This window comes from Ailuropoda melanoleuca, chromosome 7 (genome assembly GCF_002007445.2).
Source record: "Ailuropoda melanoleuca isolate Jingjing chromosome 7, ASM200744v2, whole genome shotgun sequence".
In the NCBI taxonomy this organism is placed as follows: domain Eukaryota; kingdom Metazoa; phylum Chordata; class Mammalia; order Carnivora; family Ursidae; genus Ailuropoda; species Ailuropoda melanoleuca.
The window spans coordinates 91,797,949-91,942,127 of NC_048224.1; the positions used below are offsets into that span (position 1 = coordinate 91,797,949).

The window sequence follows — 144,179 nt, forward strand, 5'->3', positions numbered from 1 at the left end:
GCTCCCAGATTGTTGGGTTGGAAAATTGAGTAAACAGTGAGGCTATTTGAGGCAGACTTCCAGAATTCCATGTCTTGTGCTAACTGGGACATAGATGGCATACTTGCCAGGGCAAAGGAAAATCTTCAGGCTAAAAATGATACTTCTGGCTAGGACACTGGTTTTATTCAGATATAAAGTTTAGAGCAGTATTTTTGTACTAATGTGCAAAACCCATAAATGTATGAATTACAGTGTCTTTATTTTAAGAAACAAAACTTCAAGGAATTTTGTTATTTGAGGTATGTGACTTAAAGCAATGAATCCTCCACAGATTTAGACTTACTGAAACTTCTGCAATCTGGGTTCTTTAGTAGAATATGTGAGTAAAGCTTAAAACACAAAGGTTAATTCATCCTGGTTGCTGAGAAATGTGGTTGCTCTGGGTGATTGTTGCTGTTTTTTAATATTATTTGTAATGCTGGAGATCTGTTTTTTCTGTTTTATAATGAGAAAAGGCCTTCATACAAGGTTTCTGGGTTGCCAAAAAATATACAGAACATCCAGCTAATCATTGATTTTTTTGTTGCTGTTAGTATAAGTATGTCCTGAAATATAAAATCCAAATTTAACTGGCAGCCTATATTTTTGTTACACTAGACAGCCCATTTGTTGTTGATAGCCATTTCCTATTTGCAGACTATGAGATTTGGTGGTATTTTAAAACACCTTCTTTGTTTTAACTTCAACTACTTTTTAAAATTTTAATGAACCACTTTTTAAAATCTGTTTAAAATGTGTTTAGAAGTAACTGGTACATTTTTTAAACAACACTTAGTGTTTACCTAACTTCCCAGAATATTATGTCTTTCTGCTCATTTTGAATAAATTGTGATAAACTAATTTTCATTTAATTAATTTTTAACCTGTGTTCTCAAAAGTATTTCTAAAGGAAATTCACATGATCTACACACTCACCTTCAATGGTCTAGACCCTTAAATGTAATTGCTGTTTTATTTTTTTTGACAAGCTAATTACTTGCTACAATCAAATCTAGTAATTCTAATAGTAGCAGTTACTACTGCTACTCTAAAACTCTAGTAGTAACTAAATAACCATTCTAAAGATACTAATATGCTTCCTTAGACACTTTGACTCAATTATAGGTGAAGTACTACCACAAATTATCAGCTGAGACTAAGTATAGACAAAAAAATACTCTGATAATTTATAGCTGAAGTTGTGATATAATTTTTAAAATAAGACTTACTGGATTCTGGGAAAGTTGATAGACGAGGAGCAACCTAAACTCAAATCATCCCATGGATACAACTAGAAAACACCCACATCGATGTAAATAATGCAGAAAATGAGCCAAAGTCACAGAACAACTAAAGGTAGAAAAGTGGCCACATTGAAAATGATAGGAAGGGTGGACACATAGGAACCAAATCAGACCTAAGGAGGGAGAGCCACTACAGGCATGGAGAAAGGAGAGAAGCAGACACCTCACCAGGCATAGGAGACCCACACTGGGAGATGAATCCCCACAACACCTGGCTGTGTAGTCCAGAGGGACTCAACTTCTCAAGTTCTTACAATCAGTGGGACTTACCACCTAGGACTTTGAAAATCAGAGGGCTTGGCACTGGGAAAGCCTGGAGAGCAGGAAGAAACTGAGTCCCAACCTTACAGCATAGAAACAGCACTTTAAAAACCTGAGGCATATGGGAAGGAGATGTGTTTACCAATCTCAGCCTGTGCTGGAGAGGCAGGGATCTTTGGAAGACTTCTATAAGAACAAAAGAGCTGGAAGGCCCCTTTCCCAGCCTGGATACATGGACACTTGTGGGAGTGAGCACAGCATACTCATTTTCCATAGCTTGCTAAAAGGGCACCCCACCCCTGCACTCCTCTGTGGACCTAACCCTGCCCACAACAGGCAAAGAGAGACACCTGCAGATGACTGGACTGAAGGCAGATGTGGCTCAGCTAAAGACAATGGATGTAACACACATAACAGACACCCCTGAAGTGCCAGGTCCCAGTGAACAAGGGACATTACACTACAGGGCACCATCTTCTTCACAAAGCCACTACTTGCAGTAGCAGAAGGTATAGCTGACTTTCCTAACACCTAAAAACAGACTTAGACAAAATGAGGAGATAGAGGAATATGTCCCAAATGAAAGAACAGGAGAAAATAACAGTAAGGCACCTAAATGGAAACGGTCATAAAGAACTCACTGGACTTGAGAAAGAGTGGAGGATCTCAGTGAGACTCTACAGAAAGAGATACAAAACTTAAAAGAGAACAGTCAGAGATGAAGAATTCAGTAACTGAAATTAAAAATGCACTAGAGGGAATAACGAGTAGACTAGAGGAAGTAGCAGAACCAAACAGCAACAGTAAGAGAGGAATAGAAAGCAATCAAGCAAAATAGGAGAAAGAAAAAAGATTAATAAAACATGAGATTAGATTAAAGGAAATCAGTAACAGCATCAAGTGTAATCATATTTGCATTTTAGGGATTCCAGAAGAAGAGACAGAAAAAGAAGAAGAAAATTTATTTGAAGAAATTATAGATATATATAATTATAGAATTATAGATGAAAGCTTCCCTAATCTGGGGATGGAGACAAAATTCCAGATCCAGGAGGCACTGATCGTCCCCAACAAGATCAACCCAAGGAGGTCCACACCAAGACATATAGTAATGAAAATAGCAAAGAATAGTGATAAAGAGAAAAATTTAAAAGCAGCAAGAGAAAACAGCTGTACATAAAGGAAACCCCAGGAGGCTATCAGCTTATGTTTAAGTAGGAACTTTGCAGGCCAGAAGAGAGTGGCATGATATATTTAACCTGCTGAAAGGAAAAAGCCTGCAGCTGGTAATACTCTATCCAGCAAGGCTATCATTAAGAATAGAAGGATAGATAAAGAGTTTCCCACACAAAAGGTAAAGAAATTCATGACCACTAAGCCATCCCTACAAGAAATGTTAAAGGAGATTCTATGAGTGGAAAGGAAAGACCCTAAATAGGAGTTTTTAAAAAAAGGGGGGGGACAAAAGTAGTAAAATTAAAAATATCTATAAAAATCATTTATAAAAATCATTCAAGGGATTAACAAAATAAAAGGATGTAAGGTATGATGGCATATACCTAAAATATTAGGTGGAGGGGAGTAAAAATGTAGTGCTTTTAAAATGAGTTCAAACTTAACAATCAAATTCATATAGACAGTTATATGTATAAGAGAGTATATTTAAACCTAATGGTAGCCACAAATCAAAAACTGGCACAAGATATGCAAAAAATAAAGAGAAAGGCTCCAAGTATATCACTAAAGAAAGCCATCAAACCATTAGCGAAGAGAGCAAGAGAAGAAAGGATCGGAGAGGAGCCACAAAAGCAATCACAAAACAAGTAACAAAATGGCAACAAATAAATACCTATCAATAGTTACTTTGAATTTAAATGGACTAAATGTTCCAATCAGAAGACACGGGTTAAAAAAAAAAAAGACCTATCAATGTACAGCCTATAAGAGACTCATTTCAGACCTAAAAACACATCATAGGATTTAAAGTGAGGGCATGGAGAAATATTTATAGTGCAAATGGATGCCAAAAGTAAACCAAGGTAGCAATTTTTATAAAGGACAAAATAGACATTAACACAAACACTGTCACAAGAGACAAAGATAAGATACAAGAAGAAAGGGGACAATCCAACAAGAAAATATACCAATTGCAAGTATTCATGCACCCAACATGAGATCATCCAAATACATAAAACAGTTAACCAACTGAGCCACCTAGGTGCCCCTATTAAGTGTCTGCCTTTGGCTTGGGTCATGTCCAGGGTCTTGGGATCAAGCCCCATATCAGGATCCCTGCTCAGCAGGTGCCTGCTTCTCCTTCTCCTTGCCACTCCCCCTGCTCTCTCTTTCTCCATCAAATAAATACATAAAATCTTTTTAAAAATTTTAAAAAACAGTTAATACAATAATAGGAGACATTAACACCTCACTTACATTGATGGATAGATCATCCAAACAGAAAATCAACAAGGAAATTGTAGCTTTGAATGACACACTGGACCAAATGGCTCTAACACAGATCTATTCAGAACATTCCATCCTAAAACAACAGAATACGCATTCTTTTCAAGTGCACATGGAACAGTCTCCAGAATAGATCACGTAATAGGCCACAAAACAAGCTTCGACAAATTCAAAGGATCAAAGTCATACCATGTACCTTTTCTGACCACAAGGCTATGAAACTAAAAATCAACCACAAGAAAAATCTGGAAAGAGCACAAATACTTGGAGGCTAAATAACATGAATGGGTCAAGCAAGAAATCAAAAATGAAACCAAAAATTACATAGAAACAAATGAAAATGAAAACACATTGGTACGAAATCTTTGGGATGCAGCAAAAGCAGTTCTGAGAGGGAAGTTTATAGCAAAACAGGCCTACCTCAAGAAGCAATGCAAATCTCAAACAACCTAACTTTACACTTAAAGGAGCTAGAAAAAGAAGAATCAGCAAAACCCAAAACCAGAAGAAGGAAGGAAATAATAAAGATTAGAGCAGAAATAAATGATATAGAAACTAAAAAACAAAACAAAAACAAAAACAATAGAACAGATCAATGAAACCTGGAACGAGTTCTTTGAAAAAGTCAAGAAAATTGATAAACCTCTAGCCAGACTCACCAGAAGGAGGAGCAAGGACCTCCTTGACAAAATCAAAAATGAAATAGAAAAAACAATCAACACCACAGAAATAAAAGCAAATGTAAGAGAGTATTACGAAAACATTGTGCCAACAAATTGGACAACCTCGAGGGAATGGATAATTTCTAAGATGTATGTAACCTCTCAAAACTGAATCATATACAGTGGAATATTATGCAGCCATCAAAAATGAAATCTTGCCATTTGCAGAGATACGGATGGAACTAGAGTGTACTATGCTGAGCAAAATAAGTCAGTCAGAGAAAGCCAATTATCATATGATCTCACCAATATGTGGAATTTAAGAAACAAAGCAGAGGATCATAGGGGAAGAGAGGAAAAAATGAAACAAGATGAAACCAGAGAGGGAGACAAACCATAAGAGACTCTTAATCATAGAAAACAAACTGAGGGTTGCTGGAGGGGAGGGGGGGAAGGGATGGGGTACCTGGGTGATAGACATTGGGAAGCATATGTGTTGCAGTGAGCACTGGTCATTATTTAAGACTGATGAATCACAGACCTGTACCCCTGAAACAAATAATACACCAAAAAAAAAAAAAAAAAAACTGAATCAGAAAGAAACAGAAAATTGTAGTAGACCAATTACCAGCAATGAAAGTGAATCAGTAATCAAAAAACTCCAAACAAAAGTTCAGAAACAGGCGGCTTCACAGGCAAATTTTACCAAACATTGAAAGAAAAGTTAATACCTAGTCTTCTCAAAACAATTCCAAAAAAATAGAAGAGGAAGGAAAACTTCCACATTCATTCCGAGGCCAATAGGACTGTGATTCCAAAACCAGATAAAGAGAACAGACCAATATCCCTGATGAGCATAGATGCAAAAGTCCTCAACAAAATATTAGCAAACTAAATCCAACAATACATTAAAAAATTATTCACCGTGATCATGTGGGATTTATTCTTGAGATAGAAGGGTGCTTCAGTATTTACCTATCAATCAATACTATACGTCACATCAGCAAGAGAAAGGATAAAAAGTATATGAATATTTTAGGGACACCTGGGTGGCTCAGTTGTTTAAGCATCTGCCTTTAGCTCAGGTCATGATTATGACCCTGAGATCATGACCTGAGCTAAAACCAAGAGACAGACATTTAACTGACTGAGCATCCCAGGTGCCCCATCAACACTTTTTTTGTAGGGAATCCTAACCACAGTAATCATACCACAAAAAGAAATAAATACATACAAATGTGTAAGGAAGAAGCAAAACTTTCACTATTTGCCAATGACATGATATACCATATAAAAAACCCTAAAGACCACCAAAACCTGCTACAACAAATAACTGAACTTAATAAAATCACAGGATATAAAATCAATAAACAGATATCTGTTGCATATCTATATATGAAAAATGAAGCCTCAGAAAATGAAATTATAAAAACAATCCCATTTACAACTGAATCAAAAATAATAAAGTACCTAGAAATAAATTTAACCAAGTGGTGAAAGACTTGTAATCTGAAAACTATAAAACATTGATGAAAGAAGTTGAACACAACACAAATGGAAAGACATTCTATGCTCATTGATTGGAAGAATAATGTTATTAAAATGTCCATACTACCCAAAGCAGTCTACTGATTGAATGCAATATCAATCAAAATACCAACACTTTTCACAGAACTAGAATAATTCTAAAACTTGCATGGAACCACAAAAAGAATTTGCATAGCCAAAGGAATCTTGAACAAAACAAAACTGGAGGTATCACAATTCCAGACTTCAAGTAATAATACAAAGCTATCGTAATCAAAACAGTATCATATAGGCATAAAAATAGGCACATGGATCAATGGAACAGAATAGAAAGCCCAGAAGTAAACTGACAATTATATGGTCAATTAATATTCAACAAAGGAGGAATGAATATACACTGGGGAAAAGAGTCTCTTCAACAAATGGTGTTGGGAAAAGTAAACAGCCCCATGTAAAAGAATGAAACTGGACTACTTTCTTAGACCATAAACAAAAATAAACTCAAAATGGATTAAAGACTTCAACATGAGGCCTGAAATAATAAAATCTTAGAAGAGAACACAGGCAGTAATTTCTCTGACATCATCCAAACAACATTTTTCTAGATATATCTCCTGAGGCAAGGAAAAGAAAAGGAAAAATAAACTATTGCAACTACATGAAAATAAAAAGTTTCTGCACAGAGAAGGGAACAACCAACAAAACTAAAAGAGAACCTACTGAATCAGAGAAGATATTTGCACATGGTATATCTAATAGGTTAGTATCCAAAATACATAAAGTACTTACATACCTCAACACCAAGACCCCCCAAATAGTCCAATTAAAAAAAATGGACAGTAGACATGAACAGACATTTTGCCAAATAAGACATACAGATGACCAACACACACATTAAAAGATGCTCAACATCACTCATCCTCAGGGAAATGCAAATCAACCACAATGAGATAGCACCTCACACCAGGCTAAATCAAAACTCAAGAAACAAGTGTTGGTGAGGTTGTGGAAAAAAAGGAACCCTCTTGCATTGTTGGTAGAAATGGAAAGTGTTGTGGCTACTGTGGATGACAGTATGGAGTTTCCCCCAAAAAATTAAAAATAGAACTACCCTATGATCCAGTAATCACATTACTGGGTATTTACCCCCCAAAAATGCAAAAACACTAATTTGAAGGGATATATGCACCCATTTGTTTATTGCAGCATTATTTACAATAGCCAAACTGTGGAAGCAGCCCAAGTGTCCATAAATGGATGAATGGATAAAGAAGATGTGGGGATATATATATAATGAAATATTATTCAGACTTAAAAAAGAATGAAATCTTGCTATTTGCAACAACATGGATGGAGCTAGAGAGTATAATGCTAAGCAAAATAAACCAGAGAAAGACAAATACTATATGATCTCACTTATGTGTGGAATTTAAGAGACAAAACAAAAAAGGATAAAAAAAAACAACAAAAAAAAACCTTTTAACTATAGAGAACAGATGGTTACTGGGGGAGAGGTAAGTAAACTTATCATGATGAGCTCTGAGTAATATGGAAGTGTTGAGAGGGACCTGGGTGGTTCAGTCAGTTGAGCATTAACACCTGATTTCAGCTTGGGTCAGGATATCAGGGTCCTGGGGTTGAGCCGTGTCAGGCTCCATGCTCAAAGGGGAGTCCGCTTGAGGATTTCTCTCCTCTGCCCCTCCCCCTGCTTGTGCACGCTCTCTCTCTCTCAAATAAATAGATAAATCTTTTAAATGTTGCATCACTATATTGTATACCTGAAACTAATATAGTACTGTATGTTAACCACATTGGAATTAAAGTTACAAAAGTAATAAAGTATCAGAAAATTTACTAACAAAAAATTGCTGCAAATAAAACTTAAATGTGCTTACTGATAAATAGATAAATAAATATAAGCATATGAGGTGATCTGTTAATTAAGTCATTGGAGGAAATCCTTTCACAATGTATACATATATCAATTCATCACCTTGTACACTTGACACATCTTACAATGTATTTGTCAGTTATACCTCAGTGAAGCAGAGGGGAAAATATTTATATTGAAGTAAGTGAAAATTAAATGCCTAAAAGTAAATTGGATTCATCTTTCTCCTCATTGACAGGAAAACTTTTATCAGGTTGAAGATTCTTCCTTTTTCTAAATTCTGCAGATAAATAATGGCAATTTCTTCAGAATTACCCTAAGACTTAATGACAGTATAGTAAATATCAGGATGACTTCTAAAAACAAGAGGTTTTGTCTAAAAACCAAAATTAAACAAACAAATAAAAATTCCCCAACACTTGAATCTCTTCATCAGAAGTGACCACAGGCAGAAGTGATGAAAATAAAAAGAGAACATCCCCTCTATCTCTTTTAGCTATACAGTTCTGTAGTAACGCTCATAAAATCATGAACATCCTTTTTTTCTATGATTCTTTGTTCCAAGAAGTTTTGATACTTATAGTTAGTGAATGACTTGAAGAAGTATCTTTTTTAGTGACAACATTGGCTTTAATTAAAAATGTATCATTTTAGTAACGTACTTACTTTGTGTCTATTAAGGATAGCCTTTGCTCCCAATAAAGTTATGTAGGCACAGTTGTTCTCTAGTCATTATAACATGATTTTCTTAATGAGATGGTTTTACTTTCACTTCAGAATGAAATAAAATATATTTTATTGTGCTCTCCTTGGGTCTATTGAAATTATGAAAAGCATCATGCTTATTAGTGACAAGTGAAGAAAGCAATGACTAATATTCTCTTGTACTTCCTGCCTGCCTCTGAAAATGATAATTACAATTTTATTGAACACTAGGCATATTTTTAAAATGTTCACCATGTGATACTTCTAAGTTGAACTATACACTTATTTTTTTATTATGAATCATATGGGCAATGTAGTTTGAATTAAATTTTTCAATCATAAAAACATTTATATTACTACTATTGATTTAAACATTAAGTTTCAAGATGCAGTCTTTCCCAGTTAGTGATATTTATGGTATACACTTTCATAAGCTTAATGATCACCGTTGCAGAGGATATTACTGCTATTACGAGCTTTAAAAGGGTCTGGCTATTTTCTCATAACAAATGCTATGCCAGCAAAGCTCAGCAATGTTACCTGTTTTCATAGGCTTTTTCTAAATCAAAGATCACATTTTATCGAATGATGAAAATATATTATATACAGACAAAATCAGTGGAATGAATTAGCTAAAACTAAAAACATTTTTATTTATATAAAGTATCACTTATCTTAAATGCATATTTTCAATTATTTGATTTAAATATATAGCTATCAAATTATTTTGAGAATTACATTTTTAAAATATTGTTTCTAAGATCTATATAGATTCAGTGAAAAAAATGGTTACCTCTAACAAAATTGCAGTAAAAGCAAACTTAAAAGCCTTAATTTACGCATAGAAGTGTGGCCTTTACCTTCAGACTGATGTTCTAAAAATTTTATGTTATTTTATATTTCTTTCCAACCTCTTTATAATTCCTCAAAGAATTCTTATTTCATATGTATTTGCTGAGAATGTTTTGTTAATAGCTTCTTTTCAATATGGCTTTAGAAAACTTCTTACAGAAGGTAGTCTATAAATACATTACATCAATTCTAAAACATATATTGAGTAAAATATTTACCAGCTGATAAAGCTTTCAGTTATTTGTATAATTTTAGCCAGTAGTGGAAATAGATCACTTCATTAACTTTCTTCTTTGTTTTTCTTTTCATTATATTTAAATTGCCCTAATGCATTTTATTCACCTCTGGTCCTGTGTTCCATATCTACCTCTGTGAATTCTAAATCCCAGATTACTAAGTGATGCTTGGTTTTGCCTCATGTCTTGGATCAGAGTAATGATTAATGGTGGAAATAATATTTCTGGTGATAATTTTTAATAAAAATTCTTCAGGGGAGGATGGGAAAATGGCAGAATAGGAGGACCCTAAACTTACCTGATTCTGCTAATACAACTAGATAACACATCAGTGTAAATAACCCAAAATAATGACCCAAAGAGTAGCAAAGTAAACTCTACAACTAAAGGTAGAAAAGAGGCTACATCAAAGAAGGTAGGAAGGCGGAGACACAGTTTGGGAGTGAAATAGACTATAGCCATCTGGAGTGGGAAGGGAGCCAGTGGTGCAAAGAAGGGAGAGAAATAGACTATCGCACTGAGGAGGCTGCACAGGGTAAACAAATTCCCATAACATTTGGGTTTGAAAGCAAGAGGGGCTGAATTTTGTGAGTTCTTATAACCAGCATGTCTGAAAGCTTGGAATTTTAAAAATCAGTAGGCTGTGCTCTGGGAGAGCCTCAACATGTCAGGAAGTCAAGTCCATCCCCCCCACCAAAGAGATAGCAGGACAAACAGCTAGTGGAGATAAGCATGGAAGCTGCAATTTGAAAAATGCCCCGGGCAGAAGCGAGGGATTACTAACTCTTGGCAGAGCTGGCCCTGAGGGGCAAGAATCACCAGGGGACTGTTCCAGGAACAAAGGAGCTAATAGATGCCATTTCCTTTGCCCACCCCCTCCACCCACCAACATAAACACATGGCCATCTGCAGAAACCTGCACAGGGCTGATACTCACTACCTAACATGCTTACACCAAGCCCAACAGTACCAAAGATCTACCTCTGCCACTTAAACTTTCCTCAGTCCTAGTACCTTAAACTCCTCCCATAGAAGACCAGTGCAAACCCCCCAGCAACACTTCATCTCCTGACCTGTGCATTTTGCAGGCCTCAGTTCTGGCAGCAGTGGTTAGAGGTCACATGTCACAAGAAGACTAGCACACCCCTTATTAAAATGTGCCCCACCCAGCCAGGGACCAAGCACAGCCTATAACAGGCAAAGGGAGCTTCTGCAGAAAACTGAAGGAAAAAAAAGGCCAGCTCAACCCAGAGTACATGCAGCACACATGGGAGATATTCCCTGAAGTGCCAGGCCCTGGGGAATAGGAGATACTTCACTGCAGGGCACTACAGAACCTTTTTTTCATAAGGCCCTTACCTTCAAAATAAGAGATGTAGCTGGCTTTCCTAACACACAGAAACAGATAGACTTAGAGAAAATGAAGAGCCAGAATAATATCTCCCAAATGAAGGAACAGCACCAAACCACAGCAAAGACCTACATGAAACAGATATAAGCAATATACCTGATAGATTTAGAGTAATGATCATAAAGATGTACTCATTGGACTTAAGAGTCAAGGACATCAGTAAGACCCTTAACAAAGAGACAAAAAAGCACCAGAGATAAGAACACAATAAATGAAATTGAAAATACATTAGATAGAATAAATAGCAGACTAGAGAAAGCAGACAAATGAATTAATGATCTGGAAAAGTATTGGAAATTAATCAAGGTGAGCAAATGAGAGGAAGAAATATGCATATTGAGAATAGTCTTAGGGAACTCAGTGACGCATCAAGCATAACATTCACATTATAGGGATTCGTAGGAAGAAGAGAGGAAAAAGGGAGAAGTATATTTGAAGAGATAATAGCAGAAAACTTCCTTAATCTGCGGAAGGAAACAGACATCCACATCCAGGAGGCACAGATATTCCACAAAAAAAAAAAAAAAAAAAAAAAACCCAAACCCAAGGAGATCCACACCAAGACACAGAAGATAGTTACACACAAGGGAAACCCCATGAGGCTGTAGTAGATTTTTTGGCAGAAACTTTCCAAGCCAGAAGGAAGTAGCGTGATATATTTAAAGGGCTGAATTGAAAAAATCTGCAGGCAAGAATACTCTATCCATCAAGGCTATCATTCAGAATACAAGGATATAAAGAATTTCCCAAACAAAAGTTAAAGGAGTTCATGACTACTAAATCAGTCCTTTCAGAAATATTAAAGGCAACTCTTTGAGTGGAAAGACCATAAGTGATAATACGAAAAGTAAATCACAAACACAGTAAAAATAAGTATTTCTATAAAAATCAAGGGATTCATAAAATTAAAGGATGTAAAATATGACAGCATTTACTGAAAACATCAGGGGAGAGGGGAAATGAATAGGTTCAAATTTAAGTGACCATCAGCTTAATATATATGGCCATATGCAAAAGATGTTATATGCAAACCTAATGGTTACTGCAAGTTCAAAAATCAGTAATAGATATATATAGAATAAAGAGAAAGGAATCCAAGTATATCACTAAAGAAAGTCAACACCATGAAAAAAGAGCAAGAAAGAGGAGAAAAGAACTACAAAACAAGTAACAAAATGACAATAAATGCATATCTTTCAATAATTACTTTGAATTTAAATCAATTAAATGCTCCAGTCAAAAGACATAGGAAAATAGAGTGGATTAAAAAAAACCAAAAAACAAACAAACAAAAATGAAGACCCATATATACACTCCCTGTAAGAGATTCATTTCAGACCAAAAGACACCTATAGGTTGAAAGTGAGGGGATGAAGAAACATTTGTCATGGAAATGGATGTCATAAGAGAGCCACAGAAGAAATATTTATATCGGACACAATAGACTTTAACACAAAGACTGAAATGAGACAAAGGAGGATAAGATATAATAAGAATGGGGACAGTACAACAAGAAAATACACCAATTGCACATGTTCGTGCACCCAACATGGGAGCACCCAAATACATAAAACAGTTAATAACAAACATAAATTTACTAATCAATAGCCATACAATAATAGCAGGGGACATTAACACCCCCACTTACATTGATGGATAGATCATCCAAACAGAAAATCAACAAGGAAATTGTAGCTTTGAATCACACACTGGACCAGATGGCTCTAACACAGATCTATTCAGAACATCCCATCCTAAAACAACAGAATACACATTCTTTTCAAGTGCATATGGAACAGTCTCCAGAATAGATCACGTAATAGGCCACAAAACAAGCTTCAACAAATTCAAAGGATCAAAGTCATACCATGTACCTTTTCTGACCACAAGGCTATGAAACTAAAAATCAACCACAAGAAAAAATCTGGAAAGAGCACAAATACTTGGAGGCTAAATAACATGAATGGGTCAAGCAAGAAATCAAAAATGAAACCAAAAATTACATAGAAACAAATGAAAATGAAAACACATTGGTACAAAATCTTTGGGATGCAGCAAAAGCAGTTCTGAGAGGGAAGTTTATAGCAAAACAGACCAACCTCAAGAAGCAACAAAAATCTCAAGTAAACAACCTAACATTACACCTAAAGGAGCTAGAAAAAGAAGAATCAGCAAAACCCAAAACCAGAAGAAGGAAGGAAATAATAACGATTAGAGCAGAAATAAATGCTATAAAAACAAAACAAAAAGAAACAATAGAGCAGATCAATGAAAACTTGAACGAGTTCTTTGAAAAAGTCAAGAAAACTGATACACCTCTAGCCAGACTCACCAGAAGGAGGAAGAGGAGGAACAAGGACCCAAATAGACAAAATCATAAATGAAATAGGAGAAAAAACAGCCAACACCACAGAAATATAAGCAAATGTAAGAGAATATTATGAAAACGTGCCAACAAATTGGACAACCTCGAGGAAATGGATAATTTCTGAGACATATGTAAACTCTCAAAACTGAATCAGAAAGAAACAGAAAATTTGAGTAGACTGATTATGAGCAATGAAAGTGAATCAGTAATCAAAAAACTCCTAACAAACAAAAGTTCAGGAACAGGCCACTACACAGGCAAATTTTACCAAACATTGAAAGAAGAGTTAATATCTAGTCTTCTCAAAACAATTTCAAAAAAATAGAAGAGGAAGAAAACCTTCCACATTCATTCTATGAGACCAATAGCACTCTGATTCCAAAACCAGATAAAGACACTACAAAAAAAGAGAACAGGCCAATGTTTCTGATGAGCACAGGTTCAAAAATCCTTAACAAAATACTAGCAAGCCCAATCCAATAATATATTTAAAAAATTATTCACCACAATCAAGTGGGATTTATTTCCAGGATGCAAGGGTGGTTCAATATTCACCTCTCATTTAATGTGATACATCACATGAGCAAGAGTAAGAATAAAAGACATATGGTCATTTCAATAGATGCAAAAGAAGCATTTGAGAAAATAGGTCTAGAGGGAACATACCTCAACATATTAAAGGCCTTATGTGAAAAAACTACAGCAAAAATCATACTCAGTGGGGAAAAACTTAGAGCTTTTTCCCTAAGATTAGTAACAAGACAAGGATGTCCACTCCCAGTATTTTTATTCAACGAAGTACTGGAAGTCCTGTCCACAGCTGTTACACAACATAAAGAAATATAAGGCATCCAATTGGTAAGGAATAAGAAAAACTCCCACTATTTGCAGGTGACATGGTAAAAAACAAATGAAACAAAAAAACAAAAACCCTAAAGATTCCGCCAAAAAACTACTAAAACTGATAAATTAATTCAGCAAAGTTTAAGTGTACAAAATCAATGGACAGAAATCTGTTGAATTCCTATACACTAATCAAAAATCATCAGAAGATGAAATTAAGGGGGGCACCTGGATTGCTCTGTTGGTACAGCATGTGACTCTCGATCTCTCAGGGTTGCGAGTTCGAGCCTCATGTTGGGTATATAGATTGCTTAAAATAATAAATCTTTAGAAAAAAGTGAAATTCAGAGAACAATCCCATTTACAATTGTACTAAAATCAGTAAAGTACCTAGGAATAAATTTAACCAAAGCTGTGAAAGACTTGTACTTGAAAACTATAGAACGGTGATGAAAGAAATTAAAGACTACACAGATAGAAAGACATTCCATGTTCATTGATTCGCAGTATAAGTGTTATTAAAACGTCCATACTACCCAAAGCAATCTACAGATCGAATACAATCCCATCAGAAAACCAACAGCATTTCTCATAGAACTAGAACAAACAATCCTAAAATTTGTATGGAACCACAATAGAACTTGCATAGCCAAAACAATCTTGAAAAAGAAAAACAAAGCGGGAGACATCACAATTCTGGACTTGAAGTTGTATTACAAAGCTGTAGTAATCAAAACAGTATGGTACTGGCATAAAAATAGACACATAGGAGCACCTGGGTGGCTCAGTTGTTAAGCGTCTGCCTTCGGCTCAGGATGTGATCCCGGAGTCCTGGGATCGAGCCCCACTTCAGGCTTCTCCACTGGGGGCCTGCTTCTTCTTCTCCCACTCCCCCTGCCTGTGTTCCCTCTCTCGCTGGCTGTCTCTCTGTTAAATGAATAAATAAAATCTTAAAAAAAAATAGACACATAGATCAATGAAATAGAACTGAAAACCCAGAAATAAACCCACAATTATATGGTCAATTAATATTCAACAAAGGAGGAATGAATATACAGTGGGGAAAAGACAGTCTCTTCAACAAATGGTATCGGGAAAAGTAGACAGCCAAATGCAAAAGAATGAAACTGGACCACTTTCTTAGGCCATACACAAAAATAAACTCAAAATGGATTAAAGACCTCAAATGAAACCTGAAATCATAAAAATCCTAGAAGAGAGCACAGGCAGTATTCTCTCTGACCTAGGCCATCAAACATTTCTCTAGATATGTCTCCTGAGGCAAGGGAAATAAATGCAAAAATAAAGTGTTGGGATTATATCAAAATAAATGCTTCTGAACTGTGAAGGAAACAATCAACAAAACTAAAAGGCGCCCTAGTGAGCAGGAGAAGATATTTGCAAATGACATGTGTGATAAAGGGTTAGTATCTAAGATATGTAAAGTACTTACAGAACTCAACACCAAAAAACAAAAACTCAAATTAAAAAATGGTCAGAAGACATGAACAGACATTTATCCAAAGAAGACCTACAGATGGGTAACACACCCGTGAAAAGTTGCTCAACATTACTCATCATCAGGGAAATGCAAATCAAAAGCACAATGTGATATTACCTCACATCTGTCAGAATGGCTAAAATCAAAAACAGAAGAAACAACAAATGTTGGAGAGGCTGTGGAGAAAAAGGAACCATCTTGCACTGTTAGTGGGAATGCAAGCTGGTATAGCCACTGTGGAAAACAATGTGAAGTTTCCTCAAAATGTTAAAAATAGAACTAACCTATGATCCAGCCATTGCACTATGGAGTATTTACCTAAAAATACAAAAACACCAATTCAGAAGGATACATGCACCGCTATTTTTATTGCAGCATTATTTACAATAGCCAAACTGTGGAAACAGTCCAAGTGTCCATTGATAGATGAATGGATAAAGAAGTAGTGGTATATATACTTAATGGAATATTATTCAGCCATAAAACAGAATGAAATCTTGCCATTCAGAACAGTCTACATGGATCTAGACAGTATAATGTTAAGTGAAATATGTTAAAGAAAGACAAATACTGTATTATCTCACACATATATGAAATTTTTAAAAAAAATTAGCAAAGGAAAAAAAGAGAGAGAGAGACAAAACAAAAAACAGGCTTCTAACTATAGAGAACAAACTGATTGCTACCAGAGGGGAGGTGAGTGGGGGGATGAGTGAAATAGGTGATGGGTATTAAAGAGTATACTTATTAAAAAGAAAAGTACACTTATCTTGATGAGCACTGAGTAATTTATAGATTTATTGAATCACTATATTGTACACCTGGAATTAATACAATGCTATTTGTTAATTGTACTGGAATTTAAAAATATAAATAAATGAATGAATGAATGAATGAATAAATTTAAATATCTTCATATTCAAATATCTCAACTGAATTTGAGGCAGGATGTTTGTATCCCTTCTGTTTCACACTGTCTATTTTTGCTTTCACCTGAAATGTCCTTTGAAAATATATGAATTAACTTTTTCAACGTATGTGTCCTAATACGGTATCTGAAATTAATTCACTAATCCACAAATTAAAATAAGGCCTAGATATACCAGATGTTACAGTGGAGTTCTGTTTTCAAATAAATGACCCATTATCCTATTAATGATTATTAGCATGAGTGGATTTTTCAGATTAATGCACTTGTGCTAACCTAGGAAAGGGACCTCAACTGATAAATGGGACAGAGAGGAGTCCCATTTTGAAGATAGAGTCTTGTTGTAGGAAGTATAACATGGATGTTACCTAATGAATGTAAACTGAGGCTACATTTGACACCACAGTTGTGAGGGGTGAATGTAAACTGAGGCTACATTTGACACCACAGTTGTGAGGGGTGAATATTAAGATTATACACCTACCCTTCTAAGTAGAGTGGTCATCAAATATTGTAGGAGATCATTCTACATATCCATTTTGCCCATCTTTGTCTGATTTGCTCTTCTGTATGTTTATGTACATTGCTTTGCACCTTTTGCATTTTACTCATGGGTACTACAGGGGTGTCTTGAAATATTAACGAACATCTCTACCAGTTTTTGACATTGCATGATCCCTAAGGAAAACTATGGTTGTGTATGCTACACCTACATTAATTATGACTTTTACTTATGCAAATTTGATAACTCACTGGAGAGTGGAAATGGTGAGTATGTCAGATATAAAGTGAAATCCTTTCTAGTTAATTGATTTTTCATTTGCTTTACTGCATTAAGAGGAATTGTGTTAGCGATAAACTTAACTTTAGCCTGGGTTTTCTTCCTTTGATCTATTGCTTCATGAAATCTATCTCTTCTTTTCTTTTAAAGTTTAGTAACTCCTTACCATTCTGCCTTTTATCCTCTGACCTAAGCTAATTAGTTTTCTTCACTATCATAACACTACAATGACTGTTATTTCTATCACTTCTCTTTAGAGTGACAGAAGCATAATGAAGATTTCTGCGATTTATATTTTAACTGTATAACCGCATCAAAATGTGAAACTTTGAGGTGTCAAACATATTATGCATGCAATGTAACATATCTCATCTGTTTCTCATCTTAAAGATCCTTAGATTTTCTTAGGACGATATCTTCAACCTATAAAATGATATTTTGAGGAGAGCAGACACTTCAGGGAGTCTAAATTTAAAGTTAGAAGATTATCTCTAAGGTTGATCTATTGGAATTACTTATCTGAACCAAAGTAATTCAAGTAATTCAGGTGTAGTGAAACACTTCTAATTTTAAATTCAGAAGCATTAAGGAGTGAGTTGGATTACTGGCTATAGCACTTAGTTGATCCTCTTTCTTATCATCCTTGACTTTTAAAGCCTGGCCTTTGTAAAATGTTCTTCAGAAATCCATGTGCTCACAGCATTTGATTCATTAATTTTGAAAGACTATTACAAAGGTCTTTTAAGTGATAAGTTCAGAGATACCTAAAACCCAAGTGTGAACACACACAATTAAAAGAAAGAACTCTGTAAAAATGTCATAATGAATCAGAAGTTCCAAAGTGAACCTTGGGTAAAAGGAGGATGATCATACTTTACAGGCAAGTTTTGTTTTTTTGTTTTTTTAAGTGAATCCTCACTAAATGGATCCTTGAAGTTAGAAGTAGGCAGAGCATAAAGGACTTCCTTTGTATCTCTATGCTATAATTGTTTTCAATGCATATATTTGTAAGCCCTTTATTTTTGTTATTTATTAGCAAGTGCTAGAAAGGGATAAAGAGAAAACAGATTTTTATAGATATTGAGCAAAATGTCTAAGTAGAGCAGGAACCTAATCATGGAAGTCTAGGCATAAGCTAACCTTTCAAGATATGTTCTTTCTTCTTTTTTCCTCTTTTTCTTTCATTGTTCCTTTCTTTCCCTCTTGAAAGATATAGTAACATTTAGCAAGAGTAGTGAAGAAATTGTTGCTATTTATTAAAATCCCAATTCCCATCCAGTACTCTATTATAATATATATATGTGTGTGTGTTTATAATGTACATATCTACAGATGAACACATATGTAATATGTAATTGTATATCATGGTATGCTCAAAATACTGTTTCAGATTTAGAATCGTTTATAAGCTGAGTTTCTGATGGTTAACTAAATTGTATTCCAGCATTGATGTGAACTATTTTCAGCTAAGTAGCAATAATGGGTTTCCATATTTTAATCTGTTATCACAAAGAAAGTTGTTTACTTGACTTTGTTTTCCAATTATATACAGCTTGTTTGCCACTGTACTGGCACAGTAGATGTAAAAACCTGCATCCTTATGTTGTTTTGAACTCAATTTTACCACTCAGCTGGAAGGAAACGAGCCAGTAACTACTACTTGATCTGGGCCTTGAGACAGAATTAGAATTATACCAGGGAGAGGAGAGAGAAAGGGAAAGGGCCTTCAAGACTGGGGAAGAATGTTCAAAAACAGAGAAGGGACAGGGAGAAGAAAGCTCTGCTGTGAGCAGGGATGGTGGGGAACAGGTACTGGACAAGGAAGGAGACACTCTCCATACATATGCAGTGCCCCCATGAGGGAGAAGGCAGTCAGGCCAAGAGGTGGTTATGTTACTGCATTAAGAGCAAACATGTTTCTAGGCAAACAGGAAAGAACAAGTAAAGAAAGAGTAAGAGATCAAATCTGGGAAAAAAAAAAAAAGAAAGAAAGAAACCATCATAGCCCAGTCTCAGATGACAAGAAAAAAATTGACTAAACACAAAGGAACACAAGCACATCTTAGAAAAGTGAAGATAACAGGGATTTCACCCCACTTGGTACACTTCTGCCATTCATTGCAGACAAGGCTAATTGACTATAACATGTTTTCTTCCAGAAAAACCTGATCAGCCCCAGAGTCATTCACAAGCCAGAACTCTAGGAACTCCTTATCCATCACTACCAGCAGAGGAGATGAAACCTATCTTCTTTCTTAGAAATAATACAGAGGAGTTCTAGATAGAAATTGGTAATGTTATCATTTTTACTTTCAAGCATGTAGATAAATAATTTTACTATTTTGTTCCTGGATGGGTAGTTTATTGCTTGCACAGTGGTGGGATATTGTCTACCTGCACAGAGTTTATAAGGCTGTGTTTCTCAAATTATGGTCTGCAGGCCACCTCCAGCAAAATCTCTAGATTCCCCTGCCGGGGCATGCTGAATGAGAATCCAAAGCAGGGAGCAAAGGACCTGTGTTTTCAGCAAGCACCTTGCATGAATCCATTACACACCAAAGTTTGAAATACACGAGTGTAAGGAGCGCTCATCTTGGTAACCTTCCTATCAGCACTCAAACAGCAAATGCTGACAGAGCCAATCTGGTGAACTTACTTTTCTTTAGTGATACTTAAGTTTCTTTTCACTCACAGCTTGAGGAAGGCACCAAACATACTAGCTGAGATAAATTTAACAGTAATTGTGTTTGCTAAACAAATAATATGTACACTTGCACAATACTCAAATAATACATTGATGCATTTTTTTTTTCTGGTGTTAACTACCAATGATTGAGACTGTGAGGGTGAAAATTCCATCAGCCATAATTAGGGTATGCATCCTGAGTGGCTTCTTTTTCACTCTTAGCCTGCTGGTTGTTATGTCACTGTGTTAGTCTTATTCCTTCTGCTTATGTGTTCTGTAACCTTAATAGAGTGCTGCCCATTGTAAATTCCTAATAAAGACTTGTTAAATTAAATTGTGCTTGATTTTCCCCTCTGGTGATGCAAAACAAAGTAACATGCCATCCAGAGTTGTGAAGGAAGGAAAATAGCTTTTCACAGGTGGCTAGATTCAAGCCATATCTTGTTTAACATCATATTCAGAGCTACTAATAGTCCAGCTAAGTCATAAAATTTAAAGTCATATCCCTGTTTTCCTTCACTTTCCCTTATATATGCTTTTTACCTTTTGCACCTTTCCTCACTTTATTACTTCTGCCTTTATCCCCCCCCATATCATATGCCTTCCTCATGTTTGCCTGTCTAGATGAAATATTTTCAACCTATGACTATCCATAATACATTTACTATTTCTCTCTCATAGCAGTCAAATATACCGTGTTTTCTCCATATTTATGGAAGTATAATTTCTTGTTTATATATAAATGTGTCCACAACTAGATTCTGTTTTCTTCCCCACACCTAGGTGTATACACTAGGTGCTCAATTATTTATAAACATTAATGAATTAATATATAATCAAGAAAGTCAGCTCTGGGAGGATTATGTAAGGACAGATTCCTTTTTTCCTCATTGTAAAATGACCTTACTAGAAAAAGTTTGGTCTGACTTGGACATAGAGCCACTCTGTGAGTCCTGAAATATGACTATCTTACATTTGCAAAACACCAATGGATATTTTTGAGATTTTCATTAGTGCATGGCACCATGGTTACAAGGTAAACACACAAAGTGGGGAGAGAAATTCAGTCATTTCTTTGTGACTCGTTGACATTCCACCTAAGTAAGCTCCTGGCATTTGTTTTAATTATTCTTTCTAGAAGTTTTCGAGATAGTTAAGGAGTCATAATGCCTAAAAGTCTATAAAAATAAAAAATTAACAATGGACTATAAGATTTTATGACAAGGATGGAATGTGAGATAGGAAGGACATGCTATGTATTTAAATGCATTTAAATACACCGTCAGAGCCACTGTGTGAGAGATCCTCGGTCTATGGATAGGCATTAAAATGAGTGAGAGACTGAGGTTCAGCAAAGCTCAACTAAGTACTCCAAATGACTGGGGGAAAAAAAAGCCCAGAACTTTTAATACTTCTTTGAAAACATAAATTTGGGGAAAATACATTTCTTAGAATATTTCAATCTTATGGCTAATATATTACCCTGAAGAATAGTCTCCTCTCTTGTCTAAATGCCAAAGACTAAATAGTAATTTATTCCCTGAGGTAGTGGATGTTGAGGGTTTGTATTATGGGACTAAAAATTATGAGAGATAAAACAGAGTTACTTCACTAGAATTTTTTTCTCAGGATTTGCTGTATTATACACCACCTTATCCCCCTAATTCATATTATGACACTGAAAAATACCAGGTCGTCAAATTTAGCTATAAATTACTTCACACCCCTAGAAGCACTGGCATTCCAGAAAGTAAATTAATTTTTCACTTTTGGTTTCAGATTACTGACTTTTGGTAAAAGGGTTATGCTAATTTTTCTGGTCAAGTGTCAGTTGATGTGTCCCATAGGGCACAGTTAAAATGCTACAAAGATCTTGTCTTTATCAAATATCTTTAGGCGATTGTGAAACCAAATGAATAGATTTATCCTACTCCACCCCCAAAATAGTGGGAAAAGAAAACAAAAATCTTTACCTTATTACTGCATAATAGCTGTACGGCTATATATTTAGCCTCTATTTTACATTTGAGAATATTTTATTTAAACAATTTTAAAATGTACAAAAAATAATACAGTAAAACGGAAGCTATCCTTTAATGTCACCCTTTGGAAAGGAAGTTAGGAAGCTGTTCTACATATTTTCTCTGAATCTGCCTTGAAATATGCATAAATTCACATGACATTTTGGTAAATGTATTTCCCTAAGAAGATTCCATGCATTTCAGGAAGTGTATAATTTGGCAGTTACTAAAGAAATTATTCATTTCTCATGTATAAAAAATAAATAGTTGCATTAAATACATGTAACCTGTCAGAACGTGACTTATGGTTGCCTCCAGCAATAGCAACGTATGTGCTCTGCTCATTCAATTTAATAATACATTTTCAATAATAAATAAATTAGGTCATAAATTTGTGTTATGTGCTGGAACCTAGAAATAACTCTCTCTCCTCTCCTTCCCCTCTTTCCTTCACCCTACCCCCAATTTCTCTCTCTGCATCATTCTTGCTCTTTTTTTTAAACACACAGCACTCCACAGAAGCCAAGATCTTTTGAAAAAAATAAAACAAGTATCATGCCAACAGAAAAACAAGTAGTCCAAAAGGAAAATGAGCGATAATGAATATGGTCAATAATTCTTAAGAAATCTTTCTTATAATTTTATTAATTTTTTTGCATCTCTAATCTTCTTTTATCCTATAGAACACCGAGGATCCATACTATTCCTTTAGCAATTCAATGTCAGTGGAAATCAAGGTCCCTTGAGGTCAAGTGATTGGCCAGTTCACCCAGGAAGTAGTAATTCCTGTGGTTGGGAAGAAAGAAGATTGTCCACGTTAAGAAGCAGAAGAAACCTCTGGTGGGAAAAAAGGCTGCAGCTACCTAGAAACCAGCCACTGAGAAGCCTGCAGAAAAGAAACCCACTACAGAAGAAAAGAAGCCTGCTGCATAAACTCAATTTTTTTTATTCCATAAATGTTGAATCACTTTGGACAGACCTGATCAAAGGCAGTGAGAAACATGAAGAAAAAAAAAAAAAAGAAAAGATAATAGTAGTTAGTAGCACATTTAGTTTGAGAATAGTTTTCTTGACTTCGTTTCCACATTCTTTCTATGGAACAAATAAGTAGTTGATATTGGAATGCTAATTTTCTCAATTGTGCTAGCATCATGGCTTGTCCTTTATTTATTCTTGTTTTAATTTCTTTTCCATTGTCTCTGTCCTAATACAGAAATGTAAGCAGTTAAAAGGGGTTTTCTTGCTTTGGTCTCAAAGTTGAAGACTATGTCCTCACTCTAATGGGCTGAACTGTACCTTGTTAAATGCCAAGGGGATGTAGAAATGGGGAGTGACTGAAAATGAAGACCCAGAGGCTAAGAAAACAGGACAAATGCAAATAATATCACAGATTTTTTTTTTAAGCAATGAAGTAGGACAAGCAAAAGAAACTCAAATCTTGAAATGGACAGTGTAGCTTTTAGGGTAAGGGGAGATGAGATTTTTTTTTTAAGTAGGGTTTTTTGTTTGTTTGTTTTTTGTGGGGGTTTTTTGGGTTTTTTTGTTTTGTTTTGTTTTTTTGTAAATTAGAAGGATGCACTGTGTAAAGGGATGGTTTGGATGTGCTATGGCCCATGGTTGAAAGTTTCAGTGTGTTCTTAATGTGAAGTCTTCATTGCTGAGATCTCAGGCTACAAATGTACTTGTTTGTAAAGGAGGTATTTGGGATTTTGTAAGGCACATGATTGCTTGTAAAGGGCATAGCATAGTAAATGCAGAAGTTTGAATTAGGTGTTTAGGAGCCTTAACTCCAGCTTTACCACTGATCAGCCACATGCTCGCAGAAAACTAAGGTTCAAATTTTCAACTAGTGAAAGGATGAAGAGTTGTTGTAATATTTACATGAAATAAAGAGCTCTAAATATTTACTGAATATTCTTTTCTTGTTCCCTCTAGATCCAACCTTACTTTTCTACCTTGCACTTTATTGATACTTTGTTGACACTATTGAACTAGTCTCCCTTCTGGTATATTATGGATTCAGACAATGAAAGTTATCCACAGGAGAAAGGGAAGTAAGAGAAGAAATTGTTGTAGGTATTTCTTCCCCCAGGTCCCTTTCTATGAGGTTAGTGGGGACTATCTTTCTATACCGAAAGAGGGCCCTGGTGTGCCAGCAGATGGCTCTCTCCTACCCCACAGTTTCTACTTATGCTGGGTCCTGATAAATCCTCCTACCCCTAACTCATTCAGCTTAGGGTAATAGTGATTTTCCAGCTAGGATTATCTCCAGAGTGCCTCATCATTACTTGTTGACTTCCATCAAACCCGCTCACACCTTTGTAATTAGTCCCTTTATTAACTTTCTTCAAATGCCCCCCTTCTGGGGGGAGGGAGGTTCAGAGGAAGAGGAATAGAATCTCAAACAGGCTGTATGCCCAGCACAGAGACCGACATAGGGCTCAATCTTAAAACCCCAAGATCATGACCTGAGCCGAAATCAAGAGTTGGACCCTTAACCGACTGAGCCACCCAGGTGCCCCAAACATCCCTTTTGATATGCCATCTGTTCTCCAACCGCGTTGCTGATGGAATTATTATCATTATCATTATCGTAATTACTGAAGAGTAGTCTCTCTGAATGCCATGCCAACTGCTCCTATGAAGGAGATTCATAGTAACTGCCTTGAGATTGTGAGAGCTTTCAAGTGACACATGGAAATGCAGAACCATCAATCTTGCGATTAATCATCTAAAGTGTCAGACATCATAAAAGGCCTAAAAAATGTTCATATCTATTGAAAAATGAACCAATTTACTAATTATGTACATATATTTGATTGGATATTGAAAATTGCACAAACATATCTATCCAATTCTCTAATTTTAAATGTAAAAATAAGATAAAAATAGGTTTTATCTTCTCCATTATGAGAATCTCAGCAAATATGTTATATATGTCAACCAGAGTGGGTAGGATGGGGATTGGTGGGAAAGAGGCCTGTCTTCAGCTCTGGGGAGGCAGGCCAGAGTGATTACAGCTGTGAACAAAGTCGTCCTGCCCTGATCCACACCTCTGACTCCAATGGCAGACTCACTGTGGGGGCTGTTTTCATACTTGCTGGGATAAATAGCAGCAAACAAAATCTATTCCGTTGCATGACAAAAATAGAAGATATTAAGACTTGGGCTTAACGAATTAAAAAATTTTGCCAAAAGGTACAAAATAGAATAGGATCAAAAGCTGTTTTTAATTTAGAATGCTACAAACCACATCAGTTAGATAATTTTAGTAGCCTAACTTTTAAAAACTACACACCAGCTGACATTTTTCAGCCACCTTTCTGAAGCAGTTTAATACATATCAGAGAATGTCAGCTGATTCACCTTTGTAAAGCCAGAGCAAAATAAATTAGGATGAGAGACTCTCCTCCTAGTAAATGTTGAGAAGATGAGCATTCATTTTCCTGATGTTTCCTATCAGTGAGATTTCCAATAACCCACAGTTTCAGGCAATTCCCTCCTTCTACCTCATTTGGTTGACCCAGGCGTTGGGATTGATCGCTACAGGTTTAATACAGCTACAACTAATGGGTTGTAGATTGTTTTATAATCAAGCCTTGCTTGAAATGTCTATTAAAGTTTGCCCCAGGAATCAGAGTGTCAAAGTACCTGGGACAAATGACTTTCTCCAAGTCAGATGTAAAAACAGTTCCTAACAAGATAGCATAGTAGTTGCTTATACCAGAACTTACTAAAGTTAATAAAAACAAACCAAAAATTAAAAATAGTTACTAGTGTTTTAAGTGATAAGATTTGGGGACACATCTAGAGGCAAAATGTATTGTTTCACAGGCCATTGGTGACATAATGAGTAACATAAAATCCTGAAGGTGTGTCGTTGCTTTTCACTTAGAATGATGTCAGTGGTTTTGCCATGAATGCGCACAGACATCACAGATATCAGTCTCATAATTTTTAACTTCCTTCAAATATTGGCTTTTTAAAATCATTTGAACTTTGGTTTTTCAAGAATGAGCATCTTATGGATTTAAATACCAAGGGTGAGGACAATAAATTGAACCCAATTATCTAGGTTTTACCATGGAGATAGAGCTTGGTCTCTGATGATATTTTTAAATAATTATTTCTTTGTTGTGCCAACTATAATTTGTTTCTTATAACTTGCACTGACATAATTACTTCAAAATATCTAAAAACGATTTTCTCAAGACATAAGTTTATTATATCTTAATGCATAGTAAAAGCAGTTATATAAATGAAGTCTTTGTACTTTTTAAACAGGAATAAAAGTGAAGGGAATACCAAAAATTCTCAAACTGTTTATCAGGAAGAATTAGGTAGGGATGAGAAATGTAATTTTGAGAAGATTTTACTAATAGAGCCTCATACATGTGGTTGTTGCTGAGGGTGACTATGTACTGATTTAACCTAGTTAACATATGACTGATTATAATTCACTCACTCTTACCAATAGAAAATTGTGACAAATTCTCATCTCTGTGCACAGAGAGTCTGAAACCTACCTGTTAAGTTTAACTCAGGAGATTTCATTATTATAGTTAACATAACCAAATATTTTGAAACATACTTATTTAAAAATACCATACATTCAAGTATATCTCTTTAGATTTTTATATATCTGAAAGTATTTGAAAAAAAAAATACACTGTGAATAGATTAAACTCTTAAATTTAAGATTGAAATGTTAAACCAAATTGTTCATGGTTTAACATGTTACATCCAAATATTTCTTCTCAATGTATCTGGTGCTTTGACTAGTGCATTACAAATCTAGTTTGCATAAATATTCAAGAGATGTGAGAATGAGCATTTCTTTACCTCAGTAGGTTTCGTACTTCCTCTTAAAGAAGGATTATCTCTTTGATTAAACTCAAACTAAAAATCAATGCAAAGAATTAAAAACTCCCAAGCTTTCCAAACACTTTGAATATGGGTAAATGTGTGAAGCAGGAAGAGGAGGTAGGAGGATACTTACATTAATTTTAAACAAAGATGCAGCCTTATTCTTGTGATTGTGCAAAATCATAATTTTTTTTCAGTATGGGATATTTAAAAGAACAAGATCATAAGAGTTTCAATATAACAACTAGTCGTTTTCCTTCAATCACGTTTTCTACTTAGTTGTACTTCTGCTTGCCCACATGATTTTGTTTGTTCATTTCAACATGGAAAAACCATTTCATCTTGTAAAACATATATTTCCAGTTGTCTTTGACTCATGTGTTATTTTGGCCTTGGTGGGTTGAAGGTTTTACTTGATTAGATTTGCTTTTTGATAACTTGCCATCTGTGATTATTCACAGTCAACGTGCAAATAAAAGTATGGTAGTGTGTTTGTTGTTGCCAATTGTTTGTAGTTCCTCCACATGCCTTAGTGCCTTTTTTGGGGGGAGAAATTGGGACAACAGAGAACATAAGGGAAAAATATAGTATGAATAATACATAGTTATTAAATGTCTTTGTACATCAAAATTCATTTGCTTAGTTTAAATAATATAAAATTATATTACCAAATTATATTTGACATATTTAAGTATAAGAACATATGGTAAAAAATGAGCATCAGGTTTTTAATAAATGTTTTGAATTGCCTGAGGGTGCTCTGATCTTCATAACTAGCATGGTGATTTTTTAATAAGTGTTCTTAAGTTCATGTGATTGATTTCCTAACTTTCCTTGTGTATGTATAAATCTTACATTCCTTTCTAGGAGAATAGAAAGCCCTGGCACATCAAAGAATAGGAATCACACCTGTTGCATCACCCTTTCAAGCACTTAAAGCTGCAAACAGGCACCACTAAATCTACATGGAATGAGGAAATGTCTCAGGTCACTGCATTCCCTCACTGATCAGCCACCTCCTGTCCCTTTAAAGCCTTTTTGGCCAGGCAGAAACCACAGAGCTGACTTCCAGATATTATTGGATATATATTCCTTTTTCAACTTCAGACTTAATGAATTAGAAAACATGCCAACCGCCCCTGAGAGAGAGACCCCCAAATGATGGTGGAACTCTTTTTGAGCCTTTTTGCAGCCCATCGGGTTGGCTTGGGTGGATGTACAGTCTTTATTGAATATCATGTTAACCATGATATGATGAAAGATGGCTAGTATTGGCCAAAGCAAATGAGGAAGCCCAGTGCCTCCCTCATGAGGATCCATCCCAGACCCCAGACCCAGCACCTGCCATTCCATTGGTTGAGCCCAAATGGGACCCAAACTGAGGGGGTTTGCCTTGACTTGAGCATTATCGACTGTGCATCTTGGTAGATTTAAGTAAAGGGTTCCCAAGCAGTGCAGTTTGAATAAGATTCAAGAATTGAGACAAGATGCAACTGAAAATCCAGCCTGATTAGAAAGGATTTACCGAGCTTATTGGAAATATACAGATACAGACCCAGAGGCCCCAGAAAATGTCCACATGGTAAATATGACATTCATAGGGCAGAGCGTGCCTGATAAAAGAAGAAAGCTCCAAAAGAGGTGGTAGGAGTGAAACCATCATAGCTAGTTGATACAGCCTATGAAGTATTTATTGCACATGAAGGAAAAGGGGCTCAACAGGCTGTAGCTTTTGTGGAAACTGTGGAAGGTAGGGATGGGAAAAAGAAAAGTAACTGAGCTCTAGGAAGTAAGAAAGGAGCTATTGGTGAAAACCAGTGCCACTACTGCAAAAGGGAGGGAACTGGAAAGGGGACTGCCTGAATATGAAAGGAAAACAGAAGCAGGAAGGAAAGACAAGGCGTAAAGAAACGATGATGGGAAGAGAAGAAGATGGCAAATGAAGAAGCTCCTCACCGTCTTGCTGATCCAGTGACCATTTCCCCTCAGAGCCCTGGCTACAAATGCCAGGAGGAATCAGTTGATGGACTTCTTAGTGGACACAGGGGCCACATATAGCATCTTGAATACTAAATTGACACAAAATGCCCAGGAGACAGTCTCCGTAGTTGGGGGTCTGAAGTCGAACACAACAATGACCTTTCCTGCAGCCACTTTGATTTGGTGATTTTTCTTTGAGCCATAGTTTTCCTTCTATCCCAGAATGCCCTATCCTACTGCTTGAACAAGACTTGATTTATAAACTAAACACTCAGGTAACTTTCTCTCCAAAGAAGCAGCACCTACAAATACAGGTCGTGCAGCTAAGATGCTTCAGTTACAAGCTGTTCTTACTCAGGTTAAGACACTGGAAGCAGAGCCATTCCCTCCTGAAATCAATAAAAAAGTGAGTAAAGTAGTTTGGGCAGTGGAGTGCCAGGGAGGGCAAAACATGTGACACCTACATGAATAGACCTGAAAGAAGAGGTTGTCATCCCTAGCAAAAGGCAGTATCCTTTAAAGAAGGAAGCCCTAGGGGTGCCTGGGTGGCTCAGTCATTAAGCGTCTGCCTTTGGCTCAGGGCGTGATCCCGAAGTCCTGGGATCGAGCCCTGCATTGGGCTCCCTGCTCTGCTGGGAGCCTGCCTCCTCCTCTCCCACTCCCCCTGCTTGTGTTCCCTCTCTTGCTGGCTGTCTCTCTGTCAAATAAATAAATTAAATCTTAAAAAAAAAAAAAAAAGAAGGAAGCCCTAGAAGGTTTACAGCCAACCTTGCAGAAGTTCCTGAAATATGACTTAATTTGACCTAGTTGCTGGCCATATAATACTACCATTCTGCCAATAACAAAACAAAAACAAAAATACTCATGAGTACCATTTTATACAAGATTTGTGAGCCATTAATGAAATTGTATAAGACATATACCTGACTGTGCCCAGTCTATACATACTGCTGACTGTAATCCTAAAAGGATTATGAATGGTTCACTGTGCTAGATCTAACAGCAGCACTGAATCTGATGACTTTGCTGCCTTTGTCTGCATTCCCACAGAGGAGCAGACCCAATTGTTGTTTGCCTTTGAACAGTAGGACCCAGAAACCAGAACCACCTTCCAAAACTATCGGATGGTATTACCACAAGGATTTAAAAATTCCCCCATGATTTGGGGTGAACTCTTGGCAAAGGATTTGAGAATGATAAAATTAACTGATGGGGTTTCATTACAATACGTAGATGAGTTTTTCATTGCTAGCCCCACTTACGAACTTTGTCTAGATAATACTATTCTGGTTTTAAGTCATTTGGCAGACTCTGGGTATAAAATATCATCTCATAAGGCCCAAGTTTGTCAATAAGAGATTGTTTATCTTGGATTTTGGCTATGTTAAGGACAATGTATCCTCATTGATAGAAAACAGTTACATCTCTAAAAACACCCAGAAATCAGTGACAACTCTGAGTTTTAGAGAAAGGCTAGTTTCTGTCAGATCTGGATTCCAAATTATAGTTTGATATTCAACCCTTTATAGGAAGCCTTAAGAGAATTGGATTCATAGCCTTTGAATTAAACTTCAGAATATTAATTGACATTAGAGACAATAAAGGAAAAAGTAGCAACTGCCCCAGTTCTAGGATTATCAAACCCTAGAAAGCCCTTTAAGCTATACATACATGAAAGGCAAGGTCATGGATTGGGGATCCTACTACAAATGTGTGAGGATACTCTGCAACTGGTGGCCTATTTCTCTAAACAATTAGAACCCACAGCCAAAGGATAGCTCCCCTGTTTAACGGCTGTTGCAGTGGCCCGTGACATACTTTTAAAAGCAGAAAAGTTAAGACTTGGGCAAGAGATAATGGTGTATGTGCCTCATCAAGTATTAACCCTTTTAGAACAGAAAGGGGGTTATTGGCTAATGGCAGGAAGAATGAGCTGATACCAAGCTATGTTGTTAGACAATCCACCTGTGACTTTACAGACAACAGCAGCACTGAATCTGATGACTTTGCTGCCTGATAACTTGAACGCACCTCAAGTGAGCATGAATATGTTAAGATAATTGATGCAGTATATTCTAAGCAGCCCGACCTCCTCAATCAACCACTGCCTGAACCAGATTATGGGTTATTTACGGATGATGGTAGCTTCATGGAGCATGGCAAGTGGCAATCCAGATTTGTGGTGGTCACATTGGTCCAGGCAATAAAAACACATGCTCTTCCTCCAGGCATCTCCTCACAAAAGGCAGAAATGATTGTTCCAACACAAGCCCTTCCTTCAGTTATCACAAGGGGAAAAGGTGAAGATATACACAGACTCAAAATATGCTTTGCTGATAACTCATGCACATGGGACAATTTGGAAAGACAACGATATTAAACATTTGCAAGAAATCCTGCAGTTACAGAAGCTATCTGTCTGCTGAAGTAGCAATTAGGCATTGTCCAGGGCACCAGAAGGGGAATTCTCAAACAGAGGTAACTTGTTGGCAAATGAAACAGCCAGAAAAGTTGCCAAAAACTCACATTTCATAGCACCCCCAATTCCTCAAGTGGATCTCTCTGCCTTTAAACCCCAGTACAGGCAATAAGATGAAGAGTGAGTAAAAGAAAATGGGGCTTTACTCCAGCAGACCCCCCTGCTTCATTAAAGGTGAACTCTCACGGGATGATGCTATTACCTGAATAGGTAGTATTACCTATTACCTGATTAGTGTATCTAGTCTTAAAGCATCTGCATGAAGGATCACACTCCCAGAGGAATGGTTTATTGGATTTTATTAGGCCTCATTTGAAGGTGCCCTATGACCAGAAAATGGCCCATACAGTCACCCAGAGATGCCCTATATGTGCAAAGGGAATACTCCAAACAATGAGAGATGCCCACCAGGCCAAGGGATACAATATAAATTGGAATGTCTTACTGAGGATTGGCAGATAGACTTTATCCAAATGCCTAGGACTACTGGGAGTTTTAAGTATTTACTAGTATTTGTAGACATCTTTGGGGGATGGGTTGAAGAATTTCCCACCCAAACAGAAAAAGCTTCAGATATTTTAAGATTCTTGCTAAAGGAAATTATTCCTAGGCTTGGTTTAGCCAACAGTATTCAGAGTGATAATGGATCTGCCTTTCTGTGGGATGTGGTACAGAAAGTAAGTGCTGCTTTACAGATCAACTGGAAATTACATGCTTCATGGAGACATCAATCAACAGGAAAATGGAAGAACATGAATCATACATTGAAAAACACTTTGGTCAAAATCTGTCAAGAAACTAACCTGAAACGGGATAAGGTGGGCTAAAATGAAGCCCTTTTCAGTTTATATATGCAAGATCCTTGAAGGCCTTGCAAGACCCTTTTAGGCCTTGGCACTTTTAGACTTAGAAGACGAAAATAGGATTAAACAATATGTACAACATTTGAATCAAATATTAACTGTGTTGCACAAGTTTGCCCTCTCCAGGTCTATGTATCCTTCAGATGAATCACTACAACCTTTAAGCCTGGAGATAGAGTACTAATAAGGCCTAGAAAAATCAAGGACCTGATCAAGAGATGGCTAAGAAATGGGTGGGGTGTTATGAAGTCTCTCTAAAACTTGTAGGCATAAAGTATGGATACACTACACCAGACTGAAGAGGTCTCCACCTACTGATGACAGAGAGACCACTGAATCCACACCTCCACCCCCCCAATACACACACTGGGAAAGCTATCCTATTCAGGATTTAAAATACGTCTTTAGGAAAGGAAATCCATGACAACTATGTTCATTTTGTGGTCCATATTAACCATGTCTTCTCCCTAGGTTGGAAAGACAATGCACTGGTACAGGTAATTCAGAATTTGGCTACAGTTACATTGGCTGCTGATTGCTGGATGGATCGTCCAAAAGCCCAATAGGTGCATGGTCCACCCCGTTTAGAACACCTCAGAATTTCCCAAAGGCAATTGGTTTCTAATCAGTAAGGTTCAAACAACAATGCATATGATTCGAATAGCTAGATTGTCTCAAAATGATCATGAGACACCCTGATGTATCACAGTTCCTCCAATTACTGTACTAAAGTAAGTTATCTTCAAAGGAGAGAAAAAGATATGTATTCCCCAATTAGATATCACATCAAACCACCTCCCGAAAGGGAGCAACTCCCTGTGTGTAAACAGCAGTCTCTTTCCTTCCAGCTACGGACAATATCCATAGCCACATTCAGATGGGCAGAGAGATTGGATAGAATGAGCTGCCCTGTTGGGGAACTGATTCTCATGAAGACCTGAAGAGGACTACACCTTTTGTCCTTGTGCTTAAGCTGTGTTTGTCTTTATTTGCAAATTAGTCTGGGCCACAGACTTATTATAAAATCTTTTACACCAAAACAGTGTTTTCTGATCATCCTGCTGATCTCCTTCTCCCTCCGTCCTGCTAACAAAACCAAACATTGGGCTAGCTCCCTAAAATTACTTCCCCTACTGACCTGTGATCTCCCAGGCAATATCCTTGATGGGGATGAATATTTCTTTGGTTATATACTATTGCTGTGGTGGGGGACCTGCTGTCCACCAACATGTGCTTCTCAGTTTGTCTCAAACTCTAACCATGGGGGTTAATGAAACTGCCAAATATTTGACTAACTTACAAAAGTCATTAGATTCCCTTCCTAAAGTCATCCTGGATAATCGTATGGCCTGAGACTATATCCTAGCGAACAAGGGGGAGTTTGTGTTGTTGTTAATTTGTCTTGCTGCACATATATCAATACCTCGGTCAGAGGTGGAAACCTGTATCGATAAAATCAGACAGTAAGCCACGTGGTTGCAGCAAATCCTCGATTGCCACACACCCCTGTTCCAGGGAGGATGGGTTTGGTTCACAAATTCTTTTCCCAGATACGCTCAGGACCTAGGTCCACATTATTAGGCATTCTAAAATTAGGACACCCTCATGCCAGTGGTACTATGTGTATACATAGGAATTAAACTCATTACAATGTATGTAAAAAAACTGCAAGCAAGCCACACTGGCTGTGCACAAAGAAATGCTTCAAACCCATGTTAACATATTCCATCCCAGGGTTCTGACTATGCCCTCTATCAGCACACAGAAGCTATAGAAGATGGACCTTCATCCTTAATAGATATGGAATGGTAAAACTGACAGTAGGGAAGGCCTCCTTGATCTTCATAACTAGTATGGTGATCTTTAATAAGTGCTCTTAAGTTCATGTGATTGACTTCCTAAACTTCCTTGTGTATCTATAAATCTTACATTCCTTTCTAGGAGGACAATAGAAAGCCCTCACACATCACAGAACAGGAATTAGATCTCTTCCACAACCCTTTCAAGCACCAGAAGCTATAAATAGGCATCACTAAATCTACACAGAATCTGGATATGTTTCAGGCCACTGCACCCCCTCACTGATCGGTGACTCCCTGTCCCTTTAAAATCCTCTTGACTAGGCAGAACCTCAGAGTTGGCTTTTGGACAGAAAGTGCCCAGCCTTCTGAATAAAGTTCATATTCCTTTCTGATCAACAGTCATCTCTTGAATATTGGCCTTTTGAATGACAGGCAGCTGAACTTGGGATCTGGTAACATGCCCTTCTGATAGTTGGAGAGCACAGAGTTAAAAGTTATCAGCAAAAATCCTCTCCTATCTTCTCAATCGTTACATCTCCTATTTCTTTTATTTCTTATTTAGGAAGCCTTGAATTCTGGAAGACTAAGAAGTCTTCCTTGTTACCATTTGAATTTTGACACAAATAAGTCTGTTCCAAAGAACATCAAAATAGATAAGTTTATCAGATATTCACATTCATGTCCTTTTAAAATAATGTTTTATGTAATATTTTGTAGTATTTGTAGATGGACTGTCTATGAATAGTCCTTCTTGAAATAGTTTTATACTTTAAATAGTATAACATTTTTAATGCTTTATATATTTAAATAGTCATACTCATGTAGAAATGTTGGATGATTAAAAGAATTTAGAAAAGGAACATTTTTTTTTATTATCCACTGTACTTAAAGGTTAAAAGTGCTGAAAACAATTTTATTAGTTGTCTCTAATTAGAGTTTAAGGTAAATAATAAAGAAAACTTAAATATAATGAATTCCCCATAATATATCCTATGCAACAATAAAAAATTGTATCTAGTTTGCTGCTCAAGATTAAACATTAAAGAAAAGAAAAATATGCATCTATCAACATACATTGGCAAATGCATTTATCTTCTGTTGATTAGAGCAAATATGGGCTTTTTAGACAACGTGGTTCTACTGAGTGGAATTTACTTCTTGGTGTTAAATTCTGTAGAATAAAAAGCAAAGGGATCTCAATTTAAAGCCGAATTCTTCTATGCAGCACATTTTATACCTACCTGAGTTTCAGCTTATGTGCCTAATGAATGAGTTACAATGTTCAAGCACCTATTAATAATGAGAGGATGAAGTTAGACAAGATGGGGCTGCCTGATCTTTGCAGGTCTCCCAGAATCATGATGCACTGCCTTTTAAGCATGCACCCACACACATCGCAGTGTGTGGAAGGATGGCTTAGGTTTCAAAACATCCCTCAATGATGAAGAAGAGGTTATTCGTTGTGTCATGACCTCCCAAGAAGCTCTTCTATAAATAAGGATGACACATACCATATAAGACTCTTCCCTTTGGAGAAACAAGGATCAGACATATGCCTGATGTGTGATTCATAGAAATGATGAAGTTATTATACTGTGGCCTATTTGGCCAGTTTTGAATTAGAAGCATTAGAACAAATTCCGTATGTCGGAAATTGAGTGAGTAAACTCGTGTTGAATAATGAGGATGATAAATTAAAGAATATACGTGTGATTTATCACTCCTTCCTAGAGAACACCTTTAGCAATAGCAAATGTAAATTAAGATGACACTACAAAACAGATTAGTGAAGAATAGCATACAGAAGTCCAGAGAGATTAACAATGAGGACAGGAGGCATTTTAAAAATCACAGAAGATACTCAAGTGCCTACTGGTCTTGGAAAGAACCAGTATTTATCTAGTCCCTTTCATCCAAGAATCTCACTACATTTAAATGTATTTCAAATTGATTTTCACATTCTAAAGCATCCATATTGTAATTTAAACCCAACAGATCAAAATAAAAATCAAAGTGCCCTATCTTTATTAAAAAACTACAAAACAGAAAGAAAACTACTAATGAATCCCTCTTGGTAAATTATTCACAAACAGACACAATTCAGGGAAGATGAGCAGAAAACACTGTGCTTCACTAATACTGTGTGGCAGGATAATTTATTAGAAAATTCATTTGTGTTTTACTTTCTCTGCTAAGGAAAAATCAGAAAGAATGAGAGTTCACTGTGTTTTGTGCTCTACATTTTTGCATCATTTCTGACTAGGCTCTTGTATTTCTTTGCCTCAGGGGCTTTTCAGGGCCTAAAGCAGAAGGTACTTGAAAATAACCTCTCTTTCTGGTTTTTGTGAAAGTCCAAACCAGGGGTCATAAATTCAGACACCAACAGAGCCAGGCAGCCACCTACATGAACAAAGCAGACTGGGTTTAATTTTTTCCACATAGGCTCAATTTGGTTCAATATTTATCTATGCAGGAATTGTTTTTACTTTCACTAAGGAATGTATTTCTTACATTTTCTAAAAACACATTTTGAATTTTGGTCCATTTTTTTTCTCTTCTTTTGATAGTGTCAATGAAAAATTGCTCCGGAGTTAAAAGGCAAGGAAAACTTTATTTAAGATTGTAACTATAGGGGTCAAGACTGTTGCCACAGGAAAAAGAAATTGAAGTCAACTTTGCTGAAACATAAGGATGCAGGATTTTTAAATGCTGGGACAAGCTCATGAAAAGTAAAGGGGACCATTGGGAAAGGCTGGTCTATGTGGTTCAGCCATCTGTGTGTTGTCAGCTATTTAATTGAGGCTACTACCATCCCAGAGAGATTGGGATGTAGGGGCACTAATCCCTTTGATGATTACATTTCAAAGGGATGGCCCCCAGATCCTTAAGAAAGACTTTCCTGGTTATAAAAATGGGCAAGAACTTGAGAAGATTTACATCTCAAAGAGGCAGAGAAAGAATTCACAATTGCAAGTTTTCTAAATAAGCTAAAAAAAAAAAATAGGAGGTCAGAGACCTAGAGCCAGGAAGAAGCCTGTATGAAATTTAGTCAATCTGAAGGGAATGTTAAGGCCTTGGTCAACAGGGACATAGCTGTAGGGAAATACTTCTCTTATACTAGGAAACAGCAGTGCAAATATGGTTAAGTGTCAAGGACCATCAGGTTAATGTCCTGGGAGATGCTAGTTGTCCTGAGGAGGAAATCTGAAGGCTGCAAGGCTCATCTGAAGGGGGCAGTAGTGCTCCCCTCCAGCTAGTGTTACCAGAAGGAACTGAGCCCCTTGTTTTGCCAGATCTGTCAGTTTTCCAGGAGTATCCATTTTTATCTAGGCAATTAATTTAAACTTTTTCATCACTTTCAAACACTAGTAATAGACTAACCTGGCCAGCAAGCCACCAAACTATCATCTCTGGCCAAATTTCAGAAAGAAATATACTAAGCATCCTAAAAAGAGAAGAAGAAGGGAAAACTGCCGTTTTGCCCAGGGCTTGGAGAAAGAAGTGGGAAAGAGAAAAGACAGTTGAAGAGGCAGATTAAGGACTGCCTGAATGGGTAATGGATCATGAAATCAACTTGACTCCAAACTTCCTTTCCCCTGGAATTATGGAACCTTAAGGCTTGGAGTCAAGTAGATTTGATTTAAAGTAAAAAAAGAAATTTGATACTTCCTGCACAGTGAAATTTGTGGAGTAAGAATTATACCCAGGTACAATGCATATGTGACTGCCGTTATCATAGTTTACTTCATATAATACGTGTGTTCAGTAAGGAAAGAGGGATGTGATTCATATGCTACCATCGAGCAAATAATAATAATAATAAATAACAATAATAACAATAATATTAATAATATTATCTGTTTTCTATAACTGATGTCATTTTCTTTTTTGACCTCCATTCCTATTTACAAGGTACAGCATGGGAGCTGGAGGACTTCAACTTGTCAACTCAGTCTTGCCATTTTTCAGACTTTCCCCTTTGCATTCTCAGTCTCTTGAATCCCATAGTCAGAATTTTAAAGTTAAACCTTCAAATCAGGGCTATTTCTCTTATTTTAAAAGGGTCTTCTTTTCTCCTCCCTGTTTTCCTTTTTTCAAGCAGCCTCTGGTACAGGAAAACATATATTCTTAGTGAGAAAAAGAGTCTCACCAGTGTCCATTAGAATGTGATTTTTCTGGTACTATATCTTGGGAATCGAACTTATAGGCAATATTGCATCACAATGATAGAGCTTAAGAGCACAGGCAGTACATAATATTGGCTGGGTTCAGACCCCAGCTTTGCCACTTACTAGATATATGACACTGAGAAATTATTTAAACTTTCTGCATCTTGATTTTGTCCTGTGCAAAAGAGGGATAAAAATAGTACTTGCTCATAGAGTTTTAAGAGGATTCAATTGTTTAATATGATTCAATTATTTAATTTGAGTGCCCGATATATGTCAAGCTCTAGCTAAATATCACCTATACTGCATTCTAGGACTGATGCCAGCTGAGGGCTGGTTGGTGGTGATGTACTGACATATCTATGGTTCTTGCCATTGCCTCTGGTGAAGACAATACACACACATACACAGTGCCTTCCTTGCCCTAACCATGGCTATTATAGCCAATGTCTCCTTAATTGTACCAGAAGTTCTTAGCTATCTTCTCCTCACCTAGTCACCACAAAAGACATCAGTAGGTTTGGTTAACTCAATCACGATATATGACTCAATGAGTATGCGTGATAGGAATTTAGAATCTAATTACTCTGAGAGTACTATAAAATTATCTAAACTTCTGTCATTTCAAATCAAACTCTACTTATTGAACATTCATGGTATGCAAGAAAGCAGATTAAGAAGCTAGGGATGGGGAGAAGGGTTATTCAGAAATTATAAAAGCATAATCCCCACCTTTTTAGAATTGATTGTCATCCAGAAATGGAGACAAATATATTCATAAGAGTAACATCAGAAACAAGGCAAATGCAACTTAGTTCAGGAAAGTATTATAAATAAATTCTGATACCCACACAGAATAAAAAATTATGACTTTCCAGTGAGAAAATGACTCTAAGCAGTGGTAGAAACATACAGAGTTTAAAACATCTGTAGGGATTCAATATTCAGAGAGGAAGCACAATTAAAATAGGGTAAATATCATTAGGGAAGATGTGATAATTTTTCCTTTTGCAATAATTCTTAATTTGAGACCTATTTTGGGTTTGAGACTAGAGACAAAGATTGGATTAGTTACATCAGTGAAAATCAAAAGACATGGTCTTTGCCCCCTGAGCAATGAAGAGTCTTCAAAGGTACATGAGTGTGTGAAGACTCACATTTCTGTTTAAGGATAAATACTCCATTGATAAATGTCAGCTAGATCTGAAAAAAGAAAAGTTATAAACATGTGGACTAAATAGAGTTTCACTTGCAAAATTTTCGTAATGGGTTTTTTGTTTTTTTTTTTGAGAAGGTGGGTGCAGTTGGAATCTATTTCTTTGTGTTGATTTGTAGGAAATTGTTGGAAGAAAAGAGTGCATAAGATATATACATATACATAAGATATATACATATATATATATATACATACAATGCAGTAACAGTTGATCTGAGTGACTTAAAAAGGTAAAATGAAGACTCAATTAAATGGAAAAAAAAGTCACTGTGATTAGATAAGGAAATAGAAGAAAAGATAAAACTCAGTACCTATTGTCACAAAAGAAGCAAAACATGAGTGCTGATAGAGCGTGCTAAGTATATGCAACTGGACAGACTTTTAGTAATATGAATTAGAAGAAGCTCAAGACTAATCTATCAAAACTATTTCTTTGCCAGAAGGTCATGGTGGTCACTTACTTCACATAAAGTTCCATTAGTGATAATGTGTTGATCCCAGAAAATGTTTATATATTATTGTAAAGGGGTTTCCCCAAATGTAAATTCAACTCCTCAAGAAGATTTCTTGGAAATTCTTTTCCCTTCTTTTATATTGTAGTGTAGAGGATCAAGTTGATTATATTATATTCCTCGGTTCTGATCAATGCTCATTGTTTTGTCTTTTCCCTTTACTACTGACTGCCCTTCCTTTCCTGTATCCACTGGAAAGTTTTCTCTGTTGTCATAAAATGTTTATTGTTATTGTGTGCATATATTTTAATATACATATGTTGATTGTGCCATAGATTTCATTAATTAAGCATTTTCCCCACTAATCATTAAAGTTTCTAAATTTTTATTATAATTCCAGTTAACATACAGAGTTATATTAGTTTCAGGTATACAGTATAGTGATTCAACACTTTTGTACATTACCCAAACCTCATCATGACAAGTACACTCCTTAATCCCCATCATCTATTTCACCCATCTCCCCCACCACACCTCCTTTCTAGTAACCATCAGTTTGTTCTCTATAATTAAGAGTCTGTTTCTTGATTTGTCTTTTTCCCCCTTTGCTCATTTGTTTTGTTCTTTAATTCCACATGAGTGGAATCATAGGGTATTTGCTTTCTCTGATTTATTACACTTAGCATTATACTCTCTACCTCCATTCATGTCACTGCAAATAACAAGATTTCATTCTTCTTTTTTAAGGATTTTATTTATTTGTCAGAGAGAGAGAGAGCACAAGTAGGGGGAGTGGCAGAGAGAGAAGCAGGCTTCCCACTGAACAGGGAGCTTGACACGGAACTAGATCCCTTGACCCTGGGTTCATGACCTGAGCGGAAGGCAGATGCTTAACCAACTGAGCCACCCAGGCGTCCCAAGATTTCATTCTTTTTTATGGCTGAGTACTATTCCATTGTATTTATATACCACCTATTCTTTATCCATTCATCTACTGATGGACACTGGGTGGGGGTGGGCTATCTTGGCTATTGTAAATAATGCTGCTATAAATGTAGGGGTTCATGTATCCCTTTGAATTAATGTTCTTGTATTCTTTGGATAAATACCCAGTAGTGCAATTGCTGGATTGTAGGGCAGTTCTATTTTTAATTTTTTGAGGAAACTCCATATTGTTTTCCATAGTATCCACACCAGTTTGCATTCCCACCAACAGTGTGATGGGGTTCCTTTTTCTCCATATCCTTGCCAACACCTGTTGCTTCTTATGTTGTTGATTTTAGCCATTGTGACAAGTGTGAGGTGATATCTCATTATAGTTTTGATTTGCATTTCCCTGATGGCAAGTGATGATGAACATCTCTTCATGTGTCTTTTGGCCATCTGGATATCTTTTTTGGAGAAATGTCTGTTCATGTCTTCTACCCATATTTAAATTACGTTATGTTTTTTGGATGCTGAGTTTTGTTTAAGTTCTTTATACATTTTGGATACTAACCCTTTATCAGATATGTCATTTGCAAATATCTTCTTCGATTCAATAAGTTCCCTTTTAGTTTTGTTGATTGTTTCCTTTGCTGTGCAGAAGCTTTTTGTTTTGATGTAGTTCCAACAGTTTATTTTTGCTTTTGTTTCCCTTGCCTCACAGGACAGATCCAGAAAAATGTTGCTCCAGCCTAAGATTTTTATGGTTTCAGGTCTCATTTTTAAGTCTTTAATCCATTTTGAGTTTATTTTTCTGTATGGTCTAAGAAAATGGTCCAGTTCCTTTCTTTTGCATGTGGCTGTCCAGTTTTCCCAACACCATTTGTTGAAGAGACTATCCTTTTACCATTGGATAGTCTTTCCTGCTTTGTTGCAGATTAATTGACCATATAGTTATAAGTTTATTTCTGGGTTTTCTATTCTGTTCTATTGGTGTATGTGCCTATTTTTGTGCCAGTACCATACTGTTTTGATTAGTAGATCTTTGTAATATAGCTTGAAGTCTAGAATTGTGATGCCTCCAGCAATTTGCTTTCCTTTTTCAAAATCGCTTTGGCTATATAGGGTCTTTTGTGATTCCTAAAATTGTTAGGAGTGTTTGTTCTAGTTCTGTGAAAAATGTGTTGGTATTTTGATAGGGATTGCTTTAAATGGTGTAGATAGCTTTGAGTAGTATGGACATTTTAACAATATTTGTTCTTCCAACCCATAAGCATGGAATGTCTCCATTTGTGTCCTTTTCAATTTCTTTCATCAGTGTTTTATAGTTTTCAGAGTACAGGTCTTTCATTTCTTCGGTTAAGTTTATTCCTAGCTGTCTTATTTTTGGTGCAATTGTAAGTGGGATTATTTTCTTAATTTCTCTTTCTGCTGCTTCAGTATTGGTATACAGAAATGCAACGGATTTCTGTCCATTGATTTTGTATCCTGCAACTTTTGTGAATTCCTTTATTAGTTCTAGCAAGGTTTTTTTTGGTGGAGTCTTTAGGGTTTTCTAAATATATTATGTTATTGCAAATAGTGAAAGTTTTATTTCTTCCTTACCAATTTGGATGCTTTTTCTTTTTTGTTGTCTGATTGCTGTGGCTAGGACTTCCAGTACTATGTTGAATAACAGTGGTGAGAGTGGACATTCTTGTCTTGTTCCTAACCTTAGGGGATGAGCTCTCAGTTTTTCACCATTGAGTATGTTAGCTGTGTGTTTTTCACATATGGCTCTTATTATGTTGAGACGTGTTCTCTTTAAATCTACTTTGTTGAGGGTTTTTATTGTGAATGGATGTTGTACTTTGCTAAATGCTTTTTATGCATCTATTGAAATGATTGCATGGTTCCTATCCTTTCTTTTATTGACATGATATATCACATTAATTTTTGAATATTGAACCACCCTTGGAACCCAGGAATAAATCCCACTTGACTGTGGTGAATGATTTTTTTTTAATGTGTTGTTGGATTCAGTTCGCTAGTATTCTATTGAGAATTTTTATATGTGTTCGTCAGGGATATTGGCCTCTTTTTTAGTGGTGCCTTTATCCAGTTTAATAACAAGGTAATGTTGGCCTCATAGAATGAATTTGGAAGTTTTCCTTCCTTTTCTGTTTTTTGTTTTTTTGCTTTTTTGGGGGGTGGTGGTGATAGTTTGAGAATAAGTATTAACTCCTTAATTTTTTAAAAGATTTTATTTGAGAGAGACAGAGAACACAGGGAGAGGGGCATAGAGGGAGGGAGAGAATCTCAAGCAAACTGCGTGCTGAGCTGGGAATCCAGAGCCCGACGAAGGGCTTGATCTCACAACCCTTAGATCCTGACCTGAGCTGAAACCAAGAATTGGACGCTTAACCAATTGAGCCACCAGGCACACCTTAACTCTTCTTTGAATGTTTGGTAGAATTCACCTGTGAAGCCATCTTATCCTGGACTTTTGTTTCATTGCTGGTTATCAGTCTGTTCAAATTTTCTATTTCTTCCTGTTTCAATTTTGGTAGTTTAGATGTTTCTAGGAATTGAGCCATTTCTTCCAGGTTGTCCAATTTGTTAGCATATTGTTTTTCATAATATTCTCTGATATTTGCTTGTATTTCTGTGATGTTGTTATTTCTCCGTTCTCATTTGTGATTTCACTTGAGTCCTTTTACTTTTGTTCTTGATGAGTCTGGCTAGAGTTTTATCAATTTTATTAATTTTTCAAAGAACAAGCTTCTGGTTTCATTGATCTGTTCTTTTTTGTTTGTTTTTCTATATCATTTATTTCTGCCCTAATCTTTATTTTTTCCTTCCTTCTGCTGGTTTTAGGTTTTGTTTGTTCTTTTTTTTAGCTCCTTTAGGTAGGTTAGGTTGTTAACGTGAGATTTTTCTTTCTTCTTGAGTTTACCCTGTATTGCTATAAATTTCCCTCTTAGAACTGCTTTTGCTGCACCCTAGATTTTAGATCATTGTCTTTTCATTTTCATTTGTTTCCATGTACTTTTTTATTTCTACTTTTATTTCCTGATGACTTATTCATTGTTTAGTAGCATGTTAGTTATCCTCCAAATATTTACACTCTTTCTAGATTTTTTCTTGTGGTTGACTTGTAGTTTCACAGCATATGGTCAGAAAAGATGTATGGCATGTTATGTCTTCAATCTTTTGAATTTGTTGAGACTTGTTTTGTGGCCTATTCTGTAGAATGTTCCATGTGCACTTGAAAAGAATGTGTATTCTACTGTATCAGGATGGAGTGTTTGGAATGTATAGGTGTTAGAGCCATCTGGTCCAGTGTGTTATTCAAAGCCACTATTTCCTTGCTGATTTTCTGTTTGGGTCATCTGGCCATCAGTGTAGGTTGGGTGTGAATGTCCCTACTATTATTGTATTGTTATTAATAAATGTATATTTGTTATTAACTGTTTCATGTATTTTGGTGCTTCTGTGTTGGGGCATAAATATTTATAATTGTTATATAAGAAGATAAACAATGTTATATCTTCTTGTTGGATTGTCTCCTTTATTTTTACATAGTGTCTTTCTTTGTCTCTTGTTAAAGTCTTTGTTTTAAAATTTAGTTTTTATAATATAAGTATTGCTACTCTGGCTTTCTTTTGCTATCCATTTGCATGACAGATGTCTCTCCATATGTCTGTAGGTCTAAAATGAATCTTTTGTTGGCAGCATATAGATGGGTCCTGTTTTTTTATCCATTCTTTCACCCTTATGTCTTTGGATTAGAGCATTTAGTCCATTTACATTCAAAGTAATTATTGATAGATATATATTTATTATCTTTTTATTATTTGTCTTGTGGTTGTTTCTGAAGATTTTCTTTGATCCTTTCTTGTCTTTCTTTCATGTTTTGCTGATATTCTTTAGTGATATATTTGGATTTCTTTCTCTTTATTTTTACATATTTATTAGTGGTCTTTGATACATATGGTTACTGTTAAGTTTGTATATAACCTCTTCTACATAGAGCAGTCTATATTAAGTTGATGGTTGTTTAATTTTTTAAAAAAATTTTTCGAGTTCTGTTTTACTTAATCTCTACACCAAATGCGGGGCTTGAACTCACCACCCTGAGATCAAGAATCACATGCTCTTTTGACTGAGCCAGCCAGGCATCCCAGTGGTCATTTACATTTGAATCCATTCTTTTCTCCTCTCCACCCCACATTTTAGATATATGTTATTATATATCCTTTTATTTTGTGAGTTCCTTGTCTGATTTTTTTACAGAAATATTCATTTTAACTACCTTTATGTTTCCCATCTTCATACTGTTGCTTTTGGTCTCTCCCTTCCACTCAAAGAGCCCCCTTTAATATTTGTTGGAGGGATGGTTTAGTGGACATAAAGTCTTTTGGTCTTTGTCTGGGAAAGTCTTTATCTCTTCTATTCTGAATGATAGCCTTGTTGGTTAGAGTATTCTTGGCTTCAGATTTTTCCCATTCAGGACTTTGAATATTTCATGCCTTTCTCCTCTGGGTTACAAAGTTTCTCTTAAAAAATCTATTACCCTTGTGGATTTTCCCTAGTAAGCTACTGTCTTCTTTGGTTTTGATTTTAATTTTTTTTTATCACTTTATCTTGCAAATGTAATTACAATATGTCTTGGTGTGGGTCTGTTTTGTTGATTTTAATGTGAGATCTCCTGGATCTAGACATCTGTTTCCTTCCACAGATTAGGAAAGTCTTCAGCTATTATTTCTACAAATAAATTTTCTCCCCCCTTTTCTCTCTCTTCTTCTTCTTGGATGTCTGTAATGCAAACGTTGTTACATTTGATGGAAAAACTGAATTCTCTAAGTCTATTCTTATTTTGCATAATTCTTTTTTCTCTCTTTTGTTCAGTTTTATTACTTTCCATTCCTCTGTCTCCTAGGTCACTGATTCTTTCCTCTGCTTCTTCCATTCTGCTGTTCCTCCATCCAGTGTGTTTCTCATTTCATTTATTGAGCTTTTTAACTCCGCTATGTTATTCCTTATCTCTGGTTTAAGGGTCTTACTCATGTCTTCCATTCTTTTCTCAAGTCCAGTGAGTATCCCTATGATCATTGATTTAAATTCTCACCAGCCATGTTACTTTTATCTGTTTTGCTTAGATCTCTGGCCATGGCCTTGTCCTATTCATTCGTTTGGGATAAATTTCCCTGTTTCCTTATTTTGTCTGTCATTCTGTGTGCATTTCTGTTGTTAAGAATGTCAGCTATGTCTTCTGCTCTTAAAAGTAGTGACTTCATGAAGTACAGGTCCTCTAGTGCCCTGCAGTGCAGTGTTACCCATTCACCAGAACCTGGCACTTCAGGAGAGTATCCTATGTGATGTTGCTTACACCTTGCTGTTGTGTCTGAGTCACTTTTCTTTTCAGTGTAGTCATCTGCACTGACTTTGTCTGATGTGGTCTGTGCTTGCTCTCTGTGGTGTTAGTGGGACCCAGGGAGGCCAGTTCTGATGGGGCATGCCCACTGGGAAACTTGGAAGCAGGGTGGCAGTGTTAGCAAAATTTACACTGGGCCACTAGTCCAATCCTGGATCCTCTGAAGTATGGTGGCAGCTGGGGACTGCGTGGGGGTGGCTGGGGGAAGCACCTGGCAATGGCTGTGCACCCAGCATCTGGACACAGTGTACACAGCTTTAAGAAAACTTGCCCTGAGCCTATGGCTGAGGCTAGCAGGTTTGGAGTGGGTGGGTCCTCAGAACTCATGGGCATGGCACACTGCTAGCAGGTTAGGTAGCAAGTGTCTGTGCAGCCCTGCTTCCTACACATGACCCTGTGTGTATCCTGGAGTGTGAGGGAGGAAAATGGCACCTGCCATAAACATTAAACTTTTAAATTCTCACCATGTTTTAATGTGTAGAGATATTCCATTGCTTTCGACTTCTACTTAAATTCCATGGAGTGTATTAATTACCCTTTATTTATCAATTCCAACAGTGATGGAAACCATGATTAACTCTAATTCCCCACACTCACAAGTATGCTGTCATGAATACTCTTGTTTGTTTCCATTAGAAATTGCTGAGAATCTCCCAGGAATGGCATTGTGGGGTTATAGGCTGTACTTACTCATACAAATTATAAACAATGTGATCTCCAGAATGGATACACCAGCCTTCTGTCTCACCAGCAGTGCATGGACATTCCTATATTTCTACATCCTCACCAACACTTGCAATAGCCCAGCTTTCTAATGGGTGTAAAAAGATATCTCATTGTGTCTTCATCTTTAGTTAATAAACAAATTGGAGCACGTCTACAATATGTTTGTTAGCTTTTTGTGTTTCTTCTGTGAAGTGCATATTCCATTTTTCTAATAAGTTTATACACAGAAGTTGATATACAGAAATCCATTGTTTACTCCACATATAAGTCCCCTCCATTATTTTCAGGCCTTGCCAAAATAACTTCAGTCTATAATCTGTTATTTCAGCCCTGAAACTTTTTTGCTGAGCATAAATGCTTAATTTTGTTTTAATCAAATTTTCAAAATTTTGATTTTTTTTTTGCATTGATGTTTTTGTTTTTAGAAATTCTTCCCCATTCCAAGGTAACAAAGGTCAACTACATTACCTCAAATTAATTTAAAAATACACCACGCACATTTTAATTTTTCTAAGTTTTACTTTGAAGCAGCTCTATCCATGCAATCTCATGGAAATTATTTTACATGTCCTTTAAAATAGGGTAAAGTTAAGAAGAATGGATAAAAATTCCTCTTAATGACTGGATTAAGAAGATGTGGTCCATATATACAATGGAATATTACTCAGCCATCAGAAAATGATTACCCAACATTTGCAGCAACATGGACCAGACTGGAGGAGATTATGCTAAGTGAAATAAGTGAAGCAGAGAAAGACAATTATCATATGGTTTCACTCATTTATGGAACATAAGAAATAGCAGGAAGATCGGTAGGAGAAGGAAGGGAAGAATGAAGGGGGGGTAAACAGAAGGGGGTATGAACCATGAGAGACTATGGACTCTGAGAAACAAACAGGGCTTCAGAGGGGAGGGGAGTGGGGAATTGGGATAGGCCGGTGATGGGTATTAAGGAGGGCTCATATTGCATGGTGCACTGGGTGTTATATGCAAGTAATGAATCATGGAACACTACATCAAAAACTAAGGATATACTGTAGGGTGACTAACATAACATAATAAAAAATTATTAAAAAATTCATCTTAAAAAAATAAGAATGTATCATTCTCTGATAGAAAAGAATATAAAGAAGGGTATATCCAACAGGGTCAAATAACATAAAAGTTGTTAAATAGTGGTGCTATGGACTGAATTGTGCCCTCCCACCCCCATTTGTATGTTGAAACCCTAATGGGACTATATTTGGAGATGGGGCCTTTAAAAAAGCAATTAAGTTAAAGTGAGGCTATTGAGGTAAGCTTAATTCAATCTGACTGGTGTGCTCTTAAGAAGTAGAGATTAGAGATGTACAGAGAGAAACAGGGATGCCCCCACACAAGGAAAAGACCATGTGAGGATAAAATGAGAGGAAGGACATCTACAAGCCCAGGAGAAAGGCTTCAGGAGAAACCAAACCTGCTGGCACCTTGATCTTAGGCTTCCAGCCTTCTGGACTAAGAAAATAAATTTCTGTTGTTTAAGACACCCAGTCAGTGGTACTTTGTTATGGCAGCCCAAGCAAACTAATCCAAGTGGATTAACATAGAAGTGAAAGTTCAGATTGCATTTCCGGAAAATATTCCTGCCGCTAATTACCATTGGAATTGTAAGACAATTACTCCAGATAAATGATGAAAATAACATCCCTTGAAAAGATTTATAGCTCCTAAGTGATGGATACTAAATATCTTGTACATCAACAGGTGTTTAACAGATGGGGCTGTGGGTTGTTAGCTCATTTGTAGTACTAACTTCCATGTTCTGTTAACTGCTGTTTATTATTTACCTAGCTAAGCTGTTAAGAAGAAATGTGACTATTTGGTTTCTATAATGGAGCAGAAAAACAATGCAGCTGTATGCAAACAAAAGTAGCTATAAGCTTAATTTCCCTTAAATAACAATTTTAAACAACCACTGGTCCACTCTACTCAAATAAATCGTTCATTCTTTAACCAAACATAAATTGAAGAGCAACTTCTATTTTTTAGTTCTTTTGATTCTCTATTTCCCATTTAATAAATTGTTCTTTATTCGGATAACAGTGACTACTGTCCTTATGCAAATAAAAGTGAAGCATATTTCCACTTGTTATCAATGCTCTGACAGCAGAAGCTTAAGTTCAAAATGATGTTTTTTTCTTAAATAGACCTCTTTCAACCTTTAGAAACTCTGTCGGTCTGAGATAGGTTTCTTAATATATTCAATGCTTTGATGATAACTAGTGCCAGGGCTGAATGCAACTGTCAATAAATGCACATGGTGAGAAAAAGTATTATGAAATAACTCAAGATAAAATTTATTGGTGAGAACTGGAGCCACTATCATCAGTCAACTGTCTCCTTTCATTTCACCTAGCTATATTGCTTTTAATTTTTTTTTTAACTTACCAAGGAGCATATTGCAGAAGCTAAAGAAATGGTAAGGACTCACTCATTGATTTATGGAATGCACAAGCCTCCTGGCCTTACCTGGACTGAAGTTTACCTGAGTAATTCTTATATACCTAGATGATGACACCTTCTTAAAGTGGTGATAAAACACCAACTCTGACCAACGTTAAACCAGCCAGGCATAGAGGACAGCCACCTCTCTCATCCTCATTCCTGTTGATAAGATTATATATCACTGGGACAACTGCATGTCTAATTCAAAATATGAAATGCCTCTTTGTTCTCTCACATACAGTGAGGAAAAACATTTTGAAGTTTGCCAGCTCTCTGGGAGTAATCATGACAAGTTGATTCTCACCAGGTGACAACCATTTTACTCCGTCCTATCAGAATACATGTAAACCAACTGAAAATGCATTCAGATGATTTGACTTTTAGAATCTTACAATCTTATCTTTATTTTCACAGAATAAGGTCGATAGCTGGGAGCAACATATTATGGAAGGGCATATGAAGGTAGTTTGTCTTTCTCATTCTTGCTCTCTCGTTCCCTGTCCCCTCCCTTCATCCATTATAGCCCTCACTCCTGCTGTCTCATAGTGCAGTGAGCATCGATAGCACTGGTATTGTGTTGATCTGGATTCAAATCCTGCCTTTGGCACTTAATATCTGAGCAACTGTTGTAAGATATTTAATTTTCTGAACCTTAAGATCTGCATCAATAAATGAAGTTAAGAACATGGTGTTGGTTTAAGAATTAATTAAAATTATGTATTGAGACTTCAGATACTTAGCATAATGCCTGGAAAATATGTGTCTCTTAATAAATGTTAGTATGTTCAAACTCTTTCCCTATATAGGAAAGACATTCTATAGATCTCAAAGATTATTAATCCTAAATTTTAAGGATATCTCAAAGGGAGAGATTAATTTGTTTTGATTCAAAAGACAGAATGCAATGTTTTAGAACTCAAGTTATAAACAAGAGTAGNAATTTGTTTTGATTCAAAAGACAGAATGCAATGTTTTAGAACTCAAGTTATAAACAAGAGTAGACACTTCATTTAACATGGATCTTAATATGTGCATGTAATGCCATAATGAAAAACAAATACATTTTCTACTGTCTTATTACAGAAAACATCGTTCTGTATTTTTTCTTATTAACTCTTTAATTGGCTCAGTTAATATAGTTTTAAAGTTTCCAGTATTACATTGTACAATGTGTCATTGCAAAAACGGCTCTAAAAATTTCTCCAAATGGTAGAATAATGAAATCTGAGGATGTTGGGATATACTAGTTGTGAAGTCAAGAACACCTTCCCCTGCTAAACACTCACCTGAATTTATACCAGACCCTTAACTGCATATCCATTGGCCAATATGTCAGGATTCTGACTTCCTTTTGAATTTCTGTCCTTTTAGTTTTGGCTTGAAATAGCTTTCTCAGTCCCTCCATAGTAAGGCCATGTTTTTCTGTTTTATTTTTGGTATTGACTTACCCAAACCCTGTTTCTAGTAATGTTGATAACCTTCCCATAAATAGATCACCAGACTTGGGTGGAATTTACATCTTTTTTTCTTTCATGGAAAGCTTTTTAGTTGGAAACCTTTGGACTCTATACAAATCAGCTCTTAAACCTACCTCTGACCTGATTGAGGAAATAAGTATTTGGGTGATTCTCAAAGTATGAGTGCTGAAGGGCCAGTTTATCTGTTTGTTTGACTTTTAAAAATTTCTAATTTATCACGGATAGATACTTTAAAAAAAATACTCTGATGTTTAATTTTACTTTACTTGACTGGGTCAAGGAGTGCCCAGATACTTGGTCAAACATTATACTGGGTATTTGTGTGAGAGTGTTTCTGGATGAGATTAATGCTTAAATTGTTACACTGAATACAGCAGATTGCCCCCCCCCACTTTATTGGGGTGGGTCTCATGTAATCAGTTGAAGGCCTAAGTACAAATAAAAGCCTGACCCTCTTTCAAATAAGAAGGAATTCCTTCTGCCTGACTGGTTTTGAGCTGGGATATTGGTTTTTCCTGCCCCCAGAAGTAAACTGAAATGTAAGCTCTTCCTGGGTCAAGCCTACTGGCCTTCAAACTGGAACTGTACCATTGGTTCTCCTAGTCTCATGCCTTCAAACTCAGACTGGAACTAAGCCATCAGCTCTTTTGTGTCTCCAGTTTGCTGACTCATCCTGCTGATGAATAACCTCATAATGTCATGAGATAATTCTTTATAATAAGGATAGTGGACATAAACATAATAAGTTTATAGGTATAGACATATAGAGATAAATAGATATAGATCCTATACATTCTATTTCTCTGGAGTACCCAGACTATACATATAATAAAATTAACTCCTATGAAAATGAAATAAATAAAACAAGACATGCAGAACACAAGGTCCAGTTTTATTTTTTAGCATTACTCCAACAGATGTGAAATTATTCTCTCAAATTTCTATGCTTGTAAGTGCTTTCAATTTTTGTTTTTACTTTATTGGGAACCATTAAAGAACAGCTCATGGATGCACAAAGTTCTATAGCCTACATTTGAGCAGCACTATTCTAATATATTTTAATAGGTCACTAGTGAACATAGATGAATCATCATGTAATGAAGTCCATTCTCTTCTAGAGATCTGCATGTTTTGGGATATTGCAAACCAGGGAATTGATTTTTCACCAGAGAATCTATACTACATTTTCAGTGAATGGCATGTATGTCACTTAGTGGTGGCTTGGGTGGCTGGTCCTAAAGTGGTCTTGAGAGTGAGTATATGTTGTAAGAGAAACTACTTAAACATTTAAGGGCAATATCTTGAAGCAAAAAAGTGATTTCTTTTCCCTGTCATGGATGCAAATAAGAAGCATTCCATTCACAAACTGAGGCTCTTTTCCCATTGATTTGTTTCCTGGGAGATTTTATTGTCAGGGATGTAGAGTTCTGCTTTAATTCCTAGATTCCTATGATGTGAAACTCCCTGACATGTCTCGGAACTAGAGCATGTTAGGCCAACAGAGAAACAGTACGAAACAGTACGTGCCCTAAATGGTATTTGGATGATCTTTGCTTTGATTTTGATGGATCTCTGTGAGTTTTAAGCATCTACATTTTCAGAGTTCCTGGTCACAGCTGTAGTCAGTTACCCTGACAGGTCCAAAGAATGTATGTAATGAAACACTTTCTTTTGCCAGGGTAATGAAAGACCGTAAGGCTTCTAGGAGATCCATGAAAACTGATAGCATCCTTGGTGGGTTTGCAGCTTAGAGATCTCATCAGTATCTACCTCTGTCATAATGTAGAACAAAAAAGAAAAACATTGGAAAACAGACTTGTTTCAGGAGGTGACTGTGACATTTTCATAATCGGATAGGAGATCCTATCATTGTTATCTTAGCAACAGGATGCTGCCTTCCTTCTGAGACCACCTTGGTGGAAATGATTTTAAGTAATTCGTGTTCTCAGCCTGCCTGCCTCCCACACCAACATATTCTCAGTGGCTTGTATAACCACATAAAATGAGTTTGCATTTTCCTTGATGGCTCTGGAAATGTGACTCAGAGGGGTTATTCGCAGAGCAAAACGGCAATGGGATGAGTTGATAGACTTATCTGAGTCATTTAGAAATTAATTATAAGTCTTTGGTGTTATCTTAACTGTGAGAGATACGTAGAGCTGTAAGCTGCAGAGCAATGATAGCCGCTTTTACACTCAGAAGGGCCACCTGATGTGATGGCAAGTGAACTACTGTCATCTGCTTGAACATATGCACAGGCATCTAGATGGGAATTTTGCCTCATGGGATGACTTTATTATTGAATCTTACAGAACACTGTACTGTCCATCAAAAGATCTAAAGTTACTTGGATAGGGCATTAAAGACCCACACAAGGCAACATTGAAGCAAAGTCCCCTAACCCAAGTAAGTTGAATGACAATGAACCAAACCGTCCATTCACATTTTGTATTGTTAGAAGATTTTCTGCTGTCGCATTTGTCAATGTAAAATTTTCCCAAAATACTTGTAGTTCCTTCTGAGATCAAAATATATCCTAATAATCTTTATTTAGTAGTCATAATTCCTTTCTAATTCTCTTTAATTCATTGATCTAATTTAGTTATCATGTCCTATGGTGTATACATTCCCTTTTCAAGTAGGTATAGACAAGTTTCCTATACATACCTGCTTCCCTTTTCCTCAACTAATTTTTTTAGTTATGGTGACTCCCAGAGGGGAGGTAGATGGGACAATGGGTGAATAAATAAGGAGGATTAAGAATACACTAATCATGATAGCACTGATATTGTACAGAATTATTGAAATATTGTGTATACCTGAAACTAATACAACACTATCTGTTAATTACACCTAAAAGGAAAAGAATGGTATGTGTTGAAAAGTTGTCTGCAAAATATAAACTCATGGTACTGGCACTTTTTCTGCAGTAGATCATGGTATATAAGACCATGGATTTGGGGTTAAGTTAGATCAGAGTTTAAATATCACATCTGCTACTTGCTGACAAATTTTGGACAATTGAAACTTGTTGAATTTGAATTTCTTCATTTACCAAATGTGTAAATATAGTTTTTTTTAAATAATTAATTTTCTTTTATTATATTATGTTAATCCCCATACAGTACATCCCCTGATTCTGATGTAAAGTTTGATGCTTCATTAGTTGCGTATAACACCCAGTGCACCATGCAATACGTGCCCTCCTTACTACCCACCACCAGTCCATCCCCTTCCCCCACCCCCTCCCCTCTGAAGTCCCCAGTTTGTTTCCCATAGTCCATAGTCTCTCATGTTTCATTCCCCCCTCTGATTACCCCCCCTTCATCCCCCCCTTCCCCCACCGATCCTCCCAGTTCTTATGTTCCATAGATGAGAGAAATCATATGATAATTGTCTTTCTCTGCTTGACTTATTTCACTTAGCATTATCTCCTCCAGTGCCGTCCATGTTGCAGCAAATGTTGAGAATTCGTTCTTTCTGATAGCTGAGTAATATTCCATTGTATATATGGACCACAGCTTCTTAATCCAGTCATCTGTTGAAGGGCATCTCGGCTCCTTCCATGATTTGGCTATTGTGGACAATGCAGCTATGAACATTGGGGTGCATATGGCCCTTCTCTTTACTACGTCTGTATCTTTGGGGTAAACACCCAGTAGTGCAATGGCTGGGTCATAGGGTAGTTCAATTTTTAACTTTTTAAGGGACCTCCACACTGTTTTCCAGAGTGGCTGTACCAACTTGCATTCCCACCAACAATGTAGGAGGGATCCCCTTTCTCCACATCCTCTCCAACAATTGTTGTTTCTTGCCTTGTCTATCTTTGCCATTCTAACTGGCGTAAGGTGGTATCTCAGTGTGGTTTTGATTTGAATTTCCCTGATGGCTAATGATTTTGAACATTTTTTCATGTGTCTGTTAGCCATTTGTATGTCTTCATTGGAAAAGTGTCTGTTCATATCTTCTGCCCATTTTATGATTTGTTTATTTGTTTCTCGTGTATTGAGTTTGAGAAGTTCTTTGTAGATCTTGGATACCAGTCCTTTATCTGTGGTGTCCTTTGCAAATATATTCTCCCATTCCGTGGGCTGTCTCTTAGTTTTTTTGACTGTTTCCTTGGCTGTGCAGAAGCTCTTTATCCTGATAAAGTCCCATAAGTTCATTTTATCTTTTATTTCTCTTGCCTTTGGAGATGTGTCGTGAAAAAGGTTGCTCTGGCCGATGTCATAGAAGTTGTTGCCTATGTTCTCCTCTAGAATTTTGATGGATTCCTGTCTCACATTGAGGTCTTTCATCCATTTGGAGTTTATTTTTGTGTATGGTGTGAGAGAGTGGTCAAGTTTCATTCTTTTGCATGTAGCTGTCCAATTTTCCCAGCACCATTTATTGAAGAGACTGTCTTTTTTCCACCGGATGTTTTTTCCTGCTTTATCAAAGATTAGTTGCCCAAAGAGCCGAGGGTCCATTTCTGGGTTCTCTATTCTGTTCCATTGGTCGATGTGTCTGTTTTTGTGCCAGTACCATGCTGTCTTTGTGATCACAGCTTTGTAGTACAGCTCGAAATCCGGCATTGTGATGCCCCCAGCTTTGTTTTTCCTTTTCAACAGTTCCTTGGAGATTCGGGGCCTTTTCTGGTTCCATACAAATTTAAGGACTATTTGTTCCAGTTCTTTGAAAAATGTCCTCGGTATTTTGATCGGGATAGCATTGAAAGTGTAGATTGCTCTGGGTAGTATGGACATTTTAACTATGTTAATTCTTCCAATCCATGAGCATGGAATATTTTTCCATCTTTTTATGTCTTCCTCAATATCTTTCAAAAGTGATCTATAGTTTCTAGCATATAGGTCCTTTACGTCTCTGGTTAAGTTAATTCCAAGGTAACGCATGGTTTTTGGTGTTATTGTAAATGGGATGGATTCCCTAATTTCTCTTTCTTCAGTCTCGTTATTCGTGTATAGAAATGCAACTGATTTCTGGGCATTGATTTTGTATCCTGCCACCTTACTGAATTGTTCTATAACTTCTAATAGTTTGGGAGTGGATTCCTTTGGGTTTTCCATATAGAGTATCATGTCATCTGCAAAGAGAGACAGTTTGACTTCTTCTTTGCCGATTTGGATACCTTTGATCCCTTTTTGTCTTCTGATTGCTGTTGCAAGGACTTCTAGTACTATGTTGAATAATAGTGGCGAGAGTGGGCATCCTTGTCGTGTTCCTGATCTTAAGGGAAAGGCTTCCAGCTTTTCCCCATTGAGAATAATGCTTGCAGTAGGCTTTTCATAGATGGCTTTTATGAGATTGAGAAATGTACCCTCTATTCCTACACTCTGAAGGGTTTTAATCAGGAAAGGATGCTGTATTTTGTCAAATGCTTTTTCTGCATCAATTGAGAGGATCATATGGTTCTTGAGTCTTTTCTTGTTGATATGATGTATCACATTGATTGATTTGCGAGTGTTGAACCATGCTTGCATCCCAGGTATGAATCCCACTTGGTCATGATGGATAATCCTTTTAATGTACTGTTGGATTCTATTAGCAAGGATCTTGTTGAGGATTTTGGCATCCATATTCATTAGAGAAATCGGTCTGTAATTCTCCTTTTTGAGGGGGTCTTTGCCTGGTTTGGGGATCAAGGTAATATTAGCCTCATAGAATGAGTTTGGTAGCTTTCCTTCTGTTTCTATTTTTTGAAATAGCTTTAGGAGAATAGGTATTATTTCTTCTTTGAATGTTTGGTAGAATTCCCCAGGAAAACCGTCTGGGCCTGGAGTTTTATTATTTGGAAGGTTGTTTATCACTGACTCAATTTCTTCATAGTTAATTGGCCTATTTAAGAAATCTATTTCTTCCTGTTTCAGTCTTGGTAGTTTATAGGTTTCCAGGAAGGCCTCCATCTCTTCCAGATTGTTTAGTTTTTTGGCATATAGCTGTTGATAAAAGTTTCTAATAATCCTTGCAATTTCAATGGTGCTGGTCGTGACCTCTCCCTTTTCAGTCATAATTTTAATAATCTCAGTCCTTTCTCTTTGTTTTTGGACAAGTTTTGCCAGTGGTCTATCAATTTTATGGATTCTCTCAAAGAACCAGCTTCTAGTCCTGTTGATCTGCTCTACTGTGGTTCTGGTCTCTAATTCATTGATTTCTGCTCTAATCTTGGTCAACTCCTTCCTTGTCAGTGGGTTAGGCCTGTCCCTCTGTTGCTGTTCCAGTTTCTTGAGGTGAGAATATAGAAACTGCATTTTAGATTTTTCTATTCTTTTGAGTGAGGCTTGGATGGCTATGTATTTCCCCCTTAGGACTGCCTTTGCAGTATCCCATAGGTTTTGGACCGTTGTGTATTCATTCTCGTTGGTCTCCATAAATTGTTTAATTTGTTTTTTGATTTCCTGGTTTATCGAGTCATTCTTGAGCAGGATGGTTCTTAGCCTCCAAGTGTTTGAGTTTCTTCCAGGTTTTTCCTTGTGGTTGAGTTCCAATTTCAGAGCGTTGTGGTCTGAGAATATGCAGGGGATAATTTCAATCTTTTGGTATTGGCTGAGACCTGTTTTGTGTCCCAGAGCATGATCTATTCTTGAGAATGTTCCATGGGCATTTGAATAGAATGAGTATTCTTTGGTTCTGGGGTGTAGTGTTCTATATATATCTATGAGGTCCAACTCGTCGAGTATGGCATTCAAAGCCTTTGATTCTTTGCTTAGTTTTTGCCAGGGTGTTCTGTCTATTTCTGATAGTGGGGTGTTGAGGTCCCCTACTATTACTGTGTTCTTATCTATATGTCTCTTTATTTTGGTTAAGAGTTGGCTTGTGTATCTTGCTGCTCCCCTGTTGGGGGCATATATATTAATAATTGTCATATCCACTTGTTGAATACTTCCTTTAAGAATAATATAGTGCCCTTCTGTATCTCTCTCTATGGCCTCTAGTTTAAAATCCAGTCTATCTGATATGAGAATTGCTACTCCAGCTTTCTTTTGAGGTCCATTTGCGTGGAAGATGGTACTCCATCCCCTTACTCTAAGTCTGAATGCATCTTTGGGTTCAAAATGAGTCTCTTGTAGACAGCAAATGGATGGGTCATGTCTTTTTATCCAATCTGCAACCCTGTGGCGTTTTATGGGAGAGTTTAAGCCATTTAGATTGATAGAGATTATTGACAGATATGATTTTAATGATGCCATTTCTCTTTAAAGTCTTTGTATCGGTTGTGACTTGCTGCTCTGTATCACTCTTGGGGCCTTTTTACCTTTATAGAGCCCCCCTTAATATCTCCTGTAGGGCTGGTTTCGTGGTTACGAAATTGGTTAATGATTGGCGATTTTGGAACGTCTTTATTTCTCCATCAATTCTGAATGACAGCTTTGCTGGATAAAGGATCCTTGGCTGCATGTTTTTCTCTGAAAGAGCTTTAAAAATGCCCCCCCAAGCCTTTCTCTCATTCCAGGTCTCTGTAGACAGGTCTGACGTAATCCTGATACCTTTGCCTTGGTACGTGAGAAATTTCTTTGCCCTGGCCGCTTTCAATACTGTATCCTTGGATCTAATATTTGCGAATTGCACTATGACATGCCGTGGCGTAGGTTTGTCCTGGTTGAGCTTGGATGGGGTCCTCTCTGCCTCTTGGACACGAATGCTTGTTTCCCTTGCTAGATTAGGGAAGTTTTCAGCTACAATTTGTTCAAATATCTCTTCTAGACCTCTGTTTTTCTCCACCCCTTCAGGGATGCCGATGATTCTGACATTGGATCGTTTCATAGAGTCAGTAATCTCCCGTAATCTACATTCGTGGGCGTGGATTTTTTTAAGACCAGCTTCTATTTTCGTTTTTTCTTCTACTAACCCATCCTCCAATTCGCTAACGCGTTCCTCTGCCTCGGTGACCCTGGCCGTCAGAGCCTCTAGTTTTGACTGTATTTGGCCCATAGAATTTTTAATTTCTGTCAGATTCGCTCTCATTTCTGCCCTTAGGGATTCTATATTCTCAGCAACGCTTTCTCTGATGCTTTTTTCAAGTTTACTCATCATCTTGACCATTGTTGCTCTGAATTCCATTTCTGATAATTGGGATACATCCATATGTATTAATTCTGTGGCCGAGGCCAATTCTGTGGCAGAGGCCACAGACTCATTATCTTTTCTTTGCTGGGGGGGACTTCTCCTTCTCGTCATTCTGATGAAGAGAGATTGCAGGGTTGTCCAGAGCCCAAGTGTTGACTGGGACCCAGGCCGTGCGCCCTTGTTTTATAGAGATCTTAGGGATGTGGGCTTCTTCCTTAAAGAGTTTATTTATTTATTTGAGAGAGAGAGAGACAGTCAGCAAGAAAGGGAACCCAAGCAGAGGAGTGGGAGAGGAAGAAGCAGGTTCCCGGTGGAGAAGCCCGATGAGGGACTCCTTACGGAGCGTTGTGATCACACCCTAATCCGAAGACAGGTGCTTGGTGACTGCGCCACTCAGGCGCTCCGGGTTGTGGGCTTCTTGATTTTTCAGCCTGCCTTCTGGGGGAGGGGCCTGCCTGCAGGTACTCAGAAAACCCTGTTTGGGTAGAGTCTCTGTGTCCCTTGCGAGGGGGGATGGGGATGGGCACCCTGTGAGCCGGTATTTCCGGGCTTTTGTTCTCTGGCGGCTTTCCCTGGCGGTTTGCTATGCCTCTTCTGAGAGAGCAGCAGCGGCTGAAATTCAGCCTCTGTCTCAGAACAGAGGGATCGCGGATCGTTCTCCACTGATGTTCTGGCCACTTTAACTCTGTTTCTGTTGGTGCTGCTCAACCCTGCAGCATCCCGGGCTGTGCGCCCCACACCCGGCGTCCCAGCCCTCACTTCCAGGGCCGGCACGTCTCTGTCCTTTGTGTTTCCAACCCCGCCAGCCGCCAGCCGCCCCGCGCGGGCTCCCGGAGCTCCCCGTCTCAGTCTGGTGTCTCACGGGTGCTGACCGCGAGTCCGCCTGCTCCCCCGTGCAGGTGGCCCTCCAGCCGCCAGCCGCCCCGCGGACGCTCCCGGAGCTCCCGGTCTCAGCCTCGATCCAGTGAGCACACCGGAGCTCCGGAGCTCCGTGAGATGCTTGGTGGTGCACGCTCCCGGCTCACGGACTCAGTCTGCCGTTTCCAGAGTGCGGGTCCGCGGTCCGCCCGCTCCCCGGTGCAGGTGGCCCGCCAGCCGCCCTGCGCGCGCGCTCCTGGAGCTCGCGTTCTAAGTCTGTTGTCTCGCGGGTGCCGTCCGCGAGTCCGCCTGCTCCCCCGTGCAGGTGGCCCGCCAACCGCCAGCCGTCCCGCGTGCGCTCCCGGAGCTCCCTTCTCAGCCTGCTGTCTCAAGCGTGCGGGTCCGCGGTCTGTCCGCTCCCCCTTGCAGGTGGCTACCGCTTCCCGGCGCCCTGACACGGCGGCTCCCTCCCCCTTCTGTTTAGCTTCGGATATCTGTGCGCGGTTTCACGGCTCCCCGCTTGGTACCTCGATATTCAGCGCTGGAGATGTTCATTTGTGGAGATCCAGATGTATCTTCCTGCGTCTCAGGCTGATTCCGTGGATATTCCTGCTGGTCTGGGTACCTATCCAGCTCAACTCAGGGGACCGGCTGAAAAAGGGGTCCCCTACTCCTCCGCCATCTTAACCTCCCCTCCTCGTAAATATAGTTTTATACTGTGTCATATATTAAACCAATAGGGCTTGGTGAGGATAGATTGATTTTAGAACAGTTCCTTGAACAGTGTCTAGCTTAATCACTCAATATTTATTATAAACTATGGATTAACAATAAAATATTCATAGGTACCTAAGCTACATTTACTAAGTAAGGGTAACTACGTAGATTCACTAAATACTTTTCCTTGTCAGAATTCTATCCAGGACTAGGGACAAAAGTCAGATGCATTTCACATATTTAACTTCACGCCTTGACATTTATTTTTGGTGATCTGGGTTCAGTTAAGTATTGTTCAGGATAGTATTATCTTTGTCAGCAAAGAATCATGCCTAGAACTCTGAGGTCATGAGTTTTATAATTGTACTTCACTCCTAAAACTTTAGACAATTTCCAACTGTAGTATTTACTTATGATTTCACAATTTATAAATTTATTAAGGTTTTGGTTCATTAAAAGGAGTAAAATTACATTCACCTTCAAATAAAATTCAACCCAAGGGATAACTGTGAATAGATACTATGCCCACTGAATTGTCAAAAATTAGTCATTTCTGTTTTACATGATTAACTAAAACAACTGACTGGTGACTTCTTGGAAATGGTGGTCCCTCCAGGGCCACCCATGGGTCCCTTGGCACCCTAGTTGGAAAGCAATGCGCTACATAATTGACAAATAATTCTCACTCATGAATAAATGACTGTACTGACCTCCAGGCTGTTGCCCATAAAACACGGTACAAATTCCTTCTATTTTTTACTTTTTAATCTTTCTTAAAATATTTTACTATTTCTCCCTTCTGTCAAAACATATCAATGTTATTTTGAAAAACTTTGATCCATAATGCCACTGTTCCACCTTTTCTTCCTTTTCTGTATAAATATCCATCACTGCTGACATTTAACATTCACGAATGATTGTAGCAGATTTCACTTATGCATGATTGGGTAGGATTTTCTATATTTAGACATGTGTTTGGTTTACCAATAAAATTTCCCAAATTCTTTATATACATAGATTGATATGTTAAAGCAATCATACTTATTTTTATAGAATAAATTTGGCTAAGATATTTAAAATATTTTTCCTCAGGTTTTAAATATAAATCTATGCCTTCCTGCCAATTAAAACAAACTGGTAAATCATTACAATAGACATTTCACAAAATCTTATATAAAATACATTCAGAGAATTTGAATTAAAAGACCTGAGCAATGTCTTTTGATAAAACTGGATTGTACTTCAGCCTGACACCTTTATATCTGTTGGACTGCTTGTTCTTGTAATATTTCACCCATTACAGAATTAGCCTTGAAAGATCAGAGGAGACTCCACATTCCAGCTCTGCACAAACGTGGCCGCCAATGTAGTGTTGACTCAAGAATTAGCCGGGGCTTTTTGATTTTTAGGTTTTTTGTCTATTGTAATTGAAGTTACCTGCAGTTAATTCCTACAGAAAATTAAAGTAGAATCTTATTAGGACCCATGATATTTTAGTTTAGATACTAAATTTCCTCTGTATGATTGAGGAAATTATCTGCTAGTCCAGAAATATCTTTTAAAATTTTTTGGTCACATATCCATCCATATCCATATATTGGGGGTCTTGCCCTATAGTTTTATTTATCATAAACCACCATTTGGTTAATTTAGGCCCCGGGACAACTCTTATTGACATACTCAAAGGACACTACTACAGCATGGTTTCCTCTAAAGTCAGTCTTGCTGCTTAGGCCAAAAGGAGAAGGATACAAACATACATGCACACACGTACATATATACACACATATACATGCATACACGTACATGTGTACACATATATGTCCTGTGTGTATACAATGTACATCGTTGAGCATACATATATATGCATAAATATATCTGCATAATGCAATAATTGAATAAATTACACATTTTATTTTGGCTATCAAATAGCCTAGTAATCATGTCATGGGAATTACCGTTTAAATCAAGTATAGAGGTTAAGAAAGGAGAAATGTCTATGTATTCAGGCATGAAGAGCAACCAGTCCAGAGGGTAGCAGGCAGTGGAACCAGCACAGGCCTACGGGTTGAGAGCAGTGTGTCCACTCCTACGGGTTGCTTAGCTCTGTCATGAGCCCTTTATATGGAGCAGAACTGTATAGATACTGCCACCCTAGCCACTCTTTTTCTCAAGACTCTCTTCCTCAGCCACTGCCACTAATTTTTATGGGTGCTACATTCTCACAAAGTAAGCTGGAGTCAAATTCCATAGATATATTTGTAGTCTGAATGGCTATTCCTCCTCTGTTCCCGATTCTTATTTATTGTTATGTTCCTCTGAATATGAAGCAGAACCCACTGACCGCACATCCAGAATCTTTATGTGCCTTTCCAAAAGGCATCCTATCTGGGCAGAGCAAACAGAAGAAGAGATCAGCCCCCCACCCCCTCCCAGAGAATGCAGACTATTTCACAGAGTGCAAAGCTGAGAGCGCTTAGCGAGGGAAAGATTTCTGCCCCCACCTGCAGGCTCTCAGCCAGCCATCTTTGTGCAAGGCACAATTGGCACAGCCCTATGTGTCACCCTTAATGAGAAGCCTGCACAGGGCCACATGACTTACGCTATAATAACTTGTAATGGCTTAACCTAAGTTAATTTTGTTAGACCCCTGCTGTAATTCTTAACATAACTAGTCTATGCTGTTTTGGGGCCTTGCCAAAATCAGGGAGAGCTCTCTCCTTTTTACAAATCTCCCTGTTAATTAATTGCTTACTTTTTTCAAAGCTCTGAGATGAAATTTCAGAACATTATGAAGTAGAAATAATTTGAAAGATTTTTTTTCAAATGCCTTTTTGGAATCTTTCCAAAACAAATGGGGTTGACAAAGAGGTTTGCCAAAGTCAAGTTTAATGGCCACTATGTGGCAACTACTTCAAGAGAGGATATTTCCCGTCCTCTCCTCTGTAATCTTCTCAGAGACAGAGCTTCTCAACAGGGATGACATCCAATTACTACATTCCCCCCCTTTTTGAAACACTCAGAGCAAAGGCTTCTGTACTTTCTAAAATAAACATTTAAAAGTAGCAGGCAAACAAAATTTTAGTTGGAAGGTAGATAGAAGAAAAGACTTTCATTACTCTTTTTCCCCTTAAACAGCATGGTTAAAATATCTCTTGGACTGAAACATTCGTAGTAGAGACAGCTTATGTGTCCTATTTCTTCCCCAAGGAAGGGGAAAAAAAAAAAAAAAGAATTGCGTACTGGCTCATGGGCAGAAAGCTCCCTCGCTAAAGCCAGCAGCATTCCCAACTGTGCTTAAGGTATAAGTTACTTTAAAGGCTTTGGTATTATGCTGACCTGGATTCAAATCCTGCCTCTGACACTTGGAAGGAGAGAGTTAAGTTTTCTGGAGTACACAAAGTTACTAAATAATGTTGTTTCTGACTAGAATGTAATCATCCATAATTTCACTGAATACAAAATCCTCTAGGGAATCAAAATGGTTTTCCCATTGTCTGAAAATACTTACATGTTTGAAATATCAAATACAGCTATGAAAGGAGAGCCTTCTGAGTGACTGTTTTCTTTTTAAGCAAGTGAAACTTCTGCTGACTTTGGCAGCATCTACCCAGAATTAGAAAATACCAAGCAGATCTTTGTGGCCACTGGGCAAGGTTGATCTGGACCCCTTCAAGTGAGGCTTGCTGTTAAAATATATATAATAATTTATCTAAGACTCATTTTACTAAACTCCCTCTAGATTTAGTAAGGTAGATATCCACCATTGGAAATAAATCAAGCAATCTGTGAACAAGGAAGGTAGATTTAGAACATTCATCGATGTTCAGGGGTAGTACATGTATAAATGCTATGACTGACTTGATCAAGAAATAAGTAATTATCTTTTGACTCCCCCCAAAGTAATGGCTTATAGACTTCTCTAAAGAAGCTCAAATTTGAGTTGCAAGATCCTCCTGGATGCATACACAGCAATCCAGTGACAGAATGCAGAATGTCGGTGACTGTTAAGCTCCTCTCTGCCTGTTTGTTAGTTCTCACAGTTTATGTTGACAAATGACTTGTAGTCAGCAAGTTCTTATTTAGAAAGGTACCTGTGGATGTTGTTTCTGGTGAAATACAGGCTTGAAGCATCACCTCTATTTACTTATGCAAGATTGGGAAGTTATGTACATAGAAATGTTGTGGGATACACAGTCGTGGGATACCCTAATTAATATGCAAAAAAAATCCTCATGATGCTGCTTATAAAGATTTTAAAATAATAAAAAGTCCAATTAGGGCCACATATCTGTCACAGCAATAAAGCATGGTGAAATACATTAAATCGGAGATGTGAACTATTTATTATCACAGACAGAATGACAACAGACACTGTATGAGTGTACTTTCTGAAGCAATAATTGGTTAACAGGACAATTTAGATATCTTACTTAAATTGAGTTTATATTTCACTCTGAATTTCAATATCACATTAATGACTATTGTAATGACCTCATTAAATCTGGAAGTCAATGTTAATTTATTATCAGAAGACTTTTAGTGAATTACATTGGCAGGTGAGAAAAAATGGTTTAATATTATCTATTTGATTATTTCCTAACCTATGTACAGATTATAAAGCAGTTTCTGGTTGCTAAATTCTTTTTTTTTTTTTAAGATTTTTATTTATTCATTTGACAGAGATAGAGACAGCCAGCGAGAGAGGGAACACAAGCAGGGGGAGTGGGAGAGGAAGAAGCAGGCTCCCAGCGGAGAAGCCTGATGTGGGGCTTGATCCTGGGACTCCAGGATCACGCCCTGAGCCGAAGGCAGATGCTTAACTACTAAGCCACCCAGGCACCCCTCTGGTTGCTAAATTCTTATTTAAGTTGTAATTACCTGATATCAAAGTACACTTTTCAATGGAACATCATAGCATAACTATCCATGATTATCTTTACCACATCTTTTCATGGAAAACCCTTCTTACATTTAAAGTTTCTTTATGGAAGAATAAGATCCAAATATTTTAAAAGGTTTGAGGGGGGGATCTGTGTCCTGATTACCCCTCCTTATCCCTGCTTCCCACACCTCATAGGGAATTAATAACTAAACTTTTTTGTCTATTTACATTTCTAAAATTTACTTGCATATTTCTGAGTAGTATGTTCTGATGTTTTAATTTTTTAAAAATGTATTACCTGTGCTTGCTTTCTGTGAAAGTTACAGGTTTTATTCTAGAACCCTCCTTCTACTATCACTCAGTGAGCATGTGTGCATCCATGTGCACGTGTACATATGTAAACATCTATACACACTTCACCTCCTCCTATGCTTTTTATATAATTTTATTAATGTTTTAGGAAAATTTTGTGTTTGCGTTAACGCAATGTAAATATTATTCAGCGTTAAGTCGTGCAGTTCACTATGATTATATTTTCTTTTTCAAACACGTTTCTGTTGATTCAGGAGGTAAAAATCGCCTTGCTTATCACTTGGTTCCTTTTGTCACTATCAGTATTCAACCAAAAACCCTATAAGTATAAATCTGTCCAATATATTATAAAAATCACATAATCTATCAGATAGATATATTATTTTCTTGGCTGTGTCTTTTCTAGAAACTTTTATAACCTCATATCTGGACGAGCTGCTTTCTAGGTCCGCTGCACGTGGTCACCTGGGTGGACATTTGCTCTGTCCTACAATTATCGGGTATTATGCTATGTTATATTACACTAGGTGACAGTTTAACTAGGTATTAAAACTTGTTTGACAATCAGATGACCTCCAAATTTTGAAGCTAGCATTCCTTTATCATCTAGCTTTTTACTGTTGAGAAACCTAATTCCGTATGTTTGAGTCAGAGTGTGTGACATTTGTTGTTTTCTTTCACACAGATGTCCTCAAAATCTCCTTTTAATTCTCAATTATTTAGAAATGTCCTGATGATGTGCTTTGGGTCATTTCTCATTCACTGTCCTGGGCACTTGATGAGCCTTCCAATCTAGAAAGTCATGTTCTTTCTTCTCTAATATTTCTTTGGTAATTCCTTTCTCTTGTTTTCTCTGATCCTATGTCTGGTGCCCCCCTTACAGAATAAGATAATGGAAGGGTGAAAAATGGAGCTCCTCAATTACCTTCCTATTTTCTCTTCTATTTTCCACTTCTTTGTCTTTTTGTCTTCCCGCTGAGAGAGCTCCTCAAAAAATAGAGAGAGACATATACAAAGAACCCTTAACACTTTGTTACTTTTGGAAGGTAACTTTTTTTTTTTTAAGATTTTATTTATTTATTTGACAGAGAGACAGCCAGCAAGAGAGGGAACACAGCAGGGGGAGTGGGAGAGGAAGAAGCAGGCTCATAGCGGAGGAGCTTGATGTGGGGCTCGATCCCAGAACGCCGGGATCATGCCCTGAGCCGAAGACAGACGCTTAAGGACTGCGCTACCCAGGTGCCCCTTGGAAGGTAACTTTTATCTTGTTCAAGCATTGTTTTTGTAACACAGATGCAAAATTTTCTCCCACCTCAGTGAAGTCACTGTAGTGCTTTTGCTTTGTTTTGCTCCCCTTCCTGTTTTCTTCCTGTTTCCTCAGTGTGGCTTTCCCCTGTTCTCTTTGTTCTTTCATATTAGAGGCTTTCCTAAAATGCCTGGCATCCCAGGACTTCCGTGAGTTTTTTCAGGTGAGGAACTAAATACAGACTGAAAGCCCTGGAGATGGGCAGGGCTTGCTGAGTGATGGGTTGTGAAGTGGGATGTTCTCGACTCCAACTGGTGCCATTAACAAATTACCTCTAACTCCATGGCCTAAGCAATACAAATTCATTATTCTGCAGTTCTATTGGTTAGAAATCCAACACAAATCCCACTGGACTAAAACCAAGGTGTTGGCAGGGCCATGTTGCCTTCTGGACGTTCTAAAGCAGAATCCATTGACTTCCTTTTTCTACCTTCTAGAAAGAAGCCACCCACATTCCCTGGCTCCTAGACCCTTTTCTCCATCTTCGAGTCTAGCAACCGTGAGTGAACCCAATTCTTTTCATATCCTATCATTTGAACCGTTCTTCCATACTCATACTTCCTACTGACTACTGCCACGAGAAGTCATCTGCTTATAAGGACCCATGTGATCAAATGAGACCATCTGGATAAGATAGGATAATTCCCTTATCTTTAATTTATGATCCTTAATCACATCTGCAGAGTCCCTTTTGTCTTGCAAGGTAACATATTGACATTATCCAGGGATTAGGATCTAGATTTCTTTGGAGTCCATTATTCCACCTACCAGAAGGGAATCAAACAGAGACCCAACTGTTCTGTTGGTAAACAGTTTTTGGTAGTTGTAGTTCTTTGCTATTTGATTTTTTTTCTCCTTCCTTTTGTATATAAGCCTGTCTGCCAGCTTTCTAGAGGAGTCAAATGTGGGAAAGTGATGGGGGTCAAAGTGATTAGAGTTCCTTCATCTGTGCCCGGTGCACTTGAGTTCAGGGACTTTCTCAGGCAATCTCTGCAGAAAGCAACCCTGCAAGTGTGCTTAGTGTTAGGGGCAGGCAGTCAGTTCTCCACACAAAATGGATATGGACTGTGAAGGAGTTGTGTTATTCTTCAGTCCTGCACTCTGAAGTCTTCCATGTCAGCTTCTGGACACCCACCAGCCTGTAGTCACTTAGCTTTCAGCTTTCCCACATCTGCTGAGTTACACTGTAAATCTGCTTTCCATCTTCCAAAATTTGGTTGACACTTCTAATTTGCTGTCATTATCTCTGTTATCCCTGGCATTATCCATTTTTGAACATTTTATTATCATTTCAGGGAGTTTACAGGAGACAGTGAAGGTCAAGGTATATGTTCAATACATCACTTGAAACTAGATTTCAGTATGCATAGAAATTAATGAAAACATACAGTTCCTTAGGTCTCCCTATTCATAGTTTTTGCAACATCGTTTGCCTTATACTGAGTCATTTTGACAGTGTAGCATTCTGTAGTATTATGCACGGTATGAAGGATTTACAGCTTAGATATAGCTAAAAGAATTTCATGCAAAACAATCTGTCATTTGATTGGAGATGTATAAGGTATTTATTTTTATTTATTTTTATCCTGGCAACAAGAGAGGTTTGGTCATCATTAGATAAAATTCTGATAAAACTACCAAATAAAACACACTAAGTGTTTAGTAGGGCATCATTACAATCTACGTATCTGCATCATATTTACTGAAATCTATTGATTTATCTTGATCATTTTTTGTTTTCTAATTTGATATGTGCTTTACACCAGAAGAAATGCTGTTGTGTGTTATTAGAAAAAGAACGGTAAATAATGATAATAATCCATAGAATCTTTAACTTCCTTTTTTAATGTTGTAAGAATAATTGAAATAAAAGTCATTTTTATGATGTATCAAAACAAGGTATTTCTCAAAATAAAAAGTAAGGCCAAATACTAAAATTCATGTGTTTTCTTTGCTTCCTTGAATTTCCTTTTAGAGCCAATGACATAAATATTAAATAATTGGATCCAGTGTATAATTTGGAAGCAAAACTTTTTGCAAGTTCAATTAATTTTAAACATGAAAAAACAAATTGCTAGAAGGCATTTGGAATGCCCCAGGCTCAGACATAATGAACAAACCCTGTCTGATCTCTAGGGTATTACCTTTGGTGGGCTTTTTCTTTTGTTTGGAAACTTTCATTTTCCTTAAGATTCTAAAATCACAGGTTGTCAACACATATGGTACATCTTATAATCTACAGCATGTAAACAGTAAGCAAAAAAAAAATACATGGGTTTGTAAATATTAGTGAAAATAAAAGTAAAAGGGTAACTACTAGCCTTGAAAAATGACATTATAGAGCCTTAGATTCATGATAAAGGAAAGTATAAGGTAAGATGGAATCTCTGCAAAACAAAGCAGTATAGGAAGTAAGAAAGCTGAGACAGTAAATTACAGGCTGGAGGAGAAAGTATTACTTTGCTAAGAGACATTGGAAAAATTCAAAGGTCCCGAAGGTGTGGTTAGCTAAAATGTCCTTCAAGGAGGTGGAGCCCAGGCAGGAACCAAGATAGCAGGAATTAGTCCCCAGGCAATACCAAGAGGCACCATGTGACTCTGTAAAGACAGTTTTAGGTAATCTGTTTACTAACAAGCCACAACCGAGAAATTATGGTGTAAAGAGGAAGGAGATACTTGGGGTGACCAAAACTCAGCAATTAGACTTAGATGTAGGGAAGAGCATTAGAGCATTAAGTAGGGGAACTGTCATATTATAATAGAGGTAAGGGAATATTAAGTTTTTGAGACAACATATTATTAGGTCTGTGTCAATGACATTGATTCCTTGCCTCCCCATATAGTGAGACCTGATGGCAGATACATTTCCTAGCCAGATCAGCTTTTGTAATAGGTCCACAAGTACACTTCAGATAGAAGGGTTGGGGGAGGTAGGGACTGACAAAAAGAAAAATCCATCCATCTCTACTAGGTTTATTTTCTGAGGCTTTGAATTAAGATGTATTTGGATATTAGTTTAGTCCCAATTTGACAACAAGTATGCTAGGTTGAATCTCATGATCAGGAACTGAATATTTGACTTAGGATATTGACAAGCTCGATAGTTCTTAATCCTAGCTGTGTATTAGAACCACCAGAATCTTAAAAAAAAAAAAAAAGTACAGACGCCTGGACCTTCTTAAATCAGATTCTCTGCAGGTAGGGCTTCAGCAGCACTATTTCTAAAGACTCCTTGGGTGATTCTAATGTGCATCTAGGCTGAGAACCACTGGACCAAACAAACGATTAAGAGGTCATTATTTTCCCTTAGATTGTGATTCAAATGATTTTTGGAAACAAAGGTGACCTTGAGAAATTCTGGGAAAATTGTTTAGTTCTGTAAGTTCAAGTAGAGCAATGACCAAGGTTGCAAAATTCAGCGGTGAATAAAACTCTGAAAATCACTCTGCAAGTTTCAATTATTTTTTATAGCTCCCATGCATTTCTATAACATACCCAGAAGCTACTCTGATGTCTCTTTTGCAAGTCCACTGAGGAAAAACAATACCTTTTTGCAAATTGTTTCTCTTTCTACACACTAAGCAGAAGGAGGATAGAAGCTATTATGTTGATATTTTAAGGAAAAAAGATTTTCCAACCATACACTTTAAATATCTTGCTAATTGAAGCAACAGTAGTATATTTTTTCTCTTCCTATATTATCTGGAAAACTACCTTGATTATGGACTCTGCAGGCGTAGGAACAGCCTTCATCTAGAGAAGTAGAATTCATGATTTATTCACATCTGTAATGCTAATGAGTCGTCAGTCTATGAGGAAAATTCGAGTCTATCAGTTATTCCAAGGGTACGGAAAGCTGTCTTTACATCTTGCTGTTCATCTCTGTGACATTCCTGGAGGGCGTCTTTTGATAGTTGATTATTATTTGAAGTGGCAGGAGGCAGGCAACTTCAAACGAAGCAGCTTCTTCAGCCAGAACTAATAGTCTTGGGAAGATGCTTCCTCTTCAAAATATACCTGAGTTTGTTGATTGTGGCCACAGGAATTTGGGGGATATTATGAAACAGTGTAGATTAGGAAAAGAAGAAAAGAATGAAGTAATACCGTCTCAGAAACAAGTTAGTATGAAGAATTAGTGCTATTTCCAATCAAGAGAGATCTGCCAAAAATACAGTTTGTGAAGGATGTGACTAATTCTTTCCTTGAATGGAATGAATGAATTCACCTCTCTGTAAAATGGTAGTATTACAGAATAGAGGTTTCTCCAAAGCAGAGGAGGATAAACTGGGCAAGAAAGTAAATAAACTATTATGCTTCAACCCAAACGGTCCAACTTTTATTTACTTCCATATTGGTATTCTGCGTAGTCTTTTATTTGACAGAAACATTTTGCTACTGAAACAATAACAACTCTAATAATAAAAGTTATGAGACCCACTACTGGAAAGGATCCAATTAGAGTTGCCACATACAACCCTAAAATGTGTGTCTACAATATACAAACAGAAGTATCAGTGTCTAACACAAGCCAGCACATGGTTACTGTAGACTGCTCACCTCCCACCATGCAAACATATCCTGCTGCCCTTTTCTGGACTCTTCCCTTCCATTCCACTATTTATTCCCCTTTCCTTTCTTTTCCTTGGCAGTTAACCATGAAGTGTGGTGTTAACACCCCTGCCATGACTCTGTTCTCACTGGACACTCCTCTGTTCCCATACCCACTATATGAGGCAAGTTTAGCTAATTTCCCTTTCTCTTTATTCTAGCTCTTTGGAATCCTTGTACCTTAGTTTCTCTTGGTTTGTGCAGATTCAAAAATATTGAAGAGGTCAAGAACACAAATAAATGAGGCTCAGAGCTAAAAGCAAAACTACTGACGATCCAATTTGCTGTGTTTCAGGCACTTACTAAAGTAGCTGGAGAAAGGCTACTATTTGCTACTGCCTTTGGGAACCTATAGAACCAGCAATTGCACAATATTTGTGGCAAGTCTACAGTTGAAAGGGAAGCTAATCATATTATAAATCTTATATCCAGAATGAAATTATTTTGGAAGAAGTCACACATCTGTGAACCATTCTCATAATTACATCTGGGTGTACATCTGTTTGTCTTAGTTCACTCACAAAACCTGATTTTCTGATGACCTAGCAACTCTAAAATTTAAATCCCTATAAACTCACTGAAGGGCTACAAAAGGAATCAGAGCTGGAATCCACTCCAAGCAATCATCTGCTTAAGCCGCATTCACACAGATCTGCCATGAAAGCATCAAAAGGATAGGGAATAATATCTTAAGAGCTGAAAATGGAAATTGCTTTTTTAATTTAAGCTGTAATGATCTTATTCCTCCATAATCCCTTACTCTGTAATTTTGCTTTTTTTATTTTCCCTGGAGGCTGTGATCAACAACCATTTCTTATATGTTCTTTCTTGTTCTGCATTTCTTTTGCAACAGTGTCCTCAGATCCATAATCATATGCTTGCAAATATCTAGTAAATAATCATTTAGCCCTCTCCTTCACAGGCTAAACTTCCCATTGTGTTTAGAGAAACTAATCCTTTGTGTTGCCTCATGATATTGATTGATCAGTTGGTTGACAAACCAAGCTTCTCCTACACCTTCTAGGAGGCTTTGACATGCCCATAGTTTCTATCTTACTTGTGTCTCCTAGCTGAACCCTCCTCAGCTTTAAACTTCCTTACACTGCATCAATACAAATTGAATAAATTTTTGTGACCATTGCAAATGAAATAATTAATTTTGGCCCTGCATTTCAGGTTTCCTAGGTTCTATCCACATTTTTAGTGAAAGTGCAAGTCACAGTCAGCATGCTGGACTCTAACTCAGCTTTACTTTTATCAATTTTCCACCACCTTCATCAATGTAGTTGATGCACATCCCTAAGTATACTAAATTGGCCGTGTGTTTGGTCAACTTAATTTTGGTTTGGGTGGCTCATTAGATTGTTTTATGACTGCTATTATTTTAAGAATTGTATTTTAATTACATAAAACAAGGTGTATTTCTATGATCTTCAGGTGTATATAACAGATAAGACATAATACTTGTTCTGCAATCTCCACTGTTAGAGATTGTCAGCAAATTAAACATGTTAACACTAACCAGATTATGGTAACTACTGTAAACATTGTATGAAAATCTATGATAAGTTTTCACGTACTTAAAATTCAATAGCAACCAGTATTTGGAAATCATCAACTTGGATTTTTCCAAATGCTTCGTGAGAAACTCACAGGGTCTGTAAGCAAAGATTAACCAAAGTTCATGTAGTATTGTCATACTAAAGAGGCTAGAGAAGACATTGAAGAAGTGTGCGGGACAAAAGCAATGAACTGCGCCCTAAGACAGACAACAGAAGCCAAACTATTGGCAGAGAGGGCTGATCAAGGACCCTGGGGAAGGAAATGCTCCCCCACTAGACTGCGAGTTTGATGGGAGAGGCCCTTCAAAATCCCATGACTTTACTGGATCATCATCCACACAAAATATGTCTAGCTAAACTTTGTAAGCCTCTTTTTAAATAAAAATAAACTATGTAACTTTGTGATAAGACTTCTTTCTAAACATATGTGATTCTTTGCTCTAAAAATATTCTCAGTTAACAAATAAAACAAAATCGTCCAGGATCTTGAGGATATGTGGCCCTCGAATTAAAGGGTAATGTACCACACACAGAAAAAATAGATAACACCAGTAAAAAAAAAATAAAAATAAAAAATTTTAAAAATGAGCATCTCTTAAAGAAATATGGCCCAGTGAAGCATGCTGCTATAAATGCTAATTTGCATATTTACCAGTTGTCACCCATTTTGGGGAATAGCCACAGGAGCAAAACCCTTTTCCTGGCATTAACACAGTTACTTATTCCCTCAGTTCTCCTTTGGTTTGGAACCCCCTGATTTTAGCTCACTATAGCAACTGCATGTTATTCAGTTGTTGGTAATCCCCTTGTATTCCATGTGGCACTTTTCATTTTCCTGGTGAGTGCTCCAGAAGCAATATAAGGATAAAGAGTCTGTGTTATACATTTTGTATACTTAGAACCTTGTGCTCTAAGTAGAAAGCAGTCATACTCACACTGGAATGATGTTGAACAGACTTTCATTTCTATCATCTTCCTGATTCTTATATTATTTATATCAAATAACCACAAATAAGCATTGACCAGTGCTTTCCCAACACTTCCCTAAGCAAGTGAGAAATATATTGATAACTAAAATGGATTTCAAAAACTAAGCCATGCCCAAAGACACTGAGGATCATCCGAAGAGAATGGCATAGTTGAGAGCTAGGATCACCTGTTAACTGAAATAGCAGCGGGGAGGAATGGACAATGCCTCAAACGCGCACGCACTTCCCAGACAGTTTGAAACATTGTACTGTCATGGGGACAGAAACCTAGTCCCAATTAGAGTCACTTTGCAATATTTATTTTCACCTTTTTTTTTCTACTACAATACATACTTCCTCTTTTTAAAGAGAGTTGGCAAAGGTGAGTGCCCACACCTCTTTGGAAGCCTATTCCTATGTAAATGAGAGCATTTGTTTTATTCAGATTCCAACAAAAGGTGTCCTCCAGTAAACATTGGAAACAGCAGAGCTGTAGACGCTATGTCACTGGGTGCCATACCAGGCACTAAAAAAGAAAAAAATATGTATGTTGAAGCTGAATCGTTTAAAATTAGACACCACCAAAGCATTTGAGTATATGCTGTAGGGAACAATTTTGCTTTGCATTAGGTAGCAGGATAAATACTTGTGTATCCTAATTTTACGATTTTTCTGCCATGGTAATGACATTCTGAAAATGGGGGACTGCTTCCTTGGGAGTAGGAGCACTGCTTCATCTGCTGACCTACAGAAAATTTCTAAAACATGAGAAGCCTAGGGGGAATTCAGTGCCAGGTGGCAGCAAGTATTTCTAGTTAGCGCTCCTCTCAAATGCCTGTCACTGCAGGTGAGCAGCCACAGCCATTGACAGGGATCTGGAGGACAGCTCCAGTACAGACAGTAAAAGTTGCCAGCATGCTTTTGAGAATCCCTACTGACTTTTGAATATTCGAATTGTAGTTCACAGACATAGGCAAGTGGCTACCATGAATTCATTACTGCTTTAGCAAGTTGCAATTTTAAGTTGCCCTTGTCCCCATGACATTGCTTACTGTGGCTTTTTATAGTCAATAAGGACATATGTTCAGCTGCTCAGTTTCTAGCACTTTGTTGAGATCTTATGCAAAAGATATGAAAGTATTTTCCCCTCAAGGAGCTTTTAATCAAATCATTGTTTCTTAACTCATTTTAAAATATTTTAATTGTATTAAGATAAAATTCACATGAAATACAATTAACTGTTTCAAAGTACATGTTTCAGTGATATTCAGTGATATTCATAATGTTGTACAGCAACCAGCTCCCTCCAGCTTCAAAACTATTTCATCTCCCCATTCAAATGCCAAGTACATGTTAAGTAATAACTCTTCAACCCCCCATTCCCTGGTAACCCTTAATCTACTTTCTATTTCCATGGATTTGCTGGTACTGAATATATTGTTTATGTTTATAGAAATCATACAATATATCTTTTGTTTTTGGCTTCTTCCACTTAGCATAATGTTTTCAAGGGTCATTCAAGTTGTAGTATGTATAAGTACTTTGTTCCTTTTTATAGCTCAATCGTATTCCATTGTGTATACATATGCCACAAACTTTTTTTTTTTTTCAAAGATTTTATTTATTTATTCGACAGAGAGACAGCCAGCGAGAGAGGGAACACAAGCAGGGGGAGTGGGAGAGGAAAGCAGGCTCATCGTGGAAGAGCCTGATGTGGGGCTCGATCCCACAACACCGGGATCACGCCCTGAGCCGAAGGCAGACGCTCAACTGCTGTGCCACCCAGGTGCCCCTACAATCTCTTTAATCCATTCATCCACTGATGGACATTTGGATTGTTTCTACCTTTTGGCTATTATGCATAATGCTACTATAAATATTTATGTGTAAGTTTGCTTGTGGACATGTAATTTTTCATGGGTATACAGTTGGGAGTAAATTGCTGGGTCATATGGTAATGCTATATTTAACCTCTTAAGGAACCACAAAACTGTTTTCCACTATGGCTGCACCATTTTACATTCCCATCACCAGTGTTTGAGGGTTCATATTTCTTCACATGCTTACCAACAATCAATACACATAAAATATTGATATAAATAACTAACCCTTATCATTTTACAACCTTGTAACTATAAATCAAAAAAGAACTCTCAAATCAACAACCTAACTTTGTGCCTTAAGAAAGTAGAAAAAGAAGAGCAAGCTAAACACAAAAGCAGCAGAAGGATGAAAATAATAAAGATTGGAGTGGAGATAAATAGAGAATTGAAAAAAAATAGAAGAAACAAAAACAAAACCCGTTTCTTTGAAAAGAACAGCAAAATTTACAAACCTTGAATCAGAGTAGGAGAAAGGGAAAGAAGACACAAGTAACTAAAATCAGAAATGAAATCACTACTTGAACGTAGAGGAATAAAAAGGATTATATGATAATAGTACGAACAACTATTCATCGAATTAGATAAACCAAATGAAATAGAAAAACTCCTAGAAATCCACAAATCTTCAAAACTGGCTCAAGAAGAAATAGAAAATCTCAGGAGACCTATAACAAGTAAAGAAATTGAATCACTAATCAAAAACCTCCCAATAAAGAATAGTTCTGGACCAGATGGCTTCACTGCTGAGTCCTACCAAACATTTAAAAAATTAACACCAATCCTACTTAAACTCTTCCAAAAAATAGAAGAGGAGACACATTTCCTAACACATCCTAGGACGCCAGCATTACCCTGAACCAAAGCCAGACAAAGATACCACAAAAAAACTACAGACCAATATCCCTTATGAATAGGGACACAAAAGTCCTCCACAAAATACTGGCAAACCAAATTCAATAGCACATTACAAAGATTACACTCTATGACCAATGTGGTTTATCCCAGGAATACAAGGATTGTCCAAAATAAGAAAACCAGTTATTGTAACACATCATATTAATAGCATGAAGGGGAAAAAAAAAAGATTATCTCAATAAACACAGAAAGCATTTGAACAAATGAAACACCCTTTCATGATAAAAACTCTATGCAAACCAGGAATAGAAGACTTTCTTCTAATTTCCTTCTTAGCAGGTTAGTTTTATTGTTGTTGCTGTTTTCTTTCCTTCTGTCAATTATTGGCAACTTTAAAGACAATTCCCTTCAATTTAAATATATACTGTATTCATCAGTTATTGCCAAAACAGTGATGCTTTAAATAAAATTCCCAAATTCCAAAATCTGTAACTCCCCCAAAATAATCATTTATTAATCTTTCTCAGCTGAAGATCAACTGGACTTGGCTCAAAGCTTTAGGCTGAAGTCTGTTTGACCTTATGTGTCTCTTTCATTTATCTTAAGCCAGTGAATAACACAGACCAGTCCATCCAGGGCCAGTTCTCCTTGTTGAGAGATCATGGATATTCAAGATTATAAATAGAAATGCATGCTGTTTCTTAAGGCCTTGACTCCAGACTAGCACATCTTCACTTTTGCTCAAATATAATTAATCAGGGGGTAGGTGGCAGTACACTGCAAGCCCAATATCAATGGAGGAGGTAAATATACCTCACCCCCCCGTTACACTGCAACATCACAAGCAGCAGTGAATGGAGAATTGAGAATAATCCAAGCCACCAAAACCTGTCATAATAATGTGATATAGAACAAACAGCATAAGGAAAGGGAGAGGGAAAATATCAGGAATGAAAGGTGCTCTGTAAAGAAATATTTATATGAAAAATAAGCTAATTTCTGCAACATACGATCTCAAAATCTCAGCGGCTTAAAACAAGAAAAAAAAAAAAAGCTATTTCTCACTAACTCAGAATCAAGTGTGAATGTTCCTGTTCTGCTGGCTTTTTGGGTCTCTCTCATCGAAGCAGTGACTTTGGTAGTCAGGCTGTTCCCATTTTCAAGTTTATGCTTCTGTCATCCATCTTGCAGCCTGGAAGGGAAGAAGAAAAGAAGAAAAGAAAAGTGTTTACCAAAAGCATTCAGGTTATTTAACCATTGTGCCATGGAAGTGACACACCACTTTAGCCACATTCTATCAACCAGAACAAGTCACAGGACTTCACCTACAGGCAAAGGTAGGAGCTGGTAAATGTAATCCCTGGCTGCACATTAAATAGTCAACTGCATCACTGCTCTAAGAGCAGCAGAATCCCTGGTGATCTACCAGCTTTTTGGCTTAGAAAAATGGAATGTAGATTTTTTACTAGGAATCCTTGACTTTCCCAAAGTTAAGGTAGGATAGAAACTATGTAATTGCAACTAAACTGTTTTGTTTTTATAAGAAAAATAGAGTGTGAAAATTGATTTAAGTCAAACTACAATGATTTCTAGATGAAAAATCAAGGGCCATAATAATCACTAGCATTACCTAATACTTTTGCTTTACTATTAACACATTTCATCTTTATCCCAAGTCTTATAAATTTTTGTTTAGTACCATACCAAGAGCAACCACTATAAATAACTGTGTGAAGAGATACACTCAAAAACACTATAAATAAGTCATAATGCAATCCTAAAACATGTTTTAGTAACCTACAGGAAGACAATGTAAAATAAATTTAGTTATAAGAACAGAACGAATAGTCAGCAAACAAGTAATATCAGATATTAAGTTCTAACAATAATTATTTTAAATGTAAGTGGTCTAAATATACCAATCAAAAGACAAGGATTAGCAGAGTAGGAAAAAAGCATGATCTGACTATGTGTCTTACAAGAAACTCACTTCAAATTAGAATACAAAAGTAGGTTTAAGTAAAAGGATGGAAAAAGCTGTACCATACAAATGTTAAGCAAACAAGCAGGAGTGAATGGCTTTATTAAATAAAGACTACAAAGCAAATTACTAGGCACAATGGTAGACATTGCATAATGATTAAAAAAGGATAAAATCATTACATAATGCTGTACCAACCATCAGAACTTCAAAATACATGAAGCTAAAACTGGTAGAAGTAAAAAGAGAAGTAGATAAATCCACAATTATCACTGGGGACTTTGACACCCCACTAGGGAATTGTCACTCAGGATTTGGGTTCTTTCTAACTTCTTGCTTTGCCATTCTCTAGAGAATTGCCCTAGGTTAGTAAAATCTAGGTTACTAATCCACTCATATTTTAGATTGAAAAAGAAAATTATATTATGTATGAATGTACTTAAGCTAGAGATAGTCAAGACATTTCACACATCACTCTAATTTCCTATGAGTTTGACATTGATCTCATAACCATATCTGGTCAAATGGGAACTATAATTTCTAATTGGATGTCCTATACCCAGAAACAAGGAAATAATAATTATTGATTAATTTATGGAGAACTGTGACATAGGGGACAAATGTGGGTACACAAAAGTCATAAGTGTAAAGTAAGAATTTTATGGCTAGGACAAATAGAAAAAAAAATAGGTCATAGACTTAAAAAACAACTAAATCATATGTTCACACCAACTAAAAAACCAGGATTACTAGAGTGGTTAAAAAATAACAATGAAATCTGTAAGAAACTTACTTGAAATATAAGAATGTAGGTAGTTTAAAGAAATATAAGCTGTATTTTTATCTAGAGGCATAGCTGTACCAGATGTAAAAAATTTAATGATCTCACCTTAAAATGAGTACATTTTGTGTATTTTACTCTGACTGTTGGACAGAAAGGTTTTATTCAGAATGTCTGGGTTGCTCCAAACCTGCATATTCCAAAAAGAGGGCTATCTATCTTCAGGAGTGACCCTCCACCCACTCTTGGAAGATAACTTCTGAGCTCTTGAATATTCTGCCTGACATGAGAATTTTGTATGCCTAAAGACTTTGACCCTGGTAGTATTTAAAATGAATGCCTGTTTTTGTATGCTTGAAACTTTGGGCCATGCCGTACCATTTTGACCAAATAAGTTTACCAAACAATATGATTTATGGTGGATGCATGTTTTTGTTCTGGGGTTGATGAATGGGATAGTTAGAGCCTGAGGGCTGACGTCAGTCATGCAGATGCTACATGCCTATGTGACCAAACCCAAAAAAATCCCTGGATGGCAAGACATGATTAAGCTTCCCTGGTTGGCAACACCTTGCCAGTGTTGTCAGACGTTGTTGCTGGAAGAATGAAGTGCAAAGTGCATCTCCACATGGTTCTGCTGGTGGGGGCAGACACCCAGAAGCTTGTACCTGTTTTCTCCTGGAATTTGACCATGTGGTTTTTTTCTTCCCCTTTGAGAACTTTAGGTTGTATCCTCTACAGTAATATACTGTAGCCATGAGTATAATGGCTTTTCTGAGTATTATATGTCCTTCTTACATATCATCAAGGTTGTGGTTTGCCTTTTCAATAAAAAGTGAAAAAAAAATAAAAGATGTAATGAAGAAAAGAAGTAAATAGTTTTAAAAGAAGATGTTAGAGAATTAAGAAGGAAAGGCTCAACTATAGAGAACAAACTGATGGTTACCAGAGGGGAAATGGGTGGGGGGATTGGTGAAATAGGTGATGGGGATTAAAAAGTATACTTGTGAGGAGCACCAGGTGTTTTATGGAAGGGTGGAATGACTATATTGTACACCTGAAAATAATATTTACAGTGTATGTTAACTGGAATTTAAATAAAAACTTTAAAAAAAGCAATTTATTTATTTATGTCCTTAAAGTGTTGTTAAAGCAATGAAGAATTTAAGATGTATGCAGTCCATAGTTCTAATAGGTCTTTGCAAAAGGCTTATGACAGATACAGGTATAAGCCACGCACCAAAGTAATTTAGAAAGGAATGATTTGTACGGGACAAAAATAATAATAGTTACAATTAAAGAGATTGATTTAGAGTTTCTTTAATTATCAGCCTTTATTTATAGAAAGCTGCCTTGTTCTTACTAGGAACAGAATAAAAGTCTACTTAGTTTCCAAAAATACCAGCTAAAAATATATGTATCTTTGTCATCTCATGTTTAGTCTCTATCTGATGAATTAGAACCATCCATTCACCAAGTATTCACTAAGTATCACTTAGGTTGTTATTTTGTCATGCTATTATTTGCCTTGCTCAACTTAGTGCACTCAGTTGAAGCATGCAGGGAAAAATATGACTCCTGCCTTCAGATTCACTCTCTATTTGGGCAAATAGACATGCAAATACATAGATCTATACTTGAAGTATCAGGAAGTTTGGTGATACAAAGAAGCAGCATCTATTTCTACCAAGAAAGCAGAAAGGAAGTTACTAGAAAAATAGGTGATAATGGATGTACATTGGTTCTATTCATCTCTTGATAATGTATGGGTGAGCCACTAGGAGTCCTAGGAATGAGACCCATTTATTATCAATGACTGACCTGTTAGCAAGGAAATCATACCAAATACAGTGGCTTCCTACAGCATATTTCTGGCATAAATGTATAGTGTTTATAACAATGGCAACTTAAATAATAAGAGGATAGAATTAAATAGAAGTGATAGTCAAAATTTATATATCAGTATACATTTCAATAGCTTTCTCCCTTCATGCAGGGTTAAGAGTTATAAGAAACAAAAATATTATTACACAAAACAAATCCAGATACTAATATACTTGTTTACAAAGCAAAGTATTGGTATATGGTTCCCAAGAAGTCAAAGTAAACCAAAAACGTTATTTAAAAAAAAAAATAAAAATTTTCAATATTATCACATTATTTTACCACACTCCAGAACTGTACTTAGGTAGAGGGAACAAAATTAAACAAAATAGATATGGTTCCTATCTTCACAAAATCACATATAATGGAGGAAGCAGAAAACTTAAAAAGCAATTATAATACATTATGTATTATTGCATTAGAAGTGCCTTGACCTCCATAGACTGGGAATAATTACAATATTACTAAAATATGTAGCAGTAAAATAAAGCAATTATCAAAACTAACATAAATAGGACACAAGTCCCTAGGAAATTCTTCAGAAGACTAAACACTAAAAATGGGGCTCATTCTATGATTATGTTCAATTTTCATCTCTTCCATATGCTTTATATATATTTTAAAGCAGGAAGGTCAATGAGACTTCCCTCGAGAGCACCAGCCAAGCTCTATTTGTACATATCATCAGAGAGGCAATGCTGTCACGCAGATGGCCCCCTGGTCTGGGCAGCTTGAGGAAAGTGCCTTTGTGTTCCTAATTAACTAGTGAACAACTGTGCCAATTGCTTTGATACATTCGAAACCTTCTGTTCTCAGACTTTTGATGAGCTGTTTATTCAGGAGCAATACCTGCCTGCTTTATTGGCCCCAGCACACCACTTTTAAAGGGCAGAGCTGTAGTGAGATTGACAAGGATTCCTCAGTTCCAAGAAAGGAGATCATCAGGAAGCGCTAACCATATTCAGGTAGTCTACTTTAGATCTCACTGACGAAAGGATAAAGTCTATGACTATAGAGTGCAAATATTTTCTGGCAGTAACTCAATAGATCTAGAGTTCACAGTTCAGTAATGAGCTGCCACACCAATTCCTTTGATTCTGGGAGTTCCCAAATCAGTAGCAGTGTGTAAAAAAGCAAGGTTTCCAGGATCTTAACTCAACTCTTGAAAAGATTAGTAGTAAATTAGATGCTGACATAGAGAGTAAATTAGAACATCAAATGATACTAGATTAATAAATGTTTAAGAGTATGCCAAATAATATTTAGCATACAAAAGGAAAGATAAGTTTAATAAAGCCCAGAGTCCCAGATCACTTTTGTGCATATAAATGTGTGAAATGTAATGGGAGGGACAAATGTCAGCTTTTAAAAAATTTCCTTGACGAAATATAATGTAGACAGTTTTGAGGCCATGTGATAAATGGTCTTTTTCATTTACAGATCCATCAATTTTTTTAAATGATATTTTTCAAAATTAAAAATTAAAATCCTCAAATATATATTTGGAAAGGCTCTTTGTATGTCAGAGCCCTGAAGTTCTACATCAGGACAAATGGCTTTGATGAAGAAGGAAAGAAGTGATAACAATGTCTAAATCCTAAAACAGATTTGAAAAGTAGTCCATGTGTTTCATCTTAATAAAGGAGAATGTTTAAATCAAGTTATCTCAACCTTGTCACTATTGACATTTGGACTGGATAATTCTTTGTTGTGGGGGATGGTCCTGTGCATTGGAAGATGTTTAACAGCATCCCTGGAACCTGCTCACTAGATACTAGTAGTACTCACCCCCATTGTGACATTCAAGAATGTCTCTAGACATTGCAACTGTCATCAGGGCAAATTTGCTTAAGAACCATTAGTTTTGATTAGAGACAAAGGACTTCTAGTCTGCTGTATAAGATGGTGCAGAATTGTCTCTGCCTACTTCTGTCCTCTAAGTACAATTATAAACCTTTTTAAAGACAACAGATGACTAAAGGAGAACTTGGAAATGTAGTAAGAGGAAGGGAAACTCTTTAGGGATCCCAGGACTGGAGGAACAATAAAGCAACATGATTCTTATAAAATTCCATCCAACAGAAGAAAACAATCCAAGTCCATACTTTTCATACCCTGACCAAAGAACTGAAGGTGGGTAAGGTAAACTCATTTCTTGCCAGAATCCAATGAGGGTCCCACCATCAACACAAGGCTATTCCTGTAGAATGAGCAAGGAGGATCACTGATTGCTCCATTTGCCATACTAACAATAAGACAGCAGGGAAAGAGCTCTCCATCTGTATTAGGCTTGAGGCTCCCCTCAGCTCACTTACTTTGTGACAGTACATGGCAAGGGGACAGCAGGACACCACTGGCTGGGGCCTAACAAGCTCCTGGCTCATTAGTAGAATGGAGATGACAGCAAATAGAATCTGTGAATTTAAGGACAGAGCAATGAAATTTTCCCAATCTGAACAACAGAGAGAAAAATAGACTGAAAAAACTCAAAAACCAAAAAAAAAAAAAAAACCCAGAGCCTCAGGGCTCAGTGGAAGAATATCAAAAGATGCAACAAGAGGGACGCCTGGGTGGTGTGGTTAGTTAAGTATCTGACTCTTGGTTTTGGCTCAGATTATGATCTTAGTGTCGTGAGATTAAGGCCCATGTTGGGCTCCATGCTTAGTGTGGCATCTGCTTGGGAGTCTCTCCCCCCTTCCCTCTGCCCCCCCCCCCGTGTGTGCTCTCTGTCCCTCTCTGTCCCTATCTTTCAAAATAATAAAAAGAAATCTTAAAACAAAACAAAAAAACAATGCAACATGAGTATCACTGTGTCCAGAAGGAGAGGGGGAAGAGAGTGAGGTTGAAAAGGAATTCAAATAAATTATGGTTGAAACTTCCCAAATTTGTTGAAAGACATAAATCTATATATACAAGAAGCTGAGCAAAACCCAACAGGATAAGGTCAAAGAAATCCACACCAAGATACATCACAATTAAACTTGGAAAAACTAAAGACAACAACAATAAAATCTTGAAAGAAGCCAGAGACAAATAACACAATACTTATAGGGAATTGTATTAAAATAATGAAAGATTTCTTATTGAAAATCAAGGAGACCGGGGTGCTTGGGTGGCTCTGTTGGTTAAGCATCCGACTCTTGATTTCAGCTCAGATCATGATCTCAGCGTCCTGGGATCGAGCCCTGAATCAGGCTCTGTGTTCAGCATAGAGTCTGTTTGAGATCCTCTCCCTCTGCCCCTCCCGTGGTGCACTCTCTCTCTTTCTGTCTCTCAAATAAATAAGTAAAATAAATCTTTAAAAAAAGAAACCAAGGAGACTGGACTTCTGTGGAAGAGGGCATAATAGGAGGATCTTAAGCTTACCTCATCCCACAGACACCTAGATAATATCCATGTCAGTGCAAATAAACCAGAAAATGGCCCAAAGTCCGCAGAGCAGGATCCCCACAGCTAACCATAGCTGTGATGAGTCCACATCAAAGAGGGTGGAAAAGACAGAAATGCAAATAGGAACCAAATAGCCCCTCGAGACTGTTCATGGGAAGAGGCGCCAACGCAAGAACAGAGAGGGGAGAGGAGCAGATCACATACCAGGAACACCAGACACCCCCAGCATAGGAGACCATACTGGGAAGGTGAAGCCTCATGACATTTGGCTTTAAAAACCAGAGGGGTTAACCTTGTAAGTTCTTATATTCTGTAAGTCTTAACACCTGGAACTTTAAAAATCTGCAGGCTTAGCTCTGGCAAATTGAGTGCCCACCCTTAAAGAGACAGAAAGAAAACCATTCACAGTCCACTGAGATACAGCATAGAGGCCGCAGTTTGAGAAACACCTGGAGTATGCAAGGAGGAAATTTGTTTACTAATTTCAGAATGTGTGCCAGAGGAGCAGGGATCTTTAGGAAACTACTCAAAGACCAAAGACCCGGCAGGCACCCTTTCCCTATCCTGCCCTCCCCCAGCATAAATACATAGACTCTCTCCACCTAGCTTGCTAACACCACATACCCTGTCCCCATGCTCTCCTGTAGATGTGCCCTATCCAATTTGCCCTTGGCCAGAGCTCATCCGAAGTAGTGTTACAAGCATGGCATTGTGCAAGCAGCCCCAACAGGACCAGTACTATTCCACAGTGAATCTTGCTCCAGGAATAGGGGAAGATAATTGCCCTCATTAGTTCCACTGTGACTATAGCAGCTGGCTGGGGGCAGACATCTGGTAGGACTACAGGTCCTACACACCAACAAAAGCATCTCAGGGGATAACACAGGAAGAGTGACCTGCAGTTCAGTGCAACTGCAGCTCTGGAAAAATTGTGGCCTGACATTGCTCAGACCCAGTGTGGACCTAGACTAGCTCATTAACAGTACATGGACCAAACCCTGTCCACAACTGGCAATGAGAGCTATTGTGAACAACTGGACTAAAGACAAATGCAGCTCAGCCACAACAGTAGGACACATGCAACACACAAACAAGACACCCCTGAAGTGCCAGGTGCAGATGAACAGGGGACTTTGCACTGCAGGGCACCACAGAACCTCTTCTTAAGGCCACTACTTCTAAGAGCAGGAGACATAACTGTCTTTCTTAACACAGAAACAGGGAAAGAGTTAGGCAAAATGAGGAGATAGAGGGATGTGCCCCAAATGAAAGAACAAGACAAAATCATGACAAGAGACATAAATGAAATGGAGATAAGTAAAATGCCTGATAGAGAATTTAAAAGCAATGGTCATAAAGATAAGCAGTGGACTTGGGAAAAAAGTGGAAGATCTCAGTGAGACCATCAACAAAGAGATAGAGAATATATAAAAGAACCAATCAGAAATAAAGAACTCAATAACTGTAATTAAACATACACCAGAGGGAATCAATAGTAGACTAGAGTAGTGGAAAGCAATCAAGCTGAACAGGAGAGAGAGAGAGAAAAAAAAAGAATAAAAAATGAGGGAACTAGTGACACTATCAAGCATAATAACATTCTCATTATAGGGATCCCAGAAAGAGAAGAGAAAAAAAGGGGAAAGAAAATATATTTGAAGAAATAATTGAAAACTCCCCAAATCTGGGGACAGAAACAGAAATCCAGATATAGGAGGCACAGCGAGCCCCCAACAAAATCAACCCAAGGAAAATAATCCTAAAATTTGTATGGAACCACAAAAGACCATGAATAACCAAAGCAGTCTTGAAAAAGAAGAACAAAACAGGAGGCATCACATTTCCGGATTTCAGGATATGTTACAGAGCTGTAGTAATCAAAACAGTATGGTACTGGCACAAAAGTAGACACATAAATCAATAGGACAGAATATTGAGCCCAGAAATAAGTCCACAAGTATTTGGTCAAGTAATCTATGATGAAGGAGGCAAAAATATACAATAGGAAAAAGACAGTCACTTCAATAAATCGTGTTGGATAAACTGGAGAGTTACATGCAAAATAATGGAACTGGACCACTTTCTTAGACCATGCACAAAAATAAATTCAAAATAGGTTCAATATGTAAATGTGAGACCTGAACTCAAACATCCTAGGAGAGCACTGCCAGGACTTTCTCTGACATAAGGCACAGCAACATTTTTCTAGATATGTCTCCTCAGGCAAAGGGGAAAAAAGCAAATATAAACTACAGGGACTACATTCAAATAGAATGCTTCTGCACAGCAAAGGAAATGATCAGAAAAACAAAAAGACAACCTATTGAATGGAAGATGATATTTGATATTTGCAAATGATATGTCAATAAGCAGTTAGTATCCAAAACACATAAAGAACATACACCATTCAATACTAACCCCCCCCCCAAATAATTCAATTAAAAACAGGGAGAAGATATGAAAAGACATTTCTCTACAGAAGATATACAGATGGCCAACAGACACATGAAGAGATTGGTCAACATCACTCAACATCAGGAAAATGCAAATCAAAACCACAATGAAATATCACCCCACACTTGTCAGAATGCCTAAAGACAAAAACACAAGAAACCACAAATGTTGGAGAGAATGTGGAGAAAGAGGAACCTGTGAGCACTGTTTTTGGGAATTCAAACTCATGCAGCCACTGTGGAAAACAGTATGAAGGTTCCTCAAAAAATTAAAAATACAGGGGCACCGGGGTGGCTCAGTTGGTTAAGTGTCTGCCTTTGGCTTGGGTTGTGATCCCAGGGTCCTGGGATCGAGTCCCACATTGGGCTCCCTGCTCAATGGGGAGCCTGCTTCTCCCTCTCTCTGCAGCTCCCTCTGCTTGTTCTGTCAAATAAATAAATAAAATCTTTAAAAAAATAGACAATTACAATATGAGCCAGTAATTTCACTACTGGATATTTACCCAAGATACAAAAAAACACTAATTGGAAAGGATATATGCACCCCCATGTTTATTATAGCATCATTTACAATAACTAGAATATGGAAGCAAATCAAGTGTCTATCAATAGATGAATGGATAAAGAAAATAATGAAATCTTGCCATTTGCAACGACATGGATGGATCTAGTGGGTATAATTCTAAGTGAAATAAGTCAGAGAAAGATAACTAGCATATGATTTCACTCATATGTGGAATTTAAGAAAAAAACAAATTAAAAAACAGACTCTTGAATATTATAGAGAACTGTTCATTACAGAGGGAAGATGGGTGGGGGCATGGGTGAAACAGGTAAAGGGAATCAAGAGTCACTTATGATGACCTCTGAATAATACATAGAATTGTTGAATCACTGTATTGTACACCTGAGACTAATATAACACTGTACATTAATTATACTGAAATTTAAAAAATAATAAAACCAAACCAAAAACCAAGGTGGCCATGAGGATGTACCATAACAATTTTCAAGTGCTTAAAGAACTATGAATAGTTAATTCTATATTTGGGAATTCTATATTTGGGAAATATATTCTGGCATTATGAGAAATAAGGATGAAATAAAGATGAAAACAAAATTTTCAGAAGAAAACTAAAAAATTATTAATAGTATATCTACCCTACAAAAAAAAAGCTGTAAGTTGTTCTTCCCACAGAAAGGAAATGATAAAATGATGAAATAATCTTAAAGCATCAGGAAAAAAGAAAGAATAACAGAGAGGGAAATGGGTCGATATAATAAATTACATTTATTACATAATTACATTACGGTATGAAACATAGAATGGTGGAGGCATTATTTTAAGGCGTTGCATAGTCCAAATTTAGAGGATGAGATTATGCTTGAAAACTAGAAATGTCTCTTTGTAGATGCTATAAGAGATATCCTAATGTTTTCAGGGTGGAGCTTAGTTATTTGCCTTCCATTAAATCACCAAGAAAAAGAGAACATTGGATTTCTTGTTTCTCAGGAAGAACTGAACAAGCCAAAGTCAAAACAGCTGAAGACTCCACTAGAACTTCAAAGCATTACCCATTAATTGAAAGATTGGAAAGACATTTGTAGACAACACAGTTTGGTGCAGAATAAATAGGGAAATGAGGTGTATAAGTCGACAATTGGCTCAAGAATAATATAATGATAATGAGCTGCATATTCATCTTTGTGTTTCAGGAATTTTGTAATTATCTTCATTTCTAAAAAAAATGTGTATTTTATTTCTGAATCAATCCTGGCTCCTCAAACCCTCTTCCACATTCTGACTATATCACAGGAGGGCTGATACTCTTGTATGCTCATGTCATGTTCCTTTGGCTTAGTTCAGCCAATGGGAACCACTGGTGGGAATTTATGTGGGAGGGGGAAAGAAACTAGGGAAATCATTCCTCCCTCTCTGACTTAGATGGTTTCTCCAGCAGACTCTGCCCCTGTGTCTCCTCTTGGTTATAGCTCTCTCTGTGTACTTTTCATGTTATTAGCTTACTTTGGACACTAGGCCGCCTTTTATTGCCCTTGAGCCTAAGATAGTGGTTTCCTGCTGTTGTTACTCTCCCGTTTGACTCGTAGGTACTCTTTCACATGTGAAACTAACTCTTGAATTGAATTCTGTTGTAAACAAATTGATTTTTGTTTTCCTAGTTAGAACCTGACAGATACACCTTAAAATCATGAATTAGCAGAATAACACTATAAGTCATTTAGTTCAATTCAACTCTGTATGTTGTAACATATAATTATTATTTTTGTTGTTCTTCTGACATACATATAAGCAAAAGCTAAAATAAAAATTTTTTTAGAGTACAGAAAAGAGAAAGAGCATGATCTACTATTTTTTTCTATGCTGGGATAAATTTGACTCTCGAGCTCAAATTCAAATGCTTTGAGAATGGACCATCTTCTGCCAGGGCCCAGAAACTCTGACACCTGAAATATCTACACCAAATTGTTTCTAAGGAACTTAGGGACTCTTCACCATTCCCAGACCATTCCATGCCCACATCTCAGATTGTCTGACTTCAACAAACACAATAGAGATCTTTCGTTATCATGAATTAATTTATCATGATTAGTAACTAAAATACATAAGGGCTACTTTATATATCGTTCATTTTCTAAATAGAGGAATTAAAGCATTAAATCTTCAAAATATTTCTAAATGAACTATTTTGAAAACTATGACTAAATAAACTAAACATTAAAAAAGAGATTTTGAGGGCATGAACTACCTAAATTTTGACTGTAGAATCTAGAGGCTCCGCGTGGCACTGGGACAGGGAGAAGCTGATAAAAGTAGCAAGACTGCCAACATGAAATTTAGTATAACAAGGTCATTTATAGACACGGATTTGTGAAAAATTCTTAGTGAATGAAAGAAATACATTTAGGAAAAACAAGAAACCATGCAATAAGCTACAAAAAAATGCTTTAAAAGATAGAATTCAAAATGCTACCAAGATGACCGGTACCTCATGAATAAGTATCAGGGTAGCTTTTGATACCTTTATGACTATTCATCTCTATATCCCAGTCTTTGGGATCTGTAGGAAAAGAAAAGAAAGAAAAAGCAAGGGTAATAGGAACAGGTGAAATTACTTTGGTCAATTCTCCAGTGAGATCTGTTTTTCTTTTCCTCCCATTTTCTTGGGGACTTCTAGTTCCCTAGCTTGTCTTATCCTCCCTCCCCTGTGTTGCAATCTTTTGTTAACATTTACTGTTTGAGCCTCCTCTTCTTGAAAAACCTCAAACCCCTTCCTTGAACATTCATTCTCAGTTTCCAACTGCTTCCTCTCACAAGCAAATTTTATTGAAGACATTTGTTTCAATTGATTTCTCCATTTCCTTGCCTGTTATTTCTTCTACAACCCACTGTAGTCTAGATTCTTTCCCTGTCACTTCTATTAAACTGTACATGGAAGATGAAAGTATCTTTTGGTTACAAAATTCACTGAGCACTTGAGTGTCCTTACCTTACTCAAACATGTTTTTTAGAAGTGTTCGGTGTCATTGACCCATCTCTACTTCCTGAAATGCTTTTGCCTTTGGTTTCCATGATATGCTATTTCCATTTCTTCTTAGATTTCTTTGAGAGATCTTTTACTTCTATTTTGTTGTTAGTTCACAAACTAGCCCCAGTACACAGAGGGCACAGAGAGACCGAAGAAAGAGGCTGACCACTACAGACTAGCAGTGAATAAACAAGGGAATGCACTAACAAGGCTTGTCTTCCACAGCTGCAATATAAGTAGATCTCTGCCCCGCCCACCAGAATCTTAAAAGGGCCTTAACTGGGTTCAACCCTATATACTGTCCGGATACTCCCACCAGTACATAATCATCTCAAGGTTGTGTCCTTGGGGCAGCGTGTAGCATGAGGAAGGCAAGCAGACCATATATTTCAAAAGATGGGGAGAGGGTGAGAAGCCTCTGCGGGGTCCAGCTTGCAGGTCAACCTGAGGTCATGTCCTCTGGATAAACTCCAACACCTGTAATTGCTGATGTCACTCCCAGTTCAATATAAGGGTTTTTTTTTTTTTTCTCTTTTTCTGGGTGGTTTACCCAGTTATCATCTACTGACTGCTGAGTTGTTATCTACACGCTAATTCATCTTCTACATGACCCTTATCCCAAACAAAACTCACCAACTTTGTTCCTTATTTTCTATCACCTTCTTATGTTGCTATAAAAATTACATAAATTCAACTACCGAAGCGGCAACCCATACATAATAATGGACTCCTATTTCTCCTTCTCTCTTCAATTACCAAGTTTCCCGGTTTCAACTTTGATATCCTGGAAATAGGATTCTCCATTCTCTCTAATCCATCACTCTAGTTCGAGACATCATTATCTTTTACCCAAATTTCAGCAAAAATCTCTGCACCCAGCCGCCTTTATCCAGCTTTGCTCTCCTCTTATCTTTTTTTTTTTTTTTAAGATTTTTTTAATGTATTTATTTGACAGAGACAGAGACAGCTAGCGAGAGAGGGAACACAAGCAGGGGGAGTGGGAGAGGAAGAAGCAGGCTCCTAGCAGAGGAGCCTGATGTGGGGCTCGAACCCATAACGCCAGGATCACGCCCTGAGTCGAAGGCAGACGCTTAACCGCTGTGCCACCCAGGCGCCCCTCTCCTCTTATCTTTTAAGTTTTTCTTCACCCTGCAGAGTTAGTACTCTCCCCCAAACATGAATATGATTTAATTTACAAGCCTTATTTAATTATATCTTGATTCTAAGTCTTTTAATTCATGAGTAGGTTGTTTCATGAATGCATTTCAGCTAGTTCATGTATTACTACACTTATTTGTATATTTGTACAAATATCATAAATACGTATATAAATATATATTCAGAGGTTAAATGCATTTGAGAACATTTATATTTTATGTAAACAAAAAACACTCATGACTAACCAAATTAAGTCATATTAACATTAAGAAGTGTGGGCTAAAGAAAACATAATTTTAAGTATAAAATGTAATTATCAATGCCTGTTTCTGTTCCTTACAGCAAGTCACTGCAGCAGTGCTTTCAGAAATGATTTGAATCTAAGATGGCTTTTTAAAATGCTGTCATTCTCCATCTATTCAGGCCATTTGATTTCTCCTTCCCTCCCCAAAATGTCTTACACAAAAATTCCCCCAAATCTTTCCCTATTAACTAAAATTTAGCCTAATCAAGCACAACCAGCTGAGTATCTTCTCTTGGAACACAGGTTCAAGGGAGAGCAGGTGTCACCAAGAGTAACTCAAGCCAATGAGAACTAAAGCCAGCAGCTCATGTTGACATGGATATCCCAGCCTATCTACAGAGTGGTCAACAGTGGAGAGAGCAGTACAGCCACCCTTTTCTATCACTCAGGAAGGTGTTTCCCTGTTTCCTTCAGCCCTGCTTCTCCGTTCTGTGTTCCATTTCTAAGTGATTCCCATCTTTGACCTTATGATTCTTCTATGTCATGTCCTAAGACTCTCTAATTGATTTCACCTTTTCACAAATAAAACATTTAGTGGATCCTAGTGCATGGTCTTTGAAAAACACTTGTTTGCCTCACAAATGTACTTGCCATTCCCAATTCTGATTATTATTTTAAAAACATTTTCCAGTTCCTGAGTCAAACATTTTTGCCCAAGCCTTTTCTTTTTCTTCCTAGTAAAATACTGTTTACCCAATAAGTAACACCCTTCCTATCCTCCTTATACAGTTTCATCTTCTAGGCCATGACTCGATACACCAATCTTTTACTCCCATCTGTAGATAAATTTAAAAAAAGATATCATCACTGTATCACTGAAGTCTTTCTTGTTCATTTCCTGGTATCAGGGTCTATATGACAGAGTGGGCCACTTAGGATTACAGTGACTGATCTACTGGGTTGTGTACTGGGTACTGACTTTAATGGGAAATTTTATTTCTACAGTTGCATTTTCCAAGTAGTACTTCCATTGCTGTAAATAATATCAACCCCAACTAATAAGCAATGGAAGGATAAATATAATACTTTGCCAATACACTGTTTTCCAAACTTAAATATGGGTATTTTATTTTTGCTTTCTTGGAGAAGCTGCTCCAGAGAAATAATGGTCATAAGATTTTCCCCCTAAATTAATAGTTTCTGACCTACTAACAGGCAGGATTAAAGTTTGATTGGGGTTGGGGTTGGTTTGTTATTTAAACTCTATGAAATTCTTATCTGAACTGATTTCTCCATCTCTAAGGTTTTGGGTCTCCATTGCCTTTTAACTGTGCTTTTTACAATAAAATAAATACTCATATTTTGATCAGAGCAGGTATTGTAAAAATGAGCATAATTCAGAATCAGAACCATGGATAATTTAGAGGCTGTATATCTTACTTCCTAACAACACAACTGACCAATGACGTGGAATAAAAGGGTTAGAAGCAAGCTTATTTGTTGAGTTTATTTACTCTCAGAATTCTTGGTTTAGTTATATAAAAACAACAACAACAACAACAACAACAACAATAACAAAAACCTCTCAAAATGGAAATATTTTGTTTTTTCCTAAATATCTCTGGGATTGTGTGAACAACATTTGTGTCTAGTAGTCCATCGTTTTGGATCAACCTGGCCTAATCAAGTTTTCTCAGAAATAAGACAAGGAAGAATCATGATCATACATTCAAATTTTATGCCAAAAATGGGAAAACTTGTTTTAAAAATCCCGCCATTGTGCCCTATTCATATGCAAATAATCTTTGTTTAGAACTTGTGTGTATCCAGTGACCCATCCATGGGGGGACTTGCATCTGCACTTTTGAATTTAAGCATCTCGTGTACATTAGTTTCCTAGAGCTGCCGTAACAAATTACCACATACTGGGTGACCTAAAACAACAGAAATTTATGATCTCACAGTCCAGAAATTCAGAAGTCCAAAACCAAGAAATTGGCAAGTTTCGTTCTTTCTGCAGGCTCTGAAGGAGAAACTGTTCTGTGCTTTTCTCTTAGCTTCTGGTAGTTGCCTGCAGTCCATGGTGTTCTTCATCTTATAGATGCATCACTTCATCGTGCTGCCCTCTTCATATAGCATGCTTCCATATATGTCTGTGTATCTTCACATGGCCTTTACAAGGACATCAGTCATGGGGGTTAGGGTCTACCTTAATCCAGTATTACCTCATCTTAACTAAATATACCTGCAAAAAGCGCATTTTCAAAAAGGTCACATTCTGATGTTGCAGATGGGCATAATCTGGGCTGGGCAGAGGGAGACACTATTTAACCGAGTACCCCACATTACCTACTTTGATCAATAAAATGTGAGCAGAAGGGTTTTGTGTATTCTGGGTTTAAGTTTTAAGTGTTAACACTAGTTTGCCAGGCTCTCTTACTTTTCTCTTGACTCTGCCAATGAATAAAAATGGAATCCCCATCAGCCCAGAAAAGAGCCTCTGCAGTGACATATGATGTAACAGGTCTCATGTACAATATATAGATATTATCATTTTTAAACTCTAAGATTTTCAAGTTTGTTTTTTTTTTCTTCACGGAATAATTGGCTATAATGACTGATAAAAAAAGATAGTATTGGATCAGAGGTGCTTCCTTAACAGACAACCTAGAATATCTGGCACTAGCTTTGAAGCTAGTTATTTCATGGCAAGGGAATTTCTACAGGCTAGAAATGTGCTGATACATGTCATGCAATGATTCAGTATTTAGAAAAAGTATCATATGTGATAATTTAGGAAGGAGGTATTGTACCTACTAAGCTTTATCTTTAAATGAAGAGGTGAAAAACCAATGGCAGTAGCATGTTGTCTTGTAGTTGCACTTGCCAGGATAATGCAAAAGAGATGACCTCAGAAAAGACCTAGCTATATTGCAAGGAGAATGTAAAGAAAACAGAGAATACAGAGTCAAATGACTTTCTGGGTTGCAAGTTTATCCGATACTCATCTTTACTTATTATATATACAACTGACAAAGCAATTGAATAAAAAAGGCCAATTATAACTCGGGCTTAAGGATCAATATCAAGGTGTAGTTATCACACATATTTAAATAAAACTCCTAATGGATATAATTTTCCCAGAAAATTCTTTCATTGGAAAAATACAGCTTTGAGAAAAGAGAAAAACAGCATTCCTCTCCTATGGAAGCATAATAGGCTTAAGTGTCTAAACTAAATCCAGGGAAAGAGACATGGTTTCAGAAGAATTGGTGTGTCTATTTTCACATGAGACTCACAGCAATAAAAAAGATAAGAAAACAATGAACTTTTTGAGATAATTGTACAGACAAACAAACCATGACCTAAAATTATTGGGGGTTGTTTTGATAGTTAAAACAAAGGCTGACCTCCCCAAATTCTATAGACAAGAAACAGGCAGAGATAATCAGCTACAAACAAGTTCATATAATATCGTTTAAAAATCTCACCTTCTTATTGGCAAAATCAAATCATCCTAGAAGATTATCAATTAATTGTAGCTATAAATAAATTTAGCTAAACATTAAAATTATTCATTATTTTTACAATAGAAAATACAATACAAAAATGCATCTATTGTCTGGTAGTTATTGGTAATTATTGATCATTTCCAATCTATATAACATAAGAATAAATATACATACTTCTTTTTGTCTATGTTTTCCTATAATTGGAGAAGCAGTAAGCTAACAATGGGTACAGATTTAAACATTTGCCAGAATTTAAATGTTTTGTATTTTTGGCTCACTTTCCACAAGAAATAGTGTAGTATGAAAAAATTTTCAAACGTCTTTCAAAATGCAAATTTAGAGAAAATTTTTAAAAAGGAATCTTTCTATGTTTTAATAAACTAAAGATTAAAGCAATGTTTTTCATTTTCTAGGTTTTTTTTTTTCCCACTAGAAAACACTGTCTCTCTTCAAAGAATGATCTAATTTTAGCAGCAGGTACATTAGAATATGTCAGGTGGGACATTTACGTAAGTATGCCCACAATACAAACTTGAATATGTTGTTTCATGTTGCTAAGACTTACTGAATCAGGCTGTGAGCCCCACTCTTCCTCACAGCAGTAGATATAGTAAGAAAACAGAAGACAATGGGGGGGGAATAAAACACAAGTCTGTGTATGACATTGTGTATAAAACCAGGTAAATCTGATCTCAGAACAATGCATACTTTTGATATGCAGTTCTAGCTACTCTAGTAGGGGAAAGCAATTCAGTAATAAAAGTAGAAAGCAATGAAAGGAGTAAATATCAAAGAAATAAAAAAACAAGATTTGGTTTACGGTTTAAATAAAAAATCTGTTCAGACTGCATTTTGAATGTTCAGAAAACAAGCAAGCTAAACACAGTTATATGTTTTCTTGTCAAAACAATGGTATGAAATCCATCAGTATTAAATGGGTACATCTGTGCACATGATTGCACTTTTGTAATACTGGTAACTCCGAAGATTGCCTTTGACATAATTTCAAGCTAGAATCTGTGATAGGATTGTTATGTCAATTATGAGTAGTTTATCAAGTAATGAATTACTTAGCCATAGACATGGAATCACATTCTAAAAGCATGCTCAACAGTTTAAAGTAAGCTTAAAAATGAATCAGGAAAGAATTCAGTACAAATGACAAGTGTTTGCAGAACTGAAGAGAAATGTAGAATATATTAAAAATTTACTATATTTCAAAAGTTATGCTTAATGTGTTTTGCCTATAAAATGATTATATTTTAATATAAAGTTACAAATTACATATTTTAATAACAAATGCTTTACCTTAATGTCTACCTTCCTATTCAATTTTGTCACATAATAATGAAATCATGGAATTATTCATACATTGAAAAAAGAAAAAGATCCAGAGATGTTTACTGGTTCCTTCCTAGCACACCACAAGCACTCTGCTAGACAGGGAGTAACAAAGTACTATTTATACCACTGGGACATTATGTAGTAGGAGGAGCAGAAGACAAGTAAATAGATTACAGAGTATGAAAAGTGGTATTAAAAGAGTGTTAGAAAATCTCTCATATCAGGTCTAACCACAGACAGTTCCTGAGAGGGGACTGGAGTACAAGTTGCTTATTTGGTTAGTTATCTTAAGAAACACCAGTAGGTTAAGGAGCAAGTGACACAGAGAAGGAAGAAAAGACCACAAAGGTGATGCCAAAGGGCAGGGCACTGTTTGGGTCAACTGGGACACTAAGAGATTGTATGGTATCCTTAAGATTGCTCACCGCAGTGCCAATCCTTGTCCTAGGTTACGGTTTCTCAAGGACTTCAAAAGCTCTGTGGCATTTCAGCCAGGCCAGCACTTGAGAGTGCATGCGATAACACATAGCTAGATGGTATGGGGCCCATGAAAGAGGTAAGAACATGGACAGGATAGTACTAGAGTCTGTTACAGAAGTATACCAAAATGCACCTGCCCCCAAAGAAGAATGGGGTGGGGGGAGAACTGGATGTTCCTTCCAGTATAAAACTAAATGATTCAACTTCTAAAAGTTAAGTTGGATTTAGCAAGAAGCATGATGTAGGGAAAATACCAAAAACAAACAAACAAAAACCCAAAAAAGTCAAAGTGCAGCATGCCACCTTCAGAAGATGGTAGTTTATTTATAATTTTGTTTCTTTTTGTTCTTGTGCTTCCTCTGAAAGAGGTAGGCAGATAGAAAAAGGAATGAATGTTTTAAATTTTAACATAGACCTTTCTGTTAGATTCGTGTTCATTTAGAAAGTTATCCTGAAAACTATAAGACTGTGAGAATTTTAAAAAGAGCTCTTCTTTTAATCTTTCATTCATTTTTTCCTCTTTTTTCCCCAAATATGTATTAAGCCTCCTCTCTCTGTCAGACCTTGTACTAGGTTTTGAAGATAAAATGTTTGCTGTCCCTGTGCAGTCGGGGAAAAGACAAAGCAGTAGTTCTCAACGTAGTCTTTTTTTTTTTTTTTGAGGGGGGTACAGAGGGGCAGAGGGAGAGAGAGAGAGAAAGAATTTCAAGCAGGCTCTGTGCTCACTGCAGTGCTGGATGTGGGGCTCTATCCCAAGACCCTGAGATCATGACCTGACCCGAAATCAAGAGTTGGACGCTTAACTGAGTGTGTCACCCAGGTGCCCCTCAATGTCACGTTATATGTGCTCAAGTTGCAGCCTGGTATGCAGAAGATGTTAACAGCGTTTCTGTAATGGTCGAAGGGGGCTCCCCCAAAATTTACACTCAACTGTAACCTCGAGATGTGACCTTACTTGGAAATAGTGTCTTCGCATATGTAATTAGTTAAGGTAAGGTCATACTGGGTTAGAATGGGCCCTAAATTCAATGATTGGTGTCCTTATATAATGATTGTGTGGAAACACAGACACAAACTGAGGGAAGAAGGCCATGTGATGACAGGGGCAAGGACCAGAGTGACACAGCTACAAGACTAGGACAGCTGAAGACTGTAGGCAACCACCAGAAGTTAGGAGAGAGGCAAGGGACATTTTCTCCCGAGAGCCTTCAGATGGACCTTGGCCCTGCCAACACCTTGATTTTGGACTCTAGGCTCTAGAATTATAAGAGAATAAATTCCTTTTGTTTAAAACCTTCCATTTGTGGTATTTTGTTAGGCTAGCCCTGGGACCCTAATAGAGCATCTAACTCAGACCTGAGGAAAGGTGAAAAGAATGTTTGGTTTGGGAAGGAATATGTCAAGCAAAATGAAGCAAGATGTATAAATATCCAAAAAAGTGAGAAGATTTTGCTCTTGAATAACAAAAATATTTTTTATAAGATGAAAACCTGAAGTGACTAAGCTAGAAGAATACCGGAACTGTTAATAAAGGTGCTTCTTGCTTGTACGTTAAGGATATTAGAAATTTATCTTTGGGCAATAGGAGTCATCAGATATTCTTGGACAGGGAAAACAGAATCATACCTGAAGTTCATAAAAATCATTACAAGTGCATTATATTCTCCATAGAAGAATGGGCAGAAGAGGCGAAAATTTGATGTCAGAAATACCAGCCATGAGGTTGTTTTAGAAATCCAGATGGGAAGTAATTATTAAATATGGAAGGTGTCAGTGGGAATGGAATGATGGGGATAGATTTGAGAGACATTTATGAACTAGAATTTTTATGATTTGATGACTGTTAAAGTACAAAGAATAAGGAAGAGAAAGCAGTCAAGGGTGATCAGATATCTGCTTGGACTGCTACGTGCAGCGATATTCACTGATTTAGAACAAAGAGGAGAATGAGCAGGTATACGAGAGAAAGCTGATTTCAGGTTTGGACATACTGAGTTGGGGTGTCTGTGGGATATGCAAGTGAATACATCTAACAAGCTGCTGAGTATGTGGGTCTGATGCTCAAAGGAGAGATATTTGTGAAAGAGAGTTGGAAGGGAAAAATTGTTCAGGGAAACAATCAGATTAGTGCTAATGATTAGTAGAAACTAAATGATCAGTGGAAAAGGGTGGTAATGATGAAGACTTAGATGAGAGCAGAGATTAAAGAGATCATAATGAAGTGAAATATACAGGACTTACTGGAAAGAAGAATACTTCCAGAGGGAGTTGTGGAAATACTGTTTTATTTGCAGAGAGACTTGAGCATATATGTATGTTAAGAGGAAAGAACCAGTAAAGATGGGCAGATTAAAAGCAAAGCTGAGTGAGATCCATGAGAATTAAGGGAATCAGATTCAGAAAACAGGTTTGTTGTAAAGAATAATTATGAGCCAATGAGTCATCCTTAATACCTCAATGATTGTTGACCTAAGACACAGCCAGGATCAGCTCACTGACTGTGTATATAAAAGTTGGCAGGCACCCTCTAGAAGATTATATCTTCATGTGCAAAATCAAAAGCTGTCCCATTTTTCTCTTTAGCAGCATCACTTAATAGTGGAAGTGAAAGATGATACTGGACTGTGAGCGTTGGAAAAAATTTGTAACATGGAAAGATGCTTAAATAATAGAAATACTTGTATAAATCTTCATAATAGCTTTTCTAACAACTGGACTTGAAGTGTTTTATCACATATTCCTAGCCACTAGCAGGCTTTACACAGTCGACAGAGTTGAACAGGCCTTGGTACTCACTGCTTCATCCAGGAACTTTACAGAGATCACCAGGGGCATGAAAGTGAGGCACGGATTCCAGTTTTTAAACATATCCTGTGAAGAGAGAGAATACACAGATGAAAACTGGGATATATTTGAAGGTGTAGGATCTACATGAGAAAGAGAGATGGGATCTGATGGTTTCTAATTTCTCTGTAAGGTAAGAGCTAAGATTAGCTGCTGAGAATGAGGGTGGCGGAAGTGGTCCATGGGTGGAGGTTGGTGAATTCTTAAAATAGCTCATTTGGGACCAAAAAAAAAGTTGGCATGTAGAACACTGCTTTGCAATTTAGAAGACCTCATAATGATTTCCTAATGTGTTTGTTCAGAACTGTAGTAGTTGCTGGTGGTGGTAGAAAGAGGTTGTGAATTACAAAACACTGAGTAGTTTAGCTTTAGGTTGTGATTCAGCAAGTGAGTTTAGTCCATTGCAGTTCTGATCACTGCAAATACACTGCTGGTCAAGGCCAATGATCCTCACATGGTCATTCAGAAACAATAGCCTGTGAAATGATTCAGTATGAAAACTGCAGCTTTTCTTTGTTCCCTTTTGTTGCTCTTTTCCTTTATAGTCCTCCCTTAAAGTTTTTTTCCTTCCTTTCCCTCTTTTTGCCCTTCACTTTTTAATGTTTTTCTTTTTCTTCATTCTTATTTTCAGCAAGCATATGCTTTTTTCCCTAACTCTTGTAGACTTTACTTTTATTATATTTCAGATTTACATATTTGACATCTAAAAATTCAGGTAATGCATTCAGGCTTATAAGGAAAAGCAATTAACTTCTAGACTTACTATTCCTATCCCAAGTTTCTTGACAATCAAATACTTCACCTGGTTTGAATCATCGCTTCTGGTATTTATTTATTTAAAGTTTAGATGTTAAATGTTTTCTCCTAAGATGGCAGATGAGGATTTAAATGTCTTGTGCCCACCACTCACAAGTACATTCCCCACTCCTCTTCCTTCTGATGTAATTCTATCACAATATTGATTACATCAACTTTTATTTAGGATTTGTAAGATGTTGACTATGTGAATATTGTTCAGAGCAGAAACAACTTTTTTCCCCCTTGTCCGACTTTTTAAATTTCACTGGAGTTAACAATTACCTAGATATTCCTTGGCTGAGTTTTCTATGTACCCTAACACAAACTCAGCACCAAATTTCTGAGATAAGTATACATTTCATCTCAGGCTTGTAAAACCCATCTGGTAATTTACTAGTTCCATCTGTGTACTTTTGCCTTTCTCAAACTGTCCATCTTTCTCTCCCAATGTATGCTGATAATCTCAAACTCTGACAGCTTTCAGTTGATGTTTCTTTCAACATCAGCTTGGAGATTCTATTTGTTTCTTTCCTGTTATATATTCTACTTTGGCTGCCATCTCTTACACCCTCCTTTGGAACACAAGTTATAGTTGTGTCAAAGCAAAAATTGCACCCAACGAATTTAACCAGGCAGGAAGGCTTAGTTCAAAATGACTCTAACAGCAGAGTGAGGCCAAAACTTTGAGCTTAACTCCACTGAAACAAAGGGCTGGAAAGATTTTAATTGGTAGGGTGGGGGGAATCACTGGCCATCTGTGCTTGTTAACTGGCTTTATCCAGAGAAAAATAAACTTCCCATATCTTTATGACAGAAAGTAGTTTTACAACTTGGAGGAAGGTGCCTGCCTAACATAGGCTCCTATTCTGCCAAGAGAAATGGTCATCACACGTTTCAGAGGAAGATCTGCCTGGCTTGTAAAACCACCAAAAGTCTTTTGAAAAGATTTACATCTCAAAGAAGCAGAGAAATAATTTACAATTCCAAGTTTCTAAAGCCAATGCTTTAAGAAAAGGAGGTCAAGGACCTACAGTGAGGAAGAAGCTTGTCTAAATTCTAGTGTTGCTGAGGGAGATGGTAGGGTCTCCTCAGTCAGGTGCCTTATAGAGGGACTTGGCTGGTCTTTTAAAACATTTTTGAAACTTCTTTGAGGTATTATGTGTCTCCCACTTAAGTGACAGTTTGTTTTGATGTAGAATTTTAGATCGAAAGTCATTTTTCCTCATAAGAAGGCATTGTTTCATTGTCTTCTAGTTGTAATACTATTACAAATTGTAAGCTACTCTCATTTTAGATCCCTAATATGTGCATGCTTTTTTTTTCTTTATGTAAGATTTTGATCTTATTTTTGCTCCTATGATTCTGAATTTTTATTCAAAAATATGTTTTGCTTGTGAGTCCCATTTAATTCATTATTCTAGGTATGCAGTGTGGCTTTTTTTGATGAAAAAGATGAAAAATTACATCCTTTAGTTTAAGGAAATGTTCTTATATGATTCTTGTATGATATCGCCTGTATTTTTTTCCCTGTTTACTTCTGTATCATTTGAATGTTGAAACTTGTGAATTGATTATTTTTTAAAATCTTTTTTTCTTTCTACATTTCCATTACTCTTTTGCTGCTGTTTTTCTAACTTTCTAAAATCTATTCTCAACTTTAGCTTCCGTTCTTCTCTAATTTTGTGGTGATAGTGAATGTGGTGGCTATTTTTTACGTTTTTCCCTTCTTTTATAAATTCCAAGAGTTCTTTCTTATTGTCTGTATTTTTTCCCTGTAGTGCCTTTTTCAATTACTAAATATACGATGGTATCTCTTAGCTCTCTGAAAATTAATGGACATTTTGAAGTTTCTCACTACTACTTACAAGCTCCCTATTTCCTCCAAATTACTCTTTTATCTATTTTTGTCCACATGCTTGTTGCTTTTTGTTTTGTTTTGTTTGTCTTCTTCTTTCATATCATTGGCTTTCCTCAAGTGTCTGCTGAATATTCTCTGCCATTTCTATTTAAGTGCAAAGCATTAAAAAGGTGATGTTCAGCTTGTTGTGCATGGGCAAGCTTTGTTTATATCAGGACTCACTATTGCGTAATAACCCAGAGACTTACCAGACCTAATGGGACTTCTAAAATGCAGAGACCTATAAATCTCTCTTGGACTCCAATATTCTTGGTCAGGGCAATGGGTTATGAGTGAATATAGTGACCTTGACCTTGACTTGCTGCATTGAGTACTGAGTCTCAACTTTATTGTCAACTTTGCCCCATACTCCAGGTGCAGGGCGGGCCTCTCCAGTTTCTTCTCCAAATGGAATAACTCTTATTTACCCTCATCGTTGGCAGAGGCAATTGCCCATCTAAGTCCTCCAGGCTTTTGGAGGTCTGATTCCCTCTAAAGACTTTCATTTAGAGCTAGTTGTTGCTCCAATTCCTCAGACTTTTCCAGGTTTGCTTCTTGTTGATTCTCCTCTGTGTTCCTATAGATATCCATCCTTTTCTATTTTGCCAAGTCAGGTATCACTTGTCTGTCAGCTTGCCATCTTCCAAATTTGTTCGACATCTGTTTTCCACTCCTTTCTCTTGTTTATTTTGTGTTAGTTTTTCTACAAAAAACTGTTTTTTGTATATTGAAAGAATTGTACATAAACACATGCATTCAATCTGTGATGTTTCAATTCAAAGAGACATTAGTTTTATAATACACTCAAAACACATTACCCATTTGCTTTTCATGTTATAATAGGTTGTGAATTGAGATATCTGCCACATAGTCTATTTAGATTAGATTGATTTGTTTGAGGGTTTTTTGGCTCAGGATATAATTGTAAGATTTTTTTTAAAAATATATTTCAGGTAGAAGGATATAATTGTAGGATTAAAAAAATATTTCAAGTAGTAGAGAAATTGGGATATTTCCATTATGTGTTGGTGGGTGGATTTTAAATAAGAGGAAAAAAACAGGAAAAAAAAGAATACGTGAGACTGGGACTAGACAATAAGCATGGGTGGCATTCTAAAAGTGCTTAATAGAATACTTGAAAAATTTCTTCTTTACAGTGATAAATGTAAATGTGGCAATTAATCTCATTTCAGATTTTTGAAAAGCTCTGTAGTATAGGTAACTATATCTATACCTATCTCTCTCTATATATAAAGTACATACTAAAATATAAATATGTTTATATACATACATACATATATCTCTTTATGTAGTTATATAAGATTTTTAAAGGAATGGCATATAATACCAAAACTTCTGCAATTATAGTTCACATGTATCCTAAACAGCTGTAATATGAAGACCCAAAGTTATTGTATTTGAAATGGAATATTAAAAGGCAGGAGGAAGTATTAAGCAAAAAGGTCTTTGAACATTTAGCAATTAAAGATATATTTCATATTCTTCAAAATAAAAAACAATTGAAGATGATTTGTTAGCCCAAAGAATGTAACTAGGGGTTTCTTTGCTTTTCAAACTGGCTCTTATGCTTTAGAAAAAAAATTTTTGTCACAAAGAATAGAGTACTATGCTACAATTTGCAATGTTTCATAAAATATTTACTAAGTTTTATATAGTAAGGATGTAAAACATATTTTTAATTAAAATTTTATATAAGAGTGTACATACCTACAATATACATGTATATTTTTCATGGATTATTGGGAATATATGTAAGACGAATGAAGGGGGGTTAAACAGAAGGGGGAATGAACCATGAGAAACTGTGGACTCTGGGAAGCAAACTGAGGGCTTCAGAGGGGAGGGGGGTGGGGGAATGAGATAGGCTGGTGATGGGTATTAAGGAGGGCACATATCGCATGGTGCACTGGGTGTTATACGCAAGTAATAAATCATGGAATTTTACATCAAAAACTAGGGATGTAGTGTATGGTGACTAATATAACAAAATAAAAATTATTAAAAAAAGACCCAATTATTGAGCTAATTAGGTTTTTTTTTTTTTAAAGATTTTATTTATTTATTTGACAGAGACAGCCAACGAGAGAGGGAACACAAGCAGGGGGAGTAGGAGAGGAAGAAGCAGGCTCCTAGCGGAGAAGCCTGATGTGGGGCTCGATCCCAGAATGCTGGGATCACGCCCTGAGCCGAAGGCAGACACTTAACGACTGCGCCACCCAGGCGCCCCTAATTAGGTTTCATAATACTTTCTCATCTCTGCAATTTTTGAAAACTAGAATACTTGGGAAATACATTGAATGTGTCATAGTCTTACATTAACACAATTGCATTAAAGTAAAGCCAGAAATCGTCTGCCAGAATCTGTAACTGACTGGTATATTTGCATCCTTGTTTTCTATCTCCTCTATCAGCACATTGTTCTATACATTGTCTATACAAAATGAAAATTTGGGGTGTCTTTTACATTTCTCTTTATCCTTAGTGGCATTATATAGTCTCTAACCTCAAAATACAGTGAATTAACTGAAACTGGACTACATGTGAAGAGAGAAGCTGAAACTAGAGATCTAAATTAACTAGAAAATAATCAGTTTTTAAAAATTGGTATTTTAACAATAAATATGGTAGCTATAGGGCATTGGTAGGAGAAACTTAAATTATTGTGGTTTTATGGTTGAAATAATTGGAATTCCAGGGAGTGAAAAAAAAATGTAAGGCTATTATGAGAAAAAAAGTTGCTATTTGAAAATCAATAACAACTCTCTTTGCAGATACATTATCATATATTAGCTGGACTAAAAGTATATTCAGACCAGAGTGACTATTTAATACTTATTGCTATGTGAGCATGGCCACCAATTTGCATCATTTACTTCCGTGCCATTTTCAGATACCTGATATTAGTCTACTCCCCTGAATCTAAAGATTCAACATGAAGACAAAATTTGGTTTCTAGGTATGAAATATCTATAAGTAAGTTTTAAAACGCCCTCCTTTCTGCTTCCCTGGTGATCATTCTGCCGTACGTACAAGATCGTATATGTCCTGCATTGTACTCTGGACTCTGGCGAGGAGCTCACGAGGGTGGTGGTGAGCCGCTCCTCCCTCACAGCGCGCCTCGTGGGAGCTGATTGCACAGCAGCGTTTCCTCCACGTATGGAGAAGGGGTTACCTCACTTGTCACGGGCTACTGAAAGTCGTCAGCTTTCATCAGTGGATCCTGACAACACGGAAGGAATGATTCACCTGAAGGAAGCGGAGGGCATAGCATTTCCAAAGTGATCTCTAAAGACTGATTATTTCTTGTCCTTGACACCCTGCCAAGGGCTAGATACAGCGAACATTTGGGATGTAATGGAGCCTACAAATCACTAGTTGCCTAGAGTCTCCCTGGGCCTCCAAGAGGATAGCGTGCTTGACTTTAGTTCAGTTTTTATTACATGTTGTAAACTTTTGACTGCTCTGATATGCCTTGTCATTGATGTGTCAAGATTGGATTGTGACAGGGTGTCTGACCCGATTGAAATCAAGAATGCTCTATTGGATCTTGTAGAAAATAATGGGAAAGCTTCTGTTGTGGGACCTGGGGCAGCGGAATACATTTCATAATCACGTCATTGAAAAAACACAGAGACTTATTTTAAGAGCATTTCAGTAGGAGTGAAGGGAAGGGGCTTTCCTTGGCCTGCAAAAATTATAATTGAATCATACGTTACAAGAATTCAAAAACTATAAAAGTACAAGTTACATACATTCTGCCTTGTGCGAGAGCTAACTTTGCTGGTGGAAATTTGTGCATCCGATACCTGCTCCTAAGAGGTGTTCTGTTGTTATTGTTTTAAGCAGTCGATGTAAATGATTTCTTTAGCGCACAAGAGAAAGCACAAAAGACTTGTTTTCAAATGAAAGATAAACTTTGCTTTTGTTATTCCAGTATTCAAAGTGCTCACTTGATAATATTTCAGAATCTTTTATGCCTGTTTCATGAAATGCGATTTCGAACAATACGATCTCACTCCATAAGAACACTATCACTGATAACTGTGGTTTACCCTGTGGAGAAGGGATTGTGGATCAAACCTGTTTTTTCTTCTCCAAAGACATTTCCTACTCGGAAAAGCTAGTAAACAAGACGATAAGGGCATTATTTTAGCCACAGTAAATCCTAATCAAAGTACCAGAGTACTGGTGGGAAGGAGTAGCTGCAAAACATGCTTCAGGTTGATTCTGTAATTTTTCAGTAGGAGAGTGCCCACTTGTAGATTAAAAGATGCAGTCCATCGCTGCCTGGCAAAGTTGATATTTTGAAGAAGTGAAGTAAACTCTCACATCCCTCCCTTGAGTTTAGGAATATGGCCAAAGCAAATAAACACAGCTTCTCTGCTAGTATTTGAACCAAATGATCATATTCTAAAAACTTCCTTGCAAAGAGTCCTTTAAATATAGGCAGAAAAACTGTGGGTTTTTAAAAATTGTCATTATCTTTAAAATTCATTCCTCTCCTCATGCTTCTCTGCCCGGCTTGTGTAGGGTGTTAAAGNCTGGCTGTCTCTATCTCTGTCGAATAAATAAATAAAATCTTTAAAAAAAAAAAAAAAATAAAAAAAATAAAAATTGTCATTATCTTTAAAATTCATTCCTCTCCTCATGCTTCTCTGCCTGGCTTGTGTAGGGTGTTAAAGANGTTAAAGAAAAAAAAAATAACAGAGCCTGAAAGTAGTTAAAGCAGTAAAAACAGACTTTATTCAGGAAACTATTATAATAAAGGGAATGAGACATCAGTATACAACTGGGCTTGATTCTGAATGTAATGACAAGGGAGGATTTGTAGTCTCGCAGCAGGGTAGGTGGGTGGGTGTTTGGCAGGGAAAGTGGTTGGTGGATGGAAGATTACTGAGAAAAGACATCAAAGGTTAGAGGCGTTCTTGCTAAGCTGACCTAACAAGATTCTTGCTGAGGGCAGGCCAGACTGAGCAGATATCCCTTGGGTGGGGGTGGGGGGCATATGGTGGAACATGAGGAATTTGATCAGATATTGAGGATGATCAGGTATCAAGGGTGGGGGCTTCCTTGGAAACTGACTTAGCAGAATTCTTTCCAGAACTGGGCTATGCAGGCCTTGGCAAGGCTGGGGCCAAGACTGAGGCGTCATCGAGAAGAAAGCTCAGAGCTGCTTGACTAAAATGTGGTCAAGGAGAGAGTCTTCATGAATGGTAAAAGATTGGTTTTCATTGGCAGTAAGTTTATTGGGGATGTCAATCGTAATTTTTTTCTCTTCTCAATCTTTCTTGTCATGAAGTATCACCCTGAAGTTAACGGACACCCACCATGATTTTCTGAGACCTATAGGCATCTTCTATGAAAGTCTAGTACCATTTTGGAGAAAGCTACATATTTATCGAAAGGATACATTGCATGGTTGCAGCATTTAAGAATTAACTGCAAGTTTTTGGAGTAGTGGTTGAGAGGCAGGCTTTAGAGTCAAAATTTTCCATCTTGCTTCCATTGTTTGTTAGCTATATAAACTTGGACAAGTTACTTCCTCATTCTCAATACCTCGGTCCCTTTAATATCATATCGGAGATCATATCTTATAGGAATGTTAGAGGATGACAGAAAACTAGATATGTGCTATCTCACCACATAATTTAATTAGTGCTAATATTCAAAACAAAGATGAGGAGATTTGATTAAATAATTCTATTTAATTGGAAACAAAGCAGGGAAATGAGGTTTCTAGAATTGAATAAAACTCTTTAAAATTCTGGACTCTAGAGCCTGTCATTGCAGAGTGCCCTCTCTGTCAATTGTGGTTTTAAATCTGTTACTTATACTTGTGCAGCTCCTCAACATGATAAATTATTAAAAAATATACAACATCTACACTTACTTTAGGTTTGGGGGAGATAAGGAAATAAGGCAGATGAATTTAAAAGAAAAAAATCAACCTTGGTTCGGAAATAATGATTGCGACAATGATTACAAGTACTTATAGAAACAAAGGAAGGAAAAGACATACAGATGTAAAAGATCTATTAGCTTAGCTAGTAATCCACATGTTTTTGCTAAACACAAATAAAAGTGTGTGTCTGTGCATGTATGTGTGTGTGTCTTCTAAAGACTTTTGATTCTCATTTTAATTTTCCCATGAAATTGAATTTTCTCGTTTCCCTCGGGAGGCAGTTTGCTACATAGTCTTGAATATTTCATTCAGAGATGTTCATCCATCTCATTCAAAAAAGTTCACCTATATTCAACTTCACTTTCCTTATTCTCAAATATTATTTGGCCCATCTTTTTCTATTATAATCCACTGCCATGCCCTAAAATGCATTACTCTGAATTGGCAACCAGGACTCATACTACTACAGTATTACATAATTAGAGGATGAGAGTCTTGTTAATTTAATATACATTTATAGTCAGTGACCCATACAACTTTGCTTTTTTTTTTCTTTTCTTTTTTAGTGTGTTTTCTTTTTTCTTAGAGTGTTGTTCAAATCAGAAATTATGTGAGCAACACCCGGAGGATCTTTGGCACTCTTTAACACACAATCACACGCTGAGCACTGCTAAAATAATCCTTAACGTTTAGCAAAAACAAATGAATTTGAATTAGAAAAAAAATTACCAGCACCTATTCTGGGTAAGTCAGAGTATTACATTTTCACCACTTCCTGCTGTTCCACATGTTAGGGACCGACTGCAGCTCTTAGTAAGAAAACCAAACTCGGTAGACATTGTCATGGGAATGCAGAGCAGATTTCAGTGCAATGATGGATGGGGACTTTCATGGGGCTGTCCCTTGGATTTCCAGCAGCACAAATGTCACTCAGTTGTAGGGGAAATGGGGAAAAATGGCTTTTTCAGCTTAGAGAGGGAACACCTTTTGAGATTATTTAGTGATGATTTTTTCCAGTGTAACATGATCCATCAGTGAGCAATTCCATAGCAAATTGGCATATAAAAAAACAAAACAAAACACAATTATATTGACTTGCTGATTCCCTTTTGTTTGTTACAAGAATATTCTCAAAGTTTGGTGGAGACAGGGAGATGGGCACCAAGAAAAGGATGGAATTCACTCAGAATGCATATTAGTTTTGGAAAAATTCTTAGCTTTATTTTCTAATTTTACTAAAGAGCAAATTGGGAACCAAAAGTGAAGTCATTTATGCAAGGTCATACACAACACAGTCTCAATCAATCCCTCATTACAACGCAAAGTCAAAGTACACCTTTTTGTTTAGTTCGGTCTTGTGGTAAAATGTCTTCCCATCAGCTTGAGATAACATGGGAGTCTTTATCTTCAGCTTTCATAACTTCCATAGCTGTAAACTTGATCTAATAATCTTCCAGATATATTCATTTCTTCACAAAAACATTTTTAATGGTTCACAGAATTTGTATTTTATCTCTCATACTTTTAATGTATCATCTTCCTTGCCAGCTGTGCTGACCCACCTTGCCTGCCATCTTTGGTGACGTCTACATCTCCTCCATCCTTTGGGAGTCAGCCTTTAATTTATCTCCGTCTTCACCTTGACTTCTAATGAATGAAAGAATAGCAGCATTAGCATCTGTTTGTCTCTTATGGTATACTGTATGCTCTTTGGGGAAATGCACTCTGTCTTATCTTTGAATAATAAATTTAGGGTTTGCTAAAATTTCTTGCACATAGTAAACAAAGCAGTAGTGGGTATGAAGCAATGGTTGAAACTAGAATCTCTTATTTGTTTGTTTTTAATGCACTTACATCCTACTTTCCAAACAAAAAATTCCAATATGAAGTATGTAAGATAATCAGTCAAGTCCTGCTTTAGTTCAGACCGTCCTCAGGTCTCTTGTGGCTTTCCTCTGGGCTATGCAACAGTTTCTTAACTAATTTTTCTTACACTTACTGTGCCTCCTTCCACATTGCCCTTGTGTAGATATCTGCATTTCTGGGTAAATATTATCTGAATACCATTTAAATGATTTATAACCCAATTTCTCCTTCATTTCAATACACTCATTGATATTTCCATAATTTTTGGTCTTCAGATCAGGTCTTAAGGAAAAATAATGCTCCTTATATTCATTCATCCAAACATGTGCCCACCTCAAAGAGTTATGTGTCACGGTGTCCTAACCTTTAGGAGATCCATCTGGTGGCCTTTTTTTCAGAAAACATGTCCTACTGTAAAGCAAGGGATGATGAAGAGCTTAGCACCACATTTTCAGATCCTAAGTGATATTTCTAAATCTTTTCCTCCAGATTTACATGCCACTGTCATACTGCCAATTCACTGAAATACTGTCTATTCCTGGCAAACAATCCTCCAGTCATTGCGGGTAACTTTATTGATGTATTACCTCCCCCTGGTCCTCGTGGCTCACAAAGGGGAACAAGGGCCCATTTGAAGTGTAGCCCCCAGCTGAATCCTCCCTGTTCCACAGAGGACAACAAGCTGTAGACAAGCCTGTCTGCACCGATGATATCAGATGGGTGGCAAGCCACTGTCAGCTGGTCCTCCTGGACGACAGCCAGCAAGGGCTGCAACCACATCACATTCACTTCACAGTGGCTGTCCAGCAACATCAGAACTTCTCCTGTAGCATGGGTTGCTCCAATCATTCTTCCTCAAATCAATCCCTCACACTTTGTATTTCTTATTACTTTAACTTTTCCAACAAGGTATTTGGGGATATATTTATCTAACTCTCCTTTCAAATCATCAAAGTCACTACCATTATCCACGGAGGTTATTTCATGAAGATGACATGCTTGTGTGTGTCTATGACTGGGCACTGTCCCGGGCAAAGCCAACACAGCTTCACTGAAAGAGACAAATAATAACACTAGGGACTGTTAGATCAGTCAGGTAAAGACTTTTCTTCACGTGCTGCTTTCCTTGTGCTGACAAGTCTCTGTGGTAGGCCAAGCAGTTACATATTAAAGGTATGCATCTGAGAGTCTAAGTCCCTCAATTCCTGATCACTTTCATTAAAAATTATATCCAATTTAGAAGATAATGTCACATTGTTTTTTTCTGGATCTTCAGCATGATTATCATATCACAATTTTGTATGCTTTGAACTGTGACTCTAATGCTGGCCTTGGAGCACTAGTGAAACAGGAATAAAATATTTTAGGGAATGATCCACAGGGCCCAGACCCCTGGATAGGCACATATGTAAACAACTGAATGAAGTTGAAATAAAAAAGAAGCGAAACTGTCCAGGTCACAGATATAAAAAGGCACCTGAACAGAAATATTGAACAGAATTATACTTACATTGTGGATGTAGCACAGCTCAAAGGACTTTTTCAATTTCTTGGAGCAGAAGCTGCTGGAGCCAGAAACTAGTGCTGGAGACTGAGTGTGGACCAACGGGAGAGTGAATATCTCCCAGACACAGTTGGAGGTGGGAGTGGGGATGCTTCTGCGGGCTTCCAGGTACCCCATCAGGTCCTCACGTTGAAGACTCCAGAAGGATACCTTGTGACTCCCAAAACCAGCAACCTAGGATCAGGCCTTCACAGAATCTGGCTGTGTCACTCTCTCTCCCTGCCTTAACCCCGGGTGGGGTAGGAGAGGCAGTTGAAAGGGGCTCCAGGAAGCCCAGCAACCCAGCTTCCGGCATGCACTGGACATGTTGGCAGTCACCAGGCCCTGGGTCCTTGCGCCCCCATCTATTTATTCTCCCTTTCTCTTTTTCTTTCCCCCAATAAATTAGCTAGGCTTTTAAAATTAAACAAGAGTTTTGGAATGCTGGGTGGTTCAGTCAGTTAAGCATCAGACTCTTGATTTCAGCTCAGGTCATGATGTCAGGGTCCTGAGATCAAGTTCTGGTGGGACTCTGCTCTCAGCGGGAAGTCTGTTTGAGATTCTCTCTCTCCCTCTCTTTCTGCCCCGCCCTCCTGTTTGCGTGCCTGCTCATGCATACTCTCTCTCTCAATAAATGAAGAATTAATTAACTTAATTAAACAAAAGTTTTAAGAGCATGTCTTGGGAAATAGCAAAGAGGAAGTTTAAACAGTTCCATGCCTCTCTATTCCAGTTTGAAGTGAATGGAGGATTATTTGAAATAGAAAAGATAGGGCCAAGTCCTAAGTGAAAGCAAGAAGAGGAAAAAAGAGAAGAGTAAGGCAAAATAACAGTGCTCCATTGGTAACTGGCTGTCTATTCCTTTTTTTTTTTGAACTTGAAAATCTCCCTTTTGAAAGATTTTTTGCAGTTTGGTTTCTGTCTTCTAGCATGGAGACTGGTATTTACCTTGAGGGCAAATAGCTCCTTTGATGTCCATGACTGCATTAATATATCTTTTCTTATGCAGAAGTAAGACATTGTGTTTAAGCATGTGGCATACTGATTAGCAGATAGAAGGTGCAAAATAAACAATTTCTTGACTTAAATTGAAGAGTAAGCTTTTGCTTTATTTTGAGACTCCTTTGGGATTTTATTTGTGTTGGCTATATAAAGTAGTAATTGAAAAATGTAAAAAATAATATTATCTACCTCAGAGTTGCTGGAAGGATAAAGAAGCTAATATTTACAGTGACTTAGTTCATCCTTGGCATACAGTAAGATCTCAAAGTGCTTATTACTTTTGTTGAGTTATCAGTAATGAACACACATGGTACTTGTATTTATATGTGTGCATTTTGGTTTCTTTAAGTATACATTCATATGTGTGTATGTATTTTTAAATACTTTTAAATGCTATGATATCATGATTAATATGTATCTGTAAATTCACTTAAAATTATTCCTGACTTTATCTTTGAAATTTAAATCATATGTTTTTTTTAAGACAGTGTACATTATTACTGCATAATGTGCTTTTTAGGGGATTTTTAAAGAGCTACTCTAATCTTTATAGCTTTCAATATTTTACAATCTATCTTTAAAATGTGGGATTATCCCCTTGAGTCTATGAGAAAAAGCTCTGTTTCCAAAATTGAAAGAATGTGTGTCATTTCTATCTAGAGCACTGGCACATGTGAATTTTACAGGACTGGGGAAGATTAACTAGGAACTCGGTACGTTGTAAAGGCATCTGAGAAGCAGTAGGAGATGATACTTGACCTTTTGATGCTTCTCAGGGGATTGAAGTTAAAGCAACTCCAGGTGGTCTTCAGAATCACTTGACATTTCCCGTAAGTGATGGGCCAAACAAGAAAAAAGCTAGAGAAAGTCAAGAGTTACAATAAAGTTCCATTTCACCAATTTATTGAATATATTTATTTAAAGTATCTCTTTGGTTCTACAGTTAGTATATCCAAAATACCAAACTATACTCATTGCAGCAACCAATCTGATACTTGTATTTATCAAAGTTCACCCTCAGGTCTTTTCCTTTGTAATAGCCTCCCCCTCAGAGCTCTCAGTCAATCCTAAGGTTTCAGCAATTGCGTCTGTGTTGATTACCTAAATCCATGTTGCCAGTCCAATAGTTTTCCTGAACTCAAGATCCATATTTTTAAAAAGATTTTATTTATTTAAGTAAGTTAAAAATAAAGATTGATTGATTGATACTGACTGATAGAGCACAAGCAGGGGGAGAGGCAGAGGGAGAGGGAGAGAGAGAGTCTCAAGCAGGCTCTGTACTCAACACTGTGGATACGATGAAAAAACAATGGAACCACTTCCTAGAGGAGCTTGTGGTCTAAACCACAGGTCAACAAACTTTTTTTTTTTCTCCAGAAAAGACCAAATAAATCTAATTCACAATAGGAGTTAGAAAGGTTTTCCCAGGGCATGGTGGCAGTAAACTGCTTCCCCACTTTGCGACGATTTTGTACTATATACATACTCCTATTATACTACTTAATCACGTTTCATTAGATTTGTTTCTTTGTACCAGGGGTCAGCAAACTACACCACAGGCTAAATCCAGCAGAGGACTGGGTTTTAGGGGATGAGTAGATTACAAATTGTTAGAAAACCTGATTTTTACTTACTTGCAAAAATCTCCTTCCCTAAATTTATTGTTTCTGATAAGGGATATCACCACCATCTCTGATTGCCAAACTGAAAACATTGGTTTCTCTCTTACATTGCAACTAACTTAGATAGGTTACTTGCTATGTCATGTAGAGAGGGGTAGTCTAGGCTTTGTACATTTAGTAATTTATATGGTGTGTGGGCTTTATTTAAGTAAAGAATTTCCAATTTCCAAAGCATGATTCAGTATAAGCCTTGGAGAGGGATATATAAGTGAGGGTCTGTGACACATAAACTTAATGGTAAATCCAGTGTCCACATGCTCCATGCTCCTTTCTGTTTCTACTTCCTCTCTCTCTAGTTCAGACATTTATTATGCTTCATTTGAATGTCTGCCATAGTCTCTTATATTGATTTTCTCGGGCTGACATAACAAATCACCGCAAATTGGGTGGCTTAAAACAGAATTTATTTTCTATTAGTTAAAGAGGACAGAAGCTTGAAATCAAAGTATCAGAAGGATTGGTTCCTTCTGGAGACTCTAAGGGAGGAACCGTCCCATGCCCTTCTCCTATTTCTGGTGGTTGTAGGCAATCCTTCAAAGACATTCTTTGTCTTTTAGACACATCATTACAATCTGCTTCCATCTTCACATCACCTCTGTGTCTTTCTGTGTCTTCTCCTCTTCTCTAAGGACTCTGGTCATAGCATTTAGGCCCTACCATAAATCCAAGATGATTTCATTTTGAGATCCTTAACTAATAACATCATCTACATTCACATTCTGAGGTTCTGGGTAGACATGATTTTTTTTTTTTTTTTTTTTGGCGAGACACCATTCAACCTACTACACTTCTCAACTTATTGGTATGCCCTCACTTATTATGTTGCCAGAATGTCTTCATTATACACAATTCCAGTCTTGTTACTTCACTGCCCAGCAATATTCACAATTTACCAAAGCTCCTAACATAGGGCATAAATACCTTTTCTTGCTATTTAATAGCTCTCCATTGCTTCTGGATCCTTGCTTTCTTTCTGGGTGTTTTCTTCTATAGCTTTAAGCTCTAGCTAAACTACCTTACTTCTTTTCTCAAAACAAATACTATGTTTTCTGGCCCCTCTGTCTTTTGGTCATTCCTTCCTTTAACTAAAATGCAATTCCCATCAAATCACTCTTAATAAAAAATATCTACTATTCTTTAAGCCCCCAAACACAGACAATTTAACAAATTAATCTACTAATTATCCTCCACCAGAAAAATTTGTTGCCCCCTCAAATGCATATAGGATGTTATTTCTCCCTTGTTTGAACAATAACAGAACAATTTATTTTCCTTTGCATGGATATTCATGCTTATAGAGCACACACAGATCTTTGATATTGATTCACATTCACTCTAAATATTATTGAAGTCATTTGTATACTTACATAATTTTTCCTAGGTTTGGAGCTGGGTGAGCACAATGACTGTGTTTTGGTCATTTTATAATTCGGCAGTGGTGAGCGTAGGATTTTAGGAACAATGTAACACCACCACACAAATTATTGTTCTCTGAGGGATCATGCTAAACTGGTAACATATAGGTTTAGGATTATGGGCCCAATTGTTAGTAGAGATCTGCCTCCTTGGGGACTGTGTCTAGGATGATACTGAAGTCATTTTTTAAAATCTCAGAATATTATAAAGAGTCAATAAAATAATTAGTGACAACACCCAATTCATATTACATAGCTAAAATTAGAGGTTGTTAAATGGGATTGTGGTAGATCCTCGGAGGATTGTTCTGAGGCTCTATCTCCTTATACTCAGCATGCAATGATGTGTCCTTTTCAAGGGAATAGAAATTAGTACTAAACTGTGGTTGTTGTTCCAATTAAAGTTATCAATCCTTCCTTATAGGATATAGGAACTGAAGAAAAATAAATAATGCATACAAATGTCCTGCTCAAATATTTATCTCTCTAATCACTTAGGGAGATGTGTCCTTTAGTAAGACAATGACTTTTGCCAGGGAATGGTGAATAGAATTAATCCATTGGTTGAAGCTGTGGGTAGAGTTACATGATGGCCATATTTCTCCCTGAGATACAAAATAAAAGCGGGTAACACACCCTCTCCATGTTGCTAGAGCAATAGCCAGATAGTCTCTGCCAATGCTTTGGTGCACTCTCTGTAGTTGGCTTCTAATTACAAAGGAGCAATGCCAGGTTAGGGGCTCAGGGTTTTCAACCAGTGAAATAGTCTTCTGTCATACATAGTGGTGAAAACAGTGTAGATTTTATTTAAATACATTCTGTCTATTGAAATTGAAAGAAAATAAAAGTGCAAATATAATCCTTTTGACAGGTTTATGACCCTTAGTATCCTGGAGTATTGCTTTCATTATAATTAAAAGATTCAAAGTATAACTTTATCTAGAAAATAGAGTCACTCTAACTTTGTCCTAAGAAACAAACACAAATAAACAGCTAACATAAGCATGAATTAATGTGTATAAGCATAGTACGTGAATGTTGGAAAATTGAAACTTCCATCCTTCATTCCTCAATGAAAAAAGAAACTTGTGGGTAAAATAAAAGCATTTTTTTAAAGATTTTATTTATTTATTTGACACAGAGAGAGACAGCCAGCAAGAGAGGGAACACAAGCAAGGGGAGTGGGAGAGGAAGAAGCAGGCTCCCAGGGGAGGAGCCTGATGTGGGGCTCGATCCCAGAATGCCGGGACCACGCCCTAAGCCAAAGGCAGACGCTTAACGACTGAGCCACCCAGGCACTCCTAAAAGCATTTTGGACATGATGCCACTTGATATCTTTTTCTATAAGAAGGTTTATAATGTAATGTAGAGAAAAAAGAAGGCAAATACACTCTAAGGCCAAGTTCATTTGTAGGAAATGGGTTAGGGTTTGACAATAAAAGGTAAAGAAATATCTCACATGGAATGGATGTGTATCTTTTAAAAAATATGGTACTGCTTTGCTGTGGCAAATATGTTTGATGGATTTCAGGTACTGTAGGAGAGGACCAACTACTGCCAACTACAGATCTTATTTATCTACACTGTTTTCTTTACCAAAGGTCATGATTTCTTCTCTTTCTCCCTTAATCTACAAGGCTTTGTAATATTTACCTGAATGCTTCTATGAAGAACTGTAAGTTGAATCACACAAAATTGGTTGAATAGAAGCAATTCCATGGGTCTTATCTAATATTTGGGCTGTTGTCAGAGTGAAGTGCAATTTCATTGGAGAATAACACGTGGGGAGGTATCTAAAATAGGGCAAGGACAAAGGTATCCAACACCTCCTGTCATCAGGGCCATCTGAGAGGAATTTTTTGTTCCATCACAGTGAGCCACAGAGGCCAACCAGCCTATAAAAACAGGTCGATCCCTCTGGTAAGTGCTGGAGAAGAACCATGAGAGACAGAAAACCAAGGGGTCTGTCATATATGTCATCTTTTCTGATCTCATCAAGAATCTCTGAACTTTAATGCAGTGTCCAATGGCCCCTAACCATATATAAGCCAGGCCCTAGATCCTATATATGAGCCAGGGTGTAGCTTTGCCCCCTCCTCCCCACATCCTCTCTGTGATTTGTGGCCACTAAATTGATAGAAAAATTGGGCTAAGAAGCAAAACTGACTCAAAGCAGAACTGAATGTCAGTGCTGAGGGAGATGGGTGTGAGGCAGGCAGCAATGGCTCCAAGTCTAGAGTTGCTCAGAAAGTGGAAACACTGGATGTTTCACTGTGAAACTATACTTGGTGCTATTCAGATATATAATGCCAGCTACTCTTAAATGCTCTCAAGAGCCACCTATCAGGAAGACTAGGTAGGCCATGGAGAAGACTTATACTAACTACTAAAAAAAAAAAAGAGTCACATTTCTGCTTGAGGGAGAAAAGGCAGCTCTATATCTGATTTGGATAGTTAGGACTCTAGATACAGACATCCAGCCTGAGGTCCTGGAATATTAACCAGATCAGAGGTCCTGGATGGATAATGAGGCAGACAATGCACTCTTTCATTGATGGTACTTTATTTTGGAAATTTTCAGTATACTTTAAGGTAAGTATGTCTAACTCTAAGTAGCCTTTTCTTTTTTCTTCTCAGGTTCTATTAAACCTCTTCAGTTGGTCCCATGCCAGTCTACCATAGAATGAAAGACCTCTCATTTCAGAGAATTTATTTATGATTAAAATTCTCAGTCTGTGATTCCTCCAAGATTCTCCACAGTGTCAGCAAACTTAGGCAATGTTCAGGATTTACTCACTCAACGTGTGTAAATGGCAGGCTTAGACAGGAAGATTCCTCATAGTTCCCATTTCACAGAATCTTCTACATAATTAGGAAGATGCAATAGATAAGGTTTAAATGACCCTCTGGAAATATATTATTTAATTAAATCCTGATTATAAAAAGAAGCACCGTTATATTTGTATCCTCCTGATTTTTACTAATTCGTATCAGTGAGGGTATGATGTATCATTATCCCACTTCAGTTTTGGTGAGAAGGTAAACTTTCCTCAGGAAAGCCCAACATGAAAAGTTCTCACTAGAAATTAATCCATGTTCAATACATAAAACTCCTTTAGCCCTCCTTGTGTCTCCCATTCTTCATTCTCAAGACTGCGTTATGACTAAGGATTATCACTATTCAACATTTCATAATTACCATGTCATAAGTGCCTATTTAATCAAATTAAATAATTTGTGCTTATTTACATCAACAGTAAAAATATAGTAAAATAAACACCAAACCAAAGTTTTGATGAAACCCACCAGTGACTTCCACCTAGTGAGGAGGTGTCTGTATTATTTCGTGGACATAGCGGTAAAAACATTGATTTACAAATGTCATCATATGATACATTTTAATAAAACTTTTGTTAGATTCTACTTACTGATACAGTTCTCATTTCTCAGACACTTTATAAGTTAGGAAGATGTAATAGGATACATTTAATGACCCTCTTGAAATATATCATTGAATTACACCCTGAAAATCTTTTTATATCATCACCAACTGTGTTTATTTATTTTTATTTACAACTAATCTAACTGTAGGGACAGGTTCAGAAGAAAATCATGACTGATGAAGGTGAGTTGGGTCTCTGTCTCAGCAAATTTCTTGATGCTATAGGTTAGATTTTCCACTTCTATACAAATTCTTATCCATCCACAAGGCCTTGAGAAGACTGAAGTAAACTTATTTCAGATAGGAGACATTGGGTTTATTATATTTTTCCTGGTTGATTGCAACACATACCCATTTAATTTTTTTAATTTTTTTATTTTTAAATATTTTATTTATTTATTTATTTGTCAGAGAGAGAGAGAGAGAGCACAAACAGGGCGAGCGGCAGGCAGAGGGAGAAACAGTCTTCCTGCTGAGTTGGCAGCCCGACTTGGGGCTCGATCCCAGGACGCTGGGATCATGACCTGAACTGAAGGCAGACGCTTAATCGATTGAGCCACCCAGGTGCCCCAACACATACCCATTTTAAAGGTATTTTTAAATCATATTGTGTTGGGGAAATATAATTAAAAATAAAATCTTCTCCCACCCAGAAAGCTTCTCCATAAAGGCTGTAGAGAAAGAGTATACTTTATTAATGAATAAGTATTAAATCAGAATGTGATATGTGTAACAGGTACTCCATTAAGAGATCACAAAGACAGAAAGAATATTCATCCCCTTACATAGCCAAGGAGGTGTAATTCATATGTACATGTTTTCAAGAAAAACAGGAATAAGTCCTTAAATAAGGGGATTCGACAGTACCATTTGTCACCTTTACCTGGTAACTGAGGTGATCATCTGTGTTAGTTAATTGACTACTAGAAGAAAAACAAATTTCTCATATGTTTGTAGCAGGAGGTAGTTTTCCAACATGGAAGAAGACACCCACGAAAATTAAACTCCTATCCTTCCACAGAAACTGGGAAATAGTGATACACTCTCCCTTGATGTTTACATTTCAAAAAGCTGGCTCCTGGGTCTTTGACAAAAACATTTCTGGGTCATAAAGCTGACGAAAGACTTGTCTAGGTTTCTAAAGGTTTATACACATTTCAAAGAAATGAGAAGTACTTAGTTACAAGTTTTCTGAACTTAAATGCTGTAAGAAAATTGGGGGAGAAGGAGTAATCTCTTCCTTTATTTTCATAGTAGAGAATTAAGCCACTTTTAATTTTTACTTGTCAGTACAGTCATTTCCATGGCATCCCATAATACTCAAACAGGAAAAGGCATAGTTTTTATCAATTAATTGTAGCTTAGGGTTCCCTTCAAAACTTAGTAATTTTCCATTAGCATTACCATAGAGGGTTCCACTGTAAAAAATTAACACAAAATAAGCAAACAAAAAACAAAAACAAAAAAAGCCTGAAAGGCAAACAGGGTAGTCATTTTCTTAAATGAGGCAGCCATAGCATGCTCTGTGAAAGACTTCTCTACAGTATCATAGGCCTGGCATTTTTCCAGTTCCACCACTCAAGTACCCTTGTTCAAATCATTGAAAGGCTGTAAATGACAGGCTTGATCAGATTATTTCTGAGATTTGGTTCTTTGGCTTGGCCGTAAATAGATTTTGCCCCCCAAATATATATACATGATTCCTTCCCTCTAGTAGAGAAAGACGTTGCTCTGATCATCCTAATAGCTCAATAAATATCTCTGAAAAGTTTTCTTCTTCAATTTTTTTTGGAAGGCATGCTAGATATTTTTACTCTCAGAACACCAGGGGTTAGACTTTCACAGTGGTACAGGCCCAACTCTTAGCACCTGTTTTTCATGTTTCTGACATTTGTATCCATTATCATTCGTGTATTTTCTTGTGGGTTATTGGGAAAAGAAAGCTTATGTTGCAACCAGGATACAGAAGAAGTAAAGAGGGAAAATTCAAAAGGTCAATGGAACATTGGACAAGTGTTTTCATCAGAAAAAAGCAGACAATGGATCCTTTTAGCAAGGCCAGAGCTGTCAGTTTCTTGTGTAAAACATAAAGTAAAAGAATAATGCTCTTGAGAAACAAATCTAATGGGAGAAAGGGAATAATAAGAACATACCATTTAAAATGCTCTCTGAGGGAAAAATATAAATACAGAGGTTAAAAAAAATGATGTTCAAAGAGCTTTTTATAACTTTTATTTAAAAAAGTAAAAGTGAAAAACAATATGTCCACTTGAAGCTTGCTTCTGACAACACTTTAAAGAATAAAATGCTTACTGAGGAACTGTTGGGCACCAGGACACCTTCCTATGGTGGTCTCCTTCACCTTGAAAATGAGGTCAAGTTACCTTGACAACTAGGCCTAGTGTTCCTCCAAAAGAGGTGCAAGAGGGCCCATTATTTTTTCTCTTACCTCCAAGTTTACTTAATTGAATATTGGAAAGCACCTTAAAACTCAAGCAGTTTTGCTAATCCAATGAAGAAAGTCACAAAAGATGCCACATGGTTAAATTGTGTTTTCCATGGTTTTAGGAGAAAGTAGAAATATGTTAACAGGAAAATGCCTAAGGTTGTAATTCTTCAAACTAAAGTCTATATTATTTATTTACTGAATTATTTGAGCACCTGTGTTCCAAAATACACACATTCTAGTTATATATATATATATATATATATACACACACACATATGTATATATATTTAAACTTATTTATATTTATAGTATCTTCCTCATCTCTCTAACATGTAGTCACTTCTAAATATATAAATAATGATAAGATTTATTTTAAAAATCTAAGATGTAAAATTCTATCTTTAAAAATTTATGATTAGAGTTGAAATTATGCAGAAGTTATAGATTAGAAAAATGACTAGAAAGACACTGCTGTTGTAAATACTCAGACTGCTTAGTCTGGCAAGACTATGTGCCAAAGACTTTGTAAATGTTCTATTATTTTATCTTTATAACATTTCTGAAACAGAGGCATTATTTTTTTTCATTTTATAGAAGGAGAAACTGAGGTTCAGTGAGGTTTGTCACACCTGATAACTTCTAAAATAATTTTAAATACTGTGTGTTGAATCCCCTGCCTCATCACCAAACTCTTCTTACAGTATGTCCTCTTGAGAACGCTATTTTCCTTTCAGGTCTCTGTCACTTCAGGCTGTTCCATGCTTCAAGGGCTTTCTCAAGGTTCTCTCCTTCTACCTGGACAACTCTCCCAAACCCATGACTCCACACCCCCCACCTTTATCAATTGCTGGTCATTTTTCAAACCTGCAGTCAAGTGTAATTTCCTCAAGCAAGACTTCCCTAACCTGCAAGAGAGATTAGACTTCCCTTCCACCTTTCATAGTATACAGTACACTTCTTCAAACTACTTACCAAAATTTTCAGTAACTCAGTTGATATTTATTTATTTAGTGGCTGTCTATTCTGGGCTAGAATGTAAGTTCTATGAGGGCAGGGATTGAGTCTGTCTTGCTCACTCCTCATGATGTAGCACAGGGCTTCATTATTGGCTGAAAGAGTAAGTAGATGAATAAATAAATAGATAACCTAAAATTCAATTGCAAAGTTCTAAGTTTTGACTCCAGACTGCATACCTTTAACTGGTAACCTGGGCTAACTTCTAGAACAAAACCACTTAGCTCGTATGGATGTAAGGAGCACAAATTTAATTCTAGGATGAGTTCCAGTTGCTTCTGGGAGATTAAAGCACTAGGAACAAAGCTTTGACTTAAAAAAAAAGCATTATGTTAATGATCACCAATATAAATAATTTTTTTTTTACTTTTTGGTGATGGAAAAACTACATTAAATTAGTCAATGCATTGTTACACAAGAAGGTAAAAGGGGTTCGCATTCAGCATGGTGACAAACATTCTTCCAGCAGAGATTCAATCTCCCATTCAGAAAAATTTTGGATAGCCAAGAAGGGGTCAGATTCTTTAGAATTATTTTTATTTTGTATAGTGCAACAAATGCCTACTGTCTTGTATGGTCCTATTTGCCAGTGTTGGAACAAGAAATATATATTGTTCTGAGCACAGAAAGATTACATGTGACTCTAGCCACTCAGGCCAATATGGTTGCCTATGGCTTCCCTTGAAAACAATGTGTGGACATTGATTGTATGCTACATCACAGTTTAGCATTTATTTGTGTGTATTATTGCCACTGCCATGTATCTGAAGAATAACATGGAAAATAAAATAAGAAAGGAAGACACAGAAGTCTATCTTTTATATATAATAAAGCCAAACATAAGATTGTTGTAGAGGTGCCTGACTGGCTCATTTGGTAGAACATGTGACTCTTGATCTTGGACACTTGAGCTCAAGCCCCACGCTGGGCATAGAGAGTACTTTAAAAAAAAAAGAAAAGAAAAAGATTGATATAAAGTCCATGGAATAATTTTGCTGTTTCCGAGAGCAGAGGCAAGCTTATCTAGAACAAAGATTTTATCAGTTTCAATTTGGAGGGAAACTTCTCAAAATATCTACAGCACCAATAGTATCCACCTAAATGTCTTTAAATGTGAACATATTTATAATTATTACTAATTTTTATTGCACACTGATTGTGATAATACAGGACAAATACATGGCACAAAAGAGTGGTTTTATTTTGTGTTTAATGTACATTTACAGCCTAGTGACATAGCTTATGTGATGACTATGGCAGTTATCAGTGTAGCCTCACAAACCCAAATTCTCTCTTCAGTATGTTTGTTCTCAATGATAGGGGGACACTTCCCGCGTTTTCTCCCTAATGGTGAGTATGATTTTAAATTTTGTCAATAGAAGGCGCTGGAGAGATACTGCAGGGGGAGTGTCTTTCCTGGTTAGGATAAATGGTATTTTGTTTTTTCTTGCTCTTGCCACACTGTCAGGCAAAGGGCCGTTGTGTAGAAACAGTTGGTGTTGCCCTGCTCCATCTGTGCATCCAGAGCACACAATTCCTCAGCGAGCATGCAGCCCCAGTCCAGAGGTTCTTATTTTCTTTTTCTTTTTTTATTTAATTTTTCCTCTTGCTTGATATCTATAAACTAGCTTTAACTCAGGCAATCCAACAAATGTCACTGTTCAAACTCGGTCTGAACACTATCCTGGCAGGGGTTGGAATATATTCTAAATATGTCCTTCTTTGGTACATTTCCTTTGCTCTAGGAGAAGGTGGAGGAGCCCTTTAGAACACACTCTTTTCATCTTTATAGTTATGATTTTATCATAGCTTAATAATTCTTAATATTAAACTTCCCCTATTTAAATTACTGTGTGGCTCTATTTCTTAATAGGACCAAGACGAATACTTAGTCCATACAATATAATGAAGAACATCTTAAAAACTTGCAACTTTTTTTTTGCTTTGTAAATGATTATGATAGTTAAGATATATATATATATTAGTCATATTAAGTCCTTGGTTAAAAATCCAGGTCAGCATTATTAATTTTAAATAAAAACATTACACACATCCTGGTCATATGCTTTATTTCACTGCATCACAGAGAAAAGCTGTGGCTTTATATATAAATAGGTATGTTGCATTTTTCCACTGTGAGAATTCTATTATTTAGAGGCAAATATAAAAACTACCCCTTTCACTTAAAAAGTGACCTTTGTAAATACGCACATATTAAAAACATTGAGATGCAATTTCTGAATCTGTGGCCTTCATTTATTATTCTTCTCAAAGACCAAAGAGAAAGAATAACACAAGTATTTTCTTCTAAGTTATTAAAAGAAGTAAATTTTTATTAAAACTATATTAGAACAACTGATTTACAATGCATTTTTAATTATTAGAGCAACATAACTGCCTCTCTATTAGTTATTGTCTGGCAGCTGTCCTCCTCTAACCAATATAGGACTTGGTAGTGGCAGAAAGAGCTTAAGTTGGATGCAAGTGGAAGATTAAAAGCCAACACGGAGATAAAATCAGTTCTTGCAAATTGAACAAGAATCGAGTGATGGAAATCCAGCCAGACAGGCAAAGCATTTTATCTGGAGAATACAATGGTGAGCACTAAACAATAATGGGTCATGACAGGTGGATAGATAGGCAGGCCATCACACCGGTGTCCAGGAATACCAGCAAGAGTGTAATAGTTAGGTGTTAAGTAACTCAAAACTAAGTTAAGGCAGCTAAGTACTAAAGCAAAGATTCTAGAGAGGATTACAGGGACACCAAAGAAATTGTAGAGAAGTGGCATAATTCCCACTGCAAGGCTAAAATTTCATAACAAGATTAGAATATAGAATCTCCAAGAACAGAATAGGACACAATCCTGGATGAATAGGGGAAATGTGCAGGAAATCCAAACAAGGACCCAGGCATGAGATTAAACAAGGGACAGAGACTCAGTTACTTGATACAGAATATAGGATGACTTCATCTCAAAAACAGAACTTGGAAGGAGAAGTGATCACAAGAAAAGAGTGCAGTTATCAAAAAGTTACCTCAGTGTAGAAATGCAGATCCGTTGGCTTGGAACTTGTAAATAAAGTCTTTCTTGATCCTGGCTTGGAACTTGTAACTTTCTCTGAATAAAGTTTTTCTTGATCCTGGGGTTGGATTGACTATAGCTCAGAAGGCAGTGCGAAATTAAGTGCTTTTCGACTAGTTGTAAGGGATGACAGTGAATGGGGGCCGAGAAATAGGTAGGGGATTAAGTCTTTATCACAGAAATAATGTACTTCTATTTTTTTAAATGAATGTTTATGTGTATACATAACAAAAAACTAGACAGAAGATTTTTAAAAATCAAACTAAAAGAAATACATCCGATAATAGTTTTGGCAAAGAAAATGCTCTAGTAGTAGGAGTAAAAGCCGTTGGGTCCCTTTGGTACTACCAATTCAGGAGATTTTAGCTGTAAACAAGCAGAAGGCTGATACAGTCTCTTGACATAATTACAACTGCATAAACCACAATAGGTGTTTTCCTTAGTTTGCAGGTCTGCTACAGCTACTGCACAAATGGATTGGTGTAAAATAGTTAAGTCCTTAATGTGCACATCATTGAGAGGTCGACATGTCTTCTCATTCACTGGTAACTTCTGTAATTCATTTGGAGTCTTCAGAAAATCTATTACCTTTATAAATACTGTATATTTCATGTCCAAATGTGACTGCCATAGGTGAAGAACTGAAATCCACTGGTGTTTGGGCTGTTATTAGCCGGAGATAAAACACCTCTAACATTGTGCTTAAGAAAGTTGCTATATTCATCCTCAAATTTCTTGCCCCAGATACTGTTACCTCATCTTCCTTGACCTGTCAGATGTCCTGTTTCAACCATAACACCCTTGATATTTCTATGCAATATACAGTCATTGTAGTAATTATTGATACTAAGAGCCAAAAAAATTCTCACAAGTTTTGTGTGTCCTATCACAGAAGCCTTCTATTTTAATACCACTTACATCTGTATTCAATGTCACTGACATTTTTTGTCTTGATAGTTTCAGGAAATACTGTTACTAATTTCTCACAGTCTTATCAAGAGAAGTTAGAAAATGAGTGTCACTTCAGATAGCGCAGCTGTTGTTAAAACAGAAAAGCTGTAATCTCAGGTGCCCGTGATTCAAAATTACTGTCTTCAGGCCACCCTGCATTTCTATTTTGAAGTCCACTAAAAATTAGAATTCACCTATGTTTATTATCTTCATATGTGGGCAGAGTCTCAAAACATTAAATAGGAGAAGACAATCAGGTAAAAGGAGAGAAACAGAAGGACTTAAAAGAAGCACGTTAGACTTTCATAAAGTTGATTACTTGATTTCTAAACATTGTAAGATAGCATTACAGAAAAAAATACACTTCATTAGGACAATGAGGTATGGTGGAAATAAGAGGAAGATATGGGCTCTGGTTTTGCACTGCAATTCTCCCCCTACATTATTGCATAAACTTCTACAAATCACTTCATTTCTCCTTGCCATAATTTTATCTGTTAAAGATTGATCTTTAAAGGAGAAGGTGTACATCCCAGGTACCTATTGCTGTGGAACAAAGGACCACAAAACTTAGTGGTAAAACTCCTACAACCATTCTACTGTATCACACAAATTTTGTGGGTCAGAACTTCCAGCAAAGATCTGCTGCATAATCCTACTGTTTCATGTGTCGTAATAGAGGCCACTTGATGATATCCAACCATTAGAAGGTCTGGATTGGAAGGTGCAAATTGCATACTCACACATATAGTGACTTGGAGGGTACATCTGAGAGACTGAGTTCAGCTGGAATTATCAATGAAATGCCTAATGTGGCCTCTTCAGTATTGCAGCTGCAGAGTGGTGAGATTTCTTATATAGTAGGTCAGTGTCAAGTGAAGAAGGTGAAAGTTTCATGATATTAGACAATCTAACACCACTTCTGCCATGCTCTACTGGTTGAAGCAGTCTCAACCACATACATATTCAAGGGGAGGGATCATTGACCTGCATACCCATAAAAGAAGTTTCAAATAATTTGCTTCCATGCTTAAACCACTGTAGGACAAGCCCTGCTTACAATAATGTTGATTTTCCTTCATCATGCAAAAACCACCAAAAGTCTCTTTCTATTATGTTATGAAGCTCAGGTTCAAGGTCCAGGATCACATCATTTAAATCATATCTAGCTATTAAAATATCTTGGTTTTAGGGTTTTTCTCCACCTTGGGTAAAATTACTCTTAGACTTTAGACCTGTGAAATGAAGAGACAAATGATCTGTCCCCCAGGCACCTAATGTCCAAAGATGAAACAGACATAGGAAAATCATAGTAAATATTCCTATTTCAGAAGGGAGAAAATAAGACACAGAGCAATCATTATCTTATAGCAATTCTTCAGTATAATCTGGCAGATATTTTCATTTTCCAGTAGAGGGTTTAGTCTTGGTCTTTGGGTTATAATTCTACATAGCTTTGGTCCTGCCCTCTGAAAACTTTCTTCTCCATAAAATCTGTTTTCCATAAAATTTAGTTTTCGTAGAATGCTTCTTGTATATAGAATTTTGGTTATCTCTAGGCCTTATTTTTTTCTCTTTCTGTCCTGTTCAATGCTAATATAATTGCTTTAAAATCTTATGAGCCTTTTGTGTGTCAATTCCTAATCTGTTCCATTAGACAAAACCAAACTCATAAATCTTTTTTAGATAAATCCTTCTCTGTCTTGGTTTCCTTGTGAAGCTGTTGTTTGTGCACTAAGCACCTTTGTCTATCTTAGAACATCTAATAGGGCATGCCCTTTTTCTTTTTGTTACTGACAGGGTACATTTGACACAGCCTTAAATCCTTCTGAAGTCTTAAGGAATCTTACAACCACAGGGTATGTTCTATTGGCAGTGCATTAGATTTTATCTCTACCCTGAGACTGTCTCTTACCTTGAGGACCACTTGCTGGTTGGAACGGTTGTCCTAAGCCCTTTACTTGTGCTCTATTCTATTAGCAGTTGATTATTTCATCTCTCTTTTCTCTCATTTTTAAAAAGACAACTGGAAGCAATAAGGTAGCACCTTCAACTCTTCATCTTATCAAGTTTGTTAAGTACATTATATATTTTCCAGGTTATCTGGGTAGAAGTAGTACCAAACTTTCTACCACCGCTTAGTAATTTTTTTTTCAATCTCTTCAGGTACTCTATAGTATTCATTTTAAGGCTTGTCGGACTTTTGCCTGTTGCTCTGTCCCCAGACCAGAGCCACACATTTTAGATTTTGTAATATTAGTACCTCATTTTCGTGAACCAAAATCTGTTTATCTATTGGTGTGGTAAAAATAAAAACAAGACAAAACTATCCAAAAGTTAGTTGCTAAAAACAACGATTTTATTACATTTCATAATTTTATGAATCAATAATGTAGCAGCACTCAAATGGGAGAGTCTCCTCTTTCATGTAGTTTTGATGGAAGTCACTCAGGGATATTCAGATGGCAGATGGGTTGGAATGGAAGGTCCAAAACAATTCCAGTCATGGGATGCTTCATTGGAAATGGCAGAAGACTAAACTCAGCTCCAATCATCAATCAGATTTTGTACAGGTGGCCTCTCCAGCATGCAACCACCTCAATGTATGGAGTACCTCATAGCCTCAACAGCAAGGGCTCTAGCTGTCACCTCTCAATGGGAGGAGTGAAAAGAATGTGTGGTCTTGGTTTAAAAATGCCAAAATTGGGCTAGATGATCACTCACATCCTTTTTGTTTCTATATACTGTTTCAAAAGCAACAATAAAAGTTTAGAATAGATATGAAATAAAAGGGAAAACATTTTAACTTTTCGCAAGTTATAAGCATCTAAACCTGCTGAAGCATTAAATAGTCTATAGCATTCATCTCTCAAAAGATTTAATTCCAAAGATAACTGTAGGTGATAAAGACATTTATAGCTGAGATTGGATGGAAAATATCTAAAAATATATAACTTTATATCTATGTTTCTATAAAAAATGGCTGCATTGCTTATTACCTCTTGTCATGAAATAGTTTTCTTCACTAAAGCCTATAAACAAAACTGAAACACTTCATTCTTAAAGTTATATTTTCAGCTATTTTGATGATATGTAAAAGATTATTGCCAGGGAAGTTTTAAATGTAATTTGTTACTTAAGATAAAGTTATCCAAATCAATAAATGATATCCTCCTCTTGATATGGTTCTGGTGTGGTACCTGAAATAATAAAGCCATAGAGATGGGAATAATCTTAGAGATCATCTTGACTAAATCCTTTCAGCCATAGATGAAAGCACCAAGCCCTGGAGGGACTATGAAGCTTGTCCAAGGTCTCTTAGCTGGTTAATGGGTAGAGTCAAGGGCTTTTCCTACGACCATAGTGCTAACAGTTACAACAGTGCCCTTGAAAGGAATAAGCTTCTCAAATGATATGACTATTCCCTTGCCGTTTATGCCTTCATTAATTTTCTTTAACACCTCTTTCTTCATCTATTGTACATAATGTTTAGACCAACCTTACTGAGTTGAAACAAATTCTAATCAGACTGAATTAGTAAAAATTCCCTGTTTTGACATATTTTAAAAAGAAGAACAATAATAGATAACATAAATATAAACATATTTCTAAAAATAGTGAGGTGCTGGTAAAGAAAAAAAGGTATGTTTATTGTTTTATTTTTTTCATCCGGTATCTAAGGAATCATGGATTTTCTGTTAAAGAAGCTATCTTAGAGCTTATATTCCTTTTTCCCCCATTTGTAAATATCTTCTGAACCATTCTGAAATGTAAGCATATCATGTCAGTTTGAATACTTCTAGCGATAGGAGCTCATTATTTCTAAGAAGAAAAGAGAAAATTTTGGTATAATAGTTATTATTATGTATTACCTTTTAAAAGACTGAGATCTGTCTCTGACAGTATATATATCTTTAATACTAGTTTGGTCTATATGCCATCACAGAATATGTCACCATTTTCTTTAAGATGAGCATCTTCAAATATTTAAGGAAAAGCATGAAGTTGTGACTAAGAGTTTCATAATTTAAATATACACAATTCTCTCCATTGGCAAAGTTCTAGAATAGACTATATGCAAATGGATTGTGTTAAACTATGCTGGGCATCCAGATCAGAGGACAGCATTGTGGATTACACGTACTTCACATCTACTTTATTTCTCTCTATTCCTCTAACAGAATGCTCTTTATCACTTATAATTAAATTTTTAAAAATTTTATATACCTTTATACTTTGCATATAGGTATATAAAACTGAGATTTATGTATTTTTAGAAATGGTTATATTTTCCTGAAATTGTACATTAAGGTAGCAATATTTTTCACAATAAGATTTGAAAAGTGAGGCCTTATAGAATACCCACGAGTTAGAGATATGTGGCAGAATGGGAGGTCAGAGATACTTAAAGCCTGAAAAGAATCCAACCCACTGTTGATGGCTCTGAGGATGGAGTGAAGAGACCACAAATAAGGAATGCAAGGACACAGGAGTTCCCATTCAAGACGGTTCCCATTCAAGGAGGCTTTGAAATCATCACCTCCCATGGACACACTGAATCTACAGCTATGTGTAGAACAATTTCCTCTGAAAGAGATCCAGAAACTAGCTGAGCAACTCCTATACATCAGGTGAACCAGAAAGAAATAACACAGCAAAATGGGTTTTGACACACCCTTGAATACTGGGAGCCACTAAAAACAAAGAAGGCTACTTGGACAATCACAAAGGTTTGAGATGCAACCAAGAGTTAGTGCCAGGCTGATTAAGTTTAGGCAGCATGCCTCAGATACCATGATCCCACAGATTATACAGTACTGACTGGATGAAATTATTGCAAATAAACAGTTCCAAACAGGGGACGAAAACTGCATTTGTAAGACCATACTTCTAATCACTTCGATGACTTTTTAAAAAAATAAGTGGGTTTTCATTTTGATGGAAGAAAATTAGTTTTAAATTGAGAAGAATAATGTAGTGTACTCATAAAACCTACGTACAAAGTAGTCGTCTGTGAAAGTCATTACTTTGAGTAAGTAGATGTTGGCATTGTCTGCCCCTTTAATGCTATGAGCATTCTGAAATCATTGCATTTACAAAGACTATAATATTGACTGCCTTTGTCCTCGTTGCATTATCTCAGGACTTTAGGGAGGTCAAGAATATAGTGGATTGAGGGATAAATCCAGATTATAGCAATACCTTCAGTTACCCTATGTTGGTATGTTTCCCCAAGTCAACTGCATTCATTCTGGGTATATATTTCCTTCATACCATTCCTCACATGCTTGAGAGTTGTTTGTCTATAGATCTGTTATCCTGCATTACGAAAGTTCCTTAATGATAAGGATTCTATTTTATACATCTTTGTAACTAGTCAAGTGAGTCTAGTTAAGTGAAAAGCAGCTATTTTAAATCAATTATTGTATTTAATTTTTTTAATGCTTTGTATTATTTAAAGTCATTTTAAAAATCTGTTGCCTAGCAGTAGACATGTAACTTCATTTAAGATCTGACCACTACATAATTTTATTGAATCATCCTCTCCCTTCAAAACCTCAAGTATATATTTTGTTTCATTGTCAAAGGGTAATATGCATATATAGTAAAATAGAATATTTTTATTTTTTATTATTTTTTAATGTTTCAAGTTTTTATTTAAGTTCTAACTAGTTAACATATAGTATAATGTTAGTTACAGGAGTAGAATTTAGTGATTCATGTAATACCCAGTGCTCATCAAAACAAGTGCCCTCCTTAATACCCATCACCCATTTAGCTCATCCCCGACCCACTTCACCTCCAGCAACTCTCAGTTTGTTCTCTATAGTTAAGAGTCTCTTTTATAGTTTGCCTCTCTCTCTCTCTTTTTTCATTTCCCTATGTTTATCTGTTTTGTTTCTTAAATTCCACATATGAATGAAATCATATGATGTTTGTCTTTCTCTGACAGACTTATTTCACTTAGCATAATAGTCTCTAGCTCTATCCATATTGTTACAAATGGCAAGATTTCAGTCCTTTTTATGACTGAATAATAACCCATTGTAGATCTGTACCACATCTTTATCCATTCATCAGTTGATGGACCTCTGGGTTCTTTCCATCATTTGGCTACTATTGATAATGTTGCTATAAACATCAGGGTGCATGTGCCCCTTCAAATCAGTATTCTTATATATTTTAGGTAAATACCTAGTAATGCAATTGCTGGTTCATAGGGTAACTCTATTATTAACTTCTTGAAGAATCTCCACACTGTTTTCCAGAGTGGCTATAACAGTTTGCATTCCCACCAACAATGCAAGAGGGTTTCACTTTCTCTGCATCCTCACCAACATCTGTTGTTTCATGTGTTAAGTCCATCTGGTCCAGTGTGTTATTTAAAGCCATTGTTTCTTTGTTGATTTTCTTCTTAGATGATCTGTCCGTTGCTGTAAGTGGGTGTTAAGTCTCCTACTACTATTGTATTATTATCAATTGGTTTCTTTAATTTTGTTACTATTTTTATATTTGGGTGCTCCTTCGTTGGGGGCATAAATATTTACAATTGTTATATCTTCTTATTTGATAGGCCCCTTTATTATGATATAGTGCCCTCTTCATCTCTTGTTACAGTCTTTGGTATAAAATCTATTTTGTTTGATATAAGTATGGGTACTCTGGCTTTCTTTTGATGTCCATTAGCATGATAAATTGTTCTCCAACTCCTCACTTTCAATCTGCAGGTGCCTTTATGTCTAAAGCGAGTCTTTTTTAGGCAGCATATAGATGGGTCTTGTTTTTCTATCCATTCTGATACCCTGTGTCTTTTGATTAGAGCATTTAGTCCATTTATATTCAGAGTGATTATTGATAGATATCAATTTAGTGCCATTGCATTACCCGTTAAGGCATTTGTTTCTGGAGATTTTCTCTGTTCCTTTTCAGTTTGTGTCATTTGGGGTCTTTCTTTCACACTCAAAGAGTTCCCTTTAATACTGCTTGAAGGGCTCATTTTTGTTTGTCTGGGAAAATTTATCTCTCCTTTTCTGAATGGCAGCCTTATTGGATAAAGTATACTTGGCTGCATATTTTTACCATTCAGAATATTGACTATATCATGCCACTTTCTTCTGGCCTGCCAAATTTCTGTGGAGAGATCTGCTGCTAACCTTCTTTGTCTTCTTGTGAGGGATTTCTTTTCACTTGCTGCTTTCAGGATTCTTTCCTTATCTCCGTATTTTGCAAATTTTACTACAGTGTGTCTTGGTGTTGGCCTGCTTTTGTTGGTTTTGATGGGAGTTCTCTGTGCCTCCTGGATTTAGAAGCCTGTTTACTTCCCTAGATTAGGGAAGTTTTTATCTATAATTTGCTCAAATAAACCTTCTGCCCATTTTCCTCTCTCTTCTTCTGGAACTCCTATGATATAAATGCTGTTACCCTTTATCAAGTTGCTGAATTCTTAAGTCTACATTTGTGATCCCATATTTTTCTTTCCCTCTTCTTTTCGGCTTCATTATTTTTCATAATTTTATTTTCTATATCACTGATTCACTCCTCCACTTCTTCCATCGTTGTGGTCTTTATATCCAGTCCATTTCACATCTCGGTTATAGCATTTTTCATTTCAGCCCATTCATTTTTAGGCCCTTTACCTCTGCACTGAGGGATTCTGTGTTGTCTTCTACACTTTTCTCAAGCCCAGCTAGTATGCTTATGATTACTGTTTTTAGATTCTGGATTTGGCATATTATTTATATCTGTTCTGATTAGATCCCTGGCCATGACCTTTTCTAGTTCTTTCTTTCTGGATGAATTCCTCCATCTTGGCATTTTGCCTAGGTCTCTGTTTTCTTCTCTGTGTTACAAAATCCTGATACATTTCTTGCTTCTGGAGTAATGGCTTTATAAAGAAGACATCATATGCTGTCCAGGGCCTGATACTTCAGGAAGTGTTTGTGGTGGAACCTGTGTGAACTCTGCTATTATGTTTTGGCTGCTCTTTCCTTCAGGTCAGTCTTCTGCAGAGTTTCTCCTTATCTGCAGTGGGGAATGTTTGGACCTTGTCCAGTGTGTGGTGAGTTTTAAATAGGTGTTTTCTGGTCTGCTTGTTTAAAAAGACCTGATCCTATTTACACTAGAGGTGAAGCTTTGCAGCACTCTATGATCATAGACTTGGTGCATGTGGGGAGTTTGTGCTGATTTTCTGGGGAAGGGGCCAGCTACTCTGTCTCTCAGGCACATTTGCCCTAGTAAAGAAGCACCTGCAGGACACAGGGGGATGGACTGTGGTGTAAGTGGCTCAGGCCTCTGCTGTTGGTACTGTTCTGCTCACTGAAGTCAGTAGATGCTGATGGGTAGGGGAGAAAACAATGGGGCCAGTACTCTCCCTTGTCCCCGGAGAGGGGAGTTCATGGCTGCTGCTCTCCAGGAAGCCCTCACAGAAGAGCAAGCAATCTCCCCTTGTCTGTCCCAGGTATCCCTCAGATCTCTACCTTCACCCTGTCTGTGTCTGGGCCATCTGCCTGCTCAGCAGTGCAGTGCACCTGTGTTTTACCTCAGGCACCTGGCTGAGTTTCAAAACTCCAAACTTTAGGGACCTGGAGTGACATGGACCTGTGCTGGTCCTCTGGTATAGAGTCTTACTGCACTGGGGCTGATGCTGGTTTTTCCCAGAAGGGGAGTCACACCAATGCACAGGGGCTTGGGGTTTATAGTAAAGCACAGCAAAGCCTGAGTCCAGGTTAGCCACCCTCAGCAGGTGTCTCTACCCAATGCTTAAGGGACAGGGGAGTGCGATGGTGCCTGCTGGCTCTTTTGTCCCCTAAGTGGCAAAGCCACTTCTCCCAGATGCACTCCAAGAAGAGGGAAATGTCTCTCCCCATGTGCTTCTGGGGCCTCAGCCCTCCTCCACAGGAGCACTGCTGCAGCAGTCTCCATACCAGGTGACTGCATGGACTTCTAAAATTTCAGTCTTTGAGTTCTGCTGGTTGTAAATACTCATGATAATTACCCCCTTTCATTTTCCCAGTCGGTGATTTTGGGGAAATGTTTATCTTGTATGATGCCCTGTGTGCTGCACATGCTCACTCTTGCTCTCTCTCTCTCTCTCTCCTCTCTCCATGATCTTGGCTCTCTTCCCTCTGCAGCACTCATGATCCTTTTCCCCCAAAATCATATCTCTGCACCTCTTACCTTCCACTATTTGGCCTCTTCTCTCCTACTAGTTGTGCAGTTTGTTCTTTCAGTCCTCAGATCGATTTCTTGGGCATTCAGAATGATTTGTTATTTCCCTCACTGTGCTTGAGGGACAAGACAAGCATATGGTCCTCCTATTACTCTGCCATCTTCTAACCCACCTACCTTTTTAATATATTTTTATTTCATATTACACTACTCACAGTTAACTAAAATTCTCAGATTTTATTTCCATAAGATTTTTTCATGTCTTTTCATCATATGTTTCTCAATTTTCTGTAAATTATATTTAATACTACCCATTCATTCCTCTGTAAATTTATACCTTGGTATTTAGAGCAATATAACTTTAATGTTTTATTTACTTTTATTCTCCATCAAGTATTTCTAAGTTTTAAGTCTTCCATTTACCTTCCAAAAATTGAAACCCAAACTTATTACCTGCAGACAACCATGTCCATTAAAGATGAGTGTTCTCTTTCATTGGGCACATGTAAATTTCTTTTAGTATAAATCTGGACTTTTGTGATATTGCTTTGTAAAGTGCTGTATACATCAGGTTTCCTAAAATAAATGTTTGATCTTAGAATATTGGATTTTTGGTAAATGTCAGATTGGAATGGAAAATAATATAGTAATTTGTGACTGATTTAGGATATGGGTGGCAGGCGTAATTTCTCATTTCTGTGCCTACATACTTAGAGATAAGTTTTTCTGGTTTATCTTTTAAAATTTCACATGAATCTTTTCCTTGTAAATGCAGGTGAATATTTACCCTCTTTAAACAATGCATAGAAGATAAACAGAGAAATTAGATAAATATACCATCTTCAAAGTCTCAGTTATAAGTAATTCTGATATCAAATTCAATATTTTAAGAAAAACGTGATTATATACCCAAGGGATCCAGCTGAATAGTACTTTTTTCTTTCTTTCTTTCTTTCTTTCTTTCTTTCTTTCTTTCTTTCTTTCTTCTTTCTTTTTTAGAAAGCTGTGTGTTTTTGGAAGTACCCTTCTTCACTGATATTTGCTGATTAGATTCCCAAGTTGCCCTTACATTTCTGTTATTTTCCTTTAGAGATCTATTTGCCCATTTTCCTGTACCCATTAACACTTAATGATTCTACATGAATTTTCTTCACTACCTCACCGCAAACTAAATGCAAAATCATTTCACCGTTGTATCCTCACAATTATGTAATAATGATAGAATTACTGGGGCGCCTGGGTAGCTCAGTCGTTAAGCTGAGCCTTCGGCTCAGGGTGTGATCCCAGCATCGTGGGATCAAGCCCCACATCAGGCTCCTCCACTGGTAGCCTGCTTCTTCCTCTCCCACTCCCCTTGCTTGTGTTCCCTCTCTGGCTGGCTGTCTCTCTCTGTGTCAAATAAATAAATAAAATCTTTTAAAAAAATAATGATAGAATTACTAAGACAGCTCCCTTTCTCATAACTATGAGTCACTCTCAAATATTCTCTTTTTTTAACCAGTTACTACAAACTGATGGGAAAACAATTTACCACAAACTCTAACAGATAATTTTCAGGAAAACTAATTCCTAAAACGTGTAACTGTTACTTTAACGTGCATTTCTTTTCTACCATTATGATCATTATCTTTGCTTGGATTTTATATATATATATATTAAGAGACTGAAAAAAGTATGTCTTTCTTTTCACTTATTTTTATAAGTCGGGAAGACACTGATTCTCTTTTAATGTCATTTCCTTTCCATATAAAGGAAATGTTAATTTAGATACTTTAAAGGAATTAGTTACTGCTCAAAGTTAGTCAGAAACTTTAGGAGTGAAGTTGCATTTTTAAATTTTCAGTTAAAATATATTGGATTAGACTGAAATAATGAGAGGCGAGGCAGAAAGCCAGGAAGTTCTCAGTACTATGATTGATCACACACACTAGTACCTCACTGAACAGCTTGAGTTCACTAGGTCTACCTTCATATTTCTGTTTTTGAATGTGTACCTTTACTACCTGAAATGCACTAATAAGCATCCCCATTGCTCATCTGTAACTGCTACTCTGTGTAGTTTATCCCTCTGGTCCTTAACACTCAACTCAGCCATCACTTTTTCCAAAAAGCCCTATTATGACTTATGGGCTTCTATAGAGCCCCTGTGTTTATTGTTGCTATTGTTGTTTCTGTTGTAGCATTATCTCAATCTATTGTACTAATTCATTTATTTTTCTGTTCCTTTCCCTTAGCCCCATTAGATTATGAATACCTTGAGAGCAGGATTATGACTTATTTCTAAAATCTTGTTTTCCCCCCTCCATTTTACCTAAACTCATGTGACTAATGATTCCAGAGGTGCATGCATCCAATCTGATTTGTTCAAGTTCCCCATGCTTTATCTCAGCAGAATTTTCCCTCAAATTTCTTTCTTCCTTTAGATTCTATGGTAATAAACTTTTCTGATGTTTCTTTACCATCTCTGTCTTCCTACTCATCTTTATTTTCTGGTTCTTCTGTTTCTAAGGGATTATAACATTTCATCTATTGATTCAACATTCTACTAAGCACTCTTCTAGGTCCTAAGAATTTAGAGCACAAAATAATAATTAAAAGAAGAGTTCCTTAGGACTCTCTTCTAATCCCTTTCTTTATCCTTATTTTATCCTCAGACACTTTCATTAATGTCTATGACTTCCAATGTCATGTACATGTTTAGGATTTGGAGGATAGATCTCAATTCCAAAATTAAAGTGATCTGTTCAAATTCCTATTTAATATTTCTGCAAAGAATTCTCACAAAAGAGATACCTAAAACTAAATTAATATTTCTTCCATAAAATATTCTACCTCTTACAGATAGAATTAAATCAAGGTAATTATTCATTAAAAAAATAGGTTTTTAAAATTGAATAAATTTGAATTATATGAAATTCTTTATTACTCTGTCATAATGGAAAAGACCTTGAATTTGGGTTCTGTGCCTAACTTGGCAGATTTTGTCAGTACCTAGCATGGTAACCCTGGAGACTTCTCATAATTTTATTTTATTTGCCTATAAAATATTTCACATGTTATTTAAGATCTAAATTTGTTTGTTTGTTTGTTTCCATGATCCTAAGGACTATTGTACTAATACTGTAATGACATTTGGGAAAAGAATGAAAATAAAAGCACAGAATCTGTGAATTTGTAGATGAGTTTATCTAGGCTTGCCCATTAGATAATCTTGATTTCTCATTGCTTTTTCTTCTTTTCTGTGGTTTGATCTTTTAATATATGCCCCTTGATTTCATACCTTTTCTCCATTTCAAACCCATAGAATAAAACAGGGAAATATGACTTGCTACAAATTTCTGTATGGCTGCATATAATTTCCATTATTATTAGCAATCTAAGAAACAGACTCAACACTTATTTTGTCCTGTGAAAACTTAACGTGGCATTTAATAGAAACTATTTCCTTGTACTGTTTTCACATGATTTCCAAGCATTGATCTTATTTCTGAAAGAGCTTTTAGAGGACAATATGTCATTTTCCTTTGCCATAATTTGATGTTGAAACCTATTAACACATACACAGCCATATTTTTCAGTAGTCAAAATGCACCTGAATTTGAATTTTGTGTGCTTCCTCAAAAACAACTATGCTGGAAACATCCAGCTTAACAGTTGTTTAGGAGATGAGTTATTGTTGCAGAAACCATTGTATGTAGAGCAACTGAGTATAAGCAGTAACCCAAATACATGATGTGCATATGTAGAGTCCAGCAGTAGTAACCTCTTTTATTAGTTTAGGAAGAAAGGTAGTGAGAGAAAGAAAGCAGCTATGCAAGAGGCAAGGAAAATTCAGCTGAAACTGAGATAAGTGGGGAAGGGATGAATGACTTAGATTCAAAAGAGCTGGTCATCTATGGAGGAAAGTTGGCCTGGATAGAATCGTGCATGTCTGGCTCTGGTCAGTGGACCCTTGTCATTCTGAGTGCTCTGGTAGGTGATGAGGACATTATGCTACCTTCAAGAGATTTGTAGTTCTCTTGAGGAAATGCAGCATATTGCTTTTATTACTACTTATTTTTAGTTCCACTCTTATTCCTTCACTTCCTAATCTAAGGAATTAGGAAGTACTTTTCAGATTTTGTAAAAAGAACAGTAAATGAAGTCTGGCAATAATGGTCAATTCTATCACAAAAGCTATCACAGAAGACAAAATTTTTGCAGTGAAAAAGCTCAGTGTTCTATGAAAGCTGTGGTGAAAATTGTTTTATTTTTCTCTTTGTCTTTTTGATCAAGAATAAATTTAAGATTTTTTGTTGTTGTTGTTTATCTTCTTTTGTTTTGTTTGGTGGTTATTATAAAATAGTACTTCGGGCACCTGGGTGGCTCAGTCAGTTAACCACCTGCCTCCAGCTCAGGTCATGAGTCCTGGGATCAAATCCCACATCAGGCTCTCAACAGGGAGTCTCCTTCTCCCTCCCCACCTTCCCTCGTGCTTTCTCTCTCTCTCAGATAAATAAATAAAATCTTTAAAAAAATAGTACCTATACTTCTGGGAAGCCAACATATATACATATATGCTATTATGGATTGTTACAGTATCAATTCTCATGGATAAGAGGAGATTATAATAAAATGTTTTATGATTTTTACCATTCATATTCAGTCAAATATATTTATTGGTTACTATTAAAAAGGTAAATACTTTAAGTAGTTAAGAGTATCTAATTAAATTATACCTAATAATTTCCCTCATGAAGATTTTAATAAAATTAAGTAGCATCATATAAAGAATTGGTCATGAAAGATTGAATGTCCATATGCAATATTTAGGAGCTTCCCCAATAAAACTTATTCAGAAATAAGCCAATACTTGAGTGGGTTTAGATCTTCATTTATAAGATGTATATGCCATGCAGTTCTAAAAAATAAATAAATAATTTTAAAGATTATCTATAAATTCAATTGAAAGCTATAAATGCCTTATGGAAGGGTGAAAGATGGTTAGATTTCAAATAAAGAAAAACCAATGTTCTCATTATGGCTATTTCACTTACCTAGCTAAAGGATTCTGAGATTTATGACCTTTCAGTTTCAGGTTTTCTTATCTATTAAATTCTGATAACAATAACAGTATCAACCACCTAGCATTTTACTTTGGGAAACTTGTTATATTCATGTATCAGTTACCCAAGCAATGAGAAAACATTAAAGATATTTGTCATAGTAAAAGTTAATATGATGTTTTTCTAATTTCCCAAAAGGCCCTAAATCGGGGGGGGGGGGGTTGCATAAATTGACATAAATAAGAGTGAACATACTTTAGTGGATTTGTGTAAGATAACAACGCTGGACTTTTCTATTTATTTGCCTGCTTGGAATATTTATTGAACAACTATGCTTGGGCTTTTTTTCCTCTTAAATAGAAATGAAAGAGCAAAAGTAATTTCTCACCATTTCTCAATTCCTTGTTAATCATTTTCAATATGTTAAAATAATATTTCCAAATTAGCTTTTTCTGCTTTTAAAGTAATGCATGCTTTTAAAAGAATACATGGAAACAATAATCCTAGAAAAGGCATGCCGGGTCTTTCAAGTAGCAGATAATGAAACTATTAACTAATATTTAACAAAAATATGGGTATGTTTCATTTTGTCTCTGTATTTTAGGGTTTACTATTCCAATTTTATATCCTGAAGGTCATATAATTTTTCATTTACTGGAAAGAAACTCAGTTCATTACATAACCTTAAACCTTAACTGTAATACATGAAAGTTCTTTAGACAATGTGCACTTTTTAAAGATTCTTAAAAAAAATTACCTAGATAAAAGTGTCTATAAGTATAAAGATATTTAAATATTAAAACTAAGCTTTCTCTCTATCATGTAACCTAAAACTTCAAGAAACTGGAGCAAAGTAAGAAGTGAGTTTATATAGACAAATCTTTGACTTATGATGAGGTTACATCCGATTGTAAGTTGAAAATATCATAATTTTAAAATGCATCTACCTAATCTATCAAACATCATAGCTTACCTTAGCTTACCTTAAACATGCTCAGAATGCTTACATTTGCCTACACTTGGTCAGAATAATCTAACACAAGGTTTATTTTATAGTAAAGTGTTGAATATCTCATGTAATTTATTGAATAGTGTACTGAAAGTGAAGAGCAGAATGGTTGTAGGGTACAGAATGCTTGTAAGTGCATTGGTTTTTTATACTCATGATCACGCGGCTGACCGGGAACTGTGTCTTACACATATACACCTCACACATAAATATACACACATTTATGGATACATAGAAAATTTAGTGCATACAATATGTATGATATAATATTTTAATGTGATATAAGTATTTATATATAAAACACCTATTAATTTAACCCACCACAAGCTGAACTAGTAATAGAAGTGTTTCTAAAGAAGAAGCCCAACTTATTTGCTCTTGCAATCAGCTTTTCTAAGCTAAAAGTCTTTGGAATGGGTTGCGCTTACCTAAAGATTAATTACCTTGTTAAGTTGTATTTATATTACCATGTAAATATTAAGTCATTATTACTGCAAATGGTTTTTGTGCCCTCTGCAACCTTCATTGAAATACATTTTTACTTGATTTGATCTAGTTATGAAACTGAACTTAAGAGGGTAATTAAAAATACTTGTACTTGAAAGATTTAAGTTCTACCAGGTTAACCAAATCATTTATGTAGTATTTTGCAAAGTAAAGGAACTCTACATAATGAGCTAGTCAACATAAAGCTAAAATTCTCCTGTGATGCTTTTGTTCTTGTTAGATGTCTTCCATGAGCTATTAAATCTGCCAAGCAGTTGTTATGTAAAGCATCAACAGTCTTCTCATAGCTATATTATTGATGGTCAAAAATTCAAGAGACTAGAAAATGAAGGGAGGGAAGAGGAAGATATAACCCCAAATCCCTGAGGCTTGTATCTCTTGAGATTTGGATAACAATTACGATGAATGGGGTAATCACACAACTAACTAC

The 144,179-nt window shown here is 36.8% G+C and overlaps 2 pseudogenes; both read right to left on the reverse strand.

Moving 5' to 3' along the window:
- Nucleotides 1-37,633: 37,633 nt before the first annotated feature.
- On the reverse strand, nucleotides 37,634-113,118 carry LOC100479365 (annotated as a pseudogene).
- A 14,412-nt stretch (nucleotides 113,119-127,530) lies between these two features.
- On the reverse strand, nucleotides 127,531-128,011 carry LOC100479111 (annotated as a pseudogene).
- Between the last annotated feature and the right edge of the window lie 16,168 nt (nucleotides 128,012-144,179).